Genomic DNA, 119812 nt, shown 5'->3' with positions numbered 1-119812 from the left:
AGTGGGCCTGGCCAGGCAAAGCCAAACCCCAGGCCAGGCCTCCCAACTGCTTGGAGGGTCCAGGAGGCCACAATGAAAACACTGGAGGAATTTTATTTTTTAAGAAACATACTTGAAAATCACATTTGTTTATTTCTGATTGTAAAAATAATACATACTGCTTGTAAGAAAATTGGGGAAAAATAGAAACATGTAAAGACAGAAATGCAAATCACCCATAATCCCATCGCCCATGATAACCATTAAAATGGTATTATCTGTCCTCATCTTTATTCTATATATGGCCTTTTCCATAATTGAGACCATATTAATATTATTTATATGATTTATATCCTATCTATGGCTTAGGCCCCTGAGCTCTGGATGATGAGAAAACGAACACACAAACACAAACACTCCCACGCAAACACACACACTTACATGTTAATTTGTACAGACAGAGGAGAATGGAGCAGGGGAAAGAACGCTCAACTGCAGTAAATCTCTATTGCGCTACTTAAGAACATCACAGCCCTGAAGGAATTATTTTATCCTCTGTGCCTCAGTTTCTTAATCTGTAAAATGGAGTTGACAAAAGAAGCCTTATTTAATGGCCTCCTAGCATTTTCGGGAGGGTCGAATGTGAAAGTCCTTTATCAGCTGTAGTTGTATCATTAGGCTATGCAATGGAGTAAAAAGATCAAGAGCCCCAGCGTTTGGCATTTAATTTGCTGTGTGGCTTCGTGCTAGTTCTTTAGTTTTTCTAGCCCTTAGCTACCTACTTAGCTAAATGAGGGACTGGACTATGTTTCCTAATAATGCAACTAATAATTTGTAGCATGCTTACTATGTGTTAGGCATGGTACTCATCGCTTTATGTGTGTTTTCTCATTTAATCCCCTGACAGCCCTATGGGTTGGCACTATTCTTATCACCGTTTTGCAGATGAGGAAACTGAGACACAGAGAGGTTAAGTAACTTGCTCACAGTTGCTCAGCTAGTAAGCAGTAGGGCTAGGATTAAAAAAAAAACTCTTGAGCACTGCTGTCAGTCAAACTCCTATGATATTAGAAATGTTCTATATCTGCATTTTCCAATGCAGTAGCTACTGGCCATGTGTGACTACTGAGCACTCAAAACGTGGCTAGTGTGACTGAGAAACTGAATTTTAAATTTTACTTTATTTAATCTTAAGTACCCACGAGGGTGTCAGCCTTTGGCCCCGCTTCCTTGTGAGAGGTGGGTACTAAGTGGTGAAGACTATAGACTCTACAGCCTCTGGAGCCACTCTCTTGATTTGTATATCAGCTTTGTCACTTACTAGCTGTGTGACCTTGAGGGAGTGACTAAGCCTCTCTGTTCCTCAGTTCCTCTGTAAAAGGATGATAAATCTACCCACTTCGTAGAGTGGTTGTGAGGGCAAGTGGCCTTTAGGCTGGGCATTTTATGGTTATTTCATGGTACGCATACTCCTTCAGATCAGCCCTGGGGTAAGGGATGGAAAGGATGAGAAGCGGTGCTAGACAGTCCCCAGAGGACTGAGTGGGAAGGTCCCTTGGGGTCTCCCTTCCATGCTCAGGGCCAGATATGGCTTCCAAAGACCCCAGGACTGTGGGAGTGGAGGATCCCTGGGGAGAACCAGGGGAGCCAGCTAATGAGCTGAGTTAATCGAAAGGCAGCCAGTACTCCCGGGCTCAGGCTCGCGGTGTGTCTGACAAAAGCGTGCTGAGGCGGGCCCGGGACCCCTCCCTTCCTCCAGCAATTTGCGGGAAGGGGGAGCTTAGCGCTTAGCGGGGTGCGGGGTCCAGGCCAGGTGTGACCTAGAGGATGAGGAGCCAGAGAGGAACGGGAGGCCAAAGTGGGCTGAGGGTGGGTGGGAAGAGAAGGAGCGGGAGAAAGGAGGTACAGGGTAGGATAACACAGCTTGACACGGGGTCTGGTCAGAACAGAGGGCGCTGCAGCAGTGCCACTCTGAGCGTGGGAAGTGGGCGCCATTCCTGTCGTATTCTATGTGAATGGCGCCCCCTGGAGTTTATGCCACGCAGCGTGTGTGTGTGTGTCGTGTGTGTGTGTGTGTGTGTGTGTGTGTGTGTGTGTGTGTGTGTGTGTGTGTTTAGGATTATTCCACTCCAGATTTCCTTCCCCCACCCACTTTGCAAGAGGTTATGGCTAAAGGAAAAAGAATTTGCTGAGGAGGTTAAATAGAAAGGGAACACAGAGAATCACCAGCCCTGTCCCTTGGCCCAGCTTAGTTCCCCTTCCCCCATGACCTCAGCTTCACTCCTCCCCTTTCCTCCTTTCTCTTCACATTCCGGTCTGTCCTTTCAAGCTCGAGAACATTTGATCCTGCCTCTGAAGAGCTGCCCTGGAGAAGGTGAGGAAGTCCAGCTCAGCGAAACTTGATGCCTTCCCTGGGGTTGCTGGGGCCCTAGGGGAAGATACCGGAGGACAGAGCCACCCTCAGCCTGGCAGAGCCCCTACACCTTCAGGAAACACGCCTGACCCAGACCTCCCCTTCTAGAAGGCATCCAGAATGAGGCAGCAGTGGGGGTCACTTCCCCCTGCCACTTGTTTACACATGATTTCCCAGAACGTTCTACCCCTCGCTTGCTTACTTTCTTTCCCTGGGAATTTATTTCCCCTCAGCCTGTACATAATACAAATATTTCTTCTTGTATATTCATTATTTCTATTTGTCCCTAATCCACATATTGTCTAGATAATTTGGGCCTCCCTTATCCTGATAATTCAGGTCTTTCCCAGAGCCGACTTTTGTTTGAGTTAGTCAGGATAATCCTATTCAATTCATTTTAATGAGCAGACATTGAATGGCTACCATGTGCTAGGCCCTGCACTGGGTACTGTAGGATACCCACCCTGTCTGTGAGCTCACAGCACGCGTGGATACAAAGCACACTGCACAGATGCTACTCTAAGCCTGGGGTGGGGTGACATCTATTAGACTGGAGTAACAGATGGGGCCTTCAGATCTCCAGGTGCTCTGCAGTCCCCTTAGCTAGATGTGTCTCCCTAGGGACGCCAGTGGCGTACAGTGGTGGGGATGGTGCTTCTTGCTGGGGTGGGGCCTGGCCCCCAGAGAGAGTGGGTTCTTCTCCCTGTGGGCGCTGACTGCTATATGCCAGCTTCACAGTTTCATCTGCAAACAGGCTTCATTCCCAGGAGTCCAAAGAGACATTTGCATTAAGAGAAAATCCCCAAATAAAACACCAGGCTGCTTCCCTTAGTCTTGGTTGAAACTTGGAAGGCTGCAGGCAACCAGACTTAAAGGGTAAGAAACCATCTTGCTGTTAAGAGCCAAGAAGTCAAAATAACTTGCCTTCCTTATTCTCCTCCCCTTAGACCTTGCCCATGTAGTGAATACTTTATTCTGTTATAGTGTATCTGTTCCTAGCTCTATTTCCTGGCTCCATTTTGATATCAGGACCTATAACCATATATCAGCATTCTCTCTGCTCCAGTTGGAAGCCCTGAGGTTGGGGCTTGGTCTTCTTCCTCAAATTGGGGCTGCCTGAGGACAGGGTTGTGTCTTTACTTGTTGGATATCTCCAGCAGGGTGCTCAGTATGATGTAAGCAAATGCCTAGCTCAATAAATGTGTGCTGAATTAACAAGAAAACAGTCAAGAAAACCTGACTTTTCAAGCTCATTCACCCTCTTCCAAGACCCCCCTCCCCCTCTCTCCCCTGCCAGTGGGGAAACAGAGCTTGGTAAAAATCAGTGCTTCTTATTCCTGCTCAGAGTGGGGATACCATGTGTTTTCCAAGCTAGTATTAAAACCAAATTACTTTTGATCCACTGAACCATAAGCTCAAAAAGTTAAACAAAACCTCCCCTGTTCCAACATTAGTGTGGACAAAAGGAGCCCGGGACAGCCCAGGTGACCCTCACTTGGCAAATGGTGGCATCCAGATATCAGGCCTCAGACACAGCTCTCAAAGCTTTGGAGTCTGGGTTGCGGGCAATCTTAGAACATGTCTAAGCATACCCACTCATTGTGGAAATGAGAATCTGAACCCCAAGGGGGAAGATCATGCAGTGAGGCAGGGAACAATCGCGACACAGTGGCCAAAAAGCAGGGAGGGACTTCTGTCTATTTTGTATCCTTCACCCACACCATTCCAGGACTGATATATATTTTTAGTAATTCTCTGTAAGCCAGTTAGTGAGTGTCCCTTTGCCTCAATTTTTCACATCTGCAAAATGGAAGGGGCTACTTGTCTTAACATAAGTCACAGAGACATTACAAGGACCAGGTAGGATAGTGGGTGTGAAGTTCCTTGGGAAGTTCAAAGGTGAGGGTGTCCTTGGTGATGGTTGTAAAATAATTTACAAGAGAATCCCAAAAGGCCTTTCAAAGAGAGCATGGTTCCCAGTCTTATAATCTAGCCCCATCAATGTTCGTTTGTCAATTCCTATGATAAGCATTTATTGAGCACCCACTAAATGCCAGGTGCTAGGAATACTGTAGCACCCTCTTCAACCAATTCCTTACACAGAGCCAGAGTGAGCTTGCTGAATTATAGTGCAATCCTGTCCCTTCTCTGTTCGTTTTACTCCAAGTAAAACCCAACATCCCGCAATGACCCCAGAACCCAAATGACCTTCCCCCTTAACCTCTGATCTCAGCTCCTACTACTCTCTCATCACCTACCTAGCAGCAGCCAAACCCTCCTTATCACTGCAGGGCCTTTGCACTTGCTGACCCTCTTCCTGCAATGCTCTTCCCTCAGCTATTGACACTGTGTGATCCCTTTTCTTTTTAAGGTCAAGACTCAAATGTCAGTGTGATCTTCTCTGGACAACCCTCTCTAACATTTCGGCCTTCACATTTCCTCCTCCTCCTCCTAGCTTTAGTATTTTCCTTACCATTTAAATACTATTTATTTTCCTTATTTACATAGTATATTGTCTGTCTCTTCACTAGAGTGAAACCACCATGAGAACAGGGGAGTACTTGTCCATTTTGTTCACATTGAACCTGCAGTACCTAGAGTAGTGCCTGGCATGTAGTAGGAGTCCATTAAATATTTGTCGAATGAATAAATGGCAAACATACAGACAGGGGCCCTGCTCCGATGCATCCCCCTAGCAGAGGGCCTGCTGGGGGTATGGGTGAGGAAAGAGTGTAGGGGCTGTAGACCCTGGGTAACAGAAGTCTCTGAGACCCCTCTTCTCCAAAGGCGTCATTGTGGAATTGCATTATCACTAGTCTTGAGCAGCACAATTTATAACAGGAGTTAACTACTCACTAATTAGCAGCTGGAACCATTAATTGGCTATTTGTTAGAGTTCAAATTAATAAACTAGTCTTTCATCAAGATTGTAACTCTTCCTGTTGCTCATCCCCTCTCAGCCAGCCTTTCCCCACCTGACCAGAAAGTGTCTTGCCCTGAGATTGAATCAATACCTGCCACTGTATGATTTTCAGAGACAATTTTCCTCGTAAGGCAAGGACATCATCCCTGCAAAGACTCTCCGCTCTTTTTCCCTCTCCTCTTCCAGGCTCCAACTTGCTGGAGGTGAGTAAGCTAGAGGCAGAGGAGTTGGGGGAGCGTTGTAGTAACATGCTCTCACAGCAAAAGCCCACAGCTGCCCTGCTGGGCCAAAGTCTGAGGCTTCTGGTTCCCTGACCTGTCATACCCTCCTCAGTCAGCAGCTAGTTCCCGAGACCTCCTGGATCCCACGGGCTGGGCTTTCTCTAGGGGAAAAGAAGGAGATTTTTTCTTAGAGCATCCTAAGTGCAACCCAAGAATTGGCAGTTGGGTGCTGACCACTGCACCTCCAGGCTGTGGGCCGCAGTCGGCCTCAGGTCCAGTGGTCTAGCTCTCTCCCATACACACAACTGCCCAATTTGGAGCCTAGAGAGTTGTTCTCTGTGTGCGAAAAAAAACAAAAAACAAAAAACCGGGGAACAATAGGCACATAGGCCCTTAAGTCTCTTCGGTATAGAAGAGTGGGAAAGAGCAAGGTCACGGAGCCAAGATACCTAGGTTAAAACCCATTTTGGCTTTTAGCAGCTGCATGAGTTATTCAATCTTTTTATGTTATTCTGTGAGAATAACAGTCCTGTCTCACATAGTTGTAATGAGGATTAAATAGTTAATGCACATGAAGGATTCAGAACAGTGCCTGGCATGTAGCGTCAGCTATTATTACTCACATCTCTCAACCACTCTGAGACTGGGATCCTACTCGCTTTACAGCAGGGGAAACTGAGGCCTTGAGAAGTTGGGAATGGAAGGCAGGACTAATGGCTCCCAAGCCTTGTGCTCTTTTCCTTCTCCCCATTGCCTTCCATTGTCAGATACAGGGCTCTGGCAGAGATAGTAGGCGGGGCACACTTGGGGAACGAGATGACTGCATTTAGAGGCACAGCAAACGAGGCTGTCAAGGTATTTACACTGCATACGATTAGCTGCAGCGTATTCACAAGTGGATTAGCTACAGCAAATGTTCGATCCCAGTTTGGCTCCAATTCTGTCCTCTGCTCCCCTCTACCTCCAGTCCCTCCTCATCAGTTTTCTTTCTCTTCCATTGTAGATGACAAGCTCAAGAGAATTTCAGCTGAGTCCGTGGGGTTCCCTGTCCCACCACCCCATAATGCACCCCAAAGCCAGAGAAGAGCAATTAACTGCTGTTTGGGGTTGGACTAGCTAATTGGAAAAGAGCAAAGCAGTTTCCCATGACATGAATAAGTGCTCATTCAATTCAGAATGGGCAAAGCAAGGAGGATGACAATCACTGTGATCACTCCCTGAAAGCTTCCTGCAGGAGGGGATGATTTCTAGAAATTTTCAAATAATGCAAAGAAGATGACAATAAAAGAAGCCATTGTAATGGCACCACCATCAGTTGGTGCCACTTCCTTTTCAGACTGGGTGGATGAGGTGGATGGGAAGAAGCTGTATCTCTGTGGGGCAGAAAAGGATTTTTCTCCGTAGGGTAATAGTTGGAGAATGCGGAGTAGAAAGAATGGCTGTACTGAGGGTATCCTAGGTCTGTCTGTGGTATCTGGCCTATGGTGGGCATCATTCATTCATTTAATTAACAAATCTTCAGCTGGCATCTGCAAGGTGCCCAGCACTAAGCTGAGGCTGGAACCTCTTATTCAGCCTTGGACCCACAGGAATGAAAGGAGAGAGCAAAAACGGGGAAGGATGAAGGAGGTGCAAGTAAGTGGAGGTGGGTTGGAGAACAGGATTCTTCAAATGTTCTCTGACTTCCTGAAATGGACAGAAAGGAAGCTGAGGTTTCAGCTGATGGCACATCCCACCATGTGCCTTGAATTTGTCCTAACACCTCCTAGGCCTGCCCCAGCATTTGGGGGCACCTACTCCTGTGAGAGCCAGCTCCTGGACAGTGAGGGAGGAGGGAACCAGCAGGAAATGGGCCTGAGGAAGGAGTGGTTATTATTATTATTTTTTAAAATTTGTTTTAATTTACATAAGGGAAAATTACCTCTTTTTTTTTTTCTTTTATTTTCTTTTCGGTTTTGGCGTACAATCTTTGAGTTTTAACAAATGCAGAGTCGTGGAACTGGCATCACAGCCAAGCTACTGAGCAGTTCCCCGGGTTGGGGAAAGGAGGATTGGTAATCTCCACCCTTGCTAGCTGCAGCGGTTGTCCGCGCTCCCACGGGCCGCCCTAATGCAATCCTCGCGCACACGACAAGATAAATAACGGCGACAGGTTGAGCAGGTGAGATTAGCAGGACCTGATTAGAGGCGCGGGGGAGGCCGCCCCCCTCGCTTCCCAATAACACCCCTCCCGCAGGCGTTTGGGAGGAGCTCTTTTCCCACCCTTGCTCCGGGAGGGCCCAGTTGAGGTAACGGAGTCCGGGAGTACCCGACCCCAGCAACTGGAGCGGGCTCAGCTGCTGGAAGGGAGTGCGCCCCCGGGGCGCTTGGGGGCGCCTGAGGGCCGGAGGGGGACTGGATGGCAAGAGGGGTGAGCTGGGGAGCATGGGGGATGGCTGCGGGAGCTCTGGCGGAGAGGTCCTGCGGACAAAGCTGTTGGCAACCTGTGGGCCGAGACAAGGGCAGGAGCTCTAAGTGCGCCCTCTCAGCCCAAGGCTCAGCCGGCGACCAAGCGGTGGCCACGCGCTCTACGCGGGTAGAGGCCGAGGAGGCCTGGAAAGAGGCGGGGGCTCCGCTGGGGGCGGAGGGACTCCGGGGCCGCGCACACAGCCCTGCAGACCGACAGGAGGCGGCCGGCTTGCGTGCCTGCAGGACCTCAAGAACCGCCGGCTCCCCGGCCTTTCCCTCCGACCCCCTCTTCAGTCCCGCCCCACGAAGTGCAAAACATTTACAAAGTGTGCAATGCCCCTCAGGCTTGGGCCCCCGGGGCGAGCGGTCGTGCTTGCCCCACAAGCGCACTGGGATCGGTGCAATCGGCTCGGGCAGCTAGTCTGGGTGTGCAAGGGCGGGCGCAGAGCGAGTGTGCGAGAGCGCGGCGGCCGAGTCGGCGCCGAAACCCACGTCCCTCCGCCACTGTCCTCGGGATAGATGGATCCATTTCTGTTTTCTGACATTTTCCTGCCGGGGGGGTGGGCGGGCGGAGTGAGGAAGAAGAGGAGGAGGGGGGAGAGAGAGAGAGAGAGAGAGAGAGAGAGAGAGAGAGAGAGAGAGAGAGAGAGAGAGAGAGAGAGGCAGTCTGCTTCCCCTAGCTCTGTTTTGTTTTCTCTAATTGGTCCTGGGGGAGGCGAGGAAATTGGACAGAGGTTGGGCCGGGAGAGATGGGCTGCCTTTAATTGGCTCCTTTTTTTTTTTTTTTTTAACCGGAGGGGAATCAAACAGGAGAGCGAGCGACAAAGGGTGGGAGAGCGAGAGACCGAACGCGGAGACGCGAGGAGGAGGGAGGAGTAAGGGAGGGAGGGAGAGAGGTAGGCGGGGGGAGCGCGGAATGAAAAGCTCGGAGGGGGGGAAAAAGCAGCACAGCGAAGCCCAAGTTGCGGAGCGAGCGGAGCACTCCCGAGGCCCGGAGCCCAGCGGCTGCTGCGCGCGGGAGCCCGGCCCGGCCCCGCCCTCTTGGGGCCCCCGCGGGCCGAGGCCGCCGGGCGGGGGCGGGGAAGATCAACTTGGGTCGCGGCGCAGCCCGGTTCGCCAGCGAGCACAGAGCCGGGGAGCGCCACAGCCGCGGGCAGACGGTGGGAGCGGAGCGCGGCTAGCGGAGGCTGCCGGCAAGGGCCGGCGCTGCAGCCGCGGCCTCGGCGGGAGCGCGAATATTTTTCAAACGACTCAAACTTTCCTCCTTTCCCAGCTTTCTGGGGTCTCTCTTGGCTGGAATTGCTCTTCTGATTCCCGCGGGGCGCCGGGTGCGATTCCTCCCCAGTGTTCCTCGGTGGCTCGGCTAACTTCGCGGACCCGGGGCCCCGTGGCTCTCGCCCCTCGGCCCAGCCAGCCAGCGCTGCTCCCTGGCTCAGGAAAGCCGAGACTGGGCTCCTTCGCCTCTGGGAGGGCGCCCATCTGGGCTCCCTTGGATCGGGCCCTAGAGCCCCCGGCACCCGCCGCAGGACTGGAGACAGCGGATTAATCCGTGCGGAGCCGGGGCCTCCCCGCCCCGCTCCGCGGAGGGGCGTCCCTTGGGCGGGGAAACGACAAGTTTATCAGTTGTCGGTGGCCTGTTGGATTGAAGCGCCGCCGCCGACGCAGAGGGGTCCCTGGTGCCCAGTAACCCCAGCGGAGAGCCCTGGGGACTCGGGGCGGCTCGGCGGCTGGGCTCCTCGGGCCGGGGCGCTGGCTGCAGCGCCGGGCGCGCAGAGGCACCCGGGGCCGGGCCAGCGCCCCCTGCGTCCCCACACGGGCAGCGGCCCCGCTGGAGGAGAAACCCGGGTCGCCTCCACCGCCGCCTCTTCAGTCTCCCGGTCTCCGTCGCCGCTGTTGTCCTTTCCGTCGCCTCTTGGGGAAGGGGGAGAAACAAGGGGCATCGCGGGGCCCCGGCGTATGCGCCCCCCGCTGCCTCTTGGGCTGCGCTGTCTCGCGGGGATGAAGCACCGGCCGTGAAGATGGAGGTGACCTGCCTTCTACTTCTGGCGCTGATCCCCTTCCACTGCCAAGGACAAGGAGTCTACGGTAAGAACCCGCGTCCCGCTGCACACCAGCTTAGCACCGCGCGGAAACTTTGCAAGAGGCGCAAAGTGCGCGCTGCCGGGGTTCGGTGGGGACTCCGGCTGGCACTCTGGAGCGGATGCCCGGGTCCCCGCCTTTTTCCAGGGTGAGAGGAGATCGAGCTAGCTGCTTCGGAGCACGCAGACGGGTCGTAGGGTCTGGCGTGAAGCCGGTGATGCCAGGGGGAGGTGCCCACTTTCTCAAACCCTCTTAGGGGCGGGAGTGATTCGGAACCTTGGAACCCAGTCGGTTCCGGAGACTCCGACAAACCCAAACCTGGCAACTGGACCAGCGACTTGCACCGAAACGTGGTTCTACTCTGGCTCGGCCTCTGGAGTGGAAGTCGAGCGCTGCGCGACCCGGAGTTACGCGCGGCTTGCGGGCGAACTGGCTGCCGGCACCGCGGCGGAGCCGGGGGCTCGTCTTCCCCACTCTTGCTGCGGTTTCGCTTCTTTTACTCGCCTCTTGACAGCCCGAGCAGATGCCGGCATCCCTTGGATCTGGCGCCTAAAACCCCACCAGCATTCCTCTTCGGACCTATCCTGAGCCAGTTCTTCTTATACCCGGTTCCCAGCTACAAAACCCCAGCCCCACCTTCTTCTCCCTGTGTGCACACAGAGACACATTCAGCCACGGTCCCCGGGAAACGCAAATACTGCACGCGCCCACTGGCTACGTATCCAAACTCTGTCTCCTACCCCGGAGCTTTGCTCCGGTGTCCCCACGCCTCGCTCTCTGGGGACCAAGGGGACTCTGGTCCCTCTTTCCTTCTCTCACGTGGGCTTTTCAGGGGAAAGATCATGAAAGCTGACATCCCTCTCAGAGACCCTCCCGCTGAGTTCTAGCAGCCCTCAATGCCCTAACCGTATAGCACAAAAAGTCAGTCTCAGGGCCCGGTAGATCTTACTTTGCCTTCTGACTGGAGGGCAGTTTGTGTACACCACTTTTTAATGATGTGTAGCTGGAGTGGGGAGGATTCTCTTCCTTTCTCTGGGGTGGAGGGCCTAATCATTCACCTTTAGATCAGGGGACAGTTTGACCTGTCCTTTTGGTGGAGGTCAGAGGCATTGTCTCCCCCACCCTACTCCTGCCAGCTTCGGGTACAGATGCTAAATGCTTCCTTTTAGGGGTGCCCTGAGAAGTTTCGGGGAGGTGACAAGCTCCAGGCCCTACACAGCTAGCTGGCTTAATTCCCTGGCGAGGCTGGCCTAGGCATCTGGCCAAACTTTGCTTCTTAATTAGTTTGTATGTCTCTTATTGCCGGACCTATTACATAGGCCAGAAAAGAAAGAAGGAAGAATGCAGCAGGGACTGAGAGAGGCTGGGTTATGGAGAGGAGGCCACTGAGTGGGTCACAGAGGCCTCAGCCTCCCCAGGGCTGGGAAGACACTGGGGATATGGGGGGTCCTCTTTCTTCTTTCTTGCCAAGGTTTCCTACAGCCTGTCTCTGTAAGAGGTGGCTTAAAGAGGGACATCGCTGAGGCCCTTACCTCTTTCTCACCACACCCCAGGGGCTCTGGAGAGGTGTGGAGAGCCCCCTCCTGTTTGCTGCTGTCCTCCACCTTGTCCTCCCTCTGACTATTCTTATGTAGATCTGGCTAGCCCTTCTCCTGGCCATCCTTCTCCTCCATCCCCTCCACCTTCTCCAACCCTCTCCAGGGCTGCACGGGGCTGGGGGATAGATGCGGTGGTCTCTGCAGACCCTTATTTCAGAGTACTTCGGGGACAGGATTTAACTACTGGCTTATCTTCTCTTTTTCTTGTTATTTTCTTCCCTTCTTCATATACCTGGGTCCAAGCTGCTCTCACTCAGAGAAAATCAAAGTTGTGTGCCCTGGGACCAATCGCAGATTCTTGGGTGACATTTTTTCCACCTGTCTTTTGAAAGTGTGGCTCCAGGGAAGACTGGGGCCTCAAAAGAATTGCTGGGTAAAAAGACTATTGATATGGATGGAGTAAGAGGAAGATGTGGTATGCGGAGGAAGATGGCAAGAGGTTACGGAGTTCCTTGTGATACCAGAAGCTTTGGCCAGATACAGCAGAGGGGAGAATCATTGTAGGGCTGGCGCTGGAGTAACAAGGAGTATGGAGAGCTGTTTTTTTGTTTTTGGTTTTTTGTTTTTAACCTCTCATTTTCTCTCCATGCCCAAAGTAGGTGAAACAGCTTGAGAAAGAGTATAGGGCTAAAGAATGGTCACTCATGTCGTTGTATGCCAGCACTCCGCATGGTGCCTGGCACACAACAGGAGCTCAGCAAATATTTGTTGCAAGAAGGAATGGCCATGGTTGGGGAGAGTTTGAGGAAATGCTTCTTGACATTTTTTCTTTCTAAGAAGTCTGTCTAGGTTGTCTTGTGGCAGGGTAGCCTGGCATTCTTTGAATGTTTCTGCCCAGGGAGAGTCGTGAAGTCTTAGGCTGTGGTGGCCATGGGGGACCTCAAAGAGAAGAGAAAAGAGGCTGGAAGCCCCGTGCTGTCTGGGCAGTGAGGAGGGGAGCAGGTTTTACTCAAGACAAAAAGAGAAAGTATGCCCTGGAGAGGGAACCCTAGCCCCCAGACCTGTGTGGCTGAGGAAGGAGCAGATTAACATGGAAGCTAAATTGAAGAGAGGGAGGAAGAACAGGATGTGGAAGGCAAACCCGTCAGAATCTGGCCTGAGCTCTGAGTCTCTGCTGAGGCTGGTAGGCAGGTGTCCATAGCCCTATGCCCAGTTTCCCTCTGAGGATCCTCTTGCCAGCCCAGAGCTGTGCTATCTGCAATAGGACTGGAGAAGCACGCTCAGGCTGGCCAGGTGGCTTCACTTTTCTTTGGGGGCACAGATGCTACAGCAGCCGAGTACTAGACCAGATGGTCCATTTGGAGCTGGTTGCCTCTTTCCTCCCTGTCTCCCAATCTCCTGGCCCAGTTTGTTGTGTTCCACGGTGGATCCTGTAATCTGCTTTCTGGAAGGCCAAGGCAGTGGGCTGGCCCAAGAGGCCTAATTCTGGGGCAAAGACAGTAGCTAGGTGAATGAGGAAGAGTATCCTGTGCGAGGATAGACTCAGAGAACACCACCCCCTCCCCCAACCTTCCTCCTGGCTTCCTCGGCTCCTTCTGCAGCCTTGGACTCCCAGTTCCAAGGGATTCCTTTCCCTTACAAAAACACAACAAACCCCTAGATTATTTAATATGCAGGAGTGGGAATTGACATTATCCTTAAGACAGGTTGTTTGCAACTTACTGGTGGAAGTCAAAATATTTCACCAAAGGTGTCATCAGAAACTACTATCCTATGCTAATTTTTGTGGGAACATGAAGACAGATGTTGAATAATTTGACAAGAGCAACATAGCTTACAGAATTATCACCAAGTCAGATTTTTCCCCCTCCTCTGAGGGGTGCAGAGAAGGAATTTCAGGAAGTGTGTCTCCCAGCACCGTCTTCTGGGTATTGATTTGGTGTGGGCACTCTTGGGATTTTTCACTAGAGTTTCTACCCCATGCCTTAAAACTGCCTGTTCATATCTGACTCTCCCCCCGGAGAAGGCGTCACATAAGAAAACCCTGTCCCCTAAGGGCTAACAGAAGGCTAAAGAGTTTTCCTCAAGAAGGTCCATACTTCTGTCCCTCCTTCCTTCTCATTAATAAAAACTGCATGAAGGAGAGAGAAAGCCTTGTATCCCCAAATTCAGGCTGTTTTGTTTGCTTTGCCAGCATTGTCTGTACTCACTTCTGTAGATGTCGGCTCCTGAGCTTGCCTGAGGCCTCCCCTTAGGGTCAAGATATGCACGATGTCCTGTCCTACACTGTAGGCTGAGAATCTGTGCTTCCTGGTTTGATGGAGTTCTGGGGTGGTGGTGGTGGTGGTGGTGGTTAGAGGGGTTTTTATTAGTCAGGAAAGCACCCTTGAGGGGGCGGGCTGGGTATATGCCAAGGGGCCCACTTGTAATTGGCCAGGCTTGGCTGTGAGCTGTTGGAGCCGGGTGGCAAAGCCTCATTTAAAGCCTGGTATTAGCTCTGCTTTGCTGGAACATGGAGGGACGGGCGGGGGCTCCATAGGGAGAATGGAGGGAGCTAATCACAGCAGCCATGGCCAGCAAATGAATGATGCAAGAAATCAATACCTGGGGGCGGGAGTGGAAATCCGGGCAGTGGTAGCAGCCATGGCTTCTTTGGCTGCCCAGGAGGCATGGTCAGGCCTGGGAGGAATGAAAGGAAGCCAGAGTGTGATGCAACCTCCTTTCCCCTTCACGTCCTCCACCCCCCAACCCCTTAGTCTGCTTTCCTCCCCCTCCCCCCACCTCTGTATTGCATCTCCTTGTGGCTGGGCTCAGGGACAGCTGGCCAAGAGATACCCCACCCAGAAAAGGCAGCGGACCTGGGGCCTCTTAGTTCTGGAAGAGCCCTGCCCTGTCCCTACCTGCCTTTGGACACCTGAGCCTAACTAGGCCCCAAGTGATGGGTATGTGCCTGGGGACCCTCTGCCCTGTGCAGCTGGCACTGCCACTCCATATGTAGCCAGCAGGGGGCAGCCTTGGCCGCCACATTGCTCACTGCTTTTCTGGGCTCCCTCGGCCTCAAGACTCCCGGTGGGATGAAATTTATTCTAATTTCTCAGCCTGGGGTCTAAGGGGGCTCCTTAGGCCTTCTGAAGCTCCAGGCCTCCCTCGGGCTCTCATATTTCCCCTCCCAGTGTCCCAGGGCATTCACCTGTGGCCAATGCCATACTTCCTGACCCCTAGACCAAAGGAGTGACTTAAGGTGGGGCTCAGCTTAGTGGATTCCTGCCCTGCTGGAGCTGTGTGCAGAGCAGGGGTTCTTGCCCTAGCAGAGCTGCCTTGTTGTGAACCTGGGGTGTGGCCCCTTTCCTACATCTTCCCTGTCATCATTAGAAGACCCTGCTTTGCAGGCCTGTGTCTACTGATGGCAGGGACTAGGTACTAAGGGACCCCTATTGCAGTGCTGATACAGGAGGCAAGAGCAATGCTTAACTCAAAGGAGTGACCTTTTTTTTTTTTTTTAAACAATGAAATCTCCCTTTCTCTGGGTCTATGAGTAGCATGTGCTCTTTGCAAAATAATCAAAGAATACATAAAAATATAAGGAAGAAAGTAAAACTCACTCGACACCTTGCCATGCCTTTGGTGATGGTCCTTTCAGCCATCTTTTTGTGCAAAGAGGAAGGAACCGCTCAGGGAGAATCGTTGGTTATAACAGCAATCCCAGATAGGTATGTTAGTGCCACATGCCTTACCAAGCATTTTCAGGCTTCTTCCTCTTTTGATTCCTATAACATTCTGAGGGGTCAGCACAGTGGGTCCTATTGTCCCATTTAACAGATGAGGAAACTGAGGTTCTAAGAATTTAAGTGACCTGCTCAAGGTCACACAGCTGGTAAGAAGTGGTTCAGGGATTTGATCCTGTTGGATCTTCTCATTTGGGGGCAGGAAAGCAGTATGGTGTGCCCATCACCATTCATTAAATATCTACCGAGTGCGTCCCTTAAGCAAGGTCCAGTTCTGAGAATTGACAGTGCCACTGAGATGAATAAGATGGAGGCTCTGCCCTCAAGGAGAAGGGGAGGGGAGTCACATACAAGATGGTGGTTCCTGGAGGATCTTGATAAATGCCAGGTGGCAAGGGCAGATAAAGGGCTGTTGGAATTCGAATGGGAAGAAATTTACTTCCAAGGCCTTGTGGAAGAAGGGGCATTTGAACTGGCCTTGACAAAGGGAAGTAAGGACTGAGAAAGGCTTCCCAGGTGGAGGCAAAGGCATGGAAGATAAAGAACCTGGGTGTGTGTGGGAAATAGTGAGTCACCCAGTTAGGCTGGAGCATAGATTGAAACAGGATCGGGGCTATTAGAGTTGGAACAGTAAAGGAATAATAATAAAAATTGCTAATGTGTACAGTCTGGGCTGAGATCACAGTGTTGTGCATTGTCTTCTTTCATCCTCACCACAACCCCTTGAGAGAGTCGTTCACAGCCTATCATAGTGATGAGTAAACTGAGAGCTCAGAAAGATGAAGTTATTTGTCCAAGTGGCAGAGCTGGGCTTAAACCCAGATCTGCTTATTACAAAGCTAGTGCTTGGAGGGAGTAGACTAGAATCCTGGGTTTGAGAGAAACTGTCGGGAGAGCCCTGAACAGGGAAATGGGTTTATTTCGGGCTGGGTGTCCATGCAGCTATGTGTTTGAGGAAAAGGGTCAGGAGGAAGGAGATAGGACAGGAGGTCCTGTGATTGTCCGGGAAAGTCATAGTGAGAACTTGATCCAGTGTGGAGGCTGGGAGAACAGATAGGAGTACAAGAACTTCAGCCATTCAACAAATGTATAAGTTAAGGCTCTGTGTGGAGCACTTGAGGTATTTTGAGAGAAATAAGCTCTTGTTCTCCTAGAGTTTATATGCAACCAGAGGGGAGACGGGCAGTAAACAAGTCAATGAATAAGTGTATAATGCATCCTATGGTGATGAGTTCTATGGAAAAAGGTAAAGCACCCAAGTGGACAGTGAGTGAAGGACTGTGGTTCAAGTTCATATACAGTGGGAGGACTCCTTGAGTAGATGCCACCAGAACAGACCTGAAGCCGCCAAAGGAGGAAGGAGAAAGCCTGGTAGATATCTGCAAGAAGTGTATTCTAGGCAGGAGAATAGCCAGTGCAAAGGCCCTGGGTAGAAGCATGTCTGGCCTGTTTAGCCACAAGGAAGAGTCAGTATGGCTGGAGCAGAGTGAGCCATGGGGAGGGGAATAGGAGGTTGGAGAGTTAGTGGGACCAGATTGTTCGCAGCCTTGAAGGCTATGTAAAGACTCTGACTTTTATTCCGAGTGAGGCGAGGAGCCCTGGGAGGGTTATGAACAGAGGAGGGACGTGAACTGACACCTTTTTCACAGAATCCCACTGGCTGCCCTGTAGAGAATAGATGGTAGGGGGCCGGGTGTGGGGGAAGGGAGCCGGTTGGAGGCTCCTTCAAAAGGCAAGAAATGAGACTGTACAATCATTAGGTCCTAAAAGTGCTTCAGGGAAAGCTCAGGCAAGTGATAGGAGCTGAAAGTGTTTCTGAGGTTGGGCATTGGGGGACTTGGCACACCGTGGCATCAAGGCAGAGCAAAGTGGATGGGAAATCAGACAGGTTTGGGGCAGTGGAGTGAAATAGTTTAGAGCCTGAACTTCTGGTAAGAAACCCAGGTCCGAACCCCAGCTCTGCCTGTACCGACTGTGAGAGCTAAAGTCCCATCTGTTTTCTAAGGTGTGGCTTCTCCATTGGTCAGATGGAGATCATCACACTCACCACATGTGTATTTGATGAGCATGCCATGTGATAGTGCCTGGGAAGTCCTGAGCACTGTGCCCGGAACTTAGCAAAGCCTCAGTAAATAGTTTTATTTTCATGACAATGCCAGTGCAGTTTTGAACTTCATGGGGTTCTAGTGTGGGACGCCTGGGAAAAATGTTGATGGGGCTAGTGGACACAAGTCTTGATACTCAGGAGAGAGATCTGCCCTGAAGAGGTAGATTGGCACATCTGGATTTATGTGCATAGAACGATGTGGGTTTATTCCACCATGAAGTGGAATAAAATTGCCAGGGACGAGAGAGTAGAGAAGAGACTAGGCTGTGACCAGCACCGTGGGGGTTGGGGGAAGAAAGAGGAGACAGAGCAGGTGGCATCAGGGAGGTAGGAGGAGACTGGAGAGGGGACAGGGACTGGAAAGCCAGGGGAAAGGACACAGTCCATGAGAGGAGGGACATCTGAGGTGGGGGAGGAGACAGAGGAACGGCCATCTGGGGACTGGGAGGTCGGTGGGGAGGCAGCTGCATCGCTAAGCGGCTCCTTAAGATCCAGCGGGAGTGCCCTGGGGGTTTGCAGAATCTGATCCAGTGGGTCTGGGGTTAGGCCGAGATTCTGCATTTCTAACAAACTCCAGGATGATGCCAGTGCTATGGGTCCATGGGTCAATCTTTCAATGGCAAGGGCATACAAGGAAGGAGGACAGGACAAAAATGGGCAGAATTGGGTTGGAGGGCCAGATGAGCAGCTTGCTGCCTCTGAAGCCTCAGCTACCCTATCTGGAAGCCTGGTTCAGGCACACCCACCTCTCGGATTTCAGAGAAGCCGAGAGTGATAGCACTTTGTAAACTCAGGCGAACCGTGGGGACTCTGTTTCACAAGAGCAGATGGGTGACAGGCAGATGGTAGGGAGCCCTGGGTGTGGGTGGCGTGTGGAAGCCAGAGGTGCAGGCTGCGCTTTTGAGAAATGTGGCAGGCCAGGGAGAGCAGGAATCGCAGTTCCCCCTAGAGGCCTGGGCCGTCTGCCTGTGGGCAGCTGGGGCTGCAGGGATGGGAGACCTTGATTGCAGGGGACGGAGGGCGGGGTGGTGGTGGGGTGGTGGTGGTGACTTGGGCAGGCACAAGGGCACTCCTTGTCTAGCTTTGGAGTTTCTACCTCAGGCTCTTTTTGCATCCTGTCCAGTCCCAAAAACTCAGCCGAGATAGACTTTGATTATCTGGAGGGCTGGAAGCTGTGTAGAGAAGTGGTTCTTAACCCGTGTACCATGTCGGAGCCACCTGGGGAGCTTTCTCAGCAACAGATGCCTGGCTCCACCCTGGACCTCCTGAATCAGAGACTCTGCAGGTGGCATGAAGGCAGCTGTGGTTGCAAGTGCTCTCCGGTTGATTTGCGGGCACAGCTGGTATAGACAGTGCATCAGAATGAGTCAGATCCTAACAGATGTCTTTTTCCCTTAGGCTTTCTGAGGGCATTTCTGGGTTTTCCAGGTCACTGCCCAGGCTTCGTTTCAACTAAGTTCATCTGGACGCTGGAGTCTTAAAAAAAAAAAAAACAAAAAAACACTTATTATTTTAAAAATTAGGAGCATGGAGACTTTCTATTTTAATAGTATTAACTGGAAGGTTCAGGTCAGAGCTTGGGACTCTGGCTCCTCTCCCTGCTTCTAACCAGGAGATTTCCAGAAGTGAACCTAGGGTGACTGAAAGAAACTGCCCCAGAAATGCTGTCTTCATTGATTTGCAATAGGTAAATTATATTACCTTTTTGTTAACCTCTTCCCTGCTTGGTTTATGTTACCTCTTCCCTGCTTGGTTTAGAATCAAATGAAACTTTCAGAACTGGACTACATTATCGCTATTCAAGCAAGTATTTCATAAGTACCTGCTAAGTGTCTGGAAGGGTGGTGGGCGCTGTGGCTGCAGGGGTGAAGGGCACCCGTGGCCAAGTTGCCCACAGTGGAGTGGGAGAATGCAGCCTTTTTCAGCGCCCTCATTTTCCATGTAGAGAAGCTTGAGCGACTTGCCCAAGGCCTTGCAGTTGGCAAGTAGTGGATTCAGGATTTGAACTCAAGCCTGCCCAGTGCCAAGTCTATTGCTTGCATATTGTTCCAAGTGCGAGGCTCTTCAGGGCAGTATTATCTGGCCTGTTCTTGTTCCCTGGGCTGTGCTGTGGAGCATGGGGTGGCCGATGGGAGCAGCATGAGGACCCCAGTCTGGATCGGTGAGGAATCTCTTTCTGTTGCTAGACAAAGACCTGATGGCAGAAGCTCCAGCAAATTAAAGTTGACTTAAGGCTAGGGGTAGGCTATCCATGGCTGTGGCAACTGGTCGCTAGAGATCCAGGCTCCTTTCAGCTTGTTACTCTGCTCTCCGTAAAGTGGTAGTTCTCAAACTTTGCTCCCTTCGTTCCCTTCTCCCAACCTCATGAACTGTGCACACTTCCATGAAGCCGTTGATTTCTGCTGGTTGGTACCTCTTTCCTCTAGCAAGTGGTTCCTTTCAGTCCCAGCCACAGAAGAGCTCAGTGGAGCCTCCTGATTTTTGGAAACAGAAACTGAGGGCCTGTGCTAGAAGCCATGGACCAGAGAGTATCATAGAGGTGGTCTGGCTCATCTTTCTGTCTGAGCAGCGCACGCCCACGTGAGACCAGGCGAATCCACCGCTGTTTGCTCAGTGCCTCTGGTCCTTCGTTGTTGGGAAGTTCTTCTCGTTGTCTGACCTTTTTTCAACTTTCCATAACATAACCTCTTCTCAGAAAGATTCAGGAGCTGAGGCCTCTGAGCTGAACTTGAATATCTCCTTTGCCTTGAGACTTTTCCTGTGTGATTCTTAGGAAACTGTTAATGAGACACTTTCCCCCATCTCTGAGAGGGACATCAGGTAGGTAGAGATGGAGAGGGAGCTGGATTCTGGTGGCTTTCTCTCTGTGACTTTGTTTCTGGTGTTCCAGTGAAATGGTGACCTTGGGGAGGTCTTTTTAGCTTCCAGCAAAATATATAAGCCCACAAGGCAAGCTGAAGGTCTGTGCTGTGGTAAGGCCCCTGGCTTTAGTCTCCTTTCTGGAATAAGGCCACAGAGTAGACACAGAGAAGGCCAAGGGCGCGAAGGTGTTGCAAGGAGTGAGCTCAGCTGCCAGCTTTAAGTGACCCAGAAGCAGACCTTCAAGATTCAGTGCAGGACTAGACTGAGACCAGAAAGGGCAAGTGGCTCGTTAAGGTCACACAGCAATTAGGCGCCCAGGCTGAAATTAAAAGCCATGTCAAAGGACTCTACCGCTGGATATTTCTCATTCTACTATCTCACCTTGTAGACTCAGGAGAAGCCAGGGCATGTCTGCATGGCATTTATAAGCTCATTTTCTGCTTACATCTCTCTAATTCTCTCCCTACCCCCGTAAACCCCATTGTTTATTCCCAGGCTTCATTGCATCCAGATTATAGGATCTGGGGTTTGTTCTGGGTCTCAGTTAGATGTTAGAAGCCCTTAATGAAATGTCAGGGAGGGCCCTGGAGGCCCTTCCTTGTAGGTGGAGGAGGCAGCCAGCTTGGTAGTGTCAGCTGGAGACTGCTGCCAGTCTCCTCCAGGTCCAACCTCTCTGTCACTGCCAATGTTCTACCTTATAGTTACTAACAAGTTAGCCCACAAAAACGTGGCCACTGTGCCACTGTTGCCAGAAGGTTGCTCTGGGAACACCCAGCAGCCCTTGAGCCTTTTCCCAGTGGTTCAGATTGCTTGATAAGGTTGGATTTTGAAGTGTTGGGATTCAGTCAAAGAGGTTTCCAGAGAAGTGGCGGGTGGAGGTAGGGAAGCATGGTAGGGTATTTAGTGTGTGTGTATGTAGCAATATGAGGGCCCTGGGTTGTGGCCACATGAGAGATTTAATAGGAGACACCAGGACAATCATACCTGGCTTGGACTTGCGGTCTTAGTTTGGGTTCCCCAGCAGAAGATCCTGAGATAAAGAGCTGAGTACAGAGTTTGTTTGGGAGTTAGGTCCTGGAAGCTCTGGTAGAGGAGAGGGGATGTGAGATAGGGAAGCAAAGGGAACCAAAAAAGTACACTGTCTGTCAAGCTAGTCACCACCATGTCTCACTGGGGACCTCCGGGTCACTGTGTAAAACACACACTTTAGAGTTCTCCCACCATGGTGAGGGAGCTGGGGCAGGTATGCACTGACTCCCCTATGTTGTTGGTTGAGAGCTGCTCCTGGGGGTATTAGTTCCTGGTTCTTGCAGCCCACTGCACACACAGGTAGTGTGAGCTCTAGCCTAGGAAGAGGGAAGCAGGTGTGGCTGGTGTGCACTGCAGCAGCTGGGGGAAGGAGGTGGGTGGGTAGCAGGCATCGACAGCCTGTACTATATCCTGCCTAAGCCTTTGGTCTTGCTTTTTCAGATCCAGCCTGTTTTGCTGAGTTCTTTGTTCTTAAGTCTTGTCTTCTGGGCTGAATGTATAAGCCCTGATTCCAGGCTAAAAACTCTCTCCTGCAGCCACCAGACGTGTGAGCTGTTCATTTACTTACTTGGATTCTGTGACCAGAACTCCAGCCCATTGATTTTCCCAAGATCTTCCTGGTAGAGTCCAGGCTATCCCTGAAGGACTGAGGGACCTCACACCTGGGGAGGGAAGGGTTAGACGGTCACTGAGGAGAGGCCCAGAATATCCAGAGTGCTTTGGGCATTGCTATGAGAGGCACAGTCATTAGTTCCCCGCCAGCTGAATTCAAAACTAAGAGGTAGGAAAAATTTCTGAGACTAGAAGATTGCCCCTTCTCTCTGCAAGCAGTATTCTGTGTGGGTAATAAGGCCGACTGCATTCTGTCCACTTCCCTCTGCAGGAAAGAAACCTTCTCCCGTGGGTAATGACCTGGGAGAAGCTTGCTCACACCCCTGAATACTCCTGGGTCTTATGGGTCCAGATCAGAGTGCCACCTCCATCCTCTTGTGAATTTCAGTCTCATCATTACCAATTGGAACCTGAGATTAATTAATTAATTAATCAATCAAGTTTTTCTTGAGCACCATCTATGTTCATGACACTGTTCTAGATGCTGAGGATACAGCAGAGAACAAGACAGAGAGATGATCTAAAATCACAGGCTTGTAAAGTGTGACAGAGCCAGGAGAGCTCTTAGGGCAAATCTCATCATTTGTCAGGAGAGAAACCTGAGGCTGAGAGAGGGCAAGAGAAGTCCTCAGGCAACACAGAGAATAGGCAGCCCAGCTTGGAATCATGGAAAGTCAGAAGTAATGGGCTTAGAGGTCTCCTGGACCTTTGCTTCGTTTTCAGAGGCAGAAATGAGTAGCCAGAGGCGAAGGGTCCCACCAAGCTAGTAACACTGCTCTGCTTGCCACTGAACGCACCCTTCTCTTCCACATCTATCTCCTAAGCCAGATCTGGGCTCCAGTTTACTGAGGGGAGTGTGCGTGCATGCATGCGTATATGTGTGTGTGCACATGTATGTGTGTGAGCATATGTGTGTGCGGTTCGATGTGGGCTAGGGCAACAGGTAGGAGACATGAGTGGCTTTCTCTGGTTCAAGCTGTCCTGCCTTCTCCTGGGGAGTTCTGAGGCTGCAGGAAACTCGCCCTTCTCCTCTTTCCTCCTCCGGCTCTCCCATACAGCCATGACCCCGGGCATTGCCCACTGGCACAGAGACCTCAGGTGATGCTAGGAGGGCTTGGTACTGAGGGATGCCCTGATGTACCTGAAGCACTGGCATCCCTGTCTGTCTCACCCCCTCAATTTCTTGGGAGCTGAGAGAGAGGGGCTGTGAGGCTGTCCAAGGCAAGCGTGGGCTGCATCCCAGTTACCTCCTGTTCATTCTGTTAGAACTGGGACAGGTGTAGGGAGTGACTCCTTCAGGGTCTCCTGCAGAATTTAGAATTAGGCTGAGATGTGAAAGGATGTGATTGGGTGGGGAGCCCTGGCTGCTGGTGGTGTGTGTGTGTGTGTGTGTGTGTGTGTGTGTGTAGAACCATTAGCATTAGATAAACTGCTCTCACTGGGTACCTCGGCAGGAGCTAAAACACATTCCCCATGTTATCTCTACCCTGTGCATGTATATCTTATCTGTGTTTTTTGTGCATATATAAATATACATGGGCCTGCAAGGTGTATATGTATATATATATGTCATGATATTGCACACAAGAACATGGGTTTATGTACAGGGGACTGTGCTTGACTGTGGGGGGAACTGCAGACCTCTTTAGGGGATTCTCTGGGTCCACCTTTATCCCACTGCCCCTCCAGGCAGCCTCTGGACCCTCTTGCCTTGGTTCCCAGGTAGAGGAAGAGGTCAGGTGCTTATGTCCGGCTTAGGTTATAGCTGCCCCCCTTCCCTTCTAGGAGTCCTGAAGTGGGGGGCAGGGGCAGGCCAAGGCTGGCCTGAAGCTCCTGGCTAATTTTCCTGGCCTCCATCGATCCAGCAGCTTCTCCTGAGTCTATTAGCAGTCGGCAAGTGAAAATATCCCCTATCGTGAGCCCTGACCTGAGACAGGGAGGAATCCATAGCAATTTGTTCAAACAGAGGAAAGCTTTTCCCTCTGATTTGTATTCCGATTTATTTGAGGCAGGAAGGGGGTCAGAGTGGGGGTTGGCGAACCCTGGCTTGCAGGAGCTGGGCCCAGGCCCATCCTCCGTAGGCCCTCATGCCAGCCAGGGTGGCAGCTGGTGCTCCCCATGGTTCCTGGGCAGGGGAGCTGAGCAGGGGAGGGTAGGCCCCAGCAGGGGGATGGGAAGACAGGCCTGCCAGCCTTCCCAGCAGGCCCTGTTTGGCTGGAGAGCTCAGTTGTGGATTTGGTTTTCACAAAACACAAAGCCGCCCGCTTGGAGCCTCTCTCCCAGGCACTGGGGCCTGTGCCAGGCGTGTGCTCACCCGCTATACCCATGCCAGGGTGGGGGCTGGACTGGGCACATGGACACCGTGGCCCCAGCTGGGCTGAGTGGCAGGCGGCCTGTTCTGCTCCCAAAGGCCTCACCAGCCAGCCTTGCAGGAGCAGAGCTGCTCAGGCCCAGAGGGGACCTGACACCTTGGAAAAGCATCTGTGTGGGGCAGGAACCCCCTCACCATGGGAGCTCTGGGCACGTTTTCTTGATACAGTGTTCACGCTTTGTTTCTGGTCTAAGCAAATTGAGCCTCATTGGTGTCCCAAACAGGGAGTCTCTTTTGAGCTGACATTTGTTAAGTACCTACTGTTTGCTGGGCACTGGGCTAGTGCTACCAAGTACCCAGTCCTTGCAGGGTCCGGTTTTCCTCATGTGCCTCAGTTTCTTCACTGACGCTTCTCCCACCCTTTCACATAACTTCTGTCACCTCCCTCACCCATCTCTGCTCAGTCTTTCTCCCTTCCTCCTGGGAATCACTTCTCCTTTCTATCTGAGGGTGGCTCTGTTGATTGAGGGTCTAAGGACTTATGGCTCTGCAGCCCCCTTTCTCCAGAGGGACCTTAGAAACAGGCTAGCTCTTTCTTCTGAGTCTCTTCCTTTGGCCCTACCATGCCCTCCCCTCCCTACCAGGCCTTTGCAGAGATGACACCATGGCAACCGCAGAGGAGGATTCTGGGAACGGTCAGCCAAGTGGTCCTGTGGCCCCCCTTCTACTGCTTCTTCCCCTCAAGCGTCAGCATGCCCAGCAAGGGGAGTAAGCGGAGAAGTTCTTCACACTGAGGTGTCAGCGGCTAGCAGCTCTGAGGTCAGCTGTCGCACATGACTTGCCAGGCTCCATGACACCACCAAGGTCTAATTTCAGAAGCCAGAAACTAAATATATCAAAGTCAATGAATAATCATCTCTCTCACTCAGGAGTGAAGGGAGGCAATGTGGCCTAAAGGATAGGCTCAGAGGTTTCTGAGCCAGATCTGGGTTCAAGTTCTGCCTCAGCCATTCACTAGCTGTGTGATCTTGGGCAGGTTCTGCTCTGTACCTCCATTTCCCTAGGCACAGGCAGCAATAGTTAATAGCACCTTCCTCAGAGGGCTGAGGAAGAGGTGAAGAGGAAATGGAGGAACTCGTGGCAGGCCATTCTTAGCCCAATTTCTGGGACATGAGGAATGAATGAACCAGCTGTTCAGGGGAGGGCCTGCTAAGTGAGTGATTCTAGTGCCTGGGTTTGGTGCTAGAATCACAGAGGCTGCCACTGGGGAAGTGGCCTGTGAGGCTCTATGTACAGGTGTATAACACAACATTGGGGGAAATAGGGAGCAAGACCAAGGGCCTGGCCCAGGAGAATGGTGGCAGAATTTCAGCTCTCCTTCCATTTTGCTCTTGGGGACGTTTATAGGAGGAAAGTTCCCTTTGAGCTATGTTATAGGTTGGGGGACAGGTGTTTTTGCACCCAGACCTTTGCTGCCACCCCATCACTGCCCATTCCAGACCTCACTTTGGTCCTAAGAGGCATTTCCTCCCCCCACTCCCTGTCATCAGCCTCCAGGAGCCTCCTACTGGCAGTGACTTTTCTGTGCCTGACTGTAATTGAACTCTGGTCCAATTGGCCTCCCCCATCCCCAAGTCCTTCACTTTTCTCCCCCAACCTACTGGGTTTCAAGTCAATTGCAAGTTGTTCAGAGCCTCAGCATTATAATCAGATCCTGCAGTGCATGCCACTTATGTGGTTTCTAAAATTTTAGCCAAAAAAGGAGAGAAATTGTTCAGTGATGGAGAGAAAAATAATGAGAATACTTAAGCGGGAGGTGAGGGTGGGGGGGGGGGGGTGGAGAAGGCATGGCATTTCCTGATTTATAAATATACCTGATGTTGAAGAAAATATGTTCCCAAACTTTATGCTTCCCGAATTGACTCTTGGAAAAAGAAAAAAGATTGTTCATCCCTTTCAGGGATATAATGTACTTTCCCTTCCAGGGATATTCACCTTTTGAAAGGGACACAGAGAATAAACAAGTGACAATTTAATACGCCAGGTGTTGATGAGTGTTAAGAAGGGCATACGAAGCAGGGAAAGGGACTGAGATAGATGGAGGTGGGGTGGGCACGCTGTCTTAAATAGATAGGCTGGAAAAGCCTCTCTACAAAGAAAGCTGAAGAAGTGATGGTTTCCAGCAAGCTCTGGAAATCTGGGGAAGAGCAATCCAGCAGAGGGAGCTGTGAGTGCAAAGGCCCTGAGGTTGGTGTGGGCTTGCCCCGCATGGAGAACAACAGAGAGCAGTGCGGCCTCGGTAGGAGGAGAGCAGAGAACATAAGGTGGGGATGGGAGTGGATGACAGAGGTGTGGCAGTCTATTGACAAAGCGTTGGCTTTGACTCCGAGTGAGATGGGACCACAGTAGGATTTTAAGCAGAGGAGGGATGGGATCTGACTTGTGCTGTAAAGGAATCCCTCTGGTTGCTTGCAGAACACAGATGGTGCCTGGCAAGGGAGAAAGCAGGGCAGACCTATCAGAAGCCTGCTGTAATAGTCGCGGCAAGAGACGGTGGGGATGGCTAGGTGAGGGTGGTGCCGCCAGGGTCTGAGTCAGGACCAGTTTCAAAGGTTTGGCTGAGAGGGCCCAATGGTAGATTGCGTATGGGGAGTTGGGAGGAGAGAAGTCAGGGATGATTCCAGGATCTGGCTGACACTTAGCAGGGGACATTGTTTTCATAATGGTGGGTGAGGAGTGGCTCTCAGGCATTAGGGATGTGGGTCGGAAGGGCTGTCCTCCTGAGGTCATTAGATGGAAGGAGATATTAAGCTCATCAGGCCCTTACATCCGTGCTCCCTGATTTTTAAACCTCAGAACTAACCCTCCTCCTGCCTCCTGAGCTGGGGTGAGTTATGCAGAGGCAGCTTTAAGAGGTTTCAAGCCGTCAGAGTGTGGCACCCATAATCTTACCCCACAGCTGGGTAGGGTGGTGCCCAGGAACACACAGTGGCCTGGGGTGGGGGGTCAGAGTGCTGCCTGGTGATGGTAGACTTCTCAGAAATACTCTCCTTCCCTCCCCTGCCCTCTGTCTTGGGGTCTGAGGCCCTACCTGCTCTCAAGCTGCAAGACCGATTTTGATTTCAGGGTTGTTACTATTATTATTATCCACTTAAACAACTTCGTAGGGAAAAAAAGGAACCCAGTGACCATCAAACATTAACTGTTCATTCTAAATTCCCCGGCCATACCTGTCAATGTATTTTTACATAGTAGTAAACAGTGGTCTGTCCTGCTTTCTTGTCTGACTTTATCTCCTACACACGTCTCACAGTATTGACTGAGCTCTCAGACCTGTCACTTTAATGGCCGCAGGGCACCCCTTGCATCGACGTGCTGGAGTTTGGTCACCATTTCTCCATTTGCTGGGCGTTTGGGCAGGCTCCAATTTTCCCTTCTTCTAAATAGCTCTGCTGTGAATATCCTTATGTGAATTACTTTTTCCTTTTAAATTATTTCCTTGGGGCCTATTCCCCAAAGTGAGATTGCCTAATAGGTCATAGGATAGGAACAGTTTTATGGTTCTCATTTTGCAATGCCCGGTTGTGCTACAAAAAGTTTGAGCCAGCCTAGCGCACAGTCCAGCCACAGTGGATTTTATCATTTTAATTTATTTTTACTGGTTTAATAGGTGCATTATGGCCTGCTTCTTTGCTTCCAATTTTTGCTTCTTGAAGCAGTGTTTGGGTCTTTCAGCAACTAGTGAGACCTGAGCTGTGCAGAACTTTACAGTTTATATGGCGCTTCCTGGTATGTCATCTCACTTAAGATACTGTGAGCCTGTTGTTGGGCTCTGTTTTATATGGCAAAATGGGGTATAATCAAGTTTGGTGCTGGAGTGGAGACTCTCGCCAGTTCTTGCAGGGTTGGTGGGAAAGGACTCCCACCCACCTGCCACCAACTCTTTCTGAGGGCCCAGGTTCCCCGATGTTTATTTCAGTCCTAATCTGGTACCTCAGCCCTGTTGTTTCCCCTCAGCTCCCACAGCCAGGGCTGTGCTAGGCCCCAAGTTGGGTCTCACCTCCATGGGGCTTGGAGGAAGTCACTGGGCTTTTGGATCAGGTGGGGCTTTGGGGTTTTTTGCATCAGCAAAGCCACTGCTCCCTCCATTCCCTGGCCTAGAACTGGCCCAGTCTCTGTTCTGGGTCAGGAGCCTGGACCTGGCAGTGTCTCTGGTCTCATCCCTAGTGCTGGTCACAGGTACACTAGAGCCTGAGGCTCCTAGGGACAGGGTCACTCAGGGAGCTTTCCGAGTTGCTGCAACTCTCAGCCTCAGGGGACCTTATCATGGCGGATACACTCCAAGTTATGGGTTTGATTTTATTCTGCTTCCTTCTAGCTATACTTCTAGAATGTCTACTAGGCAGCTTGTGGTGTACATGGTAGATTCCATTCTTATAGTGTTTAACTCACAGTAAGAAGTACTCATGTCCATTTTACAGTCAGGAAACGGAAGCTGTAGAGTGGAGCATCAAATGATTTGCCCTAGAGCACACAGTAATTACTGTAACAGCCTGGACAAGAACCCCATGCTCTGATCCTTCCATGGCCCTGGGTCAGTAGGTATGCTTTGGCATGTGGAGGCTTGGTCATATCTAATGTGGGTTGCTGTCAGGGCCCAGGGTCAAGTGAACTATAGTGATTAGGTCCCTTGGACCAGCAGAATGTGGTGGGGCTGGGTAGCTGAGACCCAGACCCTATATGAGTAACCCTATGTCCATGGGCCCCATATCCCTGGGCCAGGCAGGCTCAGGTCCCGGATTTCAGAAGCCATTCTCTGCCTTAGTGGATGGCAGCCTCTCTACCCCACCATCATCCCCTGTGTTACCTCTTTCGGCCGACCTTGATGTTCTCTCCTCTTGAGATTATGGCTCTTGGCATCCTCCCAAAGTAGATCTCCTCATTTAGTTGTACATTTTCCTCTTGCAGGTCCTTGGAAGAGGTTCCCAAAGGGTCTCAGGCTATGTTATGAAAAAGAAAGGGAACTGAAATTTATTGAGCACCTACTAGATACTAGCCATTGTGTTCTGTACCAGTGTTTATTATCTCATTGAATCCACACAACCGAGAAAATATTTTCTCTAGAGCCTCAGATTATTCCTATTTTGCAGATGAAGAAACAGAGGAGGCTTCGAGAGGTTTAATGACTTTTCCAAGGTCATGTAGCTGTTAGGTCAGAGAAAGAGCCCTACCTCCTGCTTCTCACACCACACCATCTGGGTAGCCCCTCAGACTCACAGTTATAGCCTCGGATCAAGCGATGTCCAAACCGAGGCTTGTGCCTTTCTGTTCTCTTCCCGAGTATTCTGCCTACACCTGTTAGGGTTACCACAGGTCCCCTCATTGTTGAGAGTTTTGATTCTGATGTTCTGGACCCCACCAGGGAGAAAGTCCCTTTATCGTTTCTCCCAGGGAACCTCAGAGTCTTCATTTATAAGACTTTCCTGGTGTCCTGTCCTGATATTCCAGAATTCCAGACATAGGGTGCAGATTAGACTTCCACTGATGCTCAGACAATGAACATAACCTGGCACTCTCAAAACCTGTGTGCCTCCTGAAGAGGCTGGGATGTGGGTGCTGTGGTAACACACATTTCTAGGGACTGGGGTACAGATGGATTGCCCACTACTTTCAGCAGAGGGGGTTGCCAGGAGTGCCAGGCTCTGGCACAAGTGTCAGACTCTGCATATGGACCAAGGCCCTGTAAACAGTAGCAGGCCCTGCATTTGACTACGAGAGCACAGGTAGGTTTTATGCTACAGTGTGATGACAGGGTGGCAACGTGTGCCCTGACCCTTTCAGCTGTGGTTGCTGGCTATACTCAGGGACAGCACCCTTGTGCCCAGAGATCAGAGACACATATACTCACTTGGGCTGGGGAGAGGTTTTTGCAGCCAAAAGAGAGGTTGGCTAAATGCTGGTTTGGTTTGATGAACAAAGAAGTTCTTGTGGTGGAAAGCAGACTTTAATCTGCAGCAAGGGGAAGGCAGAGGTTCTTTTGTGAGGAGGGCTGGGCCTTATTTGACTTTGCATCCTAGCTCTAGGGGCAGGACATTTCACATAATAGGTGCTCAGAAAATGTTACGGAATGAATCGATGAATCAATGGCACATTAATGGGTGACTGTGTGTGCCTTTGGAAGGATTGGGAGTCCAGGAAGTGATAGGGAGGATGGAGAGGGAATTGGCCTGGACTAAGGCCTAATGACCAGGAGTGGACAGGACAGTGTGTCCCCTCCAGATGACGGGCATGAAATTGAGGCCAAAGGAGATGGTGCAGGGTAGGTGGGACTCTTTTAGACTGGTTTTCCCAGCAAAGAATTGGAGCCTCCCCCAGACTTGGAGTGCTCCCGAGAAGTCACCCCTGGCTGGCAGTGAACAGAGGACAGGCTTCAGTTAGCTCTGCAGCCAGCCCAGTCTGTGGGGAGGGCAGGGCAAAACCCCCACCGCAGAGAGCACAGGGGACAGAGTTGATCCATGTTCGATGCCCCACGGTCCACAGAAGAGGTGCGTGAGCATCATCCCTAGCAGAAGGAGGCCCAGGCAGTGCTGGCCATCCTCTTGCCCTGAGAGCCTCCTCCTAGACCCTGGTCACCATTCTCTGAGAAGCTAATTAAAAGAGAAAAAAAGCCTGTTAATATTTCAGCACTGTTAACCCTGCTAAATTATTAAGTGTCCATTTGCATTACATGCATAAAAGAATCAATAAATGTGTGTACAGGAGCTGAGAGGATGAAGGAGGCATAGTTTCTAAGGATGCTGCACAAGACTGCTCCACCAGTGACTCAGAGACAGTCCTATGCCCTGAGAGCCTTGCATCCTCAGCACTGTGCACTCGAGAATTGGAAATACATGGGGCTGAGCACAAAAGTTGGAGAGTCCGGCAGACTTCCATCAGCAGGTCATTCTTGGGCAATTTACTTAACCTTTGCTGAGCCTCAGCTTCCTCATCTGACAACTGAAAACGATAGTAGGCTTCTTAGGGCAATAAATAAGATAATAGATACAAAACACTCAGTACAATGCTGGCGCAGAGTAAATTGTTGTTGTTATGTTACATTATGTATACATTGTTATGTTATTTTTCTATTATGGGGGGCAGGAGACCTGAGACATAGCTCCAACTCAGCAATCCCTCTCTACTTCCTTTCTGCCCCTCAGCAGGTATTTACCCCAGCTCCTCTAGACCAGCGGTTCCCAAACTTTTTGGCACCAGGGACCTCCGCTCCTAGGAGAATCTAATGCTTGATGATCTGAGGTGGAGCTGAGGCAGTGAAGCTAGTGCTGGGGAGCGGCTGCAAATATAGATGAAGCTTTGCTACCTGGCCCGCTGCTCACCTCCTGCTGTGCAGCCTGGTTCCTAACAGGCCACGGACCAGACAGGTCTGTGGCTCATGGGTTGGGGACCTCTGCTCTAGACTATATTCTTCCTTAGGGCAGGGCCTGGGTGCCATCACTCCTTGTACCCCCAGCACCAAGCTCAGCACCTCATACTCTTAAGCATTTGTTGGATAACTGATGGCAAACAGGACCAGAACACAGATCCTGATTCCATACTGTTTGGCCGAGAACACTCAGTGATGCTTGTGGGAGGCGGTTGGGGTAGTGGTACTTGCACTGCCATCTGGCAAGTGGGCAGAGAGAACCAACCCCGGGTGGAGAAGTCTGTCGCCCCCACCCCTTCTCCTTTTCTCTCCTTGTCCTTCCCTTACTCTGCTCTGTTTGGTAGTTTCCCCAGCCTGCAGACGTACTTCCCCTGAAAGAGTCAGGAGCAGGAAACAGGGCAACAGCCCCTACTTGGCTATGATTAACTTTTTAAAATGTGGGGTGGGAAGGAAACCTGAAGGAAAGCTAATGGGGCTTTAAATTCAGGTTTTCTATGCGTTTTGCTATCTGCCTGCCGTATTTGGCTCTACATCCTATTTCTGTACCTTCAAGCATTTGACAGTGCCCCCTACCCCTTGTCCAGCAGCCAGGAGGAAAGTCTCTCATAGGGGTGGGTGTTCTTTATGTAATTCTCCTTCTAGGTTCCAGTGAGAATTCTCTTCCAAAGCCCAGTGGGCAAAGTGAAATTTGCATTAACATGAGTTGGTGAGAGTTTGTGGCTTCCTCACTGGGCCTGCTGGGTGCTGGCAGTCCCCACCCTCACCTGTAATTTGGGGTGTCTACTTTTGGGGGAAGAAAGCAGTGAGCTGATAGGCCAGAGGCATTCTGCCAGGGACTTGCTATTTCTGCCTCAGCTATTCTCATGATGATGCTACCCCATCATGCCATTTGACTATTCTCAGCCAACGGATTGGGGGGTGAGGGGGGGTTTGTTCCTTACTCCACAGCCTTAGTTTTGTATTGAGCACTGGATCAGCATTTCTGCACTTGCTTTACACAACATTTCTGACTCTCAAGATATTAAAGGTAAAAAGGCTTTATAGTCAAGTACATGTGGAGAGCCCTGGATGAAATGAAGATGACAGATGTGTTTACTGCAGGACTTTTCAGAGACTTTAATAAAACTGTGTGCTGAGGCTCTGAGGAGAGTGAAGATGCAGTGTAGTGTTCTTATTTGGTAGTGGACTGTCAGTGAACACGTCATGGCACACAGGTTGGGAAACACAGTTTTCCTTTTCTTTGAGGTTTGTTGATAGAGCTTGGAGAGTGTAATAGGAAAAGTCTCATAGACCAGAGGCAGAAACATACTTGGTTCTAAATTCCTGTCCTGTTTTCTATCCACCAATGTGGTGTCAACAGAGGTGATCGAGTCCTGTGGTACAAATACAAACTCTGAGGCTTGCCCCAGGAGAGTCAGAGCTGGTGCCTCTGTGTGTGGCCCGGAAATCTGCATTGGGAAGGCTCTCCCCCGTACCCCACCCATCCCGCCCCCTGACACAAAATGGGTGTGGGGGAGTGCATGGATAACTGGGTCAGTGACCCGAGTTCCAGACTCGCTGACAGAAGGCCTGAGTTTGAGTCTCAGCTGTGTCAGTGAGTGACAGGCATTTCCTTCTCCAGATCTCAGTTTCCTTTTCTGCCAAAGGAAGCCAAACAGGACTTGCCCTTTCTGCCTCTCAGAACTGAGGCGAGAAGCTTGGAAATAACACAGTGGACCCTGGGAATGTAGCAGCCCTCATCTCCTGTGGCAGATAAGACAGGATCCCATCATGCAAAAGGCTTCAAGCCCCAGGGAAGGTGGGTTCCTAAGAGGAGTATAGGATCATTTATAGAATAAAAATCCTGGCTGACATGGTTAGATTGATCACTGTGTTTCAGAAGCTATTTTAAACATTTTACGTGAGTTGACTTATTTATTCCTCGCAACAACCCCATTTTCTGACTGAGAAAGTAAGACAAGTAATTTGCTGAAAGTCACAATGTAATCTGCTGAAACCTAAGTGTGCGGTTTGGTAGAAGGGGTGCTCGGTGAAGGGCACTGTCCCTCTCCCCTGTTTTCCAGGTTCTCTGAAGCTCTGCACGGTTCTCAACATGAATCTTGAACATATTCATGAAACATCCCTACTGGTTTAATGTCTGCTTTGACCGCTTCCGCCCTGGAAGGTGGAGGGGGCCACAGGGGGTGTTCTCCTGTCCTCTGCTCTTCCTCCTGTGCAGTCATCTCAGGAGCCGTCATTCAGTGAGAGAGCACATACTGTGTGGCCAGATGTTTTACATATATTGTCTTAAACCCTCACACCAGCCCTGAGGGCCAGGGGGGCGGGGAGGCATTATTCCTATTTTACAAAGAGGCTGAGGATCAGAGAGGTTAAGTAACTTGCCCAGTGTCACCCAGCTAATGGGGAGCAGAGCCAGGAATTTATCCCAGATTGTCTGCTCTTTCCATCTCTCTAAAGTACATCTCTCTTCTGCCTACTTCCTTGTCACATCCTTCTGCTTTAGAGTCGTCTTAGCATTTAGCACACTCTGAAACCATCTTGTTCTTTTCTGTTTCCTTGTTTGCTGTCCGTCTCCCCAACAATGCTCTTTCAAGAGCTGGTCCTTGTTTGCTTTTCATGACAGCCTCTTCAGCACCCAGCAGAGCAGCAGGCTTAAAGCATTTGTTGTTTGACAGACTGAATGAAGGGATTATGTCAGGTGCCTCTTGACACGGGCCTTGGTCTGGTTGCCTTTGGAATCAGAAGATGCTGCTGCTGGCAGTGCCTTCCTGGGGTGCGTGGAGTGGGGCTAAGGTCAAGTGGGACAGAGCCCCTCTGGGAGCTTCTGACTTGGTGGGGTCTCTGTTGTTTAAGGGAAGCTGATTCTCGTTAATGAAACTCTTTGGGGTGATGGGCAAATTGAGTCACCAAGGTTAAGAGGGTCTGGGTACTTTGCTACTAGCTAGCACTGCTTTAGAAGGGAAATCTACACCTGGAAGAAGTCAGCCATGGGAAGCAGCTCATCAAGTAGGAGTTAGAATAAATAGAGTGGGGAATTATAGTGGTTAGTGACATCAAAGGAGGCAATGTAACCTCAATGGGCAATATCATCAAAGGGAGGGGGACACCCTTTTTTTTTTTTTAATATGAAGTGTAGCTTAGATACTGTAAAATCATAAACATTTTTACATGTGTATCCACCTATGTAACCACTCCCTAGCTTAAGATATAGAACATTTTCTCTCCCACTCCAGGTGGGATCCCACTTTCCCCCAGAAAGTTCTCTCATGCCCTTCCCAGTAAAGAAAGGCCCACACCCACACAAGAGAGGCACCCTCACCGTTTAGATTTGTTACTATAAGACTGGTTTTATAAGACCTCCCTGCGAGTAGGATGGAGGACAGAGGAGGGGCGGGGTAGAGCCAGTTCAGATCTCCCCAGGAAATGTGCCTTCTGCCCGGCAGTCGTCCCAGGCCGACACCCAGGATGTGGGCCAGAGGGCCTTGTGCACATGCTGGTACCATTTGCACATGGAAACATCACCCCCTTTAGCATTACTGCCCTCTTACTGCGGTGGAAATTCAGGTAGTGCTGCCATCAGTTCCTGGTCTGATTCTGTTTGGGGAAAAACAGGGACAGTCTGGAAGTTCTTGATTTTGGTCTCGATGTCTTCTGCCATGTTGCTGGCTCCTAAAGATGCCCCTGAAGCAGCTCACTGCTCAATGTCTGGATAATCTTAATGATGTCATCGTCCATCATGCCCCATAGCCCCATCTCCAGTGAGGAAGTACACCTGTCAGGCAAGACGCCTCGTGTCTGCTGGCCAGGCCCCATCTTTTTAGGCCTGTGATGGCTGGACCCTGAGAAAGTTTAGCTCTCCAGCTCTTTTCCAGTATTCCTTATCAATCACTAAAGCTTCTGTCATTAGAATACTACCTGGCTGTAGGCAAACCACAGTGTCCAAGATTATCTTCCATTGGAGTCTGTTAAATCAATGTCTTTGTTAAGAGGCACCCTAGGCCTCTTGGAGGCAGCCATGTGATCTCCTGGTCTTATCAGCAACTGGCATGTGTTGGTGGGTTGTTTTTTGATGAGATTTCCTGGAGAACCTGGCCACAGATGGCTATCTCTTCCATGTTATGGTAGTGTTTATGCATTTTCATTGCAGGGGGCGACAGTGTCAGACTCATTCCTCAGATTCTAGGGTGCATCTTATATAGGGACTCTGCGCACAAAATTTATAGAAAGTGTGAGTTGAAAAAGACCTTAGAGGTCATCCAATCCTCTCCCGTCCTATAGGTGGAGAAGCTGAAGACCATGAGATCTGATTTGCCTAAGGTCACGCAACTCGTCTCCTGAAAACTAGTCTAGGTTCATTCCTTTATGGCAGCTAGGCAGGCAGGATGGTCACCCGAACACTCAGACTCTGGGTTGGTGGCAGCTGCCACTGTTTGTAGAACCTGCTGCCATTTAGAGAGACTCTTATGTTTAAATATGGCCTTTGTCACTCCCAATTGCTGCCCCGCCAGCTTCTCATCTGCAGCCAGAATGCTTTTGTGAACCCCGCCTCTATAACTGATTTGTGTCTGTCCCATCAGTGTTGCTTGGAGAGAGTCTGTTCAGGTGCTATTTGAGGCATCTGTAAAACACATTAGAGTTCTGAACTTCTCATTTATCCTGTGTTATTGTCACATTCACCTTTGTGAGTTCTCAGGGTTGAAAGCTTTCTCTCCATTTTAGAAATGAGAAAACAAAGGCAGGCCCAATGATCACTAGTGGCTTACCCGGAGTAAACCATATATGTAATATAGGACTCTGCCCTGTCAACTGACATGAAGCCTCTCCATTCCTTGAGGCCTGGTTCAAAAGCTGCCTCTTCCACAGGGCCTCCTGTGATTCTTCTTCTAGCAGATGGTGATGTTTCTCTCCCCTGACCCCTAGGGACTTGTTCCTCTCTTATAATGCTTAGCAATTGCACCGTGGGATATTCTCGTAAATCCATTCATTCACTATCCGCTGAGTGCTCCCTGTAGTCAAGGCCTTGTGCTGGCGATACCGAGGTGAAGTTCATGGTCTGGTAGGCAGAAATACAAGAACTCTGAATTTGATAGACACACAGATTAATGCTCTGTTGCGACCGATTTGAAGGAGGGAGGGTGCAGGTCAATCATGGGACACTTCCTGGAGGAAGTCACATATTTTATGTACAGGTTTTATCTCACCTCTGTGCACCTCTCTGGGGCAAGGACTTAGTGTTCACTGCCCATGTCCTTTGTGCCCTGGATCAGCTCTCTCTCCTCCACACTCTTTGCCATCAGCTATGAGCAGACAGATGTGAACTTGGGGGCCTTGCCCTCCTTTCCAGAGCCCACACATTGGTGGGCTGGGGGCTGGTTTGTCTTTAGGACAGTGAGGCTTGACATTGAGGGAAGGGCTGTGAACTTTTCCAGTTCAGTCATTTTCCCTTTAGGTTCCCGCAGCCCTGTGAGAGAGGTCAGGGAGGAGCCAGTTTTTTGAGAGCTTCCAGGCCCCTTGTGAGAACTTCTGTCCTTTGGAGAAGAGGCTGGCATAGGCTCAGGAAGCAATGAGGGAAAATTAACAGGTCTTTAGGTGAGGGGAATGTGTAGTCTATGAGGTTGGGGGGAATCTTAGGTTAGGTTCTCTAAAAGCAGAGCCTAGGATATTTGGGGGTAGGTGCAGTTCAGGCAAGTGATTTGCTGAGAAAATGGTCCTAGGAGAAACTAAGGGGATGAAGGAAGAAGCTGGGCAAAAATGTGGTTCAGCTGACTTAGCCTCAACCCATTTCTGGGGATTGGGGGTGGGAGCTCTGGCATGTGAACAGCAACATAGTCATCTCATCTCGAGGCAAGGGAGCTGGGCATTTGCACCCATGTTTGCCAGTCAGTGGGTGAGTGAGTGTGTGTGTTGGGGAAGAAGGTGATGTCCTAGGCATTTCTGGCCCAGGCAGCTCCCATCGGCTAATGGCAAATCCTAGGGGAAGGTGAGCTCTGTGCACCCAGCAGCTACCACTGAGAGCAGCTGGTAATGGATGCACTGGCCAGATGCAGGAAGCTGGGTGGATCATCAGCAGCCTCCACTACAGGGGGCTGCTAAGACAATGATGCTCACTGACCGATAACCAATCTCTACAGATTACAAAGTCCCTCACCCTCATCAGTTTACTGAAGAGCACAGATCCCTTGCAAGGGGTGGGGGAGTTCCTGGCCCCTCTAGTTCTGACATCTGGGCCCTGGGAGGATTCTTTCCTGAGCTCGATGGGGTCAGGCTTCTGAAGAATGGCCTGGGGAGGACTGGGCCGACCCCTCCCCCTGACATACTCAAGAGGGAGCCTCAGATCCTCTCTGGCCCTAGTGCCTCTTGTCTAAACCTCCCCCCTCTTTGCCAGCTCCAGCCCAGGCCCAGATCGTGCACGCAGGCCAGGCATGTGTGGTCAAAGAGGACAACATCAGTGAGCGCGTCTACACCATCCGGGAGGGGGACACCCTTGTGCTGCAGTGCCTTGTCACAGGGCACCCTCGGCCCCAGGTAAGCCCCCACCCAGCCTGTGCGGGGCTCCTCCTGCCCTCACCCCCTCACCTCCCATCTCCACTCTGGGACCAAAGCTTGAGAGGAGGCAGCAGGAGTTTGAGACTAGAGGCAGACAGTGGCAAATAAACAGAAGACAGGAGACTAGGGCTAAGGAAATAGCTGGAAAATGAACTCTGGGAAAGTGCTGGGGGCTGTGGGCTTCTTCACTTAAAAACATTGATGGCCAGGGGGAAAATCGAATGTCAGTTATTCAATCCCACCCCATTTCTTGTATCTGTCTAACAGACATCCTCAGATGTACCTTCAGCCACTGTTTGAGGGTGGACTGTGTGCCAAGCACTGTGCTAGGTGCTTTTGTCAGTGTTTTCTCTCTGGCTTATCACGACCATGCTTGGAGGAAAGCATTAGAACCCCCATTTTACAGCTGAGGAAATAGAGGTTCGGGAAGGTTGGGTAAACTCCCAAAGTCACACACTCTTATGAAGTGGAAGCTGAATTTTAATTCAGAACCATAGCTTAGCACAATTCCTCCCAGAGTACCGGTCTTTGAGTTGGGGGCTCTAGGAATTACCAACAACATATAATACAATCTCTACTTCCCGAGGCTTCTGATAGGCAAGCCTCACACCCTCGAGGTTAAAAGGCTCAAAGCAATTAGAAAGCAACAGATGCTGAATATCTGGAAATGCCAGGTGAATTTTGTCCCAGACCAACTGTATGGTTCAGGCAGGAAGTGTTGGCTGGTTATTACTGAGAGTCGATGGGAGGAGGCGGGAGGTAGTGGGCTGGAGGGATGTGTAGAATTTGCTGGTGAGCTGCTGTGACCTTTAAGAGCAGCAGAAAAGGTTTTGATTGTATCCTAGGAAGGAGAGTGAAATAGAAAACCTTTTTTTGGGGGGGGATAATTTGGGGAACAGGGATGGCTTTAGTAGGTTTGGCCTTTGAGACAAGCAGATGGGCAAGGAAACCCCTAAAGACTCTTTCAACCGGAAACTGTGATCACTGCTTGCTCCTTCTCAAAGGTTTGTTTAGAAGAGAAAACAATGCTGCCAGTCTTCAGGCTGGTGTTCATGTCAGGTGTGACCGTTAGGGATGGTTCTCCCTGATGCCAGGGAGGCAGCTGGGCCATTTTTCCCTAAAGCCGCACTGGCCATCTGTGTGTCCCATGTGCACCACATTTATGAGTCATCCGCGGCTGTGGCTGTATGTACATGAATCCATTTTTATATTTCCATCCTTGGTTTCATTGTTTTTCCTGCTGCTTAGGCTTAAACCCTTGGGCTCATATTTGACTCTGCCCCATCTCATTCCTCGCATCTAGCCAGCCCAAGGCCTTTCTTTGTCTCTTGCTGGATCTTCTCCTCTCTATTCCTCATTACTTCTCTAGATTTGTCCTTCAGTCCTGTTCCTTGGACCACTGCAGTAGCCTCTCACTGGCTTCCCATTCTCCCAAATCTCCCCTCTAACCCATCCCTGCACCGTGCTCCCAGAATCCTCATCCTACAACCTGCTACATCATATCACTGCCCCACTCAAAAACCTTCCATGGCTCCTCATTAACTACCAGATCCAGTTCAGGCTCTTAGTGAAATTGAAGACCTCCCACAGTCTACCCCCACCTGCCTTCCCTGTCTTAGCTCCCACTGCCATCCTCCTCACACCTTGTGCTCCAGTCAAACTTGCCCAAGTACACCCTGTTCATTCCTACTTTAACCACTGCTGCTCCCCTGAAATGCCTCCTAACTTCTTTTTTGCTCATTTCATTACAATAAATATTCATTGAGTACCTGCTATGTGTCAGGCACTATGATGGGGCCTGAGGATACAGCTACAGTTCATGTTGTCATGGAGCATCCCGTCTCATAGGGGAGCAGCAGCATCTTATAGCCCATTTTGTGGTTAGGATGAGAAACTGAGTGGACAAGGAATTCTCCACTCCAAATATCGAGAGAGAGGGAATCCCTTGGCCCAAAATGAAGAAAGACTCTATAGCAGTGGTAGTGAGCAGAAGATGAAGAACCTGGTCCTTAGAGGGAGTTGGACTGTATACTCATCTCAAGAATAATAGTATTAGTGCACATATGGAAGGATATGAGTTAAAGCCACAGGGCCATCTATGGCTAGGAACTGGAACTGGACCCTGCCTAAAGCTGGAAGCTCGACGAGAGTGGCACCACCTATAAATGGGGACCAGAAGACCTTAGTCGCACAGCCCAGAGTCACAGCAGGGCACAGACTTTATTCTTCAGGGTGTGGGTACAAACAGGGTCACCTGTAAGAGAGCATAACCCTAAGCCTGTCTGCGTCTTGTACTATCTAAGTGGTAAGGAAACCCTAAACTGAGAAACTAACATAAAATCTGGTTGGAACATGTGAACCCATGTATCTTGGACATAGGCAACCAAATACACCACAGACAGGCCTATCAGAGCCCAAGTGGGACTTTTGTGGAAAATAATTCCCACTGATTATGAAAATTTAAAATCCATTTAAAAAGACAGTGCTAGGAGAACCAGTCCATAGACTCAAATAATTGAACAATTAATATCTGAGGAAAGAGAGATAACAGAGCACATTTAAAATGTTTAAAGAGATAGTGGAAGGAATCAAATGTATAAGACAGGTTATGAAAACTGATCAGTTAGATATGGAAAAAAGCAAATAGAAATCCTAGGGAAAAAATATATAGTCTTTTGAAAATTTTGGCCTTGATATCATAAAGTTAACTAAAGAGAAAATTAATGACTTGGATGACAGATCTGAGAAAATCGGCCACAATGCCGTCTGGAGAAGACAAAAGAACTGGAGATGCGAAAAGGAAGTTGGGAGACATGGAGGATAGAATGAGAATCTACAGCATAAACTCAGGCATTCTGGAAGGAGAGACTAAAGAAAACTGAGAGGAAGCAGTATTTAAAGAGCTAATGATTGAGAATTTTATAGAACGGAAGAAAGGTACAAACCCTGAGATGGATAAGGCAAACCATGTTCTAAGTATGTAAAAAAACACTATCTAGAAAAATTATGTTAAAACCACAGGAAGTCAAGTATAAAAAGAAAAGATATTTTTATTGCCTTGTTCTCTCTTTAAAGCACCCTCTTATGTAAGTATGGATTACTTGAAACTGGCTATAGTCTCCCCTAAGCTTGTGACCTCTAGGTCCATGAGGGTAGAATTTAGGGTGGCCATGGGATGAGAGTAGCAACATTATGGCCTTCAGTTGCCCCTCCCTGCATGAGAAGGTTGCCCTTGCACCTACTTCTCCAAGCCTTATTGTTTTTATGATCTATGGCCTGACCTATTCACCAGGATCAAGAGTCTTGCCCTGTCTCAGTAACAAGCAGTCCTTTTCAGCTTTAAGATAGGAGCTTCCCTACCCAATCCTCCAATCCTTAGGACTGAGTAACCTGGAACTGATCAGTTTTTAAGCTCCTGGTACTTCAAATAGTAGCTCCAGTTTCTTGTGTGATCCTTGATAGTGTCTCATAATCTAAGGCAATGTTAATAATAATAGACAGTTGTTGAGTGACTAATACATAGCAGGCTCCACACTTAGGTGCTTTATATACTTTGTTTCTAAACCTTACAATGACTCTGAAAAGTGGGTATTATGATATATAATAGTTATAGTTATCTAGTCCTGCATAACAAATGCTCCAAAACTTAGGATTTTATAACAACAAACATTTATTGTCTCATAGATCCTATGGGATAGGAATCCCAGAGCACCTGAGCTGGCTTGTTCTGACTCAGAGTCTTTCACTAGGTCATAGTCATTTAAAGACTGACTGGGGCTGGAGGATCCCCTTCAAAGCTAACTTCTATACCTATTGACCTCCCCTGTAGGACCTCTGCGTAGGGCTGCTCATGACATGACAGCCGGCTTTCCCCAGAGCGAGTGACCAAAGACAGCAACCAAGATGGAAATCATAGTCTTTTATAACCTGACCTTGGAAGTGACATACATCACTCCTATCACATTCTATTAGTCACACAGAATATCCCTGCTATAAAGTGGGAGAGCACTACAGAAAGGTGTGACTACTAGGAGGCAGAGATGATATGGGGCCATCTTGGAGGCTGGCTACCATATAGGCCTTTTGTACAGATGAGAAGTCTGAAGCCAAGAGATGACTAAACTTAATTTGCCAGGCACTAAGTATATGTTAATTTAATTATCCCAATAACCTTAGGAGAGGGGTAATATTCTCCATTTTACAGATGAGGAAAAGAAGGCAGTAAAGGTTAGGTAACTTGCCCACAAATCTATGCTCTTAACCATTGCACTATACTGCTTTCTTTAAAGCCTCATCCATCTGACCTCCGATTCCCCAGGCTCTTCCCTGAGGTGTCCTACTCTGCCTGTGTATTCCCACAAGTCTGTTTGGGTTAGTTTCTTAGTTTTCACAACTGTACGTGTATGCCCCACGTACAGTTGTGAAAAACCATGGGGGCCAGAGGGGAGGCACATTGCAGGGTGTTCAGCCTAGAGGCCCCCCACCCTCACAGCTGCGTCTGACTCTATCTCCTACCACATCCCCCCTTGCCGGACCTAGGTGCGGTGGACCAAGACCGCCGGTAGCGCATCCGACAAATTTCAGGAGACGTCGGTGTTCAATGAGACACTGCGCATTGAGCGCATCGCGCGCACGCAGGGCGGCCGCTACTACTGCAAGGCTGAGAATGGTGTGGGCGTGCCCGCCATCAAGTCCATCCGCGTGGACGTGCAGTGTGAGTCAGGGCCCCCCTTGCCTGGCTCCGGGGTTCAGGATGGGAAGGAGGATGGGGGTGGGGGTGCGGTGGAGAAGCGGCACCCCTGTAGAGGACAGAAGAGACTCTCTCTCTTCCATGCTAGAGAGGGCATCTCTGCTGTTCCTCTGATGTGTACTACCCATACCACTCACACATTCCCATCTGTAATCCCATAGGAACCTTGCAGCATCCCTGTAAAGTGGTCAGGGAGGGCAGGACAGATTCGATCACACCCATTCCACAGATGAAGAAACCGAAATTCTAAGGACTCTTAGTATTGCTTACATGCCTGGCTTGCTTACAGGCATAAGTCTCTCAACTATAGTCCAGTGCCCTTCCACAGTACCTCAGGCCTCTGCTTTTATCCTGGGCCAGCTCTGAAACTTCCCTACCCCACCACATGCAGAACCAAGCACCCCTCAGTCCTTGTTGCTGCTTGAATAGGAAGCCTCCAGTCCTTACCTGCCCGCCATAGATATCCCCTTAACCACTAGAGGCTATCTCCCCACTTGCCATCTGCCTCCATGCCCATCCAGTCTGACCCAGGTACCCAGAAGCTGTGTGGCCAGGCTCAAGGGCCTCTATGGTACCATCTTAATGTCCACAATGAACCTACCCATTAAGTATGCCCTATGTCCCCCAAGTGGAACCCGATAAAGTGATGAGCAATGGAGACCCACACCCTCTTTTCTGTCCCTCATCAGCCACCCAGGGGGCTGCCAAACCCTGGAGCTGAGGGTCATTTCTCAAGTTATTGGAACTGGAAGGGGCTTATAGGCATGGCTCATATTTCACCAATGCCCCACTTCTGTCCATGGCCTTGACTTCTATCCAGGTGGGCTGTGGAAGGAGGACAGAATGGTAGGGATATTGGACCACCTGTTTTAGGATGTTAGAATGTGGAATATTGGTGCCTTTGGTTCACAATCCTGGCTACACATCAGAATCTCAAGGGGATCTTTGAAAAAAAAATATTGGTGCCAGTCTATGGCCATGCTACCCTAAAACAAACTCAATCCCGTCTGATCTTGGAAGCTAAGCAGGGTTGGGCCTGGGTCTCACTTCCAGAGGTTCTGATGGGATTGATTGGGGGCTTGGCCCCGACACTGGGATTTTTTTTCTCAAACTTTTCTTTCTTATTGAGGATTGACCTATATTAATTAGAGCACACTAATCTTAAATGTACAGTTTAACGAATTCTTACATGTGTATGTGTACATGTAAGAATTTCCAAGACCCTAAAAGTTTCCCTCATGCTCCCTCCCAGTCAATAATCTCCTTAGAGGCAACCATCTTCTGATTTCTAACACAATAATCATTGCCAGGCATCAGTATTGAAATGAAAATCTCCTTGTGATTCTATTGTGCAAACAGGGATGAGAATCACCAATCTAGTCTAATTTACCAGTGAGGAAACAGGCAGAGAAAGGACTTGGGCGAGTCACACTACAAATTAATAGCAAACCTGGGATTTGAACCACAGTTTCCTGATTTCTAGTCTGTAGCTGCTTCCTCCATTTCTTGATGGGAGGGTGAAGATAGTAACCCCCGCGCAGGTTTCTGGGGAGGGATAACTGGGAAGACATCAAGTCCAGTCCCCTGACGAAAGGTTGGTCAAGCTTGCAGGGCTGGGAGAGTATCTGGCACTCTGGAAGCATCCTCGAGGGCAGCTCAGCTTTCCCTGAGGGCTGCCAGGAGCCCAGCTCCCCTACTTGGGGTAACCTAGTCCTGACTCCATTGGGCCTGTGCCCTTGCAGACCTGGATGAGCCAGTGCTGACGGTGCATCAGACAGTGAGCGATGTTCGAGGCAACTTCTACCAAGAGAAGACGGTGTTCCTGCGTTGTACTGTCAACTCCAACCCTCCTGCCCGCTTCATCTGGAAGCGGGGCTCTGATACCCTGTCCCACAGCCAGGACAATGGGGTGGACATCTATGAGCCCCTCTACACCCAGGTCAGGATGGGCAGTAGCTGGCCTGGTCCCCTCATGGCTCACCCTGCACTCTTCCTGCACCCAGCAAGGGAGGGGACACGGGTGTGGAGGCATTACTCTGCAGTTCGTGGGACTGCCCTGACTTTAGCATTGTTGTCCTGATGTTAGAAGCATGCATCCTGATTGGGCTTCAGACACCCTGGGGCAGATGAAATCGAGACAGAAAGCTCAGGGAACAGTGATAGGGACAGGAGATCCCCCAAAGCAACATATCCTTCAGAACAGGCAAAGGCACCCGCTAGAGGCAGGCAAGTCATCCCTGCCTGCTGCGGTTGGCAGAGCATTGGGAACTCATGGGCAGACACAGCAGGAGTTGGGGGCAGAGAGATGACTCCACTTCTCACAGGCCTTCTATGGTCCCAGAAAATGATGATGAAGCCATTCTACCAGGGAGGACTTTCAGAGGTAGCTTTCCTCAGTGGCTGTCAGAGTGTCGCATGTGGCCATGGCCTGTGGAACCAGCTCCATGTTTATATGGGTTGCAGGACAGAAAAGGGTTTCTCCCTTACCCCTCCATTTCCCAAAGTGGAGAAGCCGAGGCCTGGTTCTGGCCAGTGTGCACCAGGGCCATCTCGGACACAGAGAAGCCCAGGGTATGGAGAGTGCAGCACCCACCAAGGCTCGGGCTCCCTGGGGATAAGATAGGAATTAGAATGGGAATTTGCTTTGGCCTCTGATGCTGGGTGAATATATTAGGGACCCTTGGGAGGCCAAGCAGACTCCTTACACCAGTGATCCATTGCTGCCCAGGGGGAGACTAAGGTCCTGAAGCTGAAGAACCTTCGGCCCCAGGACTACGCCAGCTATACCTGCCAGGTGTCTGTACGCAATGTGTGTGGCATCCCAGACAAGGCCATCACCTTCCGGCTCACCAACACCACGGGTACAGGAACTTCCCGCCCATACCCTTGCCTACCTGAGCTGACTCCCCAACCAGAAGACAGTGCCTCACCCCACACAGGACTCTAGGCATGTCACCACTAGTGACATCTCCTCCTCCCCTCTGCCTGCACTCGGCCTTCTCCCCTTTCTTCCCCCGCCCCGCCCCAAGCCTTCCCTAACCCTATGGTTTCCCTAGCTTCCTATATCCTCCACATTCAGTTCTGCCTCACAATCTCCTGAGACCCTACCTCCTTGTCCTCTTAGCACCACCAGCCCTGAAGCTGTCTGTGAATGAAACTCTGGTGGTGAACCCTGGGGAGAATGTGACGGTGCAGTGTCTGCTGACAGGCGGTGATCCCCTACCCCAGCTGCAGTGGTCCCACGGGCCAGGCCCGCTGCCCCTGGGGGCTCTGGCCCAAGGCGGCACCCTCAGCATCCCTTCAGTACAGGCGCTGGACTCTGGCTACTACAACTGCACAGCCACCAACAATGTGGGCAACCCTGCCAAGAAGACTGTCAACCTGCTGGTGCGATGTACGTGGCTCTGGAGGGGTGGGAAGGAACTCAGAGGCAGACAGGGTCCCTGTCCTCCAGGAACTATGGGAGAGGGACCTGTCTGTTTCTTTTTGGTAGGTGAGATATGCTGAGGAGGCATGTTCCTGGCACTTCTATTTCCCTACCAATAGATGGCCATACTAAAATGTACATAGTTTTTTTTACAGGCACTTACAATCCACATTTCTGATTATAATCTCAACAATCCAAGAGGTAGGAAGGGCTGGTGTTGATTGCCTACTTTTTTTTTTATAGAATGGGAAATAGGTTGCAAAAAGCTAAATGTGGACTTCCAGTCTTTAAGATAAATTTCCTGGCTTTCTTCTTTTACACTGGTTTCTACATACCTTATATGTAAATCTTTATTAGCAAAGCATTTCAGTGAGTCTGAAGATAATTGTTAACTGTAAAAATGATACAAAACTTGGAGCATGTTCTAAAGAATTAAAACACTTTTCTTACTAAACTTGAGCCTCGGTAGTTAGCACTAGCTGCTATATATGATCTTGATTTTACTACTCTGCTTCATGGAGAAAATTTTGAATCCTTCTGCTGGTGCAACTTTAGGTTGTTGTTTATTTATTTATTTTATATTTTTTAAAGATACAGGCTGTTTGCAGTTCTTTAGTGCTTGAAAAATTCAATTGAGAGAGTTTTTTGAAGAAACGAGCTCTTTCGTTGTTGTTCACCTTTCACGGACCATTCTCTCTCTGACTCTCCTCACAATAAGAAGCTAGCTCTCTATGACTTTTTACTTAATCAGAGCAGGAAAGAAATTAGCAAGATTGTGGCTATCTGGTGGCTTTTTTTTTTTTTTTTTTTGATGGCATGTTTCCCATCAGAAGACTGTTTTTCTCCACCTGTTTTCATTTGGATTTTAAAAACTGGGTTGATGAGATCTCAGTTGACATTAAATACTGTGGTCACCTCTTAAGGTGACATATAGTCTGCTTTACTCAGCCCAGTCCTGATTTATGGCTGTTGTACCAGTGTTTTGTCCAATTAGCACCCAGTATTAAGAGTTCTAACTCTTAGATAATGTCAAATAATATTCAGATTTTTTAAAGAGGTAAGACCCCTTTCTTTCTAAACTGTGTTTTAATGTAATTACATGTAAAATGATATAAAAATTATATGAACTGTTAAAAAGAGTCAAGTAGCACAAAAGGGTAAAATGTACGAATTAAAACTTCCCTCAATTCCACTCAGTCCCATTCTTTAGACAGAACCGCTATTACATTCCAAAATTTGTATTTTGCACATTTGAGGTTTAAAACAAGAATAAACATAAAGAAGTATAGCAGTTAAGAGCGCAGGCTCTGAATTAAACTGCCTGAGCCTCTGTTTAACCCGCCTTTGTGAACTGAGGACACTAAAGTACCTCCCTCACAGATTGTGGGATGAATTAAATGAGTAAACCCATGTAAAGTGCTTGGAACAGTGCCTCTCACATAGTGTATGTTCAGTCAACAGTGGCTCTAATGATCACTAAACCTGCTTTTCTACAGCGAGCTTTTTTGAACTTTTAAAAATGCATCTGAGAAGGCAGAACAATTTCTAAGCAATTTCCAAAAATTATGGTTTCTCATGGGATGGGGGGTTGTAGACCCTAACCTTCAGGAGGGCCATTTGAAGGGGAGGAGCTGGGTCTTGTCAGGGGTGGGACGTAGACCTTGGCTTCCAGCCAGCCCCAGCCACCCTTCCCTCCTCATCCACCTATAGCCATGAAGAATGCCACATTCCAGATCACCCCAGATGTGATCAAAGAGAGTGAAAACATTCAGCTGGGCCAGGACCTGAAGCTGTCATGCCATGTGGATGCAGTACCTCAGGAGAAGGTGACCTACCAGTGGTTCAAGAATGGCAAGCCAGCACGTATGTCCAAGAGGCTGCTGGTGACCCGAAATGACCCTGAGTTGCCCGCTGTCACAAGCAGCCTAGAGCTCATTGACCTGCACTTCAGCGACTACGGTACCTACCTGTGTGTGGCTTCCTTCCCAGGGGCACCCGTGCCTGACCTGAGCGTCGAGGTCAACATCTCCTCTGAGACAGGTGGGGAGCTGGAGGGCAGTGGGGAGGTGTGAGGGAGCTGGAGAGGCTCACAGAGGGGAGGTCGGGCAACAGCTTGGGAAAGGGAAGCCAGAGTGGAAAGAATACTATTTGTTCCTGCCACACACATTTATTAAGCACCTATGATATGCCAGGTGCTGTGCTAGGTACTGAGGTAGAGTGGTGGGCAAAATAGGCCCTGCCCTTGTTGAACTATCATTCTCAGATAGTTTCATAAAGAAATATATCACTGCAAGCTGTGATACGTGAGAGTCAGGAAAGCGTTTCCTAAAATAGAATGTTTGGTCTGAGATCTGAGGGAGGGGCAGGATTTTATTAGGCAAAGGAGAGCAAGGGAGAGTGGAAGAGAAAGGCAGGCCAAGGAATCAGCATGTGAAAAGGCGCTGAGACAGGCAAGTACGTGGGCCATTTAGAGAACTGAGAGGAGGGCGTGGCTAGGAGAATAGAATGAGATGAGAGTGGAGAGGTCAATAGGGGCCAGATTATGCAGGAGATTGGGGTCTCTATTCCAGTAATAAATAATGATGAAATAATAAGGGCTAACATTTATTGAGTGTTTACTATGTTACATTTATCTCAATTGCCTTCATGATTTACCTTGTGGGATAGATAGTTTAGTTTTTAGAGAGTTCAAAAAACTTATCAAAGATAACACAACAGTAAGTGGTGGAAAGGGGATTTGGCAGTCTGACTGCAGAGCCTGCTCTCAGCCACCCCTAAAAGGTTTACACTTGGAGAATGACAGGAGTTTGGAGGGGATGACCCTGGAGAGGGTTTCTAGAATCTCATCCCCAGCACCTTGCACTCAGGAGCTGGCTGACTTCAGCTAAGCCTCTTTAACTCTCTGGCCCTGTTTCTTCTCTGTGAGACATTGAACCAGATGGCCTTGGAGGATCCTTCCATCCTGACATCTGCACAGGGAGAGAGGCCAGGTGAAGCTGGAGGAGTGAGGAGAGGCTTCTGGAAGGAGACTAACCTGAGCTGGGCTTTAAAAGTGGGCCACGCCTCCATAGATTCCACAGACCTATTTTGCCAGTCACCATGTGCCAGGCCCTGGATGAGGAGCTGGGAACCCAGCCACCAACGCCACAGACCCATCCTCAGAGCCCATTGCCTAGCCTGGCAGATACACCTGTTGGGCTAAAGCAGGAATTGGAAGGGCAAACCTTAGCTAGGCCACAGGAACTAAAGGCAGGCTCTACAGAGCATCTAGCAGACATGAGAGAAGGAGTACCAGGTGGCCAAGGGATGGCAGGGAAGGCTTCTCAGAGGAGCCATGCTGCATGTGAGCATTTGCTAGGCAGGGGGACAAGCCCAGGAGAGAAGGGATGGGGAGCCCCTAAGGTGTATGACACTTAACATGTCCAGGGAATATGTTCCTTACAAGTGGATCCCACAGCTGGAACACAGGATGGGAGAGGGAAGATGAGGCTGTGGGGAAGCAGAGACTTTGTTTGCAGAGCCAAGGAGTTTGAGCTTTAACCTGAGGGCAGTGCAGCTTCAAAGGAGGGAGACACTTTAACTTTTGGGGGCGCAGAAGGTTTGGGAGCTGAGATATTTTAGAAACAAGGTAATAACAGGACACATGGCCATTTCCTCCATTGGCTCATAAGCCTGATGTCTAGGGCATGGAAGATTTTTAAGGGCCTGTAGAAATGGCTTAGACCTGGAAAAATAAATTAATTGGCTCCAAAAATACAAAGAGAAACTGCAAAATTAAAGCCAATAAATGCATAAATGTTTATAGAGTATAAATTATGCTAACTAGACCTCAGCATGCTTTGTAGGGTTATTTGTAATTTATATTTAATGTAGGACATTATAATTTGTTTGATGAGATGTGGGATGGGACTCATGGAAATCTTTGAAAGCCCCCCATTTGGGCAATGTGTTGGGTTGGATTAGGTTTGGCTGTGAATAACAAAAACCCTAAATAAAAGTGGCTTAAACACGCTAGCTGTGTATTTCTTCTTCATCTACAAGTGAGCAGTGCAGGCTGAAATAACAGCTCTGCTCCACCAGTTCCTCAGGGCCCAAGACTCTATCCTGTCTTGCTGTTCTCCTGTCCTTAGCGTGTGCTACCTCATCCACAATGGCAGTTCCAGCTGCAGTCATCAACCTGCATTCCAGCCTGCAAGGAGGAAAAGAGGGGCATGGCCTCTTTCTTTAAAGACCCTTATTTCCTGTTAAGTCCCATTGGCCAGAATTTAGTTACATACTGCAGCTACCCATAAGGCAAGCCGGGAGATACAGTCTTTATTCTGGCTGCATGCCTGCTAAAACTCAGATATTTTATTACCTTGTACGAAAGGGGTGAGGATGCTGGGGGTACAGACTATCCATCTGTGATAAAAGTCCAGAAAGAGAAGATGGAGGCTTTAACTAGAGCAGGGACAAAGGGCAGGAGAGAGGGGATGGAGGGAGGAAATATTTAGTAAAACCGTTTAAAAGGTGGAATCCCCAAAACGTAGTAGTGTTGCGGTAAGGGGAAAGAAAGCCAGGACGACTTCAGCTCTCCTTCTAAGTTGGAAGAGCCTGAAGTAGAGACCTAGGAGGTGGAGAGGATTTGGGGGCGTGACATCTGATCTGATAGACTGAAAAATCTGTGAAACGCCTGGGATGGGAAAGGGAGGCTCGCTCGCACTAGGAGGATGGAAACAGAAGCCCCAGAGCGGAGGCCCCGGGGATGGGGAGGGGGGCGCTCTAACCCTGCTCCTACCCATCCCTCCACCCCCCTGCAGTGCCACCCACCATCAGTGTGCCCAAGGGCAGGGCTGTGGTGACCGTGCGTGAGGGTTCGCCCGCTGAGCTGCAGTGCGAGGTGCGGGGCAAGCCGCGGCCGCCGGTGCTCTGGTCCCGCGTGGACAAGGAGGCTGCGCTGCTGCCCTCGGGGCTGCCCTTGGAAGAGACCCCGGATGGGAAGCTGCGGCTGGAGCGTGTGAACCGCGACATGAGCGGGACCTACCGCTGCCAGACAGCTCGCTATAATGGCTTCAACGTGCGTCCGCGCGAGGCCCAGGTGCAACTGAACGTGCAGTGTGAGTCCCACCGTCCTACCCGGACTACCTCCCAAAGTGTCCCTCCTGTTCTCAACCAGGCCTGCCCTGTCCTTTTCTCCGTTTCACCCACCCCAGTCCAACCAAATCCCTCTACCTGTTGCTGATATCTCTAAACGCTCCTTGACATATTTTTACAAATAGGGAAACCGAATCACAGAGCAGTTAAGTAACTTGTGTAAGTTCTCACAATTAAAAAGGGGGGCTAGGATTCGATCCTACGCCATCTAGCTCCAGAGATCAGGCTCTAAATCCCAACGTTATGCTGCTTTTCATTATATAGGGGTAAGGGGGCCATTTTGAGGCATGAGTAGAGGCCCAGTCTGGGAAGCATGGTTGGAAGGAATGGCCGGGAGGGGGTAGTTACCTGCAGCTCGAGGAGATATGAGTGTGGCTACTGCATGAGCGTGTTGTGAGTGTGTTTCGCCCTGAGACCCTTCCAGGCTTGGGGCACGGGAGTAAGGGCGAGTGCATCGTCTCCTTCATTGGGGCCACTCTTCAGAATGCCCTTGGCCCCGCTGACCACCGCCCCCGCCCCCAGTCCCGCCGGAGGTGGAGCCCAGCTCCCAGGATGTGCGCCAGGCTCTGGGCCGGCCCGTGCTGCTGCGCTGCTCTCTCCTCCGAGGCAGCCCCCAGCGCATCGCCTCCGCTGTGTGGCGCTTCAAAGGGCAGCTGCTGCCTCCGCCGCCCGCCGTCCCGGTCGCCGCCGAGGCCCTGGACCATTCCGAGCTGCACCTCGACGCTGTCACCCGCGACAGCAGCGGCAGCTACGAGTGCAGCATCTCCAACGACGTGGGCTCAGCTATCTGCCTCTTCCAGGTCTCGGGTGAGCATCCCACGGGTCCCGCCCCACCCAACCACGCCCACTTGGGCCCAAGCTCCACCCCAACTCCAGCCCTGCCCACGCCCAGCTGGACCCCGCCCCCTTTGTCACGCCTATACCAAGTTTAGGCCCCTTGCCTTTCTAAGACTCACCCTTGCTAGATCTAGATCCCGCACATCCTACAAGGATTCACCTCCGACCTCCTCTTACAGCTCCGCCCACTCCACTAATGCCCATTTTAGGTCTAGGCCTTCTCCTTTTAAGGCCTGCTAATACCTGTCCTAAGCCCCGCCCGTGTTAGCTCAGCCCCCTTCCTTGGGCTCTGACACGCCCCCACTCCCCCCTCCCCCCACCGCCTTCAAGCTCCTCCTTCATCATGCCTAGGGTTTACCCTACTAGCACTGCAGAAACCAGATTTGGACTCTTCCTTTTAAAGGCCCTTCCGCACGGCTCCTAGGCCCCGCCTACACAAGGCATAAACTCCACTCCTTCCAACCTTGTCCAATCCCAGCTCTCCACTTCAATCTGTTTCTGTAAAAGACCGCTAGTCATCGCGGTCCACACCAGGTTTAGACCCGCCCACTCGAGCCCTGGGCACCGCCCCATCTCAGGCGTCATGTTTTAAGCCCCTCGTTCTTCATCTTTGGCTCCAGAGACTCCTCTTTTCCAGACCGCAGGCCCAACGTGGGGGGCCTGAGTTGTAGCTTAGGGGTGCATAGACTCCCCTCAGTAGCGTCTCTGGAATCTCTTGGGTGGTGATGGGGCAGCCAGCGCACATTCCTAAGCCTTCTATCACCATAAATGTTCAAGCCTCTGGTGCCCAGAAATCCTTCTTAGCCCTATCTCTTCATCGGGTCATTCCTTGTGGGCCATTTGGGGCTGCAGACGGGGAGTGAGTGGATCAGGAAGGGGTGGAGGTCGTGATGAGGGGTGAGGGGAACCGACAGGGGTCGATGGGGTAGCCAACCCTAGTCTCTCTTTCCTCCATTGGGGAGAGCTGTTCCCTGTCAGACTGGTGAACCCCAGGCATGCCTGTCCCCAATTCCCCCACACCTCCAGCTCTCCCAACAGCTCCTGACTGACTGGGTACCCTTTTAGCTCTTGTTTGGATCCCCTCACTCAACAGCAGGGGGCTAGCATTACAGGTCACTGGCCACTTCCCCAGCCCCACCAACCAGAGGCCCCTGTGACATTTCCCACCTCCTTCCCCTCTTCCCTGTTTTCCCATACTTTCCCTGTCTCCCCACCTTTTTGCCTCGCTCTATCTCTGTCCTTTCTCTTCTCTTGTCCTCTCTCTTCTCTTCTACCTTAATTCCTTGACCCTTCTTCCTGTCTTTTGCCCAATCCTCTTTCCCTGTGTTTTCTGTAACATCCTGATTCTGTCTTCCCAAATTTCTCTTTGCTCTCTTTTCTTTGGCCTTTCCACTCCATTCTCACCAACACCACACCTTGGAATTCCCAATCATCCTTTTCTCCATCTCCCACCTTTCCTCCTACTTTACCTGGCTTCTCCCTGTCTCCTCCTCCATCTCCTCTCCTCACAATATTCCCTTTTCTTCGTCTCTCCCATCCCCTCTCTCTGTTCTACCCCATCCTGTCTCCTCCCACACCTTCTCTCTCTGTGTCTCTCCCCATTCCCCACCCTCCATGGCCCCATGCACCCCTCCCCGCCCTCTCAGCCAAAGCCTACAGCCCGGAGTTTTACTTCGACACCCCCAACCCCACCCGCAGCCACAAGCTGTCCAAGAACTACTCCTACGTGCTGCAGTGGACCCAGAGGGAGCCTGACGCTGTTGACCCTGTGCTCAACTACAGACTCAGTGTCCGCCAGGTGGGCCAAGGGAGATGGGGCTCAGATGCTGGCTGACCCTGGAAGTGCTCATTGAGCCAGGGGAGGAGGTTGGAGATGGGGATAAGACATACTGATGCTTCTTAAGACAACTCTTCAGTGCCAGAGAGGAAGTATTCTGGACACAGCAGCAGGAGTTGGAGGGTGCTAGGGATCTGACCCCTTTGGATCCAGGCTCTTGGCACAGCCTTGAGAATTGCTCAAGGGTCAGTGGAGGGGAAGAGGAGCAGAGCCAGCTCTGCTTATGAAACAGAGAATCTACTCTTATGGCAGAAGTTTAAGGCAGAAACTTAAGACATGACCTTAAGACTCACCCACAAAGTTTCTAGAATGCAAGGCCAGAGCCACCTTAAGATTCGCCCACAAAGTTTCTAGAATGCAAGGCCAGAGCCACTTTGCTGGTCTCATGTCCTGTCTAATTTCATGTGGTTCTGCCCAGGCCAGGGGGCAGTTAGGCAGAGGGTAAGAGTGTGACTCTGGGGCATTCTACCTGAGTTAGAATCTATCTCTGTATGAGCCTGGGCAACCTGCAACACTTTGGCCTCTCACCCTCTTCATCTATAAAATGGGTGTAAAATTATAACATTCTACCTCATGGGACCATTATTTTGAGGATTAAATGAGTTACTAGTGTTTAGAACAGTGCCTAGTATGTATTAAGTGTTCAATATGTATTGCGATCTCTTATTATTAAGACATCCCTCAGAAGTAGGCATAGAGGGGTTGGGTGATTGCTCTATCCCACAGATGAGGAAACTGAGGGCCTGGCTTCCTAGTCCTTTGCTTTTTCTGCTCCTTGACACTGACCCCTAAAGTCATATTAGGGCCTGGGGTGATGCTCTATTGGAGGGCGTGGACTGCAGAGCATCTGGGAACTCCCTGTATCTACAGTTGAATCAACACAATGCCATGGTGAAAGCTATCCCAGTGCGGCGTGTGGACAAGGGGCAGCTGCTGGAGTACATCCTGACTGACCTCCGTGTGCCCCACAGCTATGAGGTCCGCCTCACGCCCTACACCACCTTTGGGGCTGGTGACATGGCCTCCCGCATCATCCACTATACAGAACGTAGGTGGTGGTGGTAGTGGTGGGAAGAGTGTGCCCTTCTTATGCCCAGGGAACCCCCTTCACCCACTACACGCAGTTCCTGAGCTTGGGGCTCCCACTGTGTGGTGTCACTACAGGCCAGGCCCCTCTGGCTCCCAGTCCTGGCTCTGAGGACCCTGTACCCTAGTTCTAACCTTGGGCACCCTCTGCATAGCCCCACTTGATTCTGACTTGGTTTTCCTGCTTGCTTTCTCAGCCATCAACTCTCCCAGTCTATCAGGTGAGATACCCCTACCCACTTCTCTTCCCCTTAGGGACACAAAGGCTCCTCCGGTGGGAAGAAGGGATCCCAAAAGATACCCAGAGAAAAGTGGGGTGAGGCCAGCAGCTGGAAGGAGAAACAGAAGGGAGCAGGGCTAGGCATGGAGATGTTTGCATCTAGGATTTATTCTGGGGCTTAGAGGTGGGGGGGACAGGGGTAGAGTTGGAGGATGTCTCTAACTCAGGGCCTTTCATCCTCACTCAGCATCACTCAGCATCACTCACTATTGGCAGAAAGGCCAGGCCATTTCATATTCCTGTTTCCTGGGGCAGGGGTCCTTAACCTGAGACCCATGGACCCCCAAAGAATCTGTGTATAGAATTCAGGGAGTCTGAATCTGGAATCTGGAAGGGCATACACTTACTTCTTTATTTTCCCTGACTTCTAGCAGAAATGTAACATCTCCTTCAATGATGAATGCAGGCGACCAACCACAGTAGTATAATTAGTACTTGTGACTTTGTCATCAGAAATCCGATGTTTTCACATCACCTTAAAGTTGTTGCAGCTATCTCTAAATGTCATTTACATTCATTAGTATTTCAAAACTACTGCAGTTATTAGACCTAACACTAGATCTTGTGATTTAATTAGATAATAAAGAAGCCCACTTATATCACAGATTTGTTTAAAAATATTTGACAACTCTATTTCAGTAAATTGATTTCCTCTGTAATCCTTTATGCTTCATTTTATGCATCTAAAACCATCATTCTGAGATGGGGTTCTTAGACTTCACTAGATGCCAGAAGGAGCTGTGGTGGCACAAAAAGGCTGAGAAGTCCTGTTCTGGAAACATTAATCGAGAACCCTGTAGCCTGGTTTCTCAAGCCCTGGAATCCTAGGCCTACTGCCCGGATGCTTGGGACCTGCCTCAGGGGGTGGCCAGGGAGGGCAAAGCTGGACCAGAGGGCCTGAGAAGACTGACCTTTTTTGTCTCGCCCCCACCTCCCACCCCAATGCAGACAACACCTGCCACTTTGAGGATGAGAAGATCTGTGGCTACACCCAGGACCTGACAGACAACTTTGACTGGACACGGCAGAACGCCCTCACCCAGAACCCCAAGCGTTCTCCCAACACTGGTCCCCCCACTGACATCAGTGGCACCCCTGAGGGTGAGAACTTGGCCTGCTGCTAGGAATGAAGGACTGCTTCAGGGTTCTAGCCTTGGGGAGCCCCAGTCTAATGGAGAAACACAGCCCCTTCCTCAGGGAGCCTCAGTCTGAGGGGTAGACACAGAGAATCAGGAAGAAGAAATTCAGTAGAGCTAAGAACTGATGAAGGCTGGCCTGGACTCCCGTGCTGTGAGGCAGGGAGGATGAGGTGGGATGGGGTGAGGCATCTGGGATTCAGGCAGTTGAGACTGAGGCAGAGAAGGAATCAGGTGGAAGGAGCCCTGGGTGGGTTGAGGAGGCTGTTGGCGCATCTCCCACTCCCCCACAGGCTACTACATGTTCATTGAGACATCAAGGCCCCGGGAGCTGGGGGACCGTGCACGGTTGGTGAGTCCTCTATACAATGCCAGCGCCAAATTCTACTGTGTCTCCTTCTTCTACCACATGTATGGGAAGCACATTGGTGAGTCAGGGGACCAGGTAGTCTGCCCTTGTGTATTTGGGGGAGGGGAGGAGAAAGGTGGTTCACAGGAAGCCAGGGACCAGCTGAGAGGTTGCATGAATGGAGTGCCTGCTAGGTGTCAGGTGACATCCTGGGTGCTCTGCATCTGTAGTCTCCTTATCCCTCACAACCGCCAGGTGAGGGGGATGTTACCATATAAATCAGAGAGGTTAAGCATCTTCCCAAGACCACACAGCAACCCATGTCTGACTGACTCCCTCAAAACCCTGAACAAAGGTTGGAAGGGTGCTGCTTTGTGAGCAGTGGGAGGAAATTCTGCTTCCTAAGTGTGGGCATGAACTTAAGGGACGCCCTTTAGAAGGAGTTGGCACTGGCAGGAATGTCACATTAATCAGTGAGCTCATCAGTGCAGCTGTCACTTCCAGAGCTCCTGCTCTGTGCCATGTATCAGGTGCTGCAGTAAAAGGGGCGGACAAGTTTCCCATCCTCTTGGCACCTGCAGTCAAGTTGGAGAGACAGACAGAGACAGACACTAAACAACTAATTGCACCAGATAGGATTTAGTGACCACTGTGACACATGCAAAAGGATGGGGGCCAAGACAGCTGGAGTAGGTGGGGTGGGTGACCAGACCTTTTGTTGCCATTTAGCTTCCCCAGCTGGAGTAACTAACGCAAACCAATTCTGCTTTGCCCTACCTTTTCCCACTTTTAACACTAAAAGCCCCGCATCCTAGGAAAACTGGGACAGTTGGTCACTTTATCCCCAGCTTGGGAGGGACACAGGACCCAGCTGCCAAGAGGAGCACATTGGGTCCAGTAGGGCCCCAGGAAATCAGACCTTATGAGATGGAATGCCGGGGTATCTGGGAGCAGTGTGGGGTCCAGAGCTTGCTCAGTGTTCCCCAGGCAGTGGAACAGACATGTCGGTGAAAGCTTTCCAGGGGCAGATTTGATTCTTAACCGAGGAAGACCCAGTAAGCATCAGAAATGCCCAGCAGAAGAGTGGGCTTTACTGTCCCCGGACAGGAGGTCTCTCCGGAAAGGATGCTGTGGAGGGGACCCCTGTCCAGATCATGCTACTCCCCTACTCTGTCCCCTTCCATCATCGTCTTCTCCAGGCCTCCTATGCCTGACCCGCACTCTGCCCGCTTCTCTGGGCTCATTTTCTGCTGCTCTCCCTGCCTTAGAGGCCTTTGCTCATGATGTTTCCCTGGCCTGGAACATTCTTTCACTCCCCTCATTCACGTCTTCCCAGAGAGAGCCCTGATAGCCCCATCTGAAATACCTCTCTTCCCTTCTCTGCATTATTTTCTTTATAATGCTTACTACCAATCGAGCATAAGCTTCAGGAGGGCAAGGTTCTTTGTCTTATTCACTAATGTATCTCTAGTGCCCAGAACAGTGCCTGGCACATAGTGGTGCTCAATTAGTTGAATGAATGAATGAATGAATGAATGAATGACAGGGAGGTCTGGATTTGATGCACCCTGAAGAAACTTTTAACCTGGAGATTCTTTGAAAGTCCTGATGACAGTTGTGAAAAGTTCTTCATTCACCATTTAATTATTGAGAACTGATAGCAATTTGATGCAGACTTTCCCTTGAGGAGTCAAACAGGGAGAAGATATGGATCCCAATAGCTGCCACACTCCTGAGCAGAGAGTGGGCTGGGCCTGGAGAGCTGCAGTTTAAAGACTCAGAAATACCAGAAAACATCAGGATTACTAGGTTAAGCCTAGGAAGACTTCTTGGAGAAGATGATGTTTCAGAGAGGCCTTGAAGCACAGGAAGGATTTAGCCAGGGAAATGTGGTAGGGAGGGCATCTCAAGCAGTGGGAACAGCCTGAGCGAAAGCCCAGAGGCTGGAAAACTGGAGTACGTCTAGGCTTCAGCATGCGGTTCCATTTGGCTTTGGCGGAGGTAAGGAAGATAAAGAAGAATGCAGTGAGCAGGCCCATCCTTGAGTGAGGGTGAAGGTCATGGGCCTTGGCTGACCCCTGTGAGAGTTGTCAGGAAGCCCCTGAGCAGGGGAGAACTTGGAGCTAAAGGGTGCTCAGAGAAGAGAGCAGAGATTCAGCTTTTGTTTGAGCAGTGAAAAAGTGGGATTCTCCCATTAAGGTCCTTGGGGCATGTGGTATAGAAGGAAGAAAAAGTATGGGGATTGAAGTTGGACCCCAGGGGGATAGGGACAGGGAAGGTCTGCAGGAGCAGGAAGAGAGAGAGGTTTCTTTGGGGCTGGTGGAGAGCCTGGAAGGCACTGAGGCTTGGGCCTTGCCAAAGCCAGTGTGACACCTCCGGGCTCACTGGGTGTTGGTTGCAGCCTTCTCATGGCCCCATCTGCTGGTGAGGGCCCCCCACCCAGGCCTGGGTCTGCTGCTGGGGAGGAGGGTATTTCTTGCTGTTCTGGTTCCTCCTCTCCCCTCCTCTTTCACCCTACCTGGCAGTTCTGGGCACCAGCTGTCCCCAGAACTTGTGTTTCGCCTGCTCTTCTCGGTCCAAGCCAACTCCTTTCATCTCAAGCAGGTAACATTTGGTGGCTCTCCCCCTTAGGGGGTCTGTCTATCTGGTGTCACAGATGGTATGGCTTTGACTGTGGGCAGTGCCATGGAAATGTCAGCGACCAGGCACCATCTAAGTTGATTCCTCTTCCCTCTGAGCCAGGTGTTTTATGTCACTGGGGGCTTAAGGTAGGCTGGAAGAACTGGGGAAGGGGCACAACTTTGCCTGGGTGCTCTTAGTTAAGTCACGACCCCCTCCCTCTCTTCCAATGCCCCTCAGTCCCTCCAGAGCTCCAGGCCCTGTGGCTGTGGGCAGATGGGCTCAGCACCCACAGACTAATGCCTCCAAAATTTCACTTTCACTATTTTTACCATGGCTATGTCACACCTCTACTAATATCTTTCTTTAAATCAGCTCATGCTCCTTCCTTGTTTCTTAGCTTCATCCTAAGCATCAATATTAGATAAATCCTGGGTTTGAAGGACTAGCTTTATTCACCTCTTTTAAACCATATATCTAAATATTTAAAAAATTTTAAGTCTGTTCCTGAACCTCCAGAAATCATCCCACATATCTTGTACTGTCAAGAGTATGTGTTGAGTGTTTTGGAATCCTGCTGTGTGCTCAGACATAGGCCCCACCACCCTAGGACAACTTCTTTGTCTAGATGGGGGAGGGTAGTGTGTGTGTGTGTGTGTGTGTGTGTGTGTGTGTGTGTGTTTGGAGGGTGGGGGATTCACTGATTAAGAAGGAAGGGAAGAAATGATAGAAAAGTTGCAAATTGTCCTGATAAACTACAGCCCTGCTGCTGCTTGCCTTTTTCCCTTATTGCACTCCCCACTCCCCACCCCTACCCTGGGAAAATGGGACATCGAACCAGTCTGTGATGGGGAGAAGGTCCCATCCAGCAGGGACAGTGCTGTGGGCAGTGGCGAAAGAGGAGAGCTTGGTGAATCAGGAAGGGTAAGTGTGCCCTTGTCTAGACGTCACTGCCCCACTCTCTTCACACCTACCACAGGATCCCTCAACCTCCTGGTGCGGTCCCGGAACAAAGGAGCTCTGGACACGCATGCCTGGTCCCTCAGTGGCAATAAGGGCAACGTGTGGCAGCAGGTGCATGTGCCCATCAACCCCAGTGGGCCCTTCCAGGTGAGTCTGCCAGGCCCAGCGGCCCCTCATAGGCTCTCCCAGCTCTTAGGTGGTGGCTCTGGCCAGGAAGTACTTGGGAAGGCACAGTGCTTGTTCCTGGCAGGGTGTGGGATGGGGGAGCTCCCAGGTGCACTGAGGGGTGAGGTCTGTCTGGCAGAACCACCCCAACGCCTGCTCCCTGCTTTCTGATGCCACTCCAGATTATTTTTGAGGGGGTTCGAGGCTCAGGCTACCTGGGGGATATTGCCATAGACGATGTCACGCTGAAGAAGGGAGAATGTCCCCGGAAGCAGATGGATCCCAACAAAGGTGAAGACGGGAACGGGGGCGGGCAAATCTGTGGGGGTTATTTGGGTGGGCACCCGTGTCAGGGGAAGGAGGGTGTTTGTGTCTGAATTGGGTACAGAGTGGCTGGCTGACAGGCCGTGTGTGTCGGTGACTGTGGACACTTGGGCCCCAGCCCAGCTCAGGCTATGGGGCATATGTAGGACAATAAGAAGACCGGACCCTGCCTCTATGAGCTTGCCGAGCTATTCATGTACCAGAGTGCCTCCTGTGTCTGTGTCTGGGTATGTCTCTGGGTGTGTGGATCCAGATGTGAATGTGTGTTCACCCCTGGGACGAGTGTTAGCAATAATAATAGCTCATGATGAATGAGCTCATCATGGATACACAGGTTTTTGTACTAAGCAAGATACAAAATCCTGTATATCCATGATGAGCTCATTCAACCCTCATAGCAGGGCTCTGAGGTAGCTCTTGCTACTAGACTCATTTCACAGAGGCGGAAACTGAGACCCACTGAGGTTGAATGGATTGCTCTGTGTCTTAGTGAGCCACAGGGCCAGGAATTGGACCTCGGCAAGCTGAGTTACCGCCACACTACATCACCTCACATCTGACGAATGTGTCTGTCCACCTTCAGGCCCCCAGAGAGAGAGGCAGAGTATGGGGCCTCCCTTGGCTTGCCTGCTTGCCCTCTACTCCCTGGCCCTGCTTAGCTGACCAGAGCCCTGGTCTGTTTCCCTTCTCTCTCCCCTTGCAGTGGTGGTGATGCCCGGCAGTGGAGTCCCCTGCCAGCCTCGCCCACAGCTCTGGGGACCCATGGCCATCTTCCTCTTGGCATTGCAGAGATGATGAAAGCTGCGTGGCCCCCCACCCCGCCCCTGGCACACCAAAGTGTCTGCATCGTACCAAAGACTGACCCCCGCTAGCCGGGGTGCCCGGGGCAGGGCCGGCCCACCAGGGAGAGGGGCCTGTGTTGGCTGCGAGGATGAGCAGAGAACAAGGACAGAGGCCCGGCGCCGAGGCCCTATAGATAGTCGTTTGACACACGCACACACTCACACACTCACTCAGACACACACAGATATATTAAAGCACAAGTTTCTATTCGACCTGCCAGCACCTTCTTTACTGCAGAGACGGGGACTCGCCTGAGTGGCGTCTGCCACCGCAGGGACCTCGTTACCACGTAGGCCTTGTCCTGGCTGCACCTGTGGTGTGTTCCTGCCCTTCCTCCACCCCTAACTTAAGGCTGAGCTCCAGCCCTGTGGCTTTACCAGAAGGGGAGGAGACAAGAGACTTTGCTCTTAGCTGGACTCTGGGACTCCTTGGGATGTGGGAGACCAGAGTCAGAGGGAGCCAGGCGGGACTTTGTGACTCTATGAATGTTCCCATGCAGAGACAAGGAAGGTGAGGCACCTGCTGCTCGCAACTGTTTCCAGGGCAAGGGCCAAAAGGTGGAGACCTCAGGTCACCCAGAATCCCTGACTTGTTCCTGGGATGTCATATTCCCCCATCACCATGCCCCCTTTGAAGGGACCCAGGACGGGGTCTTGAGCCTGGACAGTCTGAAGATTGACGCCTCCCGCTCCCACTCCTCACCCCCTCCTCCTCAAGCGACTGGATTCCTGAGAGCACAGGGGCTAGTCGGTTGGCCTAACCTTAGCCCCTAGCTGCATCTCCAAAGAGCCAGGGGAGTGGTGGCTAGGCCATTTTCTGGAGTGAGGACTGACTCTGAGATGCGCAGAGGAGAAGTCCTGCTTTCACAGTTTTGTGCCCCCATACAAGACATTGACCTTGGGTGTAGAATAGAGCCTCTATTTCTTACATACTTAGCATGAGGAGGTGCCCTGGATGGGAGGATGTGTGTAGAGGGGCTGCCCCTGCCCTCCTCCACTGCAAAGCACTGTCTAGTTGGCTGTTCCCTTCTCACCCAGGGTCAGTGAAGGAGGAGGGGTTTGTAGAGCTGGGAGTCGGGGTGAGGCAGTTGCTGGTCATCCTGTTTCCTGGGAACTGAGCTCATGTCCCCAGCTGTGAAAGGGCTCCCTGTCCTCGGGTCCTAGATTGGGATCCTGAGATGGGCATGATAGAATCTCCACCTCTCCACCTCAACATCCCCTTTGAGCCCCTACCCATCCGTCCATGGAGAGAAGAGGCCTGGCCCCTTCCAGGATGAGTCTTCATGCATATGTGCATGTGGCCGTGTGTCTGTGTGTGTATGCACGTGTGGGGGCCCATTTGTATCTATGTAGCACTGTGGATATATCCTTGGGCAGGAATGTGTGCAAATATGGGTCTATGTGTGCAGTGATACATGTCTGTGAGGCTGGGTCTGTACCCCATCTCAGTGAATGCCTGTGTGTGTCAGCGTGCATGTCCATCTTTATGAGTGACAAGAATGCCTGTGGGGTGCTGGCCAAATATACCACTTCCAGCCCTATTCTATAGTCTCAAGCTGTCTGCCACCGCCTGATTTTCTACCTATCATCCTCAATGGATGACAAAGAGCTTACAGATGACCCTACTGGAACGCAAGAACCTTTGGAGGGGGGTGTCACAGGGCTTCTCCTGGGACAGCTGCAGAGAAGAGGAAGCACTGCAATGCCAGGAGGCAGACAGGGAACCAAGGCCAATGCTGCCCATCTCACTGCTCTGCCAGCCTGCGTTACCATCATCACCAACAGCTGCTGGGTGGCTGGGCCAAGGCTGGGGCAGGGCCTCCTGATACCCAACCAATCTGGCTGCCTCCCTGGACCAGTCAAGGCCTCTGTCCTAAACGTGCGGCTGCAGAACATGCTTCTATCGTGCCTGCTGGGTGTCGTTCCTTAATCGTCCCATCTGTGCAGGGTCTGTTGCCCTAACTAGACTGTGAGCTCCTCCTCTGAGCCTTCCAACCCTCTCCCACCCCATCCCAACCTCATGCCCAGCACAAGTGGGCTCATTCTGGAATTCACTCAGCAGGCTTTGCCCAGTGGGATGGAATATATAAATCAGTGCTTTCCAGCCCTGGCTGCAGGATAGAACCACCAGAGGGTCTTTAAGAAAGCGCTGATGCTTGAGTCCCATCCCAGAGGTTCTGATTTAATTGGACTGGCATGTGGGCTGGGATCAGAAATGTTTAAACGTTCCTCAGGAGAACTAGAAGTGAGAACCACTGGCCTATCACCTTCTGGGTGCTTTCTCTGTGGCCTCTCTGTAGTGGGGGCTGGAGACAGAGATAAATAGCCCTAAGCATTTTCTCCTCGAGCTCCATGGCACCCTAGGCCACGGATGGCCTTTGAATACTTTGTCTCCGGTCCTGGCTGCTCCATGATGGGGACTTTGTCTCCCCTGGTCACCTCCATATCCATAGAGTCTGATGCAGAAAAGATGCTCAGCATATGTCAGCTGAGCTGAACTGCACACGTGAGGCCCACGTTTCTGCCCTGGAGAGAGGGGACCTGGTGACACGACAGAGACTGCAAGGTGAGGAAGTAACAGAGAGCAGTGCTCAGGGAGGTTGCAATGGGTCAGAGGCAGCCCTGACTTGAGGGTGGCTAGACCTGGGCCAACACAATGTGCTGACTGAGATGCTGAGGTCCCCGGGCTTCATGCACAGATGGGTGAGGTTGGTGTGTTTATCTGTGTGTGCCAACAGGCCTGCAGGAGATGTGGGTGTCAGTGTGTGCTAGCACTAACAGTGCGTGATGCGAGCGCCTAGGGTGTGCCAGTCTGCACGTGTTTGTGTTACATCAGGGGGTCCGTAAGAAATGAGTGTCTTTGTGTGTCCCTGGGTAGCTTGTGGGTGTATTTGTATGTCTGTGTGTGCCTGTAAGTCAGCACCTCTGTATCAGTGTTGCCTATGCTGTGTGTGTCGTGATGTGCCAGTGGATGTCAGCATCTGTGGGATGGCAGGTGGCCCATGAAGACCCCCCAGCCCAGGGGAGACCAGGCTGGCTGGATCCAGCGCCTCTCTCCAATGGCAGTCTTACCCTCTGGGTCAGGGTGGCTGAGGCATTTTTAAGCCTTAAAATTGGGAGTCCAGGGTCAGCTCTCAGGGTGTTAGGGCTTCTTTACTTCATCCCCTCCAAGTTGGTGTTTGAGGGAGAAAGAGACTCCTGGGGCCACATGTAATACAGATAGGAGAGGGAGTGTCTCCTGACCCCGGGACCATAAGACAGCCACCTGGGCTGCTGAGCTAAGCCTGAAGACTGAATTCTCTCTTTCTGGGACCCTCCTCTCACCTTTGCCCTCTGTGGGACAGCTCAGACACCTCTTTTCCATTCATTTCCCTTTCTCCCTGTGCTCTGTGAAAGCCCCTGGCTCAGGTGGTCAGTGCTGGGATTGGCCTCAGAGGTTAGTACTCCTTATGGTGAAAATGAGGAGGGTGAAACCCAGAGATGGGAAGGCACTGTCCCCAGGTCACATAACTAGTTAAGGTGGAATTAGCCTTGGAACCCAGTCACTAAAGCCCCAGGAGTATCACACTGCTGGCCACTGCCCCTGGGCTCTCCTGCCGGACGGCAGTGAGGAAACTGGTCAGACTGCCCTGTCTCCAGGTGCTGGTATAGATGTTACAGTTGTTACTGGGCCTGGACTGCGAGAGGTACCCCTTCCCCCAAATCTGGCCTCTCATCCCAGACCACAGCCCCGCCCCTCCCCCCGCCCCCTGCTTGCCCCAGGTCAGGCCTAGGTGCCACATGGAGGCTGCCTCCTTCTGCCCTCATTGGCTGTACCTGCTGCCCCTCCCCCAGGCTCTCAGAGAGAAGGGACTCTGTTTCCCTTCCCCTCTCCTCTGTCTTCACACAAGCCTGGGCTGGGAACGAAGGTCAATGTGCCCTAGTGTCCCCATCCTGTTGACTTCCCCCTAAGAATAAGGGAGGCTGGGGGAACAGGGGCAAATCTATGTTTTCTTTTCCCTGGACAGCTCGCGGAGGTTGGGGAGTATTTCCAGGGTCTGTCCCCAGGAATAGTGGGGGCGAACCTACTCTGGAGAGTCCCTATAGGGCCACTGGTTGAGGTTCTAGGTTCTGAGGAGCCTTTCCTACTTCCAAAAGCAGGATAGCATCCCTCTCTCTGTTAAGTCAGTTCTGTGTGTGTGTGTCTGAGGGTGTGTGTGTGTGTGTGTCTGTGTGTGCGCACGCGTGTATGTGCATGTGTGCATGCACACGCACACGCATGTGTGCACACGCTGGGGCAGAAGGACCACTCTTTCCTGGGGATCCCTTGACCCTTAGAGCTGGAAGGGACCTTAGAGACCATGCAATCCAGTGCCCCCACTGTACAGATAGAAGGCTGAGGCCCATAGAGATGGCACTTGCCCACCACCACCCCATCCCTCGTGTCACCTGCATTCATTTCCCAGGAGCCCTAAGGGAATACCCTCCCTCCTGGCATCTCCCCTCCCCCAGCCACTCACATAATCACTATCTTAGCCCAACTTTGCTGGCCCTCTGCCCCATTGGTCTCCAGCATCCTTCCCACCCCAGAGTGGCCAGCTCACCAAGGCCTTTATCCCCAACCCAGGAGTAGGGGCAGGGGAAGGAGGGGACTGCTTCAGCCCTGAGGCCTCATGAACTTGGGAGAGAAGCCCCCCTCCCCGACCCCATGCCCAGACCAACCCACCACCAAGGTCAAAGCACAACAGGAGACCCTCACTAACGGGTGAAAGGTACTGGGGTTGTTTCAGTCACACGACCCCGTCCTCACCCCTTTGCCTTGCTCTCTGTCTCCACCCCAGCCTCTGTCCTCCCTTGTTCCTCCATCACCCTCAAGCCCCCCAGATGTAACCTCTAGTTGCGGACACGGTTGTTTCAATAAAGCTGCAGTGTTCTAGCACTCTGGGTCAGGCTATGTATGTGGGAGCATGTGGGCAGGCCAGGAGGGGATGTGGGGGAGAGAGTGGGGGCGGGGAAGTGTTTCTCTCAGGCCCCTCGGGGAGGCACCTGCTATCATGGATCCTGTTCTGCTGCCCACACAGTGAGGACTTGCATCCTGGTCTCCATCCCAGTGAACCTGAATGTCCTCACTTACTTGTTTCTTCAACAAATGCTAGCCACATACTGCCTTCATGGAAGCTCCTGGTTAGTGGGGGAGATAGACACTAAGCTAATATACCAGGAAATGTATCATTATGGATACAATTTTGTTGATGCGGTGAAAGAAGAAGGTAAGAGGAGATTCTTATTTGGGTTGGGGCTTCAGGGAAGACTTCTCTAAAAAGACATTTACGAGAGACCTAAAGAATGGTTAGAGTTAGGCTACTGGGGCAGAGGGGGTCTTCCAAGCAGAGGGAACAGAATACACAAAGGCCTAGAGAGGTGAAAAAACTTAAAAGCCTCATGGAAGGGGGAAAAGGACAAGGAGGAATAAAGTTGGTCAACCACTCATACCGACTTTGTCCTTTCCCTTCCCGGCATCCAAGCCCACCATCCCTCTTACATACTCCTACTCCCCTCTGTGTTCCTGTCCTGGGCCCATAAACCCCACTCTGCGCTCTACCTGGGGCCGCCTTCCTTATTATCATCACCAGTCAGCTGCCCACGTGCCCCCCAAATCATATTGTACCAAACTTCCCCTTTCCCTGAGTCCTTTCAGAATCCTAGAATTTCAGAGCTGGGAGGTCCTTAAAGATCTTCATTTCAACCATCTACTACTGCTCCATTAGAAGAAGTAGCTTGCCAAAGTCATGGGGGCAGACAGTGATGAGGAAAATTCACTCTCCCATGAAGGTTTGTGAAGTGACCTCAAATCTCAGGCATGAGTGGCATGATATGAACTACAGAAAGATCAAGCAAATGACAGGAAGAGAGTCTTTCGTTGTTACTCAATTACAATGACTCATGTAGGTTAAGCAAATAGTTTCATTTTCATGTTCCATTTGGGGAAACTGAGACTCAGAAAGGTGACAGAGCCAGGTTCTCCCTACAAAAGCTTTATCAGCTCACACCTTGGGTAACTTCTTATATCCAGACCCAGGATTTCCCTTCTAGAGCTTGGGAGACACCAATGCAATGAGTTGGCTCACTGGGTACGAGGAAGAGAGACACACTCAGGCTCATTCAAGTACAGGAACATTATTGTGAGGCTATACACGGTGAGGGGACAGACGCTCCCAGAAATCCAAACACAAGGGGGTAACGGGTGGATTTCTGGAATCAGATGGGTATTGTGGATTCAAGGTAGCTTTAGGAGTTTGTGACCCCTACACCGTGACAGAGTAAAGATGGGTGAAAACTCTTCATTATCTTCCTATATATAGAGAGGAAAGTCTAAGTCCCTTCCCCTGGAATCTGGATCAGTCATAGTGACTCGGTAGGCCCATAGAATGTGACATTGTGTTGAAGATGCCTAGCAGTTTCAGCTCAGGCCTCTGGGAGCCCTGAACCACCAGGCTGAAGGTCCAACATCACTAAGGCTGACATGCTGGAGAGGCCACAAGAGGGGCTCCAGTTGACTGCCCCTGCTGAGCACAGCCTTCTAACCATCTCCCAAAGCACCAGACATGGGCATAAGGTTGCCTTGGACCTTCTAAACCAGCCCATCCACCAGCCGAATACCTTTGTTGATGCCATATGGAACAGAAGAATCTCCCAGTCAAGCTCTGCTCAAATTCCTGACCCACAAAGTCATGGGATATAATAAAAATAATTGTTGTTCAAAGTCCCTGAGGTTGGGGGTAGTGAATTACAACAACACTCTGGCATGATTCAACTACTTCCTAGCATCTTTTTGTGCACATAATTCCTCTCCTGACTCACGGTGTTTGCTGTTTCATGACTTCAGCTCCCCAGGTATCACGGCCTTCCCAGCTCCAACCTTCCAGTGGCAACTCTGAGCATTTACTCAGCCTGTCTAGAGGAAGAACTCATTGGATCGGCCTACCATTTTGTTTCCAGTCATACGTATATCATTGGCAACTTGTTGTTGGGTCAGCTGGGTAGTTGTCTGGGGGCTGTGGGTGGGCCCACTTCAGAGGGGTGGGGCTGGCAGGCACCATAAATGTACCTCCTTGGTTCTTCATTGTCCTCCACGACCATCCATTCTCAGGGCCGCAGTTGTGGAGTATGTGCACTATGAAAATGACCCTGTCCAAGAGCAGGTCCCAATGCAAACCAAGCAGATAGATTGACTAACTTACAGGAACAGAGTCTTGTGTTACTCATTTACGAGGCCTCAGTTATTTTTATTTTCATGTTTACAGATGAGGAAACTGAGGCTCAGAAAGATACTGTGGTTATCCAAGCTCACAAATTTAGGAAGGGGAATCTGGGTGCAAATCCAGATGTTGACTTCTGGTGCAGTGTTCTTTCGGCCAGATCCCCTCACTTTCTTCCTTCCCTTCAGGAGCATTCCATTTTTCTCGCCAGCTCAGCCCCAGGAACTGGACGAAAAAAGGCCCTTTCCTGTATGGGCCTCCTTTTCAGATAGAAATTGTCCCTGGTCCTGATTTTCTATTTCTGGCTGCCTGACCTTTTTGCATATGTCCTTTGTGGAAAGTGACTGTAACACCTTTTTAGAAAGAGGCTGGGTATAAATAAATCCAAGAAAAAAGGTGAAACTCTTCTCCTTGAGGCCGCTCTGGCCGCCACTGGAGGCATCCCTCTATTCCGCTTCTCGAACCCCTGACTCCCAAATTCACCCTTCCTGGGTATGTAGCGCCATCAGTGCCCAGGGTGTCCCCTTGCTCTGAGGTCAACTTGGCAGCCCCCCTGAAGGCAAATTCTACCACTGAATCCATCACCCTGTTTCTTTAGCCATCTTGGTCTTTAAAAAGGTTTTGAGCTTCTTATTTCTTTCGGGTCCCATGACGCCAGACATAGCTCAGCCGAGGGGACTCAGCACTTTGCAAGGCCTCATTCTGTCTGCCAGAGCTGCCTTAAGTAGAACCCTGCTCTCAGTGCCCCACCCTGCCGGAACCACCCACGAATTCACTCTCATCTGCAAGGCAGTGAGGAAGAAGTAGAGTGAAACATGAGTCAGAGGAGCCTGAGAGTGCCAAGTGTCTACACACAGGGACACTTGCTGGCACTGAGAGTTGTCCATAGTATATTGTGCAGAGAGAAAGGCAGATTAGAAAAGAGCATGCCTGTTACTATCTCATGTTTTTATATAGAGATAGCTGTGTATACGTTTGTGTGCAAATTTTTTTTTGTCTAGAAGAATATTCACTGGGTTATCTATAGTTATCTCAATGGTGAAATTTCAGTTGCTTCTGACTCACGTGTATTATTTTTAATAACCGGGGGAAAAAAAATCTTTTTTCTTTAGAAAAGAAAAACCAGAAGTCATCAAGGACTATAGATTAGAAATAAAGGTCACTTTCTGTTCTTAGCATTATTTTTATAACTACACATCACAGACATTGTCAAAGAGCTTTGAACCTAGGCCTTGAAATTTTTTCCTGCTGATTTATTCCAATAAAAAGGCTCAGAAAATTGGAAGGAGGAGAAGAACTGGGTTGTGCTGATCAGGGGTGGGAAGGTGGGCTATCAAGCCAAATTTTAAATACGAGAAATCCCAACACTACTTCCAGCAACAAACGCTAACGTCGGAGATACGTCTGACACCTGTGTGTATGTGAGCTGTGTGCGAGGGTGCATGCGAGGCTGTGAGTGCATGTACGTGCCCTCTTCGAGACACCTGTGGCATGGGCAGCCCCTGTGCAGTGCTGGCATCTGTCTCCCTCCCATGAATGTGGCGCCAGTTAATGAGGCCTCCCTGCAGCTTAGGTGAGTGCATGAGCAGACACGGCCAAGGTGGGGGTGGGGAAGGCTGGCCTCTACGGTCTGGGGAGGGCCTACGGGTGGGCAGGAACTGCTGGTTGGGCCCTTCCCAAACTTCTCCCCCACCCAGCAGGCAGAAAGCCCCCTCGGAAACCCTCAGATCCTTGACTAGAAGCATCCAGTCCTCCGCTGTTCTCTACCCCAAGACTACGGTCAGAGGAGAGATCTGATTCAATGGAAGACGGAACGAGAGAGAGGGGCCGAGGACAGAATTTGAGCCCAGAGAGTGAAAAGAACACTGTAAGGAGGTACAGGAACCCCTGGATCCAAGTTCTGGCTGTGATCTCAACTAAGCCGCCCCAGCCGGGCCTCAGTCTTCCTATAAATTAGGAGAGTGGTGGGGAGAAGTTTGAACTTGAATATTCTTCCAGTTCTGGGAGTCAGTGAAATGAGGGGTGGGTTTTTCTTAAGCAACGCAGAGGAAGGGGGTCTTCACAAAAGGGTAAATGGCAACTCCAGTCACATAGGTCTGTTTCTGTTTGTGGGACTGAGCAGCTGTCTGTCTCTGTCCCCCTCCCCAACACTAGGAACCCCCATTACCCAGCACTAGGTGGAAGCTAGTCAACCTGCTCCCCCCTCCACACTCCAAGCCCTGAACTCTCCTGTCCCTCACCAGGAGACAGACAGGTGGCAGAAAAGGCAAGACGGAGTCTTGGCTGGGTGCCTGGTGGGGTGTGAGCAAGGAGCGGGACCGCAGTGGCTGAGCCCAGCAGGCGAGGGGGCTGCGAGCTCCAGGCTCTGGGCTCTGTGCCCAGGGGCGGGCAGCCTGCCGCACACCAGTGGTGCCAGCCCTGGGGATGAGCAGGACCTGTAGGGGGTTCTTGGCAGGATGGGGTGAATGTCAGATCTGGAGGCAAAGCCAAATACAAAGCAAGAAAGGCCAACAGTCTGCAGCGAGAATGGCTGTAGAATCAGCGGTACCTGTAGGTAGACTTGGGGTGCTGGGTGGTGGCAGCTACTGGGATGGGGGACAGGGCATGGGAGTGAAGGATTGCCTTCCATGGCTCCCCAGAGGCATCAGAAAAACTGTCCAATCTGGCCTTTCTATCCTGGTGGTGGGGGTGGCCCAGTAAATCCAGAAGGTTTCCAGAGGTCATTGACCAGAGCTGGACACCCCTCCTGGAGTGAGGGTGGCAGTGGAGAAAGATAGGACCAATACAGGATCTCAGAGATGTTCATTCACCCCTTTCACCCTGGGCCCAGAGATGGGGACAATTTGGGGTGCGGCAAGGGTGGAAAGTTCCCGTTTCCTCTTTTGAGGCCCCTTTCTTTGTCTAAAACTTGAGTAGCAGAGAACGTTCTGGATAAATCACTCTCCCATTTCCCCATCCCTCATAAGACCATCCTCCTGCAGACTCTGGTGGGAGGCATGTGCGTGAAGCACCCTGGTGACTTCTGGCCTATGGAATAGTGACGGTAGGGGTGGGGAGGGGGTCTAGGTCTCTTCCCTTAGTCCTGATCCCCAACCTCTAGTGAGCAAGCCTGGCTCTGAGGAGGTGGTGACCCCTCCTTCCAGCCTTGACTGTACCTTACCCCAGGGCTTGCCTAGCCCAGGGCTACACCCTTAGAAACCTCCTCTCTCTTCTTGCCTCTCTCTCATCTACCTGTCACCAGGGAAATAGCCTTCAGGGCTAACAGAGATGTCTGTTGTCTCCAGACCTGAGCAGGGCCTAGCCCCTCTTGGCTGGTGAGTGTTGAGTCAGCCTGGAGATGTTGCCAAGGGTTTCAACACTGAAGGGAACCTCTGGTCACCCCCTCCATTAGCTGGCCAGTGTCTCTCTATAATCTCCTCCTAGCCCTGCTTGAACTGTGCAGGTGATCAAGAGCCTCACGCTGCGCAGACAGGTCGCTCCCCATTGGCCAGCTATTATTCCCCTCCAATCCTATGCACCTGGTGTGATGGTGTGGGGAAGGCTGTGGCAGAATGGGGGTGGGACTTCTATTCAGCACCCCCAATGTTTCAAAATGGGCTGGGGAAACCCGGGTTGTCCCCCTTGAGTTACTTCATGGAGGCTGTAAGAAATAGTGTAATGCCCAGTGAGAGGGGCAGACACTTGGGTCCCAGAGTCTGGTTCTGGTCCAGGCTCTGGGATTTCTTTTGTTCCTGTGTCTGGACTTTGATCTTCTACTTGCAAAATGGAAGGAGTTGGATTGAATAATTTCCTTAGGGCCCTAAAGCTTTGACTTCCAGTGCTCTGTGTTTTGTTATTAGGGCACAAGGAACCATCACTAACAGCCCAAATCGTTTTTTGTTTGCATCTCTGTGTTAACAGAGGGTGGATTCCTGCAACACATGTTTAATCTGAGGGCCACTGCCTGTGTTTGGGACCCAGTCTCCTTGCCCATTCCCATAGGCCCCGCCAAGATTATTAGGCTTGACTGAGATCTATTCCCCTTTTCAGGAATGGCATTCTCTTCAGGCCAGGGTGAATTTCTCTTTCTCTCCCATTGCTCTGTCACTTCTGTCCAGCTTCCAGGTGCCCTCTCCATCCTGGATCCATCTAGTCAGTTCTAAGCCCACCTTCCTCACCACCCACCTTGACCCCCTGGATCTCTGACCTTTTTCTTACCTCTAACCACTAGGAGAATCTCCACCCCTTTCCATCCATTGTCTGCTTCTCCCTTCCTGGATCTTGACCCTGGGAGTTCTTCCAACTACTAGGGCCGTGGAGGACATAGTTGCACTTTTACCATATAATGTTCGTTTGTTGGTTGGTTTGTTCATTCATTCATTCACCCACTTTGTCACTGTGGCAGACACTGTTGGTTACTAATGCCATAGTCAATTCCTTCTTTCTTACTCCCTTCCCACTGTAGAGCTTGAAATACGGAGGCACTCATTTCTCAGCCTCCCTTGCAGCTAGAGCTGGTCCATATAACCCAATTATGACCAATAAGATATAATAAACTCTGATGGAGGCTTTTGGGAAAGTTTTTGCTCGTTTGTGAAAAGAAAGAAACTCAAGAGGATAATCCTAGATTACCATGCTGGCCCTCACCCTGCTTCCTTCCCATGGGCATGATTGTGTGAGGTCACGATGACCGAAACAGTGGTAGTCATTCTGTCACGCTGAGGCACCAAACCCAGGAATAAAAACCAACACTTTGAAGATGATGGAACAACAAGATGGAAGAGCCTGGGGTCCTTGATGACTGTTGAGCTGTTGAATCATCCCAAAACCAACCCACCCACACTTCTCATTTGGTAAATAAATGTCTTAACAGCTAAAGCTTAAGGTATTAGGGTTTTTTTGTCATCACCATAACAGCAACAATTTAGACATTTACTCAACTGATCATTCACTTACTCATGAATTTACTCATGTGTATATTCACTTTCTTGCTGCATTGATTTAGAATATAAGTTCAGATGCTCTCAGGGAGACTCCCCCACATATTAGTGGCTAAATTAAATAGAAATTTGTTTCTCTTTCACATAGCAGTCTAAGTATGAGTAGTCAAGTTTGGGAGGGCAGTTCCAAGATGCCAGGGACCCCGGATCCTTCTAGCTTGTTGCTTCACCTCGACTAGGGTATTTCCTTGTTAACATGCTCAAATATGCCCCCATCATATCACATTTTGGCTGGAGGGAAAGGGGAAAGGCGAGAGAGGGCCTGGGTCTCTCTTTTAAAGAAATGATCTGGAAGTTACATATGCCATACTTTTGTTCACATCTCATTGGCTAGAACTTAGTTATATGGCCACTCCTAGTTATAGAGGAGGCTGGGAAATGCATGCTTTATTCTAGGTTGCTATGTGTCTAGCTATAAATTATACATATTTTTCACTGTAGAAGAAAATGAGAACATACATGGGGTACAATTGGCAGTCTCATTGATTTTTTTCACTCACTCATTCATTTATTCATCAAACATGTATAAATACATACTATGCAGAAAGCACTGTGCCAGGTGCCAAGGAGTTAGATTTCAGGCTGCTCATGGTCTAGTGGGAGAACAAGGCAAGTCTAGACATTCAAATCCAACAAAGCCTTCTGAGCACCTGCTCTGCCCAGACATGCATCGAAACTGAAGAGCGAAGGGCACTAATGACATTACATTTGATGGGCCCTGAGATGACCACCCTCCCCATCATGTCCCCTACCTCTACTGAGCCCAGGGATATGGGAAAAAGAGAAAATGTGACAATGACAAGTAAGGGCATGTCCCTCAGAACAAATCTTTGCTTAGAAAAATTCTTAGGTTCTAATGAGAATCCTGCCTGCTGAGATGTACGCTTTCTTTTTGTCCTTGCGTGTGATGGATATCAGTGCTGGCATCTCCTCTGGACCCCCCTCGGATGCCTTTGAAGAAAGGCTGTCTGTCTCTCACCCTCAGGGTGGCGAGGTGACTCACTTCCTTTGAGAAGCAGAGAATTCGTGTGAATGGTTCTGACCCCATGCCTGGCACACAGTGAGTGTGCCATGAGAGTCTGATAAATAGATGAATGAAGAATCAAGGAGTGTGTGGTAGATTCTTTTATCCAAAATTGGCCACAGCAATATCTGTGGTCTTCTATTATATTCCAGGACCTGGTCACTCTTCATTAAAAGGTAGATCTATTTTCTCTCTTCTTGCGACTGCCTCTGCCAGCAGAAGGCCATATCACTCTGCCTGGGTCCTTCTCTCTCTATGTCTCTCTATCCCTCTCTCCTCATTGATATCCAGCATCAGCTCCCAAACATGTGAGTGAGGGAGCTTCAGATCATTGCAGCCCCCCTCCTTGGATCCACTCTAGTTGATGTTGGGTGGAGTAGAGATGATCTCTTCCCCACCAAATCCTGCCCAAATTGAAGATTTGTGAGCAAAAGAAATGTTGTTGTAAGCCACTAAGTTTTGGAGTAGTTTTTAATTTAATGATAGATAACTGGAATGGCATGGTAGATTTTAAATGGCCAAGAATTCTTTGCAACTCCCATCAAGAGATGGAGTCTATTTTCCCTGCCCTTGAATCTGGGCAGGTTTTGACCAGCAGAGTACAGCAGAAGTGATGTACAACTGCCAAACCTGAGCCTAAAGGGCCTTGCAACTTCCATTCTCACTTTCTTGCTGCCCTGAGACTGTAAAGCGATGAGCTATCGTGCAAATGCTGGAGACACAAGTCCAGTCGACAGCCTGTGTTGATCTTCAGACATGCGAGTGAGTTCATCTGAAAACATCCTGCCACAGTTAAGCCACTGACTGCAACCACATGCGGAATTCCAGGCAAGAACCCAGTCCAAACTGCTGACCCTCATGCTTGAGAGTAAATAAAATGGTTCTTGTTTCCAAAGCCACTGAGTTTGTTACACATCACTAAATAACTGATAATATCAGCTTCCTATTTCTGAACCAACATATGAACCCAGAGGTACTTTGAGTGCCTAGTGCTGTGCCAGGTGTGGGAACGGAGAGAGGAGATGAGATCCTTGGCTCCAGGAATTGATCGCCTAGCTGAATCATAGGGAAGATCAAGTCTGGAGTAGATCGCTACCTGACAACTCAAATCCATTCTCCCTCTGTCATGGTGACAAGATTGTGGCTGAGCAGCACACGGCTGTCCAGCTGCACCTTTTTTCCTCAGCCTCCTTTTACAGCAAGATGTAGCAGGTAGCTAAGCTATCTCCAGTGGGATATGGGAGGAAGTGGTGGAGGCCACTGCAGGCCGGAGGCTATAGGACAGTGAGACCGTCTTTACCTTTAGGAGAATCGGAGGAGCCAGGGTCTCTGTATTACCTTTTGGAGGAGAGCTGCTCACTGCCTAGAACTCAGACTACATGAGTTATAATCCTCTTATTTACTCTTTGGATTGTTATAGGAATGGAGTTTTACCCTATTTAATACAGCCAGCCTCTCCTACAAGGCAACCTGCAGTGACCCATGTCTTGGCTCCAGGCTGGAAGCTTAGGGCTGGGGCTGGGGGTTGGGGGGATGTGAGCGGTGGTTCCTTCTGCTAGAATGTGAGCTCCATAAGAGCAGATACTTTTGTTCTTTTTGTTACCAGCTATGTCTCCAATATGGTGCTGAAAACAGAGCATGACAGATAGTAGATGCTCAATAGGCTTTTGTTGATTGGATGAGTGAAGCAGGGACTAAGTAGGACTTCCTTGTAATTCTGGAAGTTCCCAGAGGGCAGGACTGTGTCTGCCCCTCTGACTGGGGCTCCCTGGAACCCCTTTTCCCTGTACTTTCTCAGTCCCAGAGCAGTGTCTCTGGGCAGCTGAGACCAATACAGGGCAAGACTCTTAGGTTTTCCTCGCCTGTCTTCCAGGCTCTTGTGACGTGGGCAGTGACTGTGGCAGGGGCCGCTGATGGCATCCAGTGATGGCAGAGGGTGGTTAAGCACCCTTGAAATGAAGCTTAGCCTCATTACAGCTTGTTTGAGAGGAGAGCCAATTAGGGAGGTAATTTTCCTTGAGCAGTCTGAAGAATAGAGTAAAACAATATCCAATTAGTCAGAGAGCCAGCAGCCGCTCCACCTTCATCGGCTCCATGGAGGCTTCTGCTAGCTCCCTCACCTCCTGGGAGTCCATCCTCCCAGCCATCTGGATGTGGCCAGTGGGTAGAGGGGGACAACCGAGCCCCACCTGAGATCTCGGGGCTCAGTGGGCATAATGATCCGTTCCTTCCCCCACTCAGCCCCTTACTAACTTAATACATTGTAGGTATAAACACTCCCAGCTTCTAAGAACCCCATGCTCTCAGCAGTGGGAAGTTTCTGAATACTAATTGCCCTCTTTGGGGCTGTAGTTTCTTTCCACTATATTCTTTGTGGGGAAGGAAAACAGGAAATACCCTTAGGGAGAGGTTCAGAAGCCCCTGCGCCTCCCTTTCTCCATCCAGGAAGTCCTGTGCCTTCTGTCACCAGTAGATGGAGGAAAGATGGTTTCCGGGGAGTTCCGCATTGGCCAGAACTTGATGGAGAGCAAATGAGAGAAATCCGGCTTAAATTAAACAAGAGCAAAAAAAAAAAAGTATGGGGGTGGATTTGTGGGAAGAATTTGGAATATCTCTTAAAACCAAGCGAAGCAAGGACAAGCAGGCAGGAGAATCTTGGGAGCAACTGGAACCCAGGACTCAAACACTGCCACAACTTTCTGTCATTTTCTCTTGGGTCTCCACTTTTCTGCCTGTTGACTGGAGTCTCTCAGACCCTCTTCCTGCCCATGGCAGGTACTATGGCTTCTTCCCACGTGGTCCATAACATTTCCATCAGGAAACAGCTGACCCTCTCCCAGCTCCGATCTGAAGAATCCCGGGGAAGTATTCTGATTGGCCCAGCTGTGAGCATGGGCTCACTCCTCAGTAGTTCATCTATGGCCAAGGGTAGGGAGCATGATAAACACCTTCTACTAGGATCACAGAGCTGGACAGGTGGCGTCAGTTCTCCAGATGAAGGGGATGCCAGTCCCAGAAGGAAGACAGGGACTGGGAAGAACATGTTAATAGTTATCAGTTACAGGGACACCTGTCCACTTCCTTCACTATGTGCCTGGCATCTTGTCAAAAGTCGATTTAGTTCACCTCTTATTTCTTGAAAGCAGCATGAGATAGTTTCTATTATTATCATCCATGATATTCAGACAAGGAAACCAAGCCTCAGAGAAGTTAAACAGCTTGCCCTAGGTCACACAGCTGTTAAGTGAGAGAGCCAGGACTTGAACCCAAAGCTTTTTGTGGCACAAGTCAAGGAGGAAGGGAGATATAATTCATATGATGAACTAAAGCGTGGAAATGTGAAATGGAACTCCTAATACCAGGCAGTCTGTGCCAAGTGCCCAAAGCAGAGTTCACACAGAGCTGAAGGAAGCCAGATCCAGGGGCAGAGTTGAGCAGGCTCCAGCAATTGGGATAGGCTTCCTAGAGGAGGTGAGCATGGCAGGATAGTCGGGCTGCTTCAGAGTGAGCTTGCAGGCAAAGAGGCACAAGTCCTGGCAGTTGGAAGTTGGACTGGGGTACTGCAGGGGGAAGGACATGGGTGAGCTCAACAGCATCTAATTCAGTGGCCAGGTCAGAGGGCTGTACGGCCCAGGTCAAAAAGGTGGGCTGAAGAGACCCCGTGAGCATGACTGACACCAGGACATTGGGGATTTTTAAACAAAGGTGCTGACAGGAAAGAAATAGCATTTCTGGAAGCTGAGTATCAAATACTTATTGAACACAGCAACCATCAGCCTGGGCTAAGGGGAGGGTCAATGCAGCGGTTGTCGGGGTCTCTGCCTGCCCTGCACGTCTTCTGGAGGCAGCGTAAGTCTTAGACTTGAGAGCAAGGCCTCCATCTCGCTGAGCCACCCCGGTGGAGCAGCACCCAGCACCGTGCCAGCCCCCCAGGAGGTGCTTAATGAAGAGGAGTAGCTATTACCCAGCCTAGGTGGTGACAACACTGCCAGGACTCCTCTGTCAGCTGGGGTGTTGGATGGAGGGAGGCTGTGAAAGAGAACACGCTCGACTCCCCAGCACCTGCTGTGAGCCACGCACTGCTGCAGAAGGTACGTCCTGAGAGCAGAGACTGTCTCCGTGTGGATCACTGCTCTGGCCCTACAGCCCAGAACAGTGCCCTGCACATAGCAGGGGCTCACCAACTTGACATTCATGCGTATAAACACTCCCAGCTTCTAAGAGCCTCATGTTCTTAGCATTGGGATGTTCTTCGTGATCACTAATTGCCCTCTTGGTAGCTGCAGTTTCTTATATCTGGTGAATCTGCAGAGTAAGCCTCATAATCTCCATTTTACAAGTAGGAAAACTTGAGACTCGGAGAATTAAAAGGACTTGTCCAAGGTCACACAGTTAGAAAGTGAGGGAATCAGGTTCTGCTAATTTCCCAAAGCCATTTTCTCAACTGGCAACCCCTGCTCTCCCTGGGGATGAGTGGTAGCCATGCAGAGGAGGGGGGCAGGGTTCTGCACCCCCATCTGACTCACTGATAAGAGGTCTTTTTCACTTTCCCTCTACCCTTGTCTGGCCATGCTCAGGGTTCAAGCCCTTCGGACCTGGGTGCGGGGCAGAGGAGAGAGGGAACCTGCAGGGCCTCTATGGCCTGGGCCCATGATGGGTACCAGCAGCTTATTGTGGAGTCTGAAGGAGGTGGCCTCAGCAGCAGGGACAGCCTGCTAATTAGGACACGGTCTTTATAACTCGCTATTCTGAGATGTCATTTTCTAGACTTGGGGTTGGGGGTGGGATAGAAAGGCACACACAGTGTTGTTTTTAATTACATTTGGTTTGCTAATTTCTGATAGAAAATAAATATTTACTGGGAGCCATATTTCTTCATTTCACGCCAGCTGACTCCCAAGTTTATCAGGAGCCCAAACAGGCACCTTCTGCTCACCTCCCAGCTTCCCCCATCTCAAATCCCCACCCTGGCACTGGAGTCACACACCCGAGCACAGAAGAGCGGGGGTGGGAAGGGAGAGAGATAGAAGGAGAAGGAGAGGCAGCGGGGTGCCAGGCTTGGCTTCAGGTTTGGACAGAGGGGGACGGGGCCTGAGGATATAGTGAAGGGCCCCTCATGATACTCACGCAGCACAGTGGCTGGAGCATGGGCTGGGAGTCTGGATGCCAGGGCCCTAGCTCTGTGCCAACCAGCCCTGTGCACACCCTCCCCTACCTGGGCCTGTTTCTACCTATCAAGATCATCTCTAAGGACAGTTCTGGCTTCCACATCCTACATGTGGTGATTCTGGCTCCCAGAATGGTCTCTCCAAGGACAGTCTTCTGAGGCTGTTTTGGGTGATGGGGATGGCAGGAGCTTTAAAAAGTCATCCTATCTATTTCTTGGCTTCCAGATGGGCCCTTGGAGGGAGTGGGAGGGAGAAGGAGAGAAGAGGAAGGAGAGAGGTGAAAGGTATAAGAAAGAGAAGAAGTAATGGAGAATACCCCTGGGGGAGGTAGAGATAGGTGTCTCCCAGGGAGTAAGGACATCTGTCCATCTCTCTGCTGAGGATTGAGGTCTTGGGATTTATAGGGGACACAGAAAAGGGGATGTCTCCCTGATGCTGGAGAGGGAGAGGCAAGTAGAGGCCCCTTAGTTGAGGGCTGGGGGCTGTAGCAGAGTGGAGAGTTGGAGCAAGGCAGTTTCTCAGCCTTAGCACTATTAATGTTTTGAGTTGGATAATTCTTTGCTTAGGGGGACTGTCCTGTGCATTTTATTCCCGGTCTCTACTCACTAGATGCTATTATTGCTCGCCCCACCAGTTGTGACAACCAAAAATGTCTCCATACATTGTCAAATGTCCCATGGAGTGTGTGTGTGTGTGTGTGTGTGTGTGTGTGTGTGTGTGTGTGTGTGCGTGCGTGCAAAATTGCCCTTGATTGAGAAGCACCGTGTAGGATAACCTGGGGGAGCAGAGGGGAGGAAGAAGCCTCAGAATGATAGGGAGGAGTTTGGGGGGACTCTAGACTGAGAGGTGATCGGGCCCTCTAAGGAATGGGGAACAAATAAGGAAATTTGGGGGCTAGAAAATGGAGAACCCTGCCCCCAGCCTGATTTCTAAGTCCTTGTTAAGCCATGATTGTTTTTTTTTCCCCAATTACATTTCAATTTAGCTCAATTACTTTTCCATTATTGTTCAAGCGACTCAGTTTTAATTGAAGCTACTGCTTCTTATCTCTCTCATTTCCCCACATAGTACTGGGGAGGGAGGAGGAGGGCTAGGGTTAGGGGAAGCTCAGGTTTGTGGAGTTTAGGGGCCGTGGGCATTTTCAGCAGAAAGACCAAGGTCTTAAGTGATGGGGCACACCCAGGACTCTCTAGGGTACTCCAGAGTAGCCAAACAACTCTGTAGGGGGGAAAGGAGAGCTACAATGAAGGAAAGCTGTAATGACACCAATCAAGTACCAGACACTGTTGTAGCTGACTAATAATGTATGTACTATTATCATACTCATTTTACAGATGGGAAAACTAAGGCACAGAGAAGTTAAGGAACTTGCCCTGAGTCATACATATGACGAGTAGCAGAGCTTCGGTGGCTTGAGTTTGGATGCTGAACCCCAGGTTATATCCACTGGCCCCCTCCCAGCTCTGTCTTCCTGACACTACCTCCTTCCAAGGTCTGAGGCTCTAACGCAGTTCTCTCCATGGTGTTTGATTTTCCATCTGTCTCTAATTCCTTCCCAGCCTTCAGAGCCTGGCCTTCCCTACCTCTTCCAAAAAGTCTTCCTTGATTGCTACTATCCTCATGTATTCCCACAGCCCTGAGTTGCCCATCTGCCCACCCTGCTACTTGCTGCTATAAGGCCGGCAATGGAGAAAGGGAAAGTGGTGGTGGTGGTGGCTTGGAAAGGGCAATGGTTCGGAGTTGGGCAGATTGAGTTAAGTGAATTAATTCATCCACAAGCTGTGCAATTTGGGCAAGCCACTGAAGCTCCTTGAGCCTCTGTTTCCTTGTCTATAAAGTGGGTAGTAATAACACTGACCTCCTGGGGGTTGGACGTTCTGAGGATTAAACTAAAGGAGATGAAGTGTGTAAAGCACCAGCAAGGGGTAAGAGGCTTAAGCAGTATAAGGGGTTTTCTCAGCCAACTGTTGTATTGACCTTGAGTCACAGGCGCAGCAGGGATCAATCTCCCCACTTCACAGAGATGTTCATCCTGCAAGGAGTTGGAGCAGAGACTGGGACGCCTCCCCCCTCAACTCCAATGTGATCAACCCTGTGCCAGAGGAGACAAGGGGCAAGTATAAATAGCCGTGAATTTCTGAGCCCATGTGGTGAAGAGCTTGGGCTTTTACTTGTCTGCTACCTTCCTTGTTCTGCCTGGGAGGCCAGTAGATTCACAGAGGGGCTGTCTCCGTGACTCTCAGGGTGGGTGAGTGATAGAGGTGAGAGTAGGCAGGCCCCCTGCCATGCAATTGTGGTGTGTATGTGGTTTTCTCAGCTAAGAGAGATGCCTTCATCAAAAGGAATAGAATATTAGACCCAAAGTGGCCTTATATTGTATTGTATTCTCAAATAGCAAAAAGGCTGGAAGTAGCTGGTTCCAGGGTTTGTCAATGACCCAGGCTCTTTACAGATCCCTCTGCTCTGCCATTCAGCATGTTCACAGTGTTCACCTCGTGGTCACAAGAAGGCTTTCAGAGAACTGCATTGCAGCTTCTTAAGATGGCATCTGGAGCTGAAAGGAAGGAGAGAGAAGAAGGAAGCCCTCCTCATGCTCTGTCTCCCTTCATTAGGGAGAAAAGTCCTTCCCAGAAGCTGTCCAGCAGAATGTCCCTATGTCTCATTGGCCAGAACTGAGTCATACAGTTGCCTCTAGCTGGGAAAGCCAGTCTCCAGCACCCTTACCCCAAGGACATGCCCTTTGGGGCCCCAGCTCGATGTGGGGAGGGTCTCCTGGAAGATTCATTCCACCTCAGGCCTTCACGGACCTTGACTTTTGAGTTCCTCATCTGGAGCATCCCCTGAACTAAAGCCCAGTGAATAGCATCTGAAAATAACCTCAGGATAAGCAGCTTTGGTGCTTACCATTCTAGTTATAAGCTTTCATCCTCAGATTAGCTTGGTCTTGGTATTCCCTGCTGCCTTCTCATCTTTTTTGAAGCTTTTAAGTTTATTTCTTGAAATATATTTTGTCCAGTCCTTTTTGTTGTTTTTAGAAAGAAGGTTGATCTGAAAGGCTTAGCAAGTCATTACCTGGAACAGAAACTGCAGTGTTCGGCAAAGAGGAGTGGGATGTCACACTTCGCTCAGACCAGTGATTCATCCCCCTGGGCAGGGCACACTGCTGCACCCCAATAAAATTGGGGGTCTCCGAGAGAAGGAGGGGGACATGGCTGCAATGTGAGCCACCAGCAGCCAGTGCCACAATAGTGATAATTATTGCTGAAACCACACTGGGGCAGGCTACTGGGGATGGCTGAGGAGGCTTGCCTGTGAAGCATGCCTTTTTTGCTTGTATTCTGGGATTTGTTGACATTTTCTTCCAACGAGTATTTTATTTTTTTATTTTAAGACAATTATAAACTCGCAGAAGAGCTGGAAGTATGGTACAAAGAACTATTTATTTCCTGAGTTGTTGGAGAAAAAGTTGCAGACCTAATGTTCTGTCACCTTCAAATGCATTTCTTAGACACAAGGGCGTTTTTCTGCATGGACCTAACCATCAAAACCAGGAGATTAAAATTGATACATTAACACCTTCTGATCCTCAGACCCAATTCGAGTTTTGACAGCTGTCTCTATATTGTCTTTTAAAGCCGAAAGATTCAGTCCAGAATCATGTGTCGCATTTAGTTGTCATGTCTTTGCCAGGTGAAACTTCCTTCACTTCAGAACAGTTCTTTGATCTTTCCTTGACTTGTATAACTTCAGCATGTTTAGAGATTACAATGTTTCCCAATTTCAATTTGTCTGGCAAGAATATCAAAACAGTGATGCTGTGTTCTTCTTACTGTATCTTATCAGGGTCAATATGTACCATTTCTGATGGTGTTCACTTCCAGCAAAAGTTTTGAACATATTTATATAAGGATGACTTTTGACTTCTCAGTGTCCCATAGCTGCTGTCCAAACCCACACACATAAAACAAACCAAGGCCAAGGCAACACTGTGCTAAATGGCCCGTTTAGAGTAATTTCAAGGTTTATTTGTTTATGGGAGATAGTAATCAGGGAAGGCTTCAAGGAAGAGATTGAGTATGACCTCCAAGAATGGGGATGTTTTGGCAGGGATTGAAAGGAAGCATTCCAAATAGGAGTGAGAGTATATGCAAAGGCTCAGAACTGAGCAGAGTAAGACATGGGCGACAGAGACAATGTTAGATATTCAGCTAAACTGGGTTGTTTCTCTCTTAGGTACAGAGAAAGACTACATTTCCCAGGGCTCTATTGCAGTTCAGTTGGGCCATGTGACTGAGCTCTGGCCAACAGAATATGGATATAAGTAATGATCACTGCTTCTAGGCTTCCCATAAATCCTTCTGCATGATCCTCCACACTCACTCCTTTCCTTGCATGATAATCTGGAGCTCAGTGCTAGACTGTGGAAATAAGCAGAGAACAAGGCTCTGGCCCCTTTGAAGAAGTTCCCCAGCCATAGAGACAGACAAATAAACAGACAATTTAATTATGACAGAGTGGGAACCCCTGTCCCACAGGCTCAGCCAGGTTTATAAGCGCTCATCTTCCTCTGCGGGAGTGGCGGGAGCTCTCCGTAGTCCTGATCTGGGTTCCCCACTCCTGTGTGGGCCCTGCCAGATGTCAGTCAGGGAGAGAATCATCAGGGGATAGATAGTTCCTTCCTCTGTCCCAAGGTGGAAGGACCTTTCCTTGTGAATACACAGAGGGTTGGGAAGGAGGTGAGTGGGAAAGGGGAGAGACCTGGGTGTTTGTATGTTTATGGCAGTTTGTGCCTTGAGGTGTTTGTTGGGGGAGTTTATAGGCAACATATCCTTAGAAGTAGACTGACAAGATGGCTGTCATGGTGATGGGGTTCCCTAATGGTGCAATTTTAGACTTCAGCAAAAGGAGTTGGATTTTTCTTCTTTTATAAAAATTTGGGTATTGGTCCTGAAGAGACGAAGTAAGCGTACCCCTACCTTGTCTCTTCCACTGCATAAAACTATAAATCCTAAATTCATGGAGCAGGTGTCAGAGGATTCTGAAAAAAAAATGGTGGCAGGTGGATTGAGAAAAGTTAGAAGCTTTACCTCTCTGGCATTGTCCATCCTGTACTCAAAGGCAGCCTGAAACTCAGAAGTGCACCCTGGGTGTGGACAGAAGGAGCTCCAGGAGAAGATTCCTAATTCTGGACCAAGGACTGGGACCTCTATGGGTTATCAAAAGTAGGGAAAATTCTGTGGTCTTTTTCCTTTTTTTTTAATCCGGTGCCAGATCTCAGGCAATACTCTGGTGGCAGCAGTGATGGTTACATAGTGATGGCAGTTCAGTCAGCAGGTCTAAATATCTGAGAGAGGAAAACCCTTCTCTCTCAGCAGATCCTAAGAGCCTAGGGTGAATCCCCATTACTCTTTTATTTCTCTGTGTCCTCCCAATACTTGGTACTGGACACAGAGGCAGTAGTGGAAAGAATGCAGCTAAGTGAGAAAATTAATACCCCAGATTTCTGGCAGGAAGTCTGGGAAGGGTGGCTCCAGGGATCTTGAAAGTGTCAGGTGGATCACGAAGAAGAGAGAGCTCAAGAGATTAATCCCATAGTATTGTGTATAAATTTCAAACCTCACCTCTGAGCTGTGTATGCCTGGATCTGATTCTAAACAGTTTATCCACACTTTAAGAACTGAGCTATAGTACAGATCGCCACCCAAATCTCAGGCTGGCAGTTGGGTAGCACACACATGGGACTATCCCTTAAAGCAGTGCAAACATTTTGAAAATGACATTGGAACCACAACCCACAGAAGGCAGGTCAGAACTTGCAGCCTAAACCTAACTTGGCTGATTATCTGCTAATGACAACAACAACAATACCCACACACTTCCTAGGATTTAAGCAAGACCCAACATATCTAAGATAAAATCCCAAATCACTTGGCATGTGAAGAATAAGGAAAATGTTAACTAACAAAAGAAAAGAAAGCAATGGATGTCAACCCCAAGACGATGCAGATGTGGGATAATCAAAGACTTTAAAGCAGCTGTTATGACCACATTTCAAGAAGTTAGGCTAAGCATTCTCGAAATAAATGAAAAAATCAGAAGTCTCAGAAAATGAGTAGAAAATATGAAGAAGAACCAAACAAAATTTAGAACTGAAAGATACAATAACAGAATTAAAAATTCACTGGATAGGCTCAATAGCAGAGTGAAGATAATAGAGGAGAGAGTTAATGAAATTGAGTTATTCGATTTGAACAACAGACAAAAAAAGATTTGAAAAACTGATGAACAGAAATTTGAGAACCCACAGAACAATACAAAAAGTTGAACATTTGTGTTAACAAGTTTTTAAAAAATGGAATTCAAAGTATCTTTTCTGACCATAGTGAATTAAACTAGATATCAGTAACAGAAAGAAAATTGAAAAATATTCAAACACTTGGAAATTAACACACTTCTAAGTAATTCATGGATCAAAGAGGCAATCTTATAGAGAAAATATTTTGAAGAGAATGCAAATAAAAATAGATATATCAAAACATGTGGTATTCAGTTAAAACAGTGTTTAGAGGAAATTTTATAATATTAAATGTTTATATTAAAAAAGGAGGAAGCTCCGAAATCAACAATATAAACTTCTTCCTTAAGAAACTAGAAAAAAGTGTAAAATAAACTCAAAGTAAGCAAAAGTAGTAAATAAAGATCAGAGCAGAAATCAATGAAATTGAAACTAAGAAAATAACAGAGAAGAATCAATTAAATGAAAATCTGATCCTTTGAAAAGATTGATAAAATTGGTAAACTTATAACTGATCAACAATGAAGAAAATAGAAGACAAAAATTGCCAATATCAGGAAAGAAAAAGGGAATGTCACCACGAATCCCACAGACATTAAAATAATAAGAAACTACTGCAAATATCTTTATGTCCATAAATTTAATAACATATCAATGGTCAGAAAATTATGGTCCATGGACCGAATATGGTCCACCCCCTATTTTTGTAACAAAAAAATTTTTTTGTTACATAGCAGTACTGGTTTGAATAGTCCCCAAGCCACTCCCAAATTCATGTCCACCTAGAACCACAGAATGTGACCTTGTTTGGAAATAGGATTTTTGCAAGTGTAATTTGTGAAGATGAAGTCATGTGGGATTAGGACGTGCCCTAAATCAAATGTGACTGGTGTTCTTTTTTTATTATTAAAAATTATTGGGGTGACATTGATTAATAAAATCAAATTTCAAGTGTACAATTCAATAGTATGTCATATATATATTGCATTGTGTTTTCACCACCCAAAGTCAGATTTCCTTCCATCACCAAATGTTTCATCTCTTTTATCTTTATCTACCTCCTCTCTGTGACTGGTGTTCCTACAAGGAGTGGAATATTTAGAGACAGAGAGACACAGAAGGAAGAAAGCCATATGGAGACTGAGGTAGAGATGGGAGTTACACTGTCGCAAGCCAAAAAATGCCTAGAGCTGGAAGAAACAAGGAAGGATTCTTTTCTAGAACCTTCAGAGGGAACATGGACCTGCTGACAACTTGATTTTGAACTTCCAGGGAATAGAAGTTTTAAGCTACCCAGTTTCTAATAATTTGTTATGGCAGCCCCTGAAAACTAATACGACAATCATGCTCATTCATTTATATATTGTCTATGGCTGCTTGAATAGTTGTAGCAGAGACTATATGGCCCCAAAAGCCTACAGTATTTTCTGTTTGTTCCTTTACAGAAAAGGTTTGATGACCCTTGACTTAGATGAAATAGACCAAGTCCTTAAAAGCCACGAACTACCAAAATGTACCCAAGAAAAATAATTAGAATAAGCCTGTATCTATTAAAGAAATTGAATTCATAATTTAAAAACTTCCAAAAGAGAAATCTCCTGGCCTGCATGTTTTCTCTAGTGAATTCTAAGAAACATTTCAAGCAGAAATACTATCAATTGTACACGATCTCTTCCAGAAAACAGAAGAGAAGGGGAAACTCCTCGATTCATTTTATAAGGCTAGCATTACCCTACTGCTCAAATTAGGTGAAGACAGTAGAAGGAAAGAAACTTACAGACTAATATCCCTCAAAACTCTTAAATGACATACTAGAAAATTGAATACTGCAATATATACAAAGAGAAGAATAAATACACCATGACCAAGTGGAGTTTGTCCCGGAATGCCAGACTAGTTTCATACTCAAAAATCAACCAATGTAATCCATTATATTAACAGACCAAAGGAGAAAATCCACACGATCATTTCAAACTGAGATAATAGATGTACATTGTTTTAAGCTGCTCTAAGCTGCTGAGTTCTGTGATAATTCGGTATTCAGCAATAGATAATTAATATTAGCAACGCACTTGATGCCCCTTCTGTTCCTCCTGTATTTCTTCCCTCGCCCATCTCACATCCTCAGAGAAAATATTTTGGTAACCACTAACTCGAATATGTTGCTTACCTTTCCCATGCTTTCCTACACTTTTACTCTATGTGCATATACCCCCAAACAATACGTGGTATATTCTAATGTTCTAAAAGTTTATTTGAATGGTATCACATTGTATGCAATTCTTCTGCTATTCTTTTCTTAGAATTGTATTGTGAGATTTGTCTGTGCTCTGTGTATAGACCTTGTTATTCGTCCTTACTGCTGTGTAGTATTCTACTGTAGAATTATGCTACAATTTTATTTATCTATTCTTCTATTCTATGGACATTTAATTTGTTTCCTTTTTTCTTTTTTTATTTTCCAGTGTTGCTAGGAAACTTGCCATCCACGTCTCTGAGTGTGAATGTGTAGGAATTTCTCCAGGGGGAAGAAAGCTTGGTCTAATCCTTGGGTGTTAAGGCTTCTTTTCTCCTAGATTTCATTATAAAGTGGTCACAATCTGAGTGTGTGTGTGTGTGTGTGCGCGCGCACGCACATGTTTATGAGGGTTTGAGAGGAAGAGTCACGACATAACAACAGACAACAACGACCATGAGTCACTGAGCCCTGTCTATGTGTTGAGCACTTGAGATATTATTCACAGATTATCTCCGCTGAAGGGAAATTTAAATGCTGTCTGTCAAACTTTCTGGGAATCTCTGGCTCTCTCTCTCAATTCCTGTCTTGACAGTGTAGTTTCTTTCGAGCCCCCTCTTCAATCTCTGCCACAAGTGAGGCGCTGTGGGCTGCTAACGAGACAGGTTGAGGAAAGGGTGTAAGACCACTGCGAGGGAAAAAACGAGGCAGAGACAGAGGGAAATTTCATGCAGGCAAGGAGTGCCCTCTTCCTCTGCAGAACTCAGGGGCATTTCTGTCTGGACCAGGAGGATCCAAAGTGGATATGAGCATCACGGTTTCCCAGAGATGCCACAAATGTGCACGCTCACAACAGCACACAAGTGCGCGCGTGCACACACACACACACCAGCAAAAACACACACCATGCACGCAGGCACACATGTACATGAATACGCACACGCCTGTGCACCCAGCAGAACACCCGTGTGCACTGAGGTACACACACATGTGCACACACATACTCACTCTTTCTTGTCAAATAAGAGTGGAAAATGGTTTATCCCCTAAACCTCCCTTGCAGATCCTGGTGTATATCAGAATATCAAAGCCTTCGAGAAGTCCAGCATGAAAGAACATCCGCTTACTTTTGTTTAGAACCTTTCACTTGTTTCATCATTTACTTCCTATTTATGTCCTTTGTGTTGTTATTTGTTTTTCAACATAGAAATTGTTTGTGTGGTTTTTTTTTTAAATTAGGAAAATAGTGCATGCCTATTGCAAAAAAGAAGTTAGATAGTGCATTAGAGAGCAAGAACAAAGTAAAAATCACAGAGGGAAAACTACGACTACCATTTCCGTGTATATCTTTCCAGGATCGTTTCTCATAAGTATGCACATGCATTTCCCTTTTTCATAAATGGTTCATAACTTGCATTTTTTATTCAATAATGTATATTAAAAATCTCGTAGCGATTGCATGATATCCCATATTATAGCTGTAACAGGTTGTATTTGCCAAACATGGCTACAACAGTAGCTCCCACTTCGCAAGCTTTTTTGGAACCTTGCCACTCCCCCATCAATACGTGAAGTCTGATCCCCTGCTCTGAAATCTGGGCTGACCTTGATGACTGCCACTAAACACCATGTGATTAATCATAAAAAGTCCACCTTGTCTTCTTCAAAGCAGGCTGTGAGGGAGCCTGTGCAGCCATGAAAAGGCTCATGTGGGGAGCAGCAGAGGTTCCGGGGCTATGGTCCCAGCTGAGTTCCCAGCCGACAGCCAGTACCAATCACCAGCTTGGTGAGTAAGTTGCTTTTAAGTGACTCTTCCAGCCTGGATTGAGCTGTCCCAACTGGTGCCACATAGAACACACAGCTGCCTCCCTGAGCCTCGGCCACATTGCAGTTATGTGAGAAAAAGAAATGATTGCCGTTGTCTTAAGCCACTAAATTTGGGGTGATTTATTACACACAACAGATAATTAGAACATGGATGTATCATACTTTATGTAAGTATCACACTATGCATATCGAGGGTGTCTTCAATCCTCTAATATTTGTGTCTGCCTTTCTTCTTCACTCTGTCCGGTCTTTTGGATGGCTGCAGCCCTGTCTGACATGTGTGAGTTACCCAGCACACAGGAGGAATTCAGTATGTGCTTATTGTAGAGGCTGGTGAGGGAAAATGGGCAGTCTTTTGGGGACCTGAGATGGGTCTTGTCTTCCCACCCTGTTGGGACATAGCCTTTTGTCTTCTTTTACTAGGGCACCTCTCTCACTGCACACGTCACTGCCTCCCATAGGTCTTTGGGAAGGGGAAGCAAATATAATGGAGGGGTTGGCCTCAGGAGGTGATGGAAGCATGAATGAAGGTACCCCTTCTTTCCCAAGGGAAGCAGAACCAAACCTCTGAGCTCACAGACTTCTTCTGGAGCAGGGTCTCCTGCAGTGAGTTGAGAGCAGAGTGGTGCAGAGTCAGACTGGCGGTTTGAAGAGTGGCTGCAGTTGCTGGCAGTGATGCCCACAGTCCTGCTCTCAGGAGGCAGCGATACCCCTACACACACACACACACACACTCTCTCTCTCTCTCTCTCTCTCTCTCTCTCTCTCTCTCTCTCTCTCTCTCCCCTCTCAGCCTCTTGCTGCCATGAAGATCCTGGGCAGTCTGAGCTGGCCTTGGAGGTGAGGGAGTGAGCATCATCTACAGCTGTCCAAGTCACCATCCACCCGGGTGGTCCTTGTGGCTGGGCAGAAGGGCTGTTCTCTGCCTATCTGGCCAGCATGGGGCCGCTAATGTGGGAGCCGGGTCAGGACTGGGTAGTAGGGATGCTGGCCCCAGAGAAAGAGAGAAAGGCAGCCAGTGAACATCTGGGAGGGAAGGAGCTGCAGGATCCCAGAAACACAACCACTCCCTGGCAGACCACCTACCTCTGGAACTTTATGGGTTGTGGGGAGCTCCCTGACACTCCAGACCCAAGCCCCACCCCTGGGCTCAGACCACTGCTCCTTCCCAGTTCAGGACTCTTCCCTACCCAAAATGCGAGTTATCTGGGGCCAGATGGAGAAATCTGGGAGTTTTCTTCATTATAATTGCTAAAGCTGCATTCAGAAATTTCTATTAACAGAGTTGGGAGGGACTTCAAGACCGTGGAAGCCAGGGTTTTGCCTATTTAAATGTGCACATGATTCACATGGGGTCTTGTTAAAATGCAGATTCTGATCTAGTGAGTCTGGAGTAAGACCCCAGAGTCTGCATTTCTAACTACCCCTAGGTAATTCTGATGTTGCTGGTTGTTGAGCCACTCTTTGAAGAGCATTGCTTTAAGCTCAGGGGCCCAAAGAGGCAAATGGATGGGCTTGAGGCTACTCAGAAAATCAGAACGTAGTCCCCGCTTTGACCCCCATTCTGCACCTCGGAAGGGAACCACACTCCTCCCCAGCTTCCCACACCAAAGAAAAAAGTGCTGAGAGCCCACACGGTGGCCAAGCTGAGAGTGCACGCATGCACTAGCCGGTAGGGGTGTGGCAGGTGATGGTGACAGACCCGCTGCCACCTCCGGAGCCCTTTCCCACCTCCGGAGCAGGAGAGGAGGGTCTCTCAGCACACAGAACATTATGTCTGAGGCACACAGCCTGGAGCAGGGAGGGGATGAAATAGCCTAGGGCTGGCTTCTCAGCCCCTTGTAGCCCTTGTCCCAGCCCAGTCTCAGCCTATCTGCCTCAGGCGCGCGTGAGCGCGCGCGCACACACACACACACACACACACACACACACACACATACAAATACACACGCACTCCTCCACAGTTAAATCTCAGCGTCCTGCTCTTGATGAGGGCAATCTCCCACCATTTGCTCTTGGCCTAGATGCTTAGATAGGGAAACATCCAAGAAGCCCAGGCGCCTGGGCCGAGTGATAGTGCCGAGACCGTTTTCTACTCCACGTGCATTCATGGTCTACCCAGCTCCTGTGGATTGGATAAAGGAGAGAATGCTGCGGACTGCCCACCTGAGGGAAGAGGCGCAGTGCCTGTCCTCAGGGACCCCTAAGTCTGAGGGAGATGTTCTACTCCTGTTCTTAGAGAGCCATGGGTTTAAGGGGGCAGGCAGGGCCCCTACTCAGAGAGTCACTAGTCCAAGGAGAAAGACACAGCTCCTGCTGTCAGATCATTCCTTGTTGAGAAAAACTCCCAGTTTGGGTGGCTGTCAATTCTGCACAAAGTAGAAACTTAAGGTGCTAGGCTATGAAAGATCTCTGATTCTAGACGTAGGGTCTATGGAGATTACTGTGGCATTTGAGAAACCATTGCTTTCTGTTTCTGGTGAGAATGGACTGCAATGGCAGGAGAACTACAAACAGAAAGTGGGAAAGACTTTCTTTTCATGAGAAACAAAGGCACGAGGATGGTGGAGTTCGGTGCAGGGAGGGGTCTACCCAAGCAGCAGGGTCTCTCCTCTGGTTGAATGCTTATCCCATGAGGTTCAGGTGCCATCCAGCCTGAAGCTTCTTTACTCTGAGGAAGCATTGTTCCTGGAATCAAACAGGACCTAGCAAGAACCTCTTCCCCGATGTTCAAGAAAACAACTTCTTCAACTCCCCGAACATTGCCATCCTCAGCAGCAGCACCCTAATTGAAAAGTCCCCTCCCCATTTCCTCTACCACCAGCAACACAATGGCCAGCACTCTGGCTGCCACCAGGAGATTTGGGATCAAGTCCTAGCTCTGCTTCTGGTTTGCTGTGCGACCCCTGGCAAGTCAGTGAACCTCTCTGAGTTTCATCCATCACAGAGAGAAGAGAGCACCCCACTTGGGATTATTGTGGGGTTAAATGTGGTGCTATTGGTGAAAGCAGCTGGTAAGTTATAAATCATCACGTAAGCATAATGGGCTATTACTACAATTTAATCGTTATCATGTACCTTACTGTGGTGGCAGAATTCCAGGTGCCTATCAGGGTGACATGACAGCTGCTTGCCCTTTTGGGTTGCAGAGTCTAAGGCAGGAACATGGGCCTTATTGCATGGGTTTCTCTTAGTAGCCAAGGTCCATCTTCAGGAATTCCGTTAGGTCCCGCCGGGCTCCATACCCACAAAATTCACATAGCCCTGCCAGGTGGATTGTAAGGCGTGTGAGTCTGCCTGCTCAACTCCCTCCCTCAGGCCCCAGGAGCTGACAGCCCAGAACACTGAGCAGTAGCTAGTAAACTGTCAGCTTTCTAAAAAAACACAACTCTATTAAAATAACAGCATGATTTAGTTAATTATTCTCCATAGTAAGTGGATAACTGTAGGAATAAAATTCATCCATCTCCCTGTTGCTTGATTGAGTTTCCTAAAATTCCACTTAGCACTTGTCACTGTATCTTCTCCCCCAAGAGCTTTCAATGATTCCCAAGATTGCCTAGGATAAACCCCCAAATTGTAGGTCTGAGATTTTGGGACCTCAACCATCTGGGTCCTCCCTACAACCTTGCTGAAAGGACTCTACACTCTGGACAGACTAGGCATCTATTCCCTGTCCTTGTCGCTGGCTCCTTCAAGCACCTTTAAGATTTTGTCAAATCCAGTTTCCTCCATGAAGCCTTCTTTGATTGCTGTAGCCCAATTTCTTGAAGTAAACTTGCACCACTGACATCAGAATCCCATTAAATAGGGGTTGGAGGAGGTGGTTGAAATTCATAGCCACCCCCCCCCCAGATCTGTTGGACCAGAGATGCCCTGAGGGGAGGTAATATTTGGGACTTCGCTCATTTGACAACCCCTACCCTATCCCTCCCATCATGCCTCAGTCCTTGGTAACTGGCTGTCATGCTCTGAACCACTGTAACCCTTGGAACTGGACCTCTTATTTAAACACATCACATGCAGGAAAATGATGGCCTAGATATTTCAAAGCACTCTCTCTATATAAAACACTCAGATCCTTACTAAACCATATTTAATAACATGGAGCGTGGGAGAAAGTCAGGGGAACACGTTGATATCAGCTCTATGATAGGGTAACTGCAAGGAAGGCAGAGAAACTGACTTAACCCTTCTGCTTTAAGAAGAGACTCAAGAGGCCAGTGTCCCCTGGCTTCCAGCAAAAGCTATTGGAAATCTTCTCTGGAGAACATTGCAACTTAGTCCCCAGGAGTCCCACAGATTAAAGTTAGGAAAAAAAATCTCATGATAGAAGTTCACCACACACTTATGAAAATGAGCCACCATGAGTGAGAGTCAGCAGAAACCTTAAGCAACAGATGTGAATTCCCAAGGAGTTCAGATACTAGGATAATTAGACACTGGTTACAAAATAATTATGCATAAAATATTTTTAAATTAAAAATATAATGGCAAAGGTAATCATGTAATAAAAATCTGAAAAAATGACAAAGCAGAGTTTTTAAAGGACTGAATAAACCTCATAATAAAACAAACTCAATGAATGGGTCAAACAGGAAATTAGACATAGCTGAAGGAAGAATTAGTAAAGTGGAAACTAGAGCCGAAAACTACACTTTATTTCCTTGGCACAGCAAGCCAAGAAATAAAATGTGAGGAGTTAAAAGGTGTCTTGAAAGACGAGAAAAAATAGAGAAGAGAAAATTGAAACAACAATGGTTAAAAATTTTCCATTTTAATTAAAAATATGGCTTCATAGAGACAGGGAATACAATGACAAGCATAAATAAACAAGGTCTCATCTAGAACACCTGGCCAGGCTGCCTAAATTTTATGGATTCAGGGATGAGCAGGTCCTAACTGGCTTCCTGACGATGACCCTTGACTATTAAGAGAAATTCATCATGCAGAACATCAAACAGAAAAAGAAAATCCTAAAAGCAACCAGAGAAATGACAGATCTGGTCTCATGTCTTCTTATAATGTTAGTCCTGCAGATGAGCATGTCCAGTCTCTCCAGCCAGATCCAAGTCCCTTAAGGCCCAAGACTCTATCATCTGTGAGCACTCAGGTTCATTACTAACCTCTGAGTCTCTGGTTTTTCATTGGTAAAAGGCTGAAAGGGATTGTTGTAGCATGTTAAGAGTCTTGGTTTTGGAGACAGGCAGGCTTGGGATAAATTCTGGCCCTGCTATTCACTGCCTGTGGCCACTCTTATTTTCCTGTGGCCAATGCTCACATATAGTCATTGACTTGTGTGTTTCTGTTGAAGCTAAAAAATAAAATAAAATAAAATAAGAGCAAAATAACAAAACATCCATGTAATAATTTCAATTTTTAAAAGATTTATATAAGTATCCACTCTGTGCTCAGACAAGCCTCATATATTGTCTCAGGGATCCCTTGTAACAGCCCTGTAAAGTGGGCATCATTGGGGGAGGGGACCTCAGGGGCCAAGGCATGAGAAAATCACCTCCCTTGGCTTATGGTATACTCTCACTAGTTCTGGGCAAGGCCCCCTCTATTTTCATTTTTTTTTCCCTCTCCTACATTCCCAACCCCATTCTCATTCTCTCCCTGACACCAGCACACATTCTAATACACTTGCTATATGTCCTTGAATATGTATGTCTATCCTTGTTAAATATGTAGTGTTGGTTTGTCTGAGAACATGTTTCTAATTTCCATAAATGATATTGTGCTACAGACCTTGGTTCTGTTTCTTTCTTCCCCACTCAACAATCTATTTTTAATATCTATCCCTGTATCTATCTGTATATTTAGTGTGTTGTTTTCCATCGCAACTGGGCATTCTATAGTGTCCCCACTTAACAGGTGAGGTAACTGAGGCTCAGAGAGCCTAGATGACCTTACCCAGGGTCACATGGCCAGTAGGAGCTGGGCTTGGTCAGAACCTTTACAGCAGGTTTCTCTTCCTTCATAGATTCAGAGGCAGATGCTCATAGCTTCTTCTCACTGGATCCACAGACCTACCTGCTCCCTGCAAGGGGAGAGTCCCTGTTGGGCCTCCACTGCTTCCGAAATACCCCACTAACCCTAGTGCTGGGGTTCTGAAGGGCTCCATTCCTTCTTTTTCAGAACCTCTTCAGTGGATTTCTTTTACTACATTTAATTCGACATCTAATTAGGTAAATAATTTATTTAGATAGGTAATACAATTGCCTATTTCAATATTCAGAAGACATAAAAAGGTATACAATGAAGTCTCAGTCTCTGCCAATCCCACCTGCCAGGTTCCTCAGCCTGGAAATGGCCACTGTTACCAGTATTTATTAATCTTACTAGAGATATCTTATCATTATATAAAGATGTTTACATGATGTCCCCACCCCTCCTCCATTTTTATACAAATGCTAGCATATTCTTTTTACTGTTCTACACATTACTCTTATCACTTCAGATTGTATCTTAGGGATTGTTCCACATCAATATTCTAATAACTTTCGCTTTCTTTTTTGGCTGCATAGTATTCATTTTGTGGATGTACCATCATTTATTCAACTAAGTCCCTTTGATGGACATTTGTCCAATCTTTTGCTAAATAAATTGCTTCAGTGTATACCACTGTGCATGTATCACCACTCATGTAAGCAAATGGAGCAGATATTATGACACATCGCTCTGATTCCTTCAGGACCTAATTTTTAGACTGTACAAAAATAAGCTTATGCACTAAAATCACCTTTCTAACCATTTATACCAGCCCAACTCGCTTCTGGACCCTGACAGCTATATGTTGTTATGTGTCCTCAGCCTGAAATGGCCTTTCTCTCTCCCCTGCTCTCCCACCTGGCTCTCCCAACACTTGCCCAGGCACCCCCTCCTTTGGGAAGCTGTCCCCCACCTTCTCGGGGGAGTGTGATCCCCCTCCCACCCACCTCAATAACCACTACTGACACTCAGATTTCTGAGTTTAATCGTGGCCCTCCAAAATTATATATCGAAGCCCTGACCCCCAGCACCTCAGAACATGACCTTATTTGAAAATAGGGTCATTGCTGATATAATTAGTTAAGCTGAGGTCACACTGGAGTAGGGTGCGTCCCTAATCCAATATGTCTACGTAGTGTTTTTATGAAAAATTCCATGTGAAGAGAAAGAGACGTGTTCAGAAGGAAGAAGATGTGAAAATATCATCTACAAGGAAAGTCAAAGATTGCCAGCAAACCCTCAGAAGCTAGGAGAAAGGTCTAGCATGGATTCTCCCTCACAGCTAAATTTCTGTTTCAAGCTACCCAGTTTATGGTGCTTTGTTACCACAGGAAGCTACTGCACTCACTGAATTCTCGGTGTGTATCGGCAATACTAAGCTTCTTGCAAGAATGAGCTAAGGCAGGGGTCCCCAACTCCTGGGCCATGGACCAGTACCAGTCCGTGGCCTGTTAGGAACCTGGCCACACAGCAGGAGGTCAGCAGTGGGCAAGCAAGCAAAGCTTCATCTGTATTTGCAGCCGCTCCCCAGCACTAGCATCACCACCTCAGCTCCAACTTCAGATCATCAGGCATTAGATTCTCGTAGGAACACCGGTCACTCGTGCCCAAAAGGTTGGGGACCACTGAGCTAAGGCATTCCTGGTATGCTACAAGCTGGGTAATTTTACCCTCATTTACACTTTGGGAAATTGAGGCTTAAAGCTGGTTAAATGGTAGAGCAAAGATATGGGCTCCAGCTGTCTGACTCCAGAGCCAGTTTTTAACCACTAGCCTATATGTCCTTATAGTAATTATTAGTGGTGTTACTGAAGGAAGACCCACAGTACTACTCAGGCTCTGGTCTCAGTGCTGATGAATCCCACAGCATCATGGAGGAGTAGGAGCTTCCAGCACCCTCAGAATTTTCCCAGGCTCCTAGCCAGTAAGAGGCAGGCCCAGGATTTGATCTATAAGGTGTTCTCTATCCCATAGACAGGCTACACTGCAGCTCCACCCTGGTGGGCACATCTGTTTCCCGGCCCAGCTGCATGCGTCTTGACAGGACAGGAGCTGGTCATCTCCACTGTTGGGCCCCACAGCCCAGCAGGGTGCCGAGCACACAATAGGTGCTTCATAAATTCTGTGGGAAGAGTGAATCTACGTGTGTCTCAGACACGGCAGCTTCCCCGGGTCTTATGACAGCATTTCATACACAGCTCCAAGTATCGACAGAATCCCCATCTCAGCCTGCTAAATGCTTGCCTAATTTTCCACTCTATTGACAGACTTCATTTTATTTAACTGGCCCCTATTGTATTGCAATTGGATGGGTTCTCATCCCCTTCTAAACTAGGGGGAGGTGCCAGGAACACCCAGGCTGTGGTGGTGACACCTCCTGAAGGAGCCAGTCTCCGAAGAGTATTTCTGTGCCATTAAAAGCAACAGCCAGCTGGGGTGAGGCCTGGGAAAAGGCCTGGGCCATCCTGGATCTCAGGAAGTATCACCCTGTCCCCAGTCACCTTCAAGTCATGTCCTCAGTTCCTGCTCACCTTTGCCGACTCCTTTGAGGGAACAAAGGACAGAGCTCCCACCCTGTCCTATCCTGCTTTGACCTACACTCTCTTGTCTTCTCCATGTCTTAAATCTTCCAACCCTCACCTGAAATAGAATCCTGGAATTTCTTCAGTAATATTCACTGAGTGCTAACCTGGTACTCAGTTCAGACCCAAGTGCTGGGAATTCATCGGTGAACTAAAGAGACAGTATAGTGTCCCTGCTCATGGAGCTGACATTCCAGAGCAGAGAGAGGGATGCAAAACAGAGAGAGAAGTCAGGTGGTGATAAGCGCTATGGAAATGAGGGGAGGGGCTGGTCCAGGAACGAGTTGAGCAGAGACCCGAACAAAGAGGAGTGAATCATGTGGGCACGTAAAGGAAGAATTTTCCAGGCCAAGAAAACAGCGAGTGCAAAAGTCCTGAGGCAAGAAAGGCTGACACGTTCTGGAAACAGCAAGGAGGCCCGTGTGACTGGAGTGAGTGAGCGAGAGCAGCCACATGGTGCAGGCCTTCAGGATCTTCCCACAGCTTTGGCTTTTAAGCTGGGTGAGATAAAAAGGATTGCACGCACACGGGGCTTGGACTGGCTTGTTTCGGAAGATCCCTCTGGCTGCTGTGTGGAGAGAGGACTAGACGGAGGACAAGGGGAGAAACAGGTGCAATAATCCAGGCAAGAGACAACTGTGGCCTCTACTGGGGTGGTGGCAATGAAGCATGGCCCCCCGACCCCCTACATAATCATTCGGGATCTATTTTAAAATTAGGGCTGGCAGCAGTATCGGGTCTAGACGGAACTTCAGAGACTGTTTTCCAGCCCCATTTTTCAGACTGCAATAGGCCCCCCTCATCCACAGTTTCACTTTAGCGGTTTCGGTTACACAGAGTCCGCTGCAGTCCGGAAATATTAAATGAAAATTTCCAGAAATAACAATTCACACGTTTTAAAATATGCACTGTTCTGAGTAATGTGATGAAATTTCACACCTGCCTGGGATGAGAATCATCCCTTTGTCCAGAGACTCCACGCTGTACACGCTCCCTGCCTGTAAGTCACTTGGTAGCTGTTTCAGTTATGAGACTGACTGCCAAGGTGTCACAGTGCTCGTGTATAAGTAGCCCTTCTAGTAGCCTAACGCTATGTCACAGTGCCTACATCATTTACCTCGCTTCATCTCATCGCGTAGGCATTGAATCATCTCACATCATCACAAGAAGGCTGAGGACAGTACAAGAAGACATTTTAAGAGAGAGAGAGAGAGAGACCACAGTCACTTTTATTGCAGTATATGGTCATAATTATTTTACTTTATTATTAGTTATTGTTGTTAATCTCTCTGGATTCAGTACCGATGACTCATTTATAAATTAAACTTTATCATAGGTGTGTATGTATAGGAAAAAACATAGTATATATAGGGTTCAGTATTATCTTTGGTTTCAGGCATCCACTGGGAGTCTTGGAATGTATCCCTTGCAGATAAGGGGGGACTACTGTACAAAATCGAGCCCTAAGGAGGGGCAGCGACCTATCTGGGCCACACATGCAGCCCATCTCAGCACCTCCAGCTCCTGTGCTCTTGCCTCAACATCTCTCTCTGCCTCTTGAGTATTTCATTGTGTCTTCTCTCCTTCCCTCCCTCCCTCTCTCTCTGTTCCCAGCCTCTGTCTCTCTATCTCTGAGGATGCCTCGGCATTTATTTCTCCTCCTGTCAGGCCCAATTTGGAGCATTAATTAGTGATGAATTAGCAACATAAATCCCAGCAGTCTCCGTCACCTGGTGCCCATGGGCTCTTGGAAGGGACCTTGCAAATCTGATCTTAATGTCTCTCGCCTCCTCTCGTAGGGCAATTACTTCTCACATCATTTGTCTGCGGAGGCTGTGGCCTCCCCCCACCACCCTCCCAGCCCAGCTGAGGACAACAAGTTCATCTTTGTCAATTAATTATTGAACGGTTTATTTCGCACTGGGAGGTGATAAGAGAAGGGAAAGCCGCATGTCGTGAAATCATCACCGTAATTACACAGATGCTGCTGCAGCGCCCGGCATCACGACGCCGCAGATGCCAGTGGGGGCAGGGAGAGAAGAAAGGGCAGAGGCCTTTTGGTGGGCAGGAGCCCTGACTGTGTGGCCTTAGGACAGCCCCTGGGCCTCTCTGGATTATAATCAACAGGCGTACCCATACTGAGCTTTCAGAGTCCAAGACCAAACAGGGTATTAAGCAAGATCTTCACTACAGGTGCAGCTGTGTCTCTTCATCTGGGGTGATCGGAATGTGGGAGGGCTCAGACTGCCTTTATAGTTCTTCCTTTCTGAGCCTAGGAGCCCCATAGCATTCACAAAATATAGTTGCATAATAGAAGGTCTTCAATATTCTAGCAAAACAAAACAAAACAAAACAAAAAATGAAACGAAACCCTTTCCTTACCTTACCCTAGCAAAAATGGCCCACAAAGCCCCAAGCACCTCTTGCTCGCCTCTGACCGCTCGCCCCTTTGCTCACTCCGCTTCAGTCACACTGGTCTCCTTGCTGCTCCTTGCAAATGCCAGGGGCTTCGTATGTGCTGCTCCTTCTGCTTAGAGTGCTCTTTCTCAGAAACCTGTACGGCTCACTCTCATCTTCTACTGATTATTGTCAACCTTCATCTTTCAGTAAGACCCTCCCAGAGCACTTTATTTAAAATTGCAACCCACCCGTCCCCTTGCCCCAACACAAACACCGTCTCTCTTGCTGCTTTATTTTTCTTTCATATCATTTCATCACATTTGACATATGGTATGTTTTACTTATCTGTTTATTCTCTCTCTCTCTCCAAAGTGTAAGCTCCCCGAGCGCTGGGATTTTTGTTTCCTCCTGGTCCCTCATCCCCCACCTCATATCTCATCTGTGTCTGCAGCACTAGAACAGCGCCTGGCACAAGATAGGCAGAGTTAATCATTATAGAATGAATGAATGAATGAATGAATGAATGAAGGCTATTTGTGTGGGATAGGGTCTGGATATGGAAAGAACAAGGGTGAGTTCCTTTTCTGGGAATAAGCTGGCAAGGTCTGCTGCAGCACTAGGAATTTAGGAAGATTTTTGAGAGATGGGGGACCTTGGCCATGGAGGAAAACTGCTGGAAAAGTAATTTAAAAAGAAAAGTGTTCCAGTTGATTTCATGTCTGCGCATGCCTTCAGGCTGGCATGCTTGATGCTGCCCGTCCATCGGTCACACGCAGATTGGTCCCCCACCCCAAACTCTCCCCAGGGATGAGACAAGAACGTGAGAAACTAAGGACACTTTGATTAACTCCCCAGCGAGAGTCGCCTGGCCTGAGTCACCTTCTCTCCCCAAGGCTGTAATGGAGGACAGTGTGCTGGGAGCAGGGCGGGCAGGGGCATCTCTGCAGTGAGCAAGGAGGGGGAGCTGGGGCCTGCAAGGGGGTGGGGATGCTGAGGAGCAGAGTGAGCCAAGGGTCAGGGCTCCCACCCAGAGGAGAAGCGGGTGGGGTGGGGAGGGGAGGCGTTGTGAGGAGGCAGGCTATAGGTGCGGCGGAGGGAGAAGCAGAAAGAGTGGTGAGCCCAGGTGAGGGGGCTTCGGAAACTGATGGGCGCAGGCCCGGCCCCTGAGGGGACCCCAGATCTTCTTCTAAGACCCTCTAACCCTAAAGCTCCTATCCTCTTCTCAGAGATATGCTACCCTCCCCCCTGAAAATAAGATAGTGATTTTTTTAGAGCTAGTTTCCCCCCCAAATCTCTGGAGATACTGGAGCTGCTGTTTCCATGGAAACCTTTCCCGCCAACCGCGGGAAGGAGGAGCTGGGCAGCCCCCACCGCCCCTACACCGCCCCTGCTCCAGCCTGCGGTGGGGGGGGGGGGAGCCCCAAGTTGAAAATAATCCCCTCCCCCATATTTTCTCTGCAGGGGCTCCGCTTCTTCACTGAGGGGAAGGAATGTCGCTGGTTTCTTTTCTGTGGCTCAGGCCTACTGTGGGGACTCAAGACTCTGGCAAGAGAGAAATGGGGCTACTACAGGGAGGGGCTGCTTGGCTTCTAGGGCAAGCTCTATCTGTGGGCATCTCTCCCCCCACACACACATACACGCGTGTGCACACACACATACAGATGACTGGGTAGGAGACCAGTCTTCAGGAAAGGGCCCCAGACAAGTTCTTTCCTTCCCAGGAAATCCCAAAAGATCCCATTTCTCTCTGGCTCTGTACCTCTCTGGGGAACTGTCTTTCCCAGGCTCCGGGCCCACTTGAACTCAGCACAGATCACACTGCAAACTGTAAACAAACAAACTGACAAATTGTCCAACTCAAGTAAGAAAGGAATTTATTGAAAGGACACATCATACCTTCTTGAATTGATGAGACAGCTGAAGATGCAGGCTCAGAAAACTGGCCAGAAGCAAGAAAGGCTGGTGAAGAGTGACAGCTAAGTTAAGGCAGGGGACGCTGCTGCCTCTGGACACTGGCCACCTGTGAACACCAGCATGTCTGGGCACTGGCACCTTATGAGCAGTTTTAATGGTCCTCACTTCTCCCAGTCATTCTCCAAGTCAAGATCCTGCGCAAAGGGATAGGATGAGGGATTTTTTAGGGTGATGAAAATGTTCTTGTGTCCTGACTGTGGAGGTGGTGGTTACATGAATCTCTACATGTTAAAATTCATAGAACTGTACACCAAACAATTAAATCAATTTTACTGTATGTTAATGTAAAAAATGAAATCCTGGGCAAAGACACCCTTTGGCCAAGGTGGTGTCTGTGCCCATTTCTCAGCTTCTGGGGCCAGGGGAGGGGGCCTGTCTGCACCCTTTTGGCTTCCAGAATGGGTTGGGGCTCTGCCCCGCTGTCAGACTCACATGCTGGGAGATTCCATGAAGAGGTAGGGAGTTTAGGTGCTGGGCGGCGAGCAGATGGGCAGATGTTCACTTCCCTAGATGAGTATTTGGGCGCTTGGGAACATCTGAGAAAGTATGACCACTTTGTAGGCCCCTTAATCCCTCTCCTTCTAGGCCAAGTCATTTGCTCTGTAGAAGGAGACGCTCTAGAGCTTCTTGAACTTGCAGTCCAGCAATGGATGGAATGCTGAGCAAGGAGGCATGAGAATTAACGGAACTGCATTTAGGAAGCCTGGGTTTCTGGTGTGACCCTGTTCTGCCACTGTCCTGGACTATAGCAGGGTGGAGATAATGACCATAAGTCACAGGAAAACCCCCTGAGGGCTCACCTGAGAAGGAGCACACTTACACCAAAGCAGGAGGCTCTGGAGACAGAGGGGACGCTCCCTCCCCCAGCCAATTGCAGCCAGAGGATCGTCCTATGAGCCAGTGTGCTGGTACTTCTCTGTGAACCTGGGAAGGAAAGGGGGATGCATAGTGTCTTCTCCAGGCCTGGGCCCAAGGGAAGCTTTGTGCCCTCAAGGGCACTGGAGAGTGGTGGAGGGTCTTTATTAAGCAGCTGAGGACAGCCCAGCACTGGGCCTGACACACTCCAACTGTCAGTAGCTCAGGGAATCAAGGAGGGAAGGCTTCTCCCCGCCCCTCACGCGGTCCTCCGCTGGCCCCCACCAACCCCCACCAATTCTACCTGTGTCTGCGGTGGGACCCTATTCTGGTTTCCAATCAGGAGCTTCCCAAAGACTGTGGATGATGCCCTTCCTGGGAAAATGCGATTGCTGGCTCCTTAAGCTCATGCGAGGAGCAGCAGGAAGGGAGAGGTTCCTGGACCTGGGCACCATGAGCACACGTGCAAGTTCCTGCCCCTCCTTGAGCACCTTTCCTAGCCCCGGTGCTGTCTAGGGACTTGCTCTCCCTACTGGCATCACAAGGGGTGGACGGGGCTCTACCCCAATCTGCTCTGGGTAGAAGTGTCTGGGAGGTTGAAGGCAAAGGGAACAGCTACAGAGTAGCTTCCTGCACAGTCCAAGAGATTGGACCAGATGGTCCAGAATCCTGAAAGAGCAGGTTGGGTTTGGGGGTGGGCCTGGGGAGGTTGGGAGGTGTGGGGAGACACATGGTCTACTTGGTATTCTCTCTCCTATCTTTACATAGCCCTGGGCCCTGTTCTCCCTTTTTCTCTCTCTTTGCTCCTCTGCTTCCATCTAGAGCCCTGCTACCTGAACCAGGACCCCAGAGAGGGAGGTGGGGAGGGAGAGAGCAGGAGCTCTCCAAGAAGAAGGCGATGTACCATGGGGCATCATAAAGCTTCCTCTGAGCACATGTCCCTAAAAAAGCAGTCTTTTCCACAATTTTAAAGGTTACATGTTGCCTCGTGTTGTCGGAACTGCATAAGAAAGCCATGTGACAATAAAACCAAGAGCCCCAAAGGGGGTGCCTTTTTCTGGCCTGCTCTCTCAGCAACCACAGAGCACAGCCACCTGGCTCCCCAGCTTGGGAAGGAGGGGTTCTCTGATGAGGTGTGGAGGTGGGATGTCTGAAACTGTAGAGGCCAGGGGAACGGACAAGGGTGAGAAACCCACTGGGAGACAACATTTACTGAGGCCTTTGCGGCGTCTCTGGCAGTAGAGATAAAAAGTACATTCCAGTTCCTAGGATGCTCCCTGCTGTGGGAAGGCACACAGACAAGCAGTTGGAATCCAGCAAGTGCAGTTAGGAAGGTGAGCACAGCGGGGTGGGAGCATCCAGGAGAGAGTCCACCCCACCAGAGGAGGGCGGGAGACATAGACATGAGCCTGGAGAAGATGTCAGGGGAGGCAGAGAGCAAGGGAGAGTGAGGAGCGCCGAGGAGACAAGAAGGTGTGGGCCTCATAATTAGACCTGCTCAATATAAGGCCTCTTGTGTTAGACTGGTACCAGTCCGTGGCCTGTTAGGAACTGGGCCGCACAGCAGGAGGTGAGCGGTGGGCAAGTGAGCAAAGCTTCATCTGTATTTGCAGATGCTCCCCAGCACTAGCATCAGTGCCTCAGCTTCGCCTCAGATCATCAGGCATTGGATTCTCATAGGAGCACTGGTCTCTGGTGCCAAGAAGGTTGAGAACTATTGCTTTATATGGATACTTGTGATGACATTGGGCTCACCTGGATAACCCAGGACAATCTCCCGACCTCAAGATCCTTAATTTAATGGTATCTGCAGAGTCCCTTTTGCCAAATAAGGTCATATTCACAGGTCCTCAGGATTAGAGGATGGACATCTTTGGAGGACTATCATTCAGCCTTCCACAGGGTCTCCACTGAGGGTATCCTGCTGCAGGCATTGGACTGTGAGACCCTAGAGGTGAGAAGCCTGCTTTTCACTCTTGCTCCTGCCCTCCAGAGTGTCAGGATCCCAAGATCACATGACTTCTGGAGCCACCTGGATTCATTCCTGTCTCTGCCTCTTCCTTGCAGTAATCCTGGGCAAGTCACTTAACCGCTCTGTGCCTCAGTGTCACTATCTGTAAGATGGGGATAATAACAATACTGATCTCTAAGGTTTTGGTGCGAGGATTCGATGCATTAATCCACGCAAGGCACAGAGAACCTCACCTGGTATCTTAATAAGTGCTGTGATCAGAATGTACAGTGCGTAGCATGCGGTGAGCATGTCAGCTGCCATCATTATGATTATAATTCCTACTATATTTCAGATGGACCCAGCCCTGTAATAGGCACGTGGGAGCTACTGAAGGAGGAACACTGCTTGTCCTCAGGGAATTTACATTCTAATCAGGAATACATGATTTTGTGGAAACAGAGTACTTTTTTCCAGGACTAAAAATTGTCTAGAAATTATCTCACAAATGTTTGTGCTGTTAAACTTTCTTCTGTTGCATCTGCGATAGTCATTAGCACAATTAGCTAGGTTTTTCCAGCTTTCCACCTTCTGGGAATGCGGTTGAATTGTACCTTTGGGTCTTATTGAGGATGAGTAGGTGAGTGGATGAGTGAGTGGGATCCTGGGACTGGTCCTGGCTAATGAATTGTGAGCAGAAATGAAAGGGTCACTTCCAAGCCTGACCATTTAATTATTGCAAGAGTTCTCTCTGTCCCTCTAGCATAGCTACTCTTCCAGCCAGATTCCCTGAGTGACCACGAGGAGCAGAGCCTCCTGTCCATCCATGATGAGCAAGTGAGAATTAAATTTGTTTTGTTTTTTTTTTCAGCCATTTAGATTTAGGAGTTACTTGTCACCTCAGCATAACCTAGCTTCTCCTGACTAATTCAGCAACTGAAGTGGTTTACAGAAAAAAAATCCAATCAGCACCATCACGCTATTAGTGAGGACTTGCTACTCCATCATGGTCTCTGCACCAACACATAGTTTATATAGTTGTTATACATGAAGAACATCAACTCTTATGGTCTACTTTTCCACTTAATATGCTCTCCCTATGTGTATACATCAGTGAGAATGTACTTTGGCTACTAATGACATAAAACCCAAAATAACAATGACTTAAAACACCCAAGGTTACTTCAATCTCTCAAGTATAATCTCTAGAGCAGGGGTCCCCAATCCCAGGCCACAGAACAGTAGCCAGGTAGCTGTCTGTGGATTGTTAGGAACCCGGCCGAACAGCAGTTAGGAACCCGGCCGCACAGCAGGTGAGCGAGCGAAGCTTTATCTGTATTTGCAGCCACTCCCCAGCACTAGCATCACTGCCTCAGCCCCACCTCAGACCATCAGGCCTTGGATTCTCATAGGAGCACCAGTCCCTGGTGCCAAAGAGGTGGAAGACTGCTGCTCTAGAGGTAGGCAGTCCCGGTGACTCCATAATAATGAGGAATTTAGGCTCCTTCTTTCTTGTTACTCAGCCACTCTCAACAGATGACTTCCCCCACATGGCTACAGATGGCTGCCGAAATTCGAACTGTCACATCTACATTCCTCCCTGAAAAGGTGGGGAGATTTTCTCTATAATGACATGTCACATATGACTGTTCTGTCTGTATCCCATTGGCCAGAACTTGATCACAAGGCCACATCTGGTTGCAAGGGAAGTTGGGAAATGAAATATTTATTCTGGGCAGACATGTACCCTGTTATTTGCTTTTTCTAAGGTAGAAAGAAGGTTGGTTTCTGGCAGCTGGCAGTTGCTGTCACAGTATAGGATGGCACTCCTTCACACATAAGTTCCATAATTTAATGACCAGTTTGGACCTTTTCTTATTTTTTCGCATTCCAGATAATCCAAGTGTGTAGTAACCTGCCAGGTTGAAGGGTGCGACTTGTTTTCTCCAGCAGTGACTGCTGTTACATTTTGCTGCCCTGGGCTCCCAACATCAGCCCAAACGATAGAACTGTGGGAGATTTGTGAGCCAATGTTTCTGTTTCCTCCCATCCTAGTACGCATCGGCTTGTGCTGTTTTCAGTTTATTTTTATTGATTTAGTAGATGTATCATTTAAGGGTGTTTTCTTTATATGTCATTCATTAGCAGAAAGCTGAAGTTTGAGCCTGGGCTTGTTTACAATCTGCATTTTCACAAATAGCGAAGATCACCGCAAGTTGTTTATTTACTTATTTTTTTTAAACTGCAAGGGAAATTTAAACGCCCATCTTAGAGCTGAGGAAACTGAGGCCCTGAGGCCAAAGTCATGCATCAGTTATGACAGAGCCAGAACTGAACTCCAGTTGTAACTACTAGCCCACTGCTCCTATAAAAACAACCTGCTTAATAATAAAGCAGCGCTGTGACAGCTGCTGAGGTACAGTGGGAAAACCCCAAATGGGGAATCATGGGCTTGCATGGATGAAGTTTATCTAACTAATTAACCGCCATGGTTTTGTGCTGTGTAAGCTGGTTCCTTTCTCTGGGCCTCAATTTCCCCATAAGCAAAGTAGAAGTGGAGGAGCAGACCCCCTCTAAAGTCCCTCCCAGCTCTAAATGAAAAATGCAGTGATAAAGGCTGGCAGTTTAGCAGCATGGGGTGTGATGGGGAGGGGAAATGCATGGGGATGGTGGGGGCATCTCAGGAGAGGGGCAGGCTGGAGTATCTGGCCGGCCCATTGATGTACGCACTGGGCTGTCACTGTGTTGCTTGAAGTCTCAAGACTGGGTTAAGGGTAAACATGCACAAGTCTACTTCGGATGCACAGGTGAGAGGACTGAGTGTGGGGGTTTAAGGTTGTCACTCTTTCCCTCAGCCTAGGCAGGTGGGGTGGGGGGTGGGGGTGGAGTCTGAGGCCTGGGAGAGAGGAACACACAGGCCTGTTCCTGGAGGATCTGGGGTGAGCTGAAGGCTGGGACCCTGGTCTGGTGTCAAGCTCCAGCCCGTGGTGATCTTCATAAAGGATATAATGTTTCTTGGATGTTCTGGGTCACTAAGGCTGGTGGCCTTGGAAGGGTGACACTGGGAAGTCAGTAGGTGCCCATGAGACCCCAATTTCCCTGGCCAACTTCTCGCCTGTCTCAATCCAGTTTACAAGACCTCCCCCTAACTGATTTCACTCAAATCCACTACCCTGTAAGGTGAGGGGCTCATCTTACTCCCAATTGCACACCTGAGAAAACTGAGTTGAGAGCCTTAAATGACCCCAGTCAGCAGGAAGGATTGAAGCCTAGGATCTCAAACCTGATAGCCTCCCCCACTCCATGGCTGAGACTGTGTGAACAGCAAATCTTTTGAGAACACTTCAGAGGGATGACATGGGCGAGTGGGTCTGGGAGAGCTGGGGCAAGAACAGATAGTTAAGAACAGAAAGGCCATGACTAGAAGGACAGGTGGACTAGAGCACTGACAGAGGAAATGCCAACCTAAGGAAAAACTGTGTGTGTGTAGGTGAGTGTGCAATGACTATGTGTGCGTGAGCGAATGTACACGTGCATGTGTGAGCGTGTATAAATAAATGTGTACTGTGTGGATATGTGTGTTGATGAGAATGTGTGTGTGCATATAAATATGGTAATGCGAGTATGAGCACGAGTGTGAATGTGAGTATATACGGGTGAGTGTGTTTTATTGAGCAGGGTCCTAACCATCAAGGAGGTAGAGGATGAGGCCTAAGCGGTGAGAGGACCAAGGCTTATGCCCTTGACTTTAGATGGGTGGTGGGCGGGTGCTATTTAAGGGGTGGGTGCGAGGAAGGAAAGGGGCTTCAGAGGAGCTAATCTTGACCCACAGGGTCTCAGACATAGGCTGGGATTTAAAGAGAGGCAGTGCTGACCTGACTCCTGGAGGCCAGGTCAGGAGCCATGTCGGAGGTGGGGAGAGACCCATCGCCAATTAGAAAGTAGGGTCAGAGGTTCAGGGGCCCAGCAGGTATCACTTCCTTCCTTCGGCCTTTCCTCCTGCCTCCCTGGATGCTCCTTCTCAGCCTCCTTTGGCCCCTCCTCCCGTCTCACGGACCTCTGAAAATGTCAGTGCTGGGCTCAGCTGCTGATGCCTTTTTTCTGCGCTATCTGCACATTCCCTCGGTGTTCCCAGCAGTCTCTGGCTAAAAATGCCATCTGTTTGTCAATGACTCAAATTTATTGCCACCACTCAGACCCTTCTTCTGAAGTCCAGGCTCATATGTGTGTCCGCTTACTCAGGATCTCCAAAAGTGAGCTCCTGGTCTTCCCCCCCCCCACCCCAAACCTCTTGCATCCAGAGTTTTTTCTCCGCTCAGAAAATGGCAACAGCATCCTTCCTGATGCTCAGAGCAAAAACTGGGGAATCATCCTTGACTCTACTCACACCTCTGTCAATCCATCAGAAAATCCCGTAGGCTCTACCTTCCACATCTATCCAGAATCTACCCACTTCTCACTGCTGCCCTCACCCCAGTCCAGCCCCCATCACCTCTACCCCAGAGGACTGCAGAAACCTCCTCACCAGTCTCCCTGCTCCCATCTGCGACCTCCTATGGTCTACTCTCAACACAGCTGCTAGAGGTAGTCTTTAAAAACACAAATTAAGTCATGTCCTTTCTCTCTTCATCTCTGAGTAAAAGTGCAAGCCCTCACAATGAGCTACAAGCTCTACAATCTAGTCCCTCATTACCACTCTGACTTTACATCCCACCCCTCTTCCCCTTGTTCACGGCTCTCTAGCTGCCCTGGCCTTCCCAATGGCTCCTCAAACACACAGGCTCTCTCCTGCCTCAAGGCCTTTGCACGAGCTGTTCCCCCTGCCTGAATGCCCTTCCCCCAGATATCTGCAGAGCTCACTCCCTCATCATCTTCAATCTTTCATCCAATGTCATCCTCAATGACGCTATCTAAAACTGTAACTGCACCCTAATTCAGAATTTATTTTCCCTATTAACTCGCTTTATTTATTTTTTTTTTACCATATTTGTACCCTTTAATGTACTCTATAATTATTACTTTTGTCCCTATCAGCTTTTTTTGACTCACACGTGAGCGCCGCAGGGGCAGAGCTATTTGTCTATCTGGTTCACTGATGTCTCCCCAGAGCTCAGATGATACCAGGCATGCAGTAAGGGCATAGGACATGTTTACTGGATGAACGGATGCATCTAGTCCAGTCTCTCACTTCAGATGAGGAAACAAAGGCCCAGAAAAGGGGGAGTGTTCCTGAATCGCAACAAGAAAACCAATGGCAGGACACGGGGTCAGACCAAGCACCTCTGGGTTTGCAGTCCAGTGCGCCTGCGCGTCCATGCTGTGTAAACCTGAGTGTCGCAGACAGCGTTGGGAACCCACTGTGATCACCTCTGGTCCCTTTACCTGGTCTGTGTGTTCATCCCCAGCTCTGGCATACTTTGCAGCTAATATCTGGCACCGTTGCCATTTCCAGCAGTGTTTCTCATCTGTAAGAAGAGCTGGGAATGTCGGAGTTTGCCTTCCTTCTCCTCCACACATATCCAGGCTCCCCGTAGCCAGAGACTGAGGGGAGAATAAAAAGACCAGCAACCTTGCCTTGAAGCAGGACCAGTCCCGCAGTGTGATTTACACTCCTGTCATCTGTGGGATCACACTGAGGTCAGGATCTTGCCTGAAATCTCCTCGGGCTTGGTTTCTTTCTCTTACCTATGCTGCTTCACCCCGTCTCTTGCCAAACTCTCAAATGAGAATTCCTGTAATACATCACCTGTGCATGAATCCTCAAAGAAGCATTAGCTTCTGGAAAAACCCAACTTAAGATATGGGCTTCTCAGGGCCTGGGTGCACCAGGCCCTAGGTGTGCCAGGCCCTGGGTGTGCGCACGAGCACCTTCAAAGATCCAGTTCTTAAGGGGAGACAGCAACATCTGTAGGTCAGGGGTAGAAGTGGGGGGGTGTTAAAAAAAAAAAGATATGGGCTTCTGTGCTAGTCTGGGATAGACTCGTGAACCAGTGAAGTGCAGGAGAAAGACCACCAGCTTAGAGACCCAGTCTCAAACCCAAGCTCAGCCCCTGACCTCGTGCAAGACCCCTGGCAAGATCCTGAGCTCTCTGAGCCCAATTCCCCCCACTGGAGAAATGATGTGACTTTTATCTTTCCATGAAAATGCTGTGAGGGTTATGAGGTAAAATATGAGAAACACCTTGTGCAATGGCAGCACATGGTAGTTGCAGAATAAACAATAGTTCCTTCTCAGCCTCCCACTCGTGGTCTGTTTATGACCTCGCTTGCCTGTCTGGATGCGGTTTAGGCCCCGGCAGCTAAGCATGTACTGCATAGCTTTGATCGTGATGAATTAGAGAGTTGTCAGTTCTTCAGGGAGTACTGGGGGCCTAAAAAGGGATATTCTGAGGCCACTGGGCATCTCCCAAAGGGTGATCGGGTGTGGCCCATGATGAATAAGACTGTTTGGGATGAAGAAAGGAAGTAACATGCTCTCAATCTTGCTTTCACTCTCCGCTCTCCAGTCTCGCTCTCTCCTTATGAGTTCTCACAGTTTACCAGCAGCCAAGTGGTACCCCTGGGCAAGAAAACGTTGACAACCAACTCCAGAGTGTAAACATCATTCCTCAGCTGGGTGGGAAGTATGCCTTTGGATGACGTAACAGCACCAACAGTGGACACTGGTGAGACCCAGCAGCCCTAGAAGCTATGGAGGAGCTGAGGTCAAGGAGGGCTGTGTGACCATGGGATTCTCCACTAGAGCTAAAATTTTATCACTCATCAGATCCAATCTCCCCTATATTTTGAAAACATGACAACAGAAGCACAGAGAGGAAAAGCGGCTTTCTTGGGAACCCACAGTGAGTTAGTAGCAGAGCCAGAAGGACACCTTTCATGCCATTCTATTTTATCTTACTACCACAAGGACATCCATTATAAGCTGGGCAGATGAGGTTCATGCCAGAGACACACCCTTTCTGCCTGTGGCAAGGTCTCTAACACAACCTGAAACGGGCAGGAGTGTGGGCCATGCGGAGCTGTCCTTCCTTCTGCTTACTGTTTTTACCAGTGGCTGGAAGAAACAGTAGAGGAGAGAAGAGACCATTATAAAGAGCCTACCATATGTGGGGTATTGAGCTCATACCACGATATTAAAACTGAGTTTTCAATGGTGTCACCAACACACGATAGAGGTGAAATTCCAGAGTCAGACCTTATATATAGAATTTGCCAAGGAGATGTTCAAGAACCAGTTTCATAACTTGTGGCACCCTCAGCCAAGTCAAGAACATATAAAGGACAGTTAGCAGAAAAGAAGATTTGGCGAAGGTATTACTTTGAAGAGAGCTCAGGCTATGCCGTAGACCCAAACTCAACCCACTAGGATGGCTATAATAAAAAACACAGATAAAACCAAGTATTGATGAGGATGTGGAGTAATTGGAAACCCCATACATTGCTGGTGTGAATGTAAAATGCTGCAGCTGCTTTAGAAGACAGTCTGGAAGCTTCAGCCGTCCTAAAAATTTCTTCAAAATTTATAGCTGCCAGCTTTGTACAGTATCATAGCCAATGAGGTTTATCCAAGGCATGATTATTGCTAAATGAAAAAGTTAGAGTTACCATTTGACCCAACAATTCTACTCCTAGGAATATTTCTAAGGGAAATGAAAACATATTCTCACACAAAACTAGCTCACATGCATGTTCATGGCATCTTTATTCATAATGGCCCCAAAGCAGAAACAACCCAAATGTTCACCACTGATGAATGGATAAAAAATGCGGTACGTCCATACAATGGAATGTTATTAAGCCATAAAAAGGAATGAAATGCTGATCCATGCTATGACATGTATGAACCTTGGAAACATTACGTTAAGTGAAAAAACCCATCACAAAAGACAATATGTTGTAGCATTCCATTTATAGAAAATGTCCATAAAACAGAAAGTAGATTAATAGTTGCCGAGGGCTGGAGATGGGGTGAAAAGGGGGAATGGGAAGTGACTGCTAATGGGTACAACGTTTCTTTCTTGGGGTGATGAAAATCTTCTAAAATTGATAGTGGTGATGGCTGCACAACATTTTGAATATACTAAAAACTACTGAATTGTACACTTTAAAAGGGTGAATTTTATGATGTGTGAATTATATCTCAATAAAGCTGTCACCAGAAATGTGACTGCGGAACTATCACTAGCCTAAGAGAGAGCAGAAAAATCATGAGCTTGCTGGTGTTTTCCTTTGTGTCAAGGGAAGATAATCTCCACTGAATAAATTTGAAAGAGGCTGTTGGACACAATAAAAAATCATGACACCATCTTGTTTAAGGTGCTTGTCCAACCTGCCCAGGACTGAGTGATAGCAGAATCCAGTTTCGAAAAGACCTCGATGGGCTAAAATATAAAAAAATGAAAAAGGTTACGGGAAAAGTAACCTGCTGTTTAGTATCTGCATAAATTCATAAGACGGTCGGGTATTCAAAAGAAGTTTGTGTGAAAAAAGACCTGGTTTGAGTTGGCCATAAGTTCAACAGTTTCTAACCAATGTGATAGCCATAAAAGCTTGCTCCAACTTAGGTTACATTAAAAGAAAGAAAATCAGTGGATCAAACGAAGTGACAGTCCCAGTGTGATGAGAACCCAGCTCACCTGTTGTGTTCTCTTCTGGGCATCATATAAGAAGTACCCTGGCTCACATTAACCAATCCAGAAGAAAGAGGCCAGAAATGCAAGAGCCTAGAAACCACATCAAAAGAGAACAACAAAAATATCTCAGAGTATTTAACCAGAACACGTAAGACATAGCTTGGAACCAGATAGCTGTCACATGAAAGGTGGAATAGACTTGCGCTATGCCTTTTCTTAGGGATTAGAAAGGATCATTCATGTAAGTGATAAAAAGGTAGGTTTGAGTTGAACATACTGGACTAAACTAGGTATCAAAACAGACTGTCTCAAAAAGAAATTATACTAGCCATAGTTTATTGAAAAATAAGTGAAAGGCACTTATTTTTAATAGATTGTATATTCACATGTCTCAAAAACAAAACAATACAGAAAGGTTTTACAGTGAAGTCTTTTTCCTATTCCAAGTTATCTTCTCCACCTCCTCATACATATGGGGACAAAGCTTCTATATGCAAATGAATGCATATATTCTTACCTGCCCCCCTTTATACAAAATGTAACATATAACACACAGGGCTATGTCTTTGCTTCAGTCCTGGTACTTCCTATTGATCTGTACAATCTTTTTTTTTCTACTGTGTCTAATCTGATGTTAAACCCATATATTGAGTTCTTGATTTCAGTTATTTTATTTTTCAGTTCCATAATTTTCATTTGATTCCTTTTTGTAGATTCTATTATATGATTAAATATTCCCTTTGCAATTGTTTTTTTCATCTTCTGGTTTCTTGAACATATTAATCACAGCTATTTAAAGTCTTTATATTTGGATCTCTTGTGGGTTTGTCTCTATTGTCTATTTTTTCCCCTTGACTTAGGTGATCTGGTTCTATCTCGGCAGACAAGTAATTTTTTACTTAATGCCAAACATTTCTAATTTTAAAACTTCACAGTATATTCTAAAGACCTTTTCATTGATATACTGAAATAGAAATTGATATAATAAAAAATTATTTTTTTTCTAGATACACATTTTATAAACAGTATCTCAAAACCATGCAACAATTTGGAAGATGTGTATCTTTCCCAGAGAGAGACCCACAACTAAAAACCGGCAAGGATGGGATTCATATCCAAGTCTGTCTAGCTCCAAAGTGGATGCTCCCTCAACAACACCTGTGAACAGCCATCATAAGAGGGGCTCAGGTAGATCCTGAAGGGTCAGATGTTGTAGAGACAGCTCCAGGTAGGCTCTGTTGATTGGGAGATCCACTCAAGCTTGCTCAAGAATAAAGGGTCATATCTCTTGTGAATTCTTGCAGTGACAAGAACTGTGTGTTAGTCAAGATCTCAACAGGAAGTAGGTCACACACTCGAGTTAGGGTAATTTGAGGAGGGCTTATTTACTACAAAGGAATTAATTACAGAGGTATGGGTGAGATGTAGGGATAGTGAAGTAACTCGGGGTTGGCATCAATGGAGCTATCACCTCTCCATAGCTCAAAAGGATGAGAGGGGTGAGAAGTTACTGGAACCCAGAGACGAGAGAGCTGTGGAAAACAGGCCACCTTGACAGGAACCTTTAGCCAACCCAAAGTAACCTTTCAGATAGAGAGCCAGGAGAATAGACAACACCAATGTTACTATGCTCCCCCTTTTTGGTCTTTTGCCAGGGCTCCCTATTGGCCAAACACAATCAGAAGCCACCTGAGGCAAAGAGGAGGATGGAGAAGTGATCAAAAAGGATCTAGACAGGAAGGAATACATCTAGCACAGACAACACACACGGAGGACAATGCAATAAAGACATTTAATTGTGTCACATATGTCTGGTTGTAGGCGGTCCCAGTGTTGTTCAGCAGCTCAGTGATATGGTTCAGGGGTGTCACTGAGGACCCAAGCTCTCTCTGTCTTTTCGACTCACGAGTCTCAGGATGGTTGACTTTTTATCTTCAGGCTTGTTGCCTCACTATCACAAGATGCCTTCCACAACTTCAGTAATTATATCCTTACTCAACTGCTCTCAAGACAGGAAGACGGGGCACGTTTCCTTACCTATCTCCCTTAATCAAGGAGTAGTCATTCACGAAAGCCTCCCTACCTCCAGCAGCCTTCCTCCTGATTCTCATTGGCCAGACTGGGTGAACATGCCCACCTTTGAACCAATCACAAGTAAAGATGGACAGGGTTATCTTGGTTGGCTTAGACTAGCCATGTTTCATCTCCTGGCACCAAAGCTGGGTCCGCTTTCTTGAGCATGTTGTTCCCTGCCAACAAAATCAGGGTTCTACAGTCTAAGAAAGAAGAAAGGATGGTATCAGTTAGGTAACCAGCCATATTGGCCACAGGTATTTTTACTTTCCCCCAGAAAGCCCCAGGCATATCACAGGAACCCAGAAGAAGCACCACAGCTGTGCTCAGGGCACTAAATCAGTGCGGTTCTGGATGGGCAACAGCTCCTCCCCTCCAATCTCTGCACTGCGTGGTCTCCTCTCCCTGGCCGGGCTCTGCTTCTCTCTGCTCTGCCTTCCTCTCTCAGGCAGATTCTTCTGTCTACTTGTGGCTTCCCCTGCACCAAATCTTTACTTCTCAGCCTATTTCAGGGCAAAGCCCTACTGCATTTGAGGCCAGGGATGGGATCATGGGTACAGGCAGCATAAGGGCAACAGGGGCTGGGGACGGGGTGTCCCTTACAAGGGTCTGTGCAGAGGTCAGGAGAGGGCAAACGAAGCTGGGACAAAGTAAAGGGATAGAATTTACCTAGATGTGAATAAATGTGTAATGAAACCAGAGTGTGTTCATGCATTTGAAAGATGGTCATTCAGTGCAAAATTGAAATAAAAACTCTCTTGACTGGTACCCTTGTGGTGCTGCCATAGGCCGACAACTGGGGAGACGTGTCCCTTCTGTTCCCATTTCTTCACACCTCTGGGACAAACTCAGAAACCATGCCTCGTAAAAAGGGCCTTGTCGAGGATGTAGCAGATGCTATCGGTGCCTACCCGGATCCTCTTTATCAGGCCCAGTCCCAGCTGCAAAGAGCTCACAGTTGCCCCTCTTTTCTGGAGAAAAGAGCCACCCTGCCCAGCCATCTGGGAGGTTCCCTCTTCCCCACCCAAGGCTCCTCTCTGCCAATAACTGCCTGACTGGGTATGCGAGGCGGAATGAGAAGCCAGTCCTTTTCCCAGGGGCCAGCTCTGCAGTGCTGTTCATGCCCACAGTCTCCTGCGGGTCAGGCCTCACCTGGGCCTGGCTTTTTCCCTGGCTTAGCTGGCTCCCCCTTTCCTATTCCCAAGGTAAGTCACCTTCAGTCACAGTAAGAATTCCCATCCTAGGCTCCACTGGTAGAGAGAAGTTAGACAAGACATCTAAGGCCTGTCTGCTCTGAGATTCAGGGATTCAGGATTCTCCATCCAATGGAGCTTCCCAGGGGCAAGAACTGTGACCAGGAACCCCGTCTCCTTCATCTTCCTCCTCCTCTAGTCACTGCACAGGAATTCTTAGAGCAGCCACCGTGTGCTACACATCCTGCTGGGCTTTGTAAGAGAGGCATGAGATGCAGCCTCTGATTTCAAAGGGTTTGAATTCTACTTAGTGAGGCAGAACACACCTATAAAAAGGGAAACAGTCGTAGCAAACAGCATATACCAAGGCTTAATGGTTGGCCAACCAGATGAAAGTCCAGCAGGTGTGCAGAGAAGGGAGATGGCGCTGAAGCCAGGAAGGGCTCCCTGGAGGAGATGCCTATCGGTTTAAAACTTCTATAGGCAAGAAGGAGGCCAGAGGAATGAGCTAGGACACAGGGGCCCAAGGCATTGGCCATCTGGAAAAGTGGAAGCAAGAGAGGTAAGACAGGAGAGGCAAGTTGCTGCCTAGGGATGGCAGGGGGACAGAATGGAGGATGGGACCAAAGTTCAAAGCCAGAGTGATTGGGAGAAGGGGGCTCAAATATCAGAAAGTCCATGTGTCTGGTTCATTGTCATCCCCACTGTCTCGCCCCACAACACCTAGCACTGTGCTGGGCACAGAGCAGGTGGGTTGTATGTGTTCACTGAACAGGGTCCTACACACAGGGCCCCTCCTCACCCTCTTTCCTGGATCCAGGCTTCTCAGAGCAGGAGCAAGGGCAGAGGGATAGGAATGCAGGTGGAGCCTTCTAGGTCAGCGTAACTTGGTCCCCAGAGACTCAGGGAAAGTGAAAGCCCTCCCCTTCCATCTTAGCAGGAATTTAATTAGGAGAGCTAATTAGTGGACCGGGAGTGAGAGATGGAGGCACTGGCGCTTGTGTGCGTGCGTGAGCATGGAAGCTGAGGATAAATTTCAGGCTTGTCTTCCGCAGGGAATGAAGCCGCAGGGAATGGGATGCTGTGGTCGGACTAGAGCCAGGGCCCCTGCCCTGGGCTGGCTCCATCCCCCTCTACCAGAAACAGGCTCCAAGGGTGAGTGTGTGTGTGTGTGTGTGTGTGTGTGCACACCCACACATACACTTACATATGCTCATGCTCTTCTACACATACTTGCACATACACATTACACACACGTGCACGTACTCACACATGCACCTCCACGCATATATCTACTCATTCAGTTCATATACTGAGACTCATTTACATATTCAGATGTACCTTTGCATACAACCACACTATACACTTACACACTCATGCGCATGTTCACAGTCACATCCGCACACGTCCACACTCTCAGATATAC

At 49.1% G+C, this 119812-nt stretch overlaps 1 protein-coding gene and 1 pseudogene across 1 annotated transcript; one reads left to right on the top strand and one right to left on the bottom strand.

Moving 5' to 3' along the window:
* Positions 1-8820: 8820 nt before the first annotated feature.
* On the top strand, positions 8821-66882 carry MDGA1 (MAM domain containing glycosylphosphatidylinositol anchor 1). The gene is made up of 17 exons (XM_016152683.2): positions 8821-10069; positions 38056-38195; positions 42756-42930; positions 44709-44905; positions 45695-45827; positions 46091-46360; positions 48104-48433; positions 51193-51489; positions 52049-52333; positions 54010-54161; positions 55071-55248; positions 55484-55507; positions 56515-56667; positions 56996-57130; positions 60650-60780; positions 60981-61089; positions 61826-66882. The coding sequence occupies exons 1-17, from the start codon at positions 10003-10005 to the stop codon at positions 61915-61917; spliced, it is 2868 nt and encodes a 955-aa protein (XP_016008169.1). The 5' UTR covers positions 8821-10002; the 3' UTR covers positions 61918-66882.
* Positions 35077-35328, bottom strand: LOC118615111 (annotated as a pseudogene).
* Positions 66883-119812: the final 52930 nt, after the last annotated feature.

Source organism: Rousettus aegyptiacus, unplaced genomic scaffold (assembly GCF_014176215.1).
Source record: "Rousettus aegyptiacus isolate mRouAeg1 unplaced genomic scaffold, mRouAeg1.p scaffold_m13_p_1, whole genome shotgun sequence".
NCBI classification, from domain to species: domain Eukaryota; kingdom Metazoa; phylum Chordata; class Mammalia; order Chiroptera; family Pteropodidae; genus Rousettus; species Rousettus aegyptiacus.
The sequence above is the reverse complement of the archived record's forward strand: the minus strand, read 5'-3'. Positions and strand labels throughout refer to the sequence as shown.

Coding starts and splice junctions, on each gene's coding strand:
- MDGA1 (XM_016152683.2), top strand. CDS start 10,003: ATGGAGGTGACCTGCCTTCTACTTCTGGCGCTGATCCCCTTCCACTGC. Junction 44,906..45,694: donor ATGAGCCCCTCTACACCCAG/GTCAGGATGGGC, acceptor ATTGCTGCCCAG/GGGGAGACTAAGGTCCTGAA. Junction 46,361..48,103: donor TGTCAACCTGCTGGTGCGAT/GTACGTGGCTCT, acceptor ATCCACCTATAG/CCATGAAGAATGCCACATTC.